Source organism: Sarcophilus harrisii, chromosome 3, assembly GCF_902635505.1.
Source record: "Sarcophilus harrisii chromosome 3, mSarHar1.11, whole genome shotgun sequence".
Taxonomy (NCBI): Eukaryota; Metazoa; Chordata; class Mammalia; order Dasyuromorphia; family Dasyuridae; genus Sarcophilus; species Sarcophilus harrisii.
This window is the reverse complement of record NC_045428.1, coordinates 217,414,002-217,558,180: the sequence shown is the minus strand read 5'-3', so window position 1 is coordinate 217,558,180 and position 144,179 is coordinate 217,414,002. Positions and strand designations below refer to the sequence as shown.

The window sequence follows — 144,179 nt, the reverse complement described above, 5'->3', positions numbered from 1 at the left end:
GGAGTTGATTAATAGCTTGTTCTATTTCTTTCTAAAATGGGACTGTTTAACCAATTTACTCCTTCCTCAGTTAATCTGGGCAAGCTATATTTTTAAAGATATTCTTCCATTTCATTTAAGTTATCGAACTTATTGGCATAAAGTGGGGAAAGTAATTCCTAATTATTGCTCTAGTTTCTTCTGCATTGGGGGATAGTTATCCCTTTTCATTTTTAAGACTAACAATTTGATTTTCCTCTTTCCTTTTTTTAATCAAATTTACTAAGGGTTTATCTATTTTGTTGTTTTTTTCATAAAATCAACTCTTAGTTTTGTTTATTAATTCAATAGTTTTTTTTACTTTCAATTTATTAATCTCTCCTTTTATTTTTAGAATTTCAAATTTAATGTTTGACTAGGGGAATTTTAATTTGTTTCTTTTCTAGCTACAAGCCCAATTCATTGACCTTCTCTTTATTTTATGCAAGTAGGCCTCTAGAGATATAAAATCTCCCCTTATTTTCAGGCTGCATCCCACAAATTTTGGTATGTTGTTTCATTACTGTCATTTTCTTAGGTGAAATTATTAATTATGTCTATGATTTGCTGCTTCACCCAATCATTTTTTAGGATGAGATTATTTAGTTTCTAATTATTTTTTGGTCTATTTTCCTCTGGCTTTTCATTGAATGCAATTTTCATTGCATCGTCATCTGAAAAGGATGTGTTTACTATTTCTGCCTTTCTGCATTTAAATTTGAGGTTTTAATTTCCAAATATATGGTCAATTTTTGTATAGGTTCCATGAATTGCTGAGAAGAAAGTGTACTCCTTTCTGTCTCCATTTAATTTTCTCCAAAGACCTATCATACCTCACTTTTCGAGTATCCTATTTAACTCTTTAACTTCTTTCTTATTTATTTTGTGGTTTGATTTATCTAATTCTGAGAGTGCAAGGTTGAGATCTCCCACTATTATAGTTTTGCTGTCTGTTTCTTCTTATAGCTCTCTTAATTTCTCTTTTAAGAATTTAGATGCTACACCACTTGGTTCATATATGTTTAATATTGATATTGCTTCATTATCTAGCAAGATATAGTGCCCTTTCTTATCTCTTTAAATTAGATCAATTTTTGCTTTTGCTTGATCTGAGAACATAATGGCTATCCCTGCTTTTTTTTTTTTTTTTTTTTTTTTTTTTTTTTTTTTTTTTTTTTTTACATCACCTGAAGCATAGTAGATTTGCTCCAGCCTTTTACCTTTACTCTGTGTGTATCGCTCTGGATACAGTGTTTCCTGTAAACAACATATTGTAGGATTCTGGCTTTTAATCCAGTCTGCTATCTGCTTTTGCTTTATGGGAGAGTTTACCCCATTCGCATTTATGGTTAAAATTACTAATTCTGTATTTCTTGCCATCTTGTTAACCTTTTATGCTTTTCTCCTTTTTTCCCCCTTAACCCCCTTCTCAGTACTAAACTTGTGAGCACCACTTGCCTTTCACAGCCCTCCCTTTTTAGGATCCCTCCCCTCACCTTAGAGTTCCTCCCTTTTTCTTACCCCTTTTCTGCTTAGCTTACTCCTTCCCTTTTCACTTTTCCCCTCCCACTTTTCAATGAGATGGGAGAAGTTTCTCTGTAAATCAAATATGTCTAATATTTTTTTCTCTTTAAGCCAATTCTGGTGAGAGTCAGATACACATTGTGTTCATCCCCCTCTCTTCTTTCCCTCAGATATAATAGGTTTCCTTTGCCTCTTTGTGAGATGTAGTACCTCCACTTTATCCTTTTTTCTGGTACAATTTCCTTTCCACCTCTAGTTTCTTTTTTATATTATAACTGTAAAACCAGATTATACATGTGTTCTTTATGTATATTCATAACAGAAATATAGTTCCCAAGATTTCTTTTTATGTTTTTATGTTTCTCTTGAGTCCTATATTTGAAGATCAAACTTTTTGTTTAGTTCCAGTTTTTTTCATCAGAAATAGATGAAATTCACCTATTTCATTGAATGTCCATCTTCTTCCCTGGAAAAAAAATGCTCATTTTGTCTGGGTAAGTTATTCTTGGCTGCATTCCAAGTTCTTTAGCCTTTTGGTATATCAGATTCCAAACCCTTCGATCCTTTAATGTGGACGCTGCTAGATCCTGCGTAATACTTATTGTGGCTCCTCTATATTTGAATTGCTTTTTTTTTCTAGCTGTTTGTAGTATTTTTTCCTTGGTCTGATAGTTCTGGAATTTAGCCACAGTATTTCTTGGAATTTTGATTTTGGGGTCTCTTTCAGTAGATAATCAATGAATTCTTTCAATGTCTATTTTACCCTCTGTTTCTATAACATCTGGGCAGTTCTCTTTGATGATTTCCTGGAAAATAGTGTCTAGGCTCTTTTTTCATCATAATTTTCAGGAAGTCCAAAAATTCTCAGATTATCTCTCCTAGATCTATTTTCCAGGTCTATTGTTTTCCCAAGAAGGTATTTAACATTTTTCTCCATTGTTTCATTATTTTGGTTTTGATTGATTGATTCTTGGTGTCTCCCCAGTCATTCATTTCCATTTGTTCAATTCTGATTTTTAATAAATTATTTTCTTCACTTACTTTTTTATTTCTTTTTTTGTAATTATCCAATTGAGTTTTTAAGTGAGTTGTTTTGTTCTATGGATTTTTTTTCCCATTTTGCCAATTTTGTTTTTTAGAGAGCTATTTTCTGTGTATATTATAAATAAATATACATAAATATATCATATATGATATTTATTTATTATTCACTAATTCTGTTTTCCTTGGAATTGTTTACTTTTTTCAATTTACTAATTCTGTTTTTCAGGGATTTGATTTCTTTATCCACTCTATCTTTAAATGAGTGGGATGACTTATCCAGATCCTTTTGTCAAGCTTCCCTTTCCTTTCCTCATTTTTCTTCTAGCTCTCTTGTAAGAACCCTTTTAATTTCTTCTATGAGCGCCTTGTGTGGTGGGGACTAGATCATATCCCCTAGAGACAATCTGTTTTTAGTCTCCTCAGGGTTTGAATTCTGCTCTCTTTCCATATAGAAGCTATCGATAGTTAGAGCCCACTTTAATTTTTTGCTCATTTTGACAAAAAAAAAAAATCAAAGAAAACAAACAAAAATAAATAAATGTGGTCTGCTTTGGAGGGAGTGTGGTGTTATCAAGTTTCCTCTACAGACTATCAGAGGTACCAATGAAGCAGTAGTGGAACAGCAATGGCTGTGCTACCTGCACAGCGGCCACTCTCTGAGACTGAGAGCATGCTGAGTCATTCTGGGTGCTGAATGGGTGTGGCCAGGTCTGAGAAACTCCAGTGTTTTGGGATTGAAGTCTTTACCCCCTGTGTTTGTAGCTTCTCTGCTGATCTACTGGCTTGCTGCCAGCGCAAAGAAGTTCACACTGGGTAAAGTTCTGCTGGCAATTTTTTCCATGGCTATGACTACACCCTGCCCCCTCCAGTCTGCTCAGTGTGAGATGCCTTCCATGCTCTTGCTATCTGCCTGCAGTCACAGACTGCAGCAAAAACAGACCTTTTCTGGAGAATTTTGAGGATATCTTCTGTTGGTAATGTACTCATGGGTACTAATTCTGAGGCCATATCATGAAAAAAAGTATTCTGAGGGCAAGAAGGAGCCTAGATAGATGTGCATGTCCTCTCCACCATCTTGGCCAGAAGTGTTAACAACTATTTTGAAAATTCACTGTTAAATAAAACATATGGCAATAATTTAATAACTAGCTACTTGTCTTGAAAATTTTAAACAGGTTTTTATTTAAATTTTTTTTCTCCCCAAAGTAGACAAGAGAACCACTGGAAAACATTTCCTAAAGTCTCCTAGGAAGATTATAATAATTCCAATATTGAATGTTTGTAAAAACTAAATGATCCAAAAATCTTAGTGTCCTTTCTATTAAAAGCTTAAACTATAGTAAAACATTTGGCATATTCTATAAAGGTTTGTTTACTTGTTTGTAGTGGTGGTTGTGGTGGTTTTTTGTTTTTGGTTTGGGAATATTAGAATTTTTGTTTATTTTGTTGTTTTAGTTTTAGTTTTAATTTTGTTTTAGTTAATTTGTTTAATTTTAGTTTTATTTTGGTAGAATGAAAAAATTCCTGAAAATAGAATTTTTTAAAGGTGGTGGTTCCCTTTTCTCTGAAGTACCACTAAACTCTCAGATCAAGATTTTTTCTATCTTTAATATTTTTATTTTCTTCAATTTCATGTAAAACTTTTTTTACATTTTTCAAACTTTGAATTGCAGATTATCTCCCTTGCCCCTCAGCCCTACCCACTATTAAGAAGGCATATGTAAAGTTATGCAAAACATTTCAATAAAAGTCATGTTGCCAAAACAAACAAATAAACAAACAAATAAAAAAAAAAAACCCATAGCTCTCTCATCCCCCCCAAGAAAAATAAAATTTAAAAAATAGCCTCAATCTGTCTTCAGACACAATAAGTTCTTTCTTTGGGTATTGAGGATAGCAAATCATTCAGAGCTAGCTGATCATCCCACAACATTGCTAATATTTTGTACACAGTACATTTCACTTTACTTGAGTACATGGAAGATTTACCAAGTTTTCCTAAGAGCATCCTGCTCATCATTTCCCATAGAACAATAATGTTCCATCATAATCACAAACAATGCCTTTGTATGGCATTTTTTCCTCATTATCTTTTTGTATTTCCATTTGTATCACTTTCAATTCTCTTCCCAATTTTTCTCTTACTTCATTTTCAAAATCACTTTTGAGCTTTCCAATGATCTGGGATAAATTCTGATTTTTGTTGAATGATTTGGATTTAGAAACTTTGATTTTCATATCTTCTTCTGAGTATGTTTTGATCTTCCTTGTCACCATTGTAACTTTCCATGGTTAGCATCTTTTTTTCTGTTGTCTATTCATTTCCCCAGCCTATTATTTGACTTTTAACTCTTTGTTAAAATGAGAATCTGTTTCAGGGTGAAGGGTGCACTGTCCCAAGCTTCAGGAGTTTTGTGCAGCTATTTTCAGAGATCCTTCTAGGGACCTTAACTCAAATATTCTTTTTCACCCAGGAATGGTGAGAATGGTCCCCATTCCACTGTGGCTATAAGTTTTATTATACTAAAGCAACAAAGTCCTTTCTCAGTGCTAGTAAAGAGAGCACCCCTCTCCATGAGCTGAAGCTTCAGAAAGCTACTGCAGCTAGTGCCTGCTCCTGGTTTTCTGGTTTCCAAAAATCCTCTCAGTTGAGACAAACTTTTCCTGCTGACTTTACAAGTCATCTTTGGTGTCTCTGAGCTGAGAAATCTGGAAATAACCAATATTGTTGCTGATTCAGTGGCCCTAAAGCATCTTCCCACTTTATTGCATTGGGACCAGGGCTGGACTGGGTCACCCTAGTGTGGCCTATGTCAGGACTCCTCACTGGACTCCTACTATGGTGTCACAGATCTTTCCTGCTGACCTTCTAAGCTGTCTTCAGCTGTAAAATTGTTCCACTATAATTGTGTTTCTAAGGAATTGGAGCAATATGGGAAAGAACTCATTGAGTCCCTGCCTTTACTCCACCATCTTTGCTCTACCTCAGATTAAGAATTTTGAAAAGAAGTTGGATACTTTGATAACCGAATCTATTTAGTTAAAAATGACAGGGGCTTTTATCAGTATGAAATGATTTTATAGTTAAAAGAATTCTTAAGGATAGTGCATTCCAAACCATTTAGTAGAAACCCCAGAACAAAATATTAAGTAATTTACCAAAGATCCTACTAGTAGTGGGGTGAGAATTGAAAACCAGATGCACAGATATGAAATCCAACATTGAACTACAATCTGTAATATTTATCTTACAACCAGGGCTGTACATGAGATGTACCCCAATAGAATGTTGGGGGCTTGCCCAATGACTTTTGAACTAATATAGTTTTCAAGGAATTTGCTGCCCTTAGTGACCTGACATCTTATGAATCTGATTAATGTGCTTTGTGGAGAATCAGATACTACTTTCCTAGTAGTGGGATTTGTGGGCTTCGTTTCTCCAAAAAACTCAAGCTCTATCACCTTCAGATATTATTAGCTTCTTCATCCCAGAGAATGCAAAGACCTGATCTCCTCTTTATTCTTGAGGAATTGACTCTTTTATCCCAATGTGGGGAACTTTCCCTCTATTCACCATGCTTTGATTCAACTTTTGAAACTTTTGAAAATTTTGAAAACCCTCTCTCCTGGTACTTTGTAATAACATTAAAAGAATTTATAAATCATGGTACCATTCACATGTTATTTCTCTTTCAAACCTCTTGTGGGACACTTTTCTTTCATTTTCAACTCTTCATTTCTGTTTCCTTTTTTTTTTTGCACCTAATGGCCTTTTTTACTGAAAGTTATTTCATAACTTAAACTGGAAAGACCTCCACTGGAAACAGAATTGAAAGTTTGAATGTCAATTAAGATAATTAATACCAGACAGAATCCGTTTCTTAATTATGACTGTGAAGAGTTAAAATAAATAATGACCAAACTCCCACTCTAATAGCAGTTAAGGGAGGGAGCTTTAAAGCTGAATTGTCCCCAGAGAGTAAGAAAAGGAAACCCTGTGAGTAGAAAACTTCTTGGAGACATGATTTTTCTGGATTAGTGATATTTATTGCTCATACTCTCTCAAGTCAAACAAATTCACAAGAAAGTAGTAACAAACTAGGTGAAAGAACAACATACCAAATTCCCATCTATTTCCTGGCTATGGAAGTAAGTATTATTCATAGGCAATGATGCAGTTACATCAGAACCTGAAAAAAAAAATATTGTAAGATCCAGTGGCTCTTCTACAGAACTATTCTATTTGTAGAATGAGAGAAATGATCATTTCCATCCAACCTTCCCACCTCTACTGAAGGTTCTATAAGCTAAGAATAACTCACAGTGCTTACTAATTGACTCTTCACATGGAAGGTTATTATCTTCAGTTCTTTGCATGCAAATCAGCATTTGGCAAATGAATTAATTTTTCTTAAGGAAACAGTTTGCCAAAGATAGGCCATGTAGCTGAAATTCACTCCTTTTGCAGATATACAAAAACAGCTCCCTCTGCCTACTGAACCCAGAAATAAGTTGAGTTGAATTCATTTAGACACTTAAAAGAAGAAAAGAAAGAAAATTTCTCTTTTTACAAAGACTCCGATTTATAGGATTCTATCCCCCTTATTTTTTAAATGAAGGAGTATAGAGAGAACTATACATAGACACAGTTCCCTTTTACACTATTTAGTAAATGTAATTCATTGACTTCTTATCTTTATGACCAAATCATTCCTTACTACTTTGTAGTTTCAGTTATTGAAGTTTTTTCCCTTCCCTCAAAACCTTTCCCCTTTTCATACAGTGCTCCTGTCTTGTTAAGTTTTGCTCTATAGCAGCAGTGCTTATAAGTAGCATCTAGAGTTGAGGAATGAGAGGAGTGGGGAGGAGAGAATGATTCAATGAAAAAGGAGCTATGTGGCCAGAGATAAGGATGGAAATAAGAATAGTACACAATGGACCTCATGACTGCCTTCTCTTTTTTCCCAGTCTTCTCAATGGATTTAACTCTACTTTGGTATACAAATAGCCACGAGAAAAGTCTTCTGGTTGAAACTAGCCTTGAACCATGCCTATCTTCAGCCTCCACTCCACCCCTGACCAACAAATACCTTTCTTCTCCATTCTATTTCTTTTTGGGTTCATTTCCTTCAAGGAGTAGTATAATTTCTCAGACTTGCTGTCCTTTGGATTATGAAAATGAATTTTCCCTTTTACATTCTAATGTTGGCACAGTCCAAACAAGCAACTAATTACATTTTGAATTTAATATTGAGCTATTTTGTACTCCAATACAAAAAAATGTTAGTTGTTGGTTCTCTGTCTCTGTCTTTCCATCCTTGTGTCTCTAACTCTGTGTGTGTCTGTTTCTCTCTATTTCTCTCTCTCTGCCTGTCTGTGTCTCTGTTTCTTTCTGTGTGTGTCTGTCTGTCTCTGTCTCTCTGTCTTTCTTTTTTTATTAACACATATTGCTTTATGAATCATGTTGAGAGAGAAAAATCAAAACAAAAGAAAAAAACCATGGGAAAAAAACAGAAAAATAAGTGAACATAGAATATATTGATTTCTATTCAATCTTCATAATTCTTTTTCTGGATGGCATATTCTATTGAAAGTCTATTGGGATTGCCTTGGATCATTGAACCACCGAGAAGAAATGAATCTTTCATAGTTGACCATCTCACATTCTTGCTGTTATTATGTGCATTGTATTCCTGGTTCTGCTTGTTTTGCTCAGCATCAGTCGTAAATCTTTCAAGGCCTTTCTAAAATCAATTTATTCATTTTTATAGAACAATAATATTCTATTATCTTCATATACCACAACTTGTTCAACCATTCCCCAATTAACAGGCATTTACTCATTTCCAATTCTTTGCTACCACAAAGGTGTGACAAAAGGGTCCTTTCCCCTCCTTTATGATTTCCTTGGGATACAGATACAGTGGTGTCACTTCTAGGTCAAGGGTATGCACAATTTGATAGCTCTGTGCATAGTTCCAAATTGTTCTCCAGAATAATTGGATTATTTCACAAGTCCACCAATACTATATTAGTGTCCATTTTCCCACATCCCTTCCAACATTTATCATTATTTTTTCCTTCATATTATCCAATCTGAATCTCTCTGTGTCTTTCTGTCTCTGTTACTCTGTCTTACTTTCTGTCTGTCTCCCTCTCTTTCTCTCTGATTTTGTCTCTCTCTTTGTGTCATCTCATTCTGTCTCTCCCTGTCTCACTTTCTGTCTCTGTCTCTCTGTCTCCATTTGTCTGTCTCTATCTCTGTCTCTGTGTCTCTCTGTTTCTCTGTGTGTGTGTGTCTCTTTTTATCTCTCTCTCTGTCTCTGTCTCTCTTTCTCTCTCTGGAAAGATTATAGGAACTTTCAGGAATGCTATGCCCAAATATTATTTTACCTCTCCACTACTACCACCACTATGCACATATGCACAGCACACACACACACACACACACACACACACACACAATTTTAAGTAAGGAGCGGAAGCATACTGGCCAACTATCTAATCAATGAAGAGCTACAAAGCAATTTCCAGTCAAGACTGGTGTTATATAACAGTGAAGAAGACTCTTGCCCCCAAGTATTCTAGATTAGTTTAATCTAACATGGGAAAAAGTTGAACTATGCAAATACATATTTGTTACCAATATACTCCTTCCTTCTTACACAATTTGAAAAGGAAAAGAAAATTACATGAACTTTTCCTTGATTGCAGAGGCAAACTTGGGAACCTAGGAATAAAAATATTGGTTCACCAGAACAGAGTTAATGAGTTCAATTAAAAAAAGTCTTTTCTTTTGTCTCTTTTCCCTCTACACTTCACAAAGATATGTCTGTTCTTATCCTAAATTGATGCAAATGCCCAAGTGTGTTTGACACATTTAATTCATAATATTATTTGTGACTAACATTTATTTCACAGCACAAAAGGAAATTAAACCTCCAATTTATCTGATATAGAAGAGGCTGTAGCTAATTAGGATAATATGTGTGCTTTCATTTTCTATTTTGTAATGCAGTCAAGCTCAAATTCAGGATATAATATTCTATAATGATTTCATTACTTAAATATTCTGACATATTTGCTTAGCAATAATATTGTGCTTAAGGTTTGTGAAACATGTCAATTTAAATGTTTTCACTTATAAAGTCTGACTTAGATGCAGTGCTTAAAACACTCCCATTAGAATTTATACTTAAAACTAATATTTTGTGTACTTAATACACAATCAGGCCACCAGGGTGCTACAGGTGTTTCTCAACTTTGAGAATATGCACATCCCTGAGAGATGAGACAAAGGAATAAAAATAAATCTTTGTATGTCAAATCATTTCCCCACTATGGACTCTCATGCTATAATAGGAAATATGCTATTCTGAGGAAATTTTTAGCCTTACGCTTTAATTTTAATTATGTTTAAGATCATAAAAAATATTTTAAAATCAATTTCTCAAGGAAAAAAGCATTCTTTTGGGTAAATTATTGAGTAATATTTTTAAATGATTATTTATTTTGGATTCTTTTTAAATTTGTCACGATACCTTAAATATAAAAGGTAAGAATCAGGACAGTTCAAATAAATAGAATATGTTAGACTGAAGTGACCCAGTTTCTATCACAGGATAATATATTTAAGATAGAAATGGATTTATGTTCATCTTACCCATTCATTTTGTTGAAAAAGACACAGACAAAGAGAAGTTAAATTACTAGTTCAATGCCACACAGAGTAACTGATAGAACTGAGATATAACCACAAGTCCTATGATTCTAAATTTACTCTGCTTATCATCATCATGAGTTCAAAGCTGAAAGAGATTCTTAGAGGGCATCTAAAAAACTTGAATTTGATTTGCTGGTACTGCATTGGACATAAAAGAATGGAGGTAGACAACAGAGGCAGCATTGATTAATGAAATCATGCCTGCAATATTTATTAACAGGTAATCATGAGAAAGTCATTTAGTCTCTTGAACCTAACTTCCCTTATCTGTAATATAAGGATAATAATGCATCTGCTTTCTACCTTATAGAATTATTGAGAAGAAAATGATTTTTGGACCTTAAAACTATATATATATATATATATATATATATATATATATATATATATATATACACACACACACAATTTTTGTTTATTTTGAAAGCCATGGTGGTGTAGGGAATTGAGGAGTAAGGCAGACCTAGATTCAAATCTTGTCTCCTTTATTAATTAACTCAGTGATAATACTTGTCATAAATTCTGAAGTCTCAATTTTCTTCTCTTTATTGCCTGTGGTATTCATAAGGCTCAATGTAATAATCTAAGGAATGTGTTTTATAAACTTTAAGTACTACCTGAAGGAGAAGAGAAGAAAAAAGAAGAGAATATATTCACAAATATGATGAATGACCAGAGAATAATTGGGAATATGGGCAGCATAAAATCAGTAAGTGATTATAAACATGTTATACCTATAAATTCATTTTAGATATAGTAAAGAAATATACATTTAATTATTGCTTAAAGTTAAGAACATAATAAATTGCCTTAAAATTGAAAAGAGATCAGGTGCTTTATTCTTGGCAGAAATTATCTTAAATGTAAGGATATTTTTTTCCTTTTGGGAGAGGGTTGCTTTGAGGAATCAGTTCATCTTGTATGCAGTGGTAAAATACACACAAATGCCTATCTCATTCAGAAAGCTAGTATGATGTTTACCTCTCTTGTTTAATCTTCATTCCTAAACAATTTGGGGAAACTGTCAACTCTTGGCAAAATAAACATTCACCTGGGTTAAAGAGGAAGGAAACAAAAGAGGAAAAGAAAGGTCATCAACTAATATTTATTAAGTGCTTGATTTCTTCCAGTGATTTGGAGATACAAAGAAGAGGAAAAACAGTTATTCAAAATACAATGATATATGAATAAAATGAAAAATACCATACTTGCTAAAAACACATGAAATAGCTGGTTAAATTGTGGGGAATGTTGTTATTAAAACATGCAGACATACAGACAAAGCAATATAAGTATTCTTTAAAATAATTATTTGGTTATTATATAAATAGCTTTTTACAGAATTATTTATATGAAATATTGAAATATAATTAAGTTTAATAAACAACAAAAAATAATTCTAGGATTTTTTATGATCCAATTAAACATGGATTTTTGAGGTCAAAATATTTTTTGAGGAACAAGTTAAACTTGAGGCCTTTCAATTTGGAAGAAAACAATAATATTAAAGAGGGAAGGTACTTATGAAGTTTGACTAGACTGTTAGTTTTCTGTTTCTCTCAAGATCCATACCAAAGAAAAATTTTCCTGGTGACTTTAACATATTAATTTATAGGATTGTTGAATGAAAACATGACTCATTATTAGACTTTTCCTCCTACTCAACTCCTCTGTGAGGTAGATAAGTGCAAAATTATGAGATTTTTGTTTGAGAAGTAAAGTTATAGGTAATTTAAATCATTCAAGGATTTGAAGCATGCTTCTCACAGATCTGTTCACTCGAGCTATTGCACTTATGATCCTTGGTGGTTCTCAGTAAAACTGTGGTGACTTTAATCAGGCTAATAAAAAGTTTTAGGGTAGCCTCAAAGTCTTAGGCAATATTCCCTCTCTCAATAAAGCATACCCTAACATTCATAGTTGTGACAAGTAGTAGGCATGAGAGCTGTGCCATTCTGTAACATAAACTGTTAACCAGATCAGGGGTGAAAAACTCACCACAGCTTGTCAGTTGGATATGTGCCAGAATCACTTCCTTGGCATTCACACAAGTTAACTGAGCTTATGTATTCAATTTGTCTCGGTCCTATAGATATAGCTAAGGGCATACTGATATTCAGAAACTTCATGAAATGTTGTATGGCTGATCCATTCATATCCAGTGTTTAGCAGAAATACGCTGAGGTGAATTTCCCCAGTTGCTGTGAATACAACCTAATGAAAAAATCAGCCCCAATTAATTCCATTTATCTATCACATGTAGGTAGGGAATGTCATTACCACACCTAAGTCTACAAATGGGAAAATTATCCAAGAACTTTTTTTTTTTTTTAACACTGCTTACCTTAGAGATTTATTCCCCCTCAGGAACAGTCAATATTTGCTCTCCCCTTTTTAATGTCAACATCACACATTGTAAAATGTCATTTATATAAAGACTTCTTTAAAGAAAATAACTTTAGGGTAGCTTTCCATAAAAAAGAACTGTAGAGCTTTCAAAAATATTTTTCTCTTTTCAAAATATTTAGATAGATGATAGATACATAGATAAATGACATCTACATGTTTTGAGAGAATAGAGGGACTCCTTACCCTTATCTGACTTATAACTATGTCTTGAGCAACTTGAAGAAGTATTTTATCTTCATTTATAATTCCCTGTCATTCTAAGACGCTATATTCCAACCTTAAAGGTATGCTGATGATGCAGCATGGGATATGATTTTTGAACCTCTGCTTTCTCCCATTCCCATTCATTGGTTTCATGTGAAAGGGTTGAGTTTGAAGATAAATATTATATAGTTGGGGGGGTTGTTTTTTTTTCTCTGCTATCTTGCTTTTTTTTTTTTTTTTTTTTTTAATGTTTGCTCTCTTTCTAGTTGGAAATTGATTTGAGCCTTGAGTTTCTGAGTTTGATCTTGTTGCAATTGAAACTGTTTATCTTTGAATAGAAGCAGAGATCTACTGCCACCTAATGGCATTTATGGTGCATGGCAAATGTGATTGAATTGAACATTGGAAAGCACAGAAACTCTAAAATACAATCCAGCCACTGAGCAGAAATCAGGATAACATTGATGGTCCACAGATTGCTATTCTAATGTTCTAAAACAATAATAAAAATAAAAACCATCAGAATTTCTAAATTTACATGACTTTCACATTTCAGAGAACAGATAAACAAATTCCTGTTGAGGTTAAAGTGAAGGAAATAAAATATTAAATCAACCTATTAATTAAAATTCAAATTATGCTTTAAAAGTCATTTAAATGAAATATAAAATAGTAATAAAACAATGGCTTATTGCTAATTCAGGCCAATTGCTCATTGATTCTTCACACTTTACAATTAATATAACATGTGAAAGGATGTCATTATTCTCAGTAATAATCTCTGAAAATATTTTTTTTTCAAAAATAACTGATTTATTTTCTATCCTACTCAAGCAACAGTTATACAAATTCTTACACAATTTTGCTGCTTCTGAAGTTAACCTATTGTCTGTGGGGAAAAAAAACAAAAGAACTATTAACTTATTTTGTCCAGTTTTACCAATCCATCTAAATTAATTCATGATTTATATAGGATAGATGAATAGTTGTCTTATATTGTCTCAGTTCATTGTACAATAATCCAATTATCCCAAAGATGTACATATTCCAATTTAGGTCACCCAACATTTGTTAAATACTTACTACATGCAAATCACTGTGCTAGAAATTGTTAATATCAAAACATAATGGCCTACTTTCAAAGAATTTATGCATAATCTGTATCAGCATATACAATGTGCAAAGGAAAGAGGAAACAAAAGAAATTCTCTGGATGGCATATTACTCTACCCCTAACACAAAACAGAAGACAACCATCACATTTCTCCCTACTCCAACTTTAATGGAGCTCTGATATTCATGCATCTAGGTATTTCCTCCACTGGTCCAGATTTTAACTCACCAGTGTCTTCCCATTCTTTGACTTTTATCCCTGTCTTCCCATATATACGCCAAAGTATATAGCAGGTGTATTAGGGGTCTTTTTAGGTCTTTTCCCCCTTCATTCTTCAAGTACCATCACGTATCAGAGTTATTTGTTGATTATTCTTTAGTCTCTATACCTGGTTTGTTAACCTTTTTTTCTAACAATATATTTCTGATTTTTCTTTTGGGCCACTTTTTATATGTAAGTCATCAGTGAACAAATGTCACAGATTTTAATAGTCAATACATATCTCTCCATTCACATCTGAACTACCTGGGAATTATAATTTTTCAGAAATTATATTGTTGCATGATTTGTGGTCATATATCGCTGGAAGAAAGTTAGTGTTAAATGAGAATTTTAAAAAATATATTTATTATAAAAAATTAATTACGTTGGCGACAGTGGGTACAAAGAAAGCTGTCCTTGATCTCCAGAAATGGGTTCAAAGCTTTGACATATGCTACATATGTGAACATGAAAAAATCACTTAACCTTCAGTGTCCCCAAACAATTCTCCAAGACTACTAGATATGGAGAAGATATCGTTTTGCCCACTTTGTATTTCTCACATCACTGAAATTACAAGTATAGATCAAAGTTAATATTAAGACCCTAAGTTTTATTACTAGTGTGCTATTGGCATGACTATGTCAACAAAACAAAATTATCTAATCTCTTACCTTTGATTTCTTCATCCATAAAATGGGGTTACTTTTTTAAAAAAATTATTATTGAATAATGCTAAGAATGAATGATACTTATAAAATAATTCAAAACTCCATGAAAGAAAGCCCATAAGTTTAAAAGTGCTGCATTGTTTCTAAAATTGGAGGGAAACATGTTACTCTGAAAACAGAAAACAGTAACAGAAGAGGCATTCCTTTTGTTTTGAAACCAGAAACGTTTGATTTAGAGCCTGATACAGTAACTTGCCCCTTTTTGCTCCTATAAGAAATAGGCAGGCGGCTGCAAGAATATATTGCATGTTACCAGATTTCCACAGTCTGACATTCTCTAGCTCATTATATTTCACATTGAATATGTATCATTTCTCCAACCCTGGGGAATACAAAGTCCAAATATAGTTAAGTTGTTTATTATTTAAATTAATTTAATTACCAAAAATAACATTGTGCACACATGTTTGAAAATACCATGCTATAAAACTAAATCTTGAGTAATTGTTAAATTTCTTGCAGACCTCCTTCTAGGAAGTACTGTTTTTCTTTAGAAGTGAGAACACTATTTTATCCGTCAGTGGAAAGTTTACACATTGTATTTCTTCTTTCATATGCTGTTAGACATGAGGCACTCTCATTTCACCCTTTCTTCAGAAGGCAAAAGACCCATCTGGCAATATTCTGCAGATCGGCATTTCTTAAGAGGAATGAGAGTTAAGTAGTGGTTTTGTTGAAGGCAATGAGAGTGTGGCATATGAACTCTGGTTACAGAATTATGCATAATGCTGTTATAAATGAGACTTCTTATACATGCCATGTCAAAGATATAGCCATTTTCTAGCAGGAAAAAAAATCTGTAAGCAAGGGGAATGTGTAATGTAAAGGGGGTGAAGCTTTGGTCATTACTATAAATACTATGAAAGAAATTCACATAAGTATACTCCTGCTGTAGTCTGAGGAATTTAGCTAACCTCCTTTCTCTGAGTTATTTGTACACTGGCAGCTATGGAAAAGCATCTCTTTAGAATCAGCACTTAGTATATAGTAAAAGCTGAATATATACTTGTTTTTTGACTGACCAGAATGTTACTGGACTCACAGAGAGAATTAAGAATTTCAGCTATTAGGCAATGGTATCAATAAAATTGTGGAGAGAAAATCTGGGAAACAGGGGGAGGAATCAATAAATCATGGGAACAAAATAGAAATTGGAGAATTAGATTTCTTTTCCTTGCCTTGTCAAGCAAGGAACACTTTAATATCTCCAAAAAACAATTGTTGGGTAACTGGATACAACCGACATTGTAATTTCTTTCTGCTGGAAGAATTTTATAGTCATTTTTGCTCAGACCCATTCAAAAAAATATCAGAGATTGGGAAGATCTGCATATATTTACAAGGGACTTAAAAAGTCTACTAATCAATTTCCTCATTTTGCAAAGGAGAAAATCTAGAGCAGTTAGGTGATATGCCCAAGGTCAAATAGAAAGTAAGTAACAGAACTAGCTTTGAAGTCAGATCCTCTGAATCCAAATCTAGGGTTGTTTCCATCATACTATACTGTCTTGGCATCTTTCTGAGATTAATGAATCCAAATTTATTTACTTAGTATAAATCACTATAATATCCTATCATACATGCCATGATTTAAGCCCACTTTAATCCTTACTTTTAAAAAGTCATTTTGTTCTCAAACCAGTACTCTATTGCATTTGAATCAAATGGGAAGGGGAAAAAAATCTCAATCTTATTCACTGAGCACAATAGTAAATGTTGTGCAAGGAACAAAGCAGATGCTTCCAATCTTCCCACTCCCTCATATACTCCATATGCATATTTAAATAATGTATGATGTATTGGAGAGAAAGCTGACCTTGAAATCAGGAAGGTTGTTTTCAAGTCCAGTTTTTGTCACATAGGAGCAAATAAAACATAATTTCTTGGTAACCCTTGACAATTATCTAAGGATGTAAGTTACACAATAGTTTGAACCAAACAGGTTAGATTTTTAAGACCAGTATGTTTGAGAGGTAAAGTCATGTAGTGTATTGAATGTTGTACTTAATTCAAATTCTGCCTCAAATACTCCTCATCTGTGTTACTCTGCACAAGTCACTTAATTTCTGAGCAACCCTTTCCCCATCTATAAAATGAGAATAATATTACCTTCAGTATTTGCCACATAGGATTGCTGTGAGGATAAAATGAGATTTTACACATATACACATACACACTATATACTTAATTATATATGAAATATATAAGATTTATGTACATATCCTTAATCCTTAAAGAACTAAAAAATGAAAGTTATCTTGGAATCAAGGAGCTAGAAGGGAGCAGTTAATCTAATTTATTCTTTTATTTTTTTTATATGGCCTAAATGTGTAAGAAGATTTTAAGTTCTCAGAAACCGCAATTTCAGAAATGAGAGTTGAGTAAATGTCTCCATGTCCAAACTAGAAGACTTAGTGAATACAGAGCTGAGTCTGGAGTCAGGAAGAATAACAAGTTTTCCTAAATTCAAATCCAATTAGTTGTGTGATTCTAGGGCAAGTCACTTAATACTGTTTGCCCCAGTTCCCCATCTTTAAAATGACTAGAAAAAGAAATGGCAAACCACATCAGAGTCTTTGGCAAGAAAACTCCACAAAGGCTCACAAAGAGTTGGACACATCTGAAACAAATGAACAAATGAAATGGCTAAAAAAACTCCTTGTCCAGTGCTTTATCCTCAGTAGTATACTGTTACAAATTCTAACTAGAGATTGAAGATACCTTTTAGTAGTTGACGTTCATTTTGGCAGCTTGGTGGCATGATAGATAGAGTACTAGACTTGGAGTAAGGAATACCTCAGAGCAAATCTGACCTGAGACACTTTCTAGCTGTATGATACTAAGCAAGTCACTTAATTTCTGTCTGCCTCAGTCTCTTCATATAAAAACATTTATCACATATATAAAGGAAAATACAAACATAGGAATAATGAGGGCACATTTTTGGCAGAATTGTATAAAAATAATATGAAATAATGTATGTAATGTGCATTACAAGCCTTACAGTGCTGTGTCAGTGCTAACTATAATTATTAATATCACTGTCATTGTTGTTTTACCATGTCACCATATGGTTACTCTTGACAAAATATGAGATATTTGAGCATAGGGACTGTAACATTTTTTCTTTGTATTCTCAGAACCTAACACAATGCATGTCATACAGCAGACTTTTTTTTTTTTTAAGTGTTTTGTGATTTTTTTTTATTTGATTGCTTTTGACTAAATTAAGATTTAGTTTTCCTATTTCTAAAGTAAGATTCTAGCAATGTTCACTTACTTAAATGATATTGGTTATGTGTGATGAATAAGTGAAGTTATTTTCATATTTACTTGCTCTTTGTAGCTTCCAAAAAAAGTTATTTGTTTGTTTGTTTTTTAATCTCAATATTATTAGCCTATAGGTAAGAAAAGATATTGTTAAAGATGAAGCAGACAAGGAACCTTTGCCCTTTAGGAGAATTTTTTTGGTTTGGAAAATTTTCCCTGAATTTTTAGAAAGAAAAATTTTGCAAAGTGGAAACAAACCTATCAAAAAGGATGGAATTATTCCCATATGAAAGCATTGTCACCCAGAATCATGAGTGGCAATTTATTCCCGGGCAGTGTAGGCATTTTCTGTTATATGTTCACACTGTGTGTGGAACATATAATAGATGCAAAGGTTTTTAACTCTTGAGACAGCATGGTTTACTAGGAAATTCATGGAAAAATATGTGTATTGGGAGTAGTGGTGGAGGAGATAAACATTAAATTTAATTCTGGAAGAGACAAAAGTCTATCTAATCATAGGTTTTTAACCTATTGTTGTTGTTGTTTCATGGACATCTTTAGCAGCCTAGTTAAACCTATGGAGTCCTTCTCAGAATAAATAAAATTAGTAAAAATAAAGATGTATTTTCTCATAGAACTCTTAAGGGTCTATATAACCTAAATAAAGAATATTTTATCTAGTCTAATCCTTTCCTTGATTTTACATGAAGAAACTGAGTCCCAAATGCTTAAATGGCTTAGATAAGATAACAGAGATAATATATCAGAGGCATGATTTGAATCTGGACCCTCTCCTTTGAGAACCCAGTAGTTTTTCTACTATTCTACAAGTATAACTAGCACTCAAGAGAAAAATATAAATTAGAAAACTCTTTCATTTTTCCTTTAAAATTATGTACTAGGGTGACATAAACACATCCAAAATCAATAATAATAACAATAATATTAATAATTAACATTTATATAGCACTTATTATGTGTCAAACACTATGCAAAGAACTACAATTTACAATCATTTGATCCTCACCACAACCCTGAAAAGTTATTATTATTATTATTATTGTAAAAATTATCATCCCATTTTATACATGAGGAATCTGAGGCAAACAAAAGTTAAATGGCTTGTCCAGTGTTATGGGCCAGAACTTGAAACAAGGTACTAAGTGGAATTGAAGAGACAATGGTTAAGCCTAGTTTAGCATTGATTTAATCCTACAATAAACAATGGTTTGCTAGTGATATAATGATTGGTATATACTCAGTATGGAGCATATAAACTAGAAGCTCTCAGGGTCAAAGGAGACAAGCCTATTAGAAGCTCTTGGAGGCTGAGCCAGATTCATTCCATCGTCCACCTTTGTGGTGGCTGGAGGTTGAAGCACAAGCCTTTGGATTCAGGGAGATTCAGAAGTCAGACGGCAGGCGGGAGCTCAAGCTCTCAGAACCAAGGAGACAGATAGGCCTCTAAGAAAACTAGCTGAGCCCCAAGTGAAGGAGATAGGACTTTGAAGGAGAAAATAAAGGATTTGGACCTTAACACCTGGCTGTACTTGTGGTGATTACTGAACTGAAAGGAAGGCTGCTCCCAGAGACCTCCAAAAAAACAGAATAAGAGAACATTACATTTTAGAGAGAACATTACAGTCCAGTCGTTCATATTGGTAAAAATTATCTAAAACAGCATTTCAACTTGTCATCCTGACACCAGACCCAGCACTTCAAACACTGTACCGGTTAGCTAACCCTTGCAATAGCTCTGTGAAGCAGTTCATACAAGTATTGTCATTCCATCATGTATCTGACAAAGAACTATGTCTCAAAGATCTGCCCAAGGTCATAGTGACTAGTAAATGTAGTAACAAGCACCTGGATCCAGACTTTCTAAATCTAGTACAGTTTCTTTCCATTCTACAACATTCTTCCTAAAATTAAATACTCTAGAATGTGAAATGATAGTAAAGTACTATAGCATTGACCCAACTAAATTTGCACATATTTTGTAGCTTATTTTAACCAATCACTTATGAAATCATAGCTCCATCAAAGTATTTTACATAAAAATAAGTTATAAAAGGATGATCTCTACATAATAAAACAAACAAGTTTTTTTTCTTCCTACCACAAATAAAGAAAATCATTCAAAATTAATTCAAAGAACATTCAAGAATCCTTAATATTTTGTGAAATGGAGAATGGAAACACTGGGCAATGCAAACTGTTGGGGGAGAGTGTGGACAGAAAGGAAATGTGTTACACATGTTGTGGTAATGCCCCAAGGCCATCTATGTAAGAAAACAAGTATTGAACTTCTTTAGTGAAACACTGGGGGTTAATATCTACAGAATGATTCTAAAACAGAGTGCTTTAGTTAGAGGTTTACTAGAGAAAAATGACTTCCAAAGTGCTATATTTTGTATGGGCTATAGGCAAGGAAATGGGAAAATTGCCATGGGAAAATAAGTGAAAGGGCTCTCTGGCCTCAGATTGCTAAATACTTTTGAGAAAGTTATATACCGCATGCTTTGATTTCACTTTGTCAGAAAGCTATAATGAAAATAATTGTGATTAAGCCAATAAGGTATTCTGAGTTTTCGTTATTCCTTCAGTATGTTTACTCATAAATATTTCTTCTTAAATAATTTTTAAGAGTTCAGTGAATTTTTTTTATTATTGTTGTTGATTTGGGAGGGGTGTGTGTGCTTTATTTTGTTTTTGCTTTCTTCCTGATATTTACATTCCAAGTGACTGCTTCTGTTGGACCAAAGCTGTATAAATAATGGACTAATAAACATGAATTGTATTTTCTCCAAGAGTTGAATTTCAATCAATTTCATAAAAATTTCTTTATTTGTTTTAAATACAGACAGTGTTTTGAGGGAAGTAAGAAAGATGGTTATTGTTCATTTTATTTTAGAAATCTTTTAATATTAATTCAAAAGTAGAAAAGAAATTCCCATTCCACTTGGTCCATTTTACTATCTTAATTTTTAAATCATCCTATCCAATATTTTCTTTCTTTTGCCTCCTCTTTTCCTCTTTGTCCTTCTCAGTTTGCCCTCAAAAAGAAAAGATGAAATTTTAGATTGTGTAAGATTTTTTTCACTTTACGTCTCAAGATGAGAGGTCAAATGAAACAAATCTCTTCCACTTAGTATCACAGATTTAGACATAGAAAGATCATAAGAAGACCTCATATATTTTTTCTTTTTTCTTCATTTATTTGTGACATTTTGAATCTTAACTGTCTCTCTGCCTCCTTGCCAATCCCACACTAGAGAAAGTCAATATCTCACATACACACACACACACACAAATCATACAATAAATATTTCTATATATCAATTTTTTTTTCTAGTGGTGAATAATATCTCTCTTCATGGGTTGTAGTTGACCTGAATATTCATATTAAAGAATAGTTTAGTCATTCACAGTTTTCAAACAGTAAAGATATGTGATATTCTCTTGGTTTAGTCATTCTTGTTTTACTCATAATTATTTCATGTAAGTTTTCCCATGTTTTTCTAAAAATAAAAAACAGCAACAACAACAAAAATACTTCCCATGATTTCTTACAGCTTAGTAGTATTATATCACAGTCATATCACAGCTTATTCAGTAATGCCATAAATGATGATTTTTGTTAGCATTATTTTTTTTCAGCCTTGTCTGACTCTTAGTGATCCCATATGCATTTTTCTTGGCAGAGACACTGGAGTAGACTGCCATTTCCTTCTCTAGCTCATTTTACAGAGGAAACTGAGGCAGAGAGAAGTGACTTGCCAGTGTTATATAGTTAGTAAATGTATGAGGCCAAATTTAAACTCAGAAAGATGAGTCTTCCTGACTTCAGGCCCCACATTCTTCCCACTGAACTATGTAGCTGCCACATATATTCCCTCAATTTCTAGTTCTTTGCCACCCAAAGAGAGGTGCTAAAAATATTTTACAATACATGGGCTCTTTACCTTTTTCCCTGATTACTCTGGGAAACAGAACATCAGTGGCATATAGGCATAATTCCACAATGCTCTTCAAATTTATTGGATCAGTTCACAATAACACCAACAGTATGTTAGTGCCACAATTTTCTACATCCCTCCGGTATTTGTCATTTTCTTTTCTATGATTTTAGCCAATCTGATAGGGGTGATATGACATCTCAAAACTGTTTTAATTTGTATTTTTCTTATCAATAATGATTTAGAGTATTATTCACTTGACTATATATAGTTTTAGTTTCTTCTTTCAAAAATTGCCTATTCATATCTTTTGACCATTTATCAATTGGGGAATGATGTATTCTTCTAAACTTGAAAAAAAGTTCTCTGTATAGTTGAAATAGGGCCTTTGTCCAAGAACCTGTATGTAAAAATTTCTCTCCAATATTCTACTTTCTTTCTAATTTGGCTACATTTCTTACTTGAATAAAAACTTGTTTATTTTAATACAATCAAAATTGTCCATTTTATATCACACAATGTTATCTCTCATTATACATAAATTACCCCCCAAACCTTAAATCTTTATATTTATCAAAAATAACATTACTATAATCACTTACTACTATGTGTTGAATATCTACTCTATTCTGTCAATCCAACATATTACTTCTTAGTTTGTACCACATAGTTTCAATAATTAGATCTCATCATTTTAAAGAAGAAGCTACTGAAGGCCAGAAAGATTAAATAATTTTCCCAAAACTTAAATTTAAAGCAGGTCATCAGACTTCAACACCTATTTTCATCATATCACGGAAAACTTCACAGAGGGCATGGAATTTGGTTTCAACTTTGTAGTGAAGGCAGCAAGAATATTGATGTCTTTATAACTTGAGACTTAGAATCAGTTCTGTAATAAGTGAATAAAAGAGACAAAGAAAAGAAATGAAGTGATTAAGGAAAAGTGAGGGAATGAAAGTCTAACTATGCCCAAGAATATGGCCTGGAAATCTTTGACACCAAGAATAAGGGTTAAGGAAATAGTTATTAAGGAAAAGTTCTAGAGGATTTTAAGGAAGTTAGAGTAGTGAGTGAAAACATCATAGGAGTAACAATAAATTTGGAATGATTAAGATGCTGGGCTATAATAAACTCAGAATCTAATTATGTAATTGCTATGTGGTTCTGTCAAAATGGCCACAAATAAATAGAAGAAATTAATCAATTTGATGGAAAATATTTGATTTTTTTTAACATGGAAATAGCAGTATTGTGTAATAGAAATATAATTTCACTAGTAAGTAGGACACTTGGTTTTAATTCCTAAATCATTAAGTAACTTCTGTGACTTAAGCAAATCTTAACTTTTTCTGAGTCTCAGCTTTCCCATCTGTAAAATGAGATGGCTGGACTAGATGATTTTAATGTTCTTTTTAGCTCAAGCAAACCATAGGTGTCAATTAAATTCACACAAAGTTGGAGTTAGTTAATGCTTGATTTGATCCCATGAAGATTTTGTTACAACTATTACTACAAGGTATTTTCTAGACAAATATTTGATTGATGTCATCACTGTTCAGATACATGGTTTATCTTGCTATTTAAATTTCTTATAACACAGTAGAGATACATTCTATCTTTTTTCACCCCATATGTCTCCATTAATCTCTGAGCTTTTTGTAAATTTATTGGATTACTTGAATGAAGACCTATTTGGTGCACAGTAATTTTAGAATGAAAATGCTGTAACAATCAACAGAAAAAATATACAATGTCATGAAATTTGAGAATCACTGATGGATAGAGAAGTGGCAGTTTGTAAATAGTGTCTTTTTGCAGACAAAAGTCAAATAAAGAAAATTCAATCTCTCTTCTAAGTTATTGTAAAGATGGAGAAGCAGAGACAGATTGATAAATAAGATTTACTAGAAATAGACTGAAAATTCTCTTGAGAAAGAAAACATTTATTAATTTGTTTTAAATTTTAATATTTTACTTTTCCCAATTACATGTAAAAACAACTTTTAAGATTTGTGTTTTTTCACCAGAATTTCATGGGATCTGGCCATGCCCACCCAGCACTAGGAGTGAGTCAGCACTGACCCAGCACAGCCCCACCCACTTATAGAGGAAGCCACTGCTTGTAGAAGAAACTTGGAAAACCTCCTTTCCCTAAAAGCATACCTTAACTTTAAACAAAAAAAAAAAAAAAAAAAAAAAAGAGTAAAAAAAGTAAAGAGAACTCTGATGATAGTTTTATGGGGAAAGAGAAGAACAGATTTCCAACCCTAAGGAGACTTGTCTCCAGGTGAAGCCCCAAAATGTGATATAATTGGTCCCCATCACACAAGAGTCTCCTAGAAGAAATTTAAAAGATCTTAAAACAGAGCTAGAAGAAAAATGGGAAAAGGAAATGAAAACTTTGCAAGAGGGTTTAGAAAAGGGATGTAACTCATTAAAAGATTTGATAAAATGGAAAAAAGAAAACAACTCATTAAAATACAGAATTTGTGAAATGGAAAAAATTCTATTGAACAAAACAATTTATTTAAAAATTCAATTGGACAAATACAAAAAGAAGTTAAAAAGTAAACAAAGAAAATAATTCACTAAAAATCATAACTGAATAAATGGAGATGAATGACTCAATGAGACCACAAGAATCATTTAAGCAAAACCAAAAAAATAAAATTAAAAAATAGAAAAAAAAATGTAAAATACCTAATTGGGAAAAGAACCAACCTGGAAAATAGATCTAGGAGACACAATTTAAGGATTATAGGACTCTCTGAAATACATGATGAAAAAAAAAGAGCCTAGACACTATTTTTCAGGAAATCATCAAAGAGAACTGCCTGAATATCATAGAATCAGATGATAAAATGAGCATTGAAAAAATTCACCAAACACTTCATGAAAGAGACCCCAAAATTAAACCCCCAAGGAATATTGTGGCTAAATTTGAGTACTATCTGACCAAGGAAAAATATTATAAGCATCCAGAAAGAAAAAATTCAAATACCAAGGAGCCACAATAAGGATTACTCAGGACCTAGTAGCTTCCACTCTAAAGGATCAAAAGGCCTTGAATCTGATATTCCAAAAATTGAAGAAACTTGAAATGCAGCCAACAATAAATTACCCTGCTAAATTGAGCGTTTTCTGTCACGTAAGGAGATGAACAATGAAACTGTTGAATTCCATTTATTTTTCATGAGAAGACCAGAGCTAAACAAAAAAATTGACCTCCAAATATAGAACTCAAGAGAAGCATTAAAAAGGTAAAAAGGAAAAAACTCGTGAGAACTGTACTTCTGTTTTGGGTATACATAGAGAGTATATGTATAATCTGATTTTGCTGTTATAAGATAAAATATATAATAAAATATAAATATAAAAAATAGAGGTGGAAAAGGGATTGTAACAGAGAAAAAAGGGGAAAGTGGAGGTCAAATGAGGAAAATTACATTTCAGGAAGAGACAAAAAAAACTATTATAATTGAGGGAAAGAAAAGACGGTGATGAATATTGTATGGATCTTACTCTCATCAGATTTGGCCTAAAGAAAGAATATTAGATATAAACTTCTCTCACCCTATAGAAAAGTAAAAAAAAGCAAGAGGGAAGAGGGGGAAAGGGAAGGGGTAGGCTAAATAGAAGGGAAAACAGAAATAGTAGGTAAAAGGTATAAGAAAAGGGGAGGGCATGTAAAGGAGGACTACTTGAGGCAAGTATTGCTTATAAGTTAAATACTGGAGGGAGAGAAGGGGAAAAGAAAAAAGTATAATTTGGGGTTAATAAGATGGCAGGAAATACAGAATTAGTAGTTTTAACCATAAATGTGAATGGGGTGAACTCTCCCACTATATGTAAGCAGATAGAAGACTGGATTAAAAGACAGAATCCTACAATATATTGTTTACAAGAAACACATTTAAAGCAAAACAATACAGAATAAAGGTAAAAGGTTGGAGCAGAATCTATTATGCTTCAGGTGAAGGGGGAAAAAAAAGCAGGGGTAGCCATCCTGATCTCAGATCAAGCAAAAGCAAAAAGTAATCTAATTGAAAGAGATAAAGAAGGAAACTATATCTAGCTAAAGGGCACCATAGATAATGAAGCAATATCAACAATCAACATATATACACCAAGTTGTGTACCATCTAAATTCCTAAAGTAGAAGTTGGAGAGTTGCAAGAAGAAATAGACAGCAAGACAATAATAGTGGGAGATCTCAACCTTGCTCTCTCAGAACTAGATAAATCAAATCACAAAATAAATAAGAAAGAAGTTAAAGAGGTAAATAGAATACTAGAAAAACTAGATATGATAGATCTTTGGAAAAAATTGAATGGAGACAGAAAGAGTACACTTTCTTCTCAGCAGTTCATGGAACCTATACAAAAATTGATCATATATTAGCACATAAAGACCTCAAAATCAAATGCAGAAAGGCAGAAATAGTTATTGCATTTTTTCCAGATCATGATGCAATAAAAATTACATTTAATAAAGGGCCAGGAGAAAATGAACCAAAAAGAAATTGGAAACAAAATAATCTCATCCTAAAGAATGAATGGGTGAAACAGCAAAGCATAGACACAATCAATAATTTCATCCAAAAGAATGAGAATAATAAGACAACATACCAAAATTTGTGGGATTCAGTCAAAGCGGTAATAAGGGGAGATTTTATATCTCTAGATGCTTACTTGCATAAAATAGAGAAAGAGAAGATCAATAAATTGGGCTTGCAACCAAAAAGGCTAGAAAAAGAAAAAAAAAGAAAAAAGAAAAAAAGGTTAGTATTCAACAAACCTAAAGACCCCAGCTTTTGGGATAAGAATTCACTATTTGACAAAAACTGCTGGGAAAACTGGAAAGTAGTATGGCATAAAGTAGACATAGACCCAAAACCTAACACCATATACCAATCAAATACTAAACTTGAAATTCTAAAAATAAAAGGAGAGATCAATAAAATTGAAAGTAAAAAAAAAAAAAACTATTGATTTAATAAATAAAACAAAGAGTTGGTTTTATGAAAAAAAATCCAACAAAATGGACAAACCTTAAGTTAATTTGATTAGAAAAAGGAAAGAGGAACATCAAATTGTTAGTCTCAAAAATGAAAAGGGAGAACTTTCCACCAATGAAGAAGAAACTAGAGCACTTATCAGGAGTTATTTTGCCCAATTTTATGCCAATAAATTTGACAACCTAAGTGAAATGGAGGAATACCTATATAGATTGCCCAGATTAACAGAAAAGGAAATAAATTACTTAAATAGTCCCATTTTAGAAAAAGAAATAGAACAAGCTATTAATCAATTCCCCAAGAAAAAAATCCCCAGGACCAGATGGATTTGCATGTGAATTCTACCAAATATTTAAAGAATAATTAACTCCAATGCTATATAAACTATTTGCAAAATAGGGAATGAAGGACTCCTACCAAATTTCTTTTATGGCACAGATTTGGTACTGATATCTAAACCAGGTAGGATGAAAGAAATTTATAGACCAATCTCCCTAATGAATATTGATGCAAAAATCATAAATAAAATATTAGCAAAGAGATTACCGAAAATCATCCCCAGGATAATACACCACAACAAAGTAGGAATACCAGGAATGTGGGAGTGGTTCAATATTAGGAAAACTATTAGCATAATTGACTATATTAATAACCAAATTAAGAAGAACCATCCCAATAGATACAGAAAAAGCATTTGATAAAATCCAATACCCATTCGTATTAAAAACACTAAAGAATATAGGAATAAATGGGCTTTTCCTTAAAACAGTAGCTAGCATGTATTTAAAACCATCAGCAAGCGTCATATATAATGGGGATAAACTGGAACCATTCCCAATAAGATCAGGTATGAAACAAGGTTGCCCACTATCACCATTACTATTCAATATTGTATTAGAAATGCTAGCTTTGACAATAAAAGAAGAAAAAGAGATTAAAGGACTTAGAGTAGGTAATTAGGAAACCAAATTATCACTCTTTGCAGATGATATGATGGTATATTTAGAGAACCCTAGAGAATCAACTAAAAATCTATAAGAAGCAATTCATAACTTTAGCAAAGTTGCAGGATACAAAATAAATTCACACAAATTATCAGCATTCTTATACATCAAATCCAACAGCAAGAGATACAAAGAGAAATTCCATTTAAGATAACTGTTGATAAGATAAAATAATTAGGAATCTATCTGCCAAGGAAAAGTTAGGAACTATATAAGCAAAACTACAAAACACTTTCCACACAAATAAAGTCAGATATAAGCAATTGGAAAAATATCAAGTACTCTTCAATAGGTCAAGCAAATATAATAAAGATGACAATACTCCCTAAACTAATCTATTTATTTAGTATTATACCAATCAAACATCCAAGAAACTATTTTACTGACCTCGAAAAAATAACAACAAAAGTCATCTAGAAAAACAAAAGGTCAAAAATTTCAAACTAATTAATGTAGAGAAAAGCAAATGAAGGTGACATGGCTGGACCAGATCTAAAACTATATAATAAAGCATCAGTCATCAAAACCATTTGGTACTGGCTAAGAAGTAGATAAGCTGATTAGTGGAATAAGTTAGGTTCACCAAAAAACATAGTCAATGACCATAGCTATCTAGTATTCCACAAACCTAAAGACCCCAACTTTTGGGATAACAATTCACTATTTGACAAAAACGGCTGGGAAAACTGGAAAGTAATATGGCATAAAGTAGGCATAGACCCAAAACCTAACACCATATACCAAGATCTGGTCGAAATGGGTTCATGATATAGACATAAAAAATGATATTATAGACAAATTAGAAGAACATAGGATAGTTTACCTCTCAGATTTGTGGAGGAGGAAGGAATTTGTGATCAACGAAGAACTAGAGATCATTATTGATCACAAAATAGATAATTTTGATTATATTAAGTTCAAAGGTTTTTGTGCAAACAAAAGTAATGCAGACAGATTAGAAGGGAAGCAATAAACTGGGAAAACATTTTTACATCCAAAGGATCTGAAAAAGGCCTCATTTCTAAAATATATAGAGAATTAACTCAAATTTATAATAGTTCAAGCCATTCTCCAATTGATAAATAGTCAAAGGCTATGAACAGGCAATTTTCATATGAAGAAATTAAAACAATTTTTAATCATATGAAAAGATGCTCAATCACTATTGATCATAGAAATGCAAATTATGATAACTCTGAGATACCACTACACATGTCTCAGATTGGCTAGGATGATAGGAAAAGATAATGCTGAATGTTGAAGGGGATGTGGGAAAACTGGGATACTGATACATTGTTGGTGGAACTTTGTACTCATCCAACCATCCTAGAGAGCAGTTTGGAACTATGCTCAAAAAGTCATCAAATTGTGCATACCCTTTGATCCAGCAGTGTTTCTATTGGGATTATATCCCAAAGAGATCTTAAAGGGGAGAAAGGGACCCACATGTGCAAAAATGTTTGTGGCAGACCTTTGGCAAGAAACTGGAAATTAAGTGTATGCCTATCAATTGAAGAATGGCTGAATAAATTATAGTATATGAATGCTACAGAATATTATTGTTCTATAAGAAAAAACCAGCAAGATGATTTCAGAAAGGCTTGGAGAGACTTATATGAACTGATGCTAAGTGAAATGTGCAGAACCAGGAGATCTTAATACACGGCAACAACAAGACTATATGTATGACGATCATTTCTAATGGACATGGCTTTCATCAATAATGAGATAATTCAAACCAGTTCCACTTGTTCAGTGATGAAGAGAGCCATCTACACCCTGAGAGAGAACCGTGGGAACAGAGCATTTTCATTCTCTCTATTGTTATTTGCTTGCATTTTGTTTTCTTTCTCATTTTTCCTTTTTCTTTCTTCTTGATGTGATTTTTCTTTTGCAGCAAGATAATTGTATAAATATGGATACATATATGGGATTTAATATGTATTTTAACGTACTTCACATATGGGCTATCTGCCACCTAGGGAAGGGGGTAGGAGTGAAGAAGGGGAAAACTTGGAACAAAAGATTTTTCAAGGGTCAAAATTGGAAAAATTACCCATGCATATGCTTTGTAAATAAAAAGCTTTAATAATAAAGAAAAAAGATTTGTGTTTTTTTTTAATTCTGAGTTTCAAATTCTCTTTCTCTTTCCCTCCCTCACCCCTGCATTTAGAAAGCAATAATTTAATAGTCATGAAAACATGTCAGTCATGCAAAATATTTCCATATTAGTCATATTGTCACAGACCAAAGAAAACAAAACAAAAAATGAGAAATAAAGTTTAAAAAAAATATGCTTTCAAGTTCATTCAGACTTAATTGATTCTTTCTTTGGTGATAGATAGCATTTTTCATCATGAGTCCTTCAGAACTGTCTGGGATCATTGTATTGCTGAGAATGGCCAAGTCATTAACAAATGATCATCATACAATATAACAGTTACTGTGTATATTGTAGAGAAAATAATCATCAGATAATAAATTTAAAGGTGAGAAAAATTTCAAAAACCATCCAATCCAATCTCTTCATTTTACACATGAGATAACAAAGTCCCAGGGAAGTCAAATAATTTTTCCAAGGTCACAAAACTAGACACATTAAAAAGAAGTTCTGCATCCCAGTCATTTGAATCCTAAGTGAGTATTCATTCCACTATGCCATTCTGCAGATATAAGTTCTACCTTCTAATAAGGTGCATTTTGCTCAAAGATGGACTCCTTTCTGTTGAGATTTCATAACAATGATCCCTCTTATGAAAAGATGCTGCAAGTCATTATTAATCAGAGAAATGCAAATTAAGACAACTCTAAGATACCACTACACACCTTTCAGATTGGCTAAGATGACAGGAAAAAATAATGATGATTGTTGGAGGGGATGCGGGAAAACTGGAACATTGATGCATTGTTGGTGGAGTTGTGAATGAATCCAACCATTCTGGAGAGTAGTTTGGAACTATGCTCAAACAGTTATCAAACTGTGCATACCCTTTGATCCAGCAGTGTTACTACTGGGCTTATATCCCAAAGAGATCATAAAGAAGGGAAAGGGACCTGCATGTGCATGAATGTTTGTGGCAGCCCTCTTTGTAGTGACTAGAAACTGGAAACTGAGTGGATGCCCATCAGTTGGAGAATGGCTGAATAAATTGTGGTATATGAATATTATGGAATATTATTGTTCTGTAAGAAATGACCAACAGGATGATTTCAGAAAGGCCTGGAGAGACTTACACAAACTGATGCTGAGTGAAATGAGCAGGACCAGGAGATCATTATATACTTCAACAACAATACTATAGGATGACCAGTTCTGATGGACCTGGCCATCCTCAGCAAGGAGATCAACCAAATCATTTCTAATGGAGCAGTAATGAACTGAACCAGCTACGCCCAGAGAAAGAACTCTGGGTGATGACTAAAAACCATTACATTGAATTCCCAATCCCTATATTTATGCCCACCTGCATTTTTGATTTCCTTCACAAGCTAATTGTACAATATGTCAGAGTCTGATTCTTTTTGTACAGCAAAATAACGGTTTGGTCATGTGTACTTATTGTGTATCTAATTTATATTTTAATATATTTAACATCTACTGGTCATCCTGCCATCTGGGGGAGGGGGTGGGGAGTAAGAGGTGAAAAATTGGAACAAGAGGTTTGGCAATTGTTAATGCTGTAAAGTTACCCATACATATAACCTGTAAATAAAAGGCTATTAAATAAAATAAAAAAATTTAAAAAAAATTTAAAAAAATGATCCCTCTGTCCAAAACAGTTCCTTTTCTTCCAAACTGCTAGGGACAGAATATCTCCTTCTCCAATAAAATTCATGAAGTAATTGTCAATTGTTAGGGATGAGAGAATACATAGCAATCAAAGTTCATTTCAGCTTCGATTTGAATTATTTCAGAAAGATTCTGAAAATCACCTGGCAAGATAAGCTACCAGATGAAGAGATTTTTTCTTAAGCCTGGCATTCAAACGCTTCTGCAAAAAGTGCAGCTCTGATGGGCCAGCCATGTTGTTTGAATGCCAAACATGTTTGCACAAAAAACTGTTTTACAGAGAACTCACACAAGAGAAGAACTCACATATTGGTTAGAAGAGCCACACGGACACTCTCAAGATCTCTCTGAAGAATTTTGGAATCAATTTTGTGTCTTGGGAGACACTAGCACATAACCACCCAGCATGGCATGTCTGCATTAAATAAGGCATTGTGCTCTATGAACAAAGTTGAATTGCAGTAGGTCAAAAGAAATGTGAATGTGCAAATTTAGAAACATCTTCAATCCACATGTTCATATGGCCTACTTGTGCTAACCCTATTGTAGTACCTACTGAACTCATATTGATCAGTCACAGCTGCATGCACTATACTTTGACCCTAATGTAGTGATGTCATTTTGATCCTCTTCAAGAATGAAGGATACTAATCAACCAACCAACCTAGTTCATTAGGTAGAGTTTGAACCTAGACTTTCCTACTTCTAAGTCGAGTACTCTATTCATTATTCACCTAGATTAAAGTTTTGAATAAATATTTGGTGAGTTGAATTGAACATAAATATTTTTCTTGGATTACTTTTATGGATGAAATACATTGTCTAACAAGGCTTTAATTCGTCTAAAAAGTTTTGAGTATAATAGAACTTGCACATTTTTAGGGAGGTGGGCAGTTAAGAAGTTACCCAAAGTGGAAGTATTGAAGAAAGGGAGAGATTTACCACAATGAAACGCAGTAAACAGTCAATGAGTGAGAGTATCAAATAACTTTTAGAGAGTTAGCAAACAAATGAAATCTTAACAATTAAGTTGGTATATTTTGTATTGTTTCTTAGGGCTGCTTTATATTTTTGAAAACAAAACCCAACAACTTTCAGTTTCTATTTTATGCTGTGTACAATTGATTAAAGTTGTTTCTGCATCCTGATGTTTAGATTAACAGTACTGTGGCTATGTAGAATGGATAATTTTTGTTTTAAATTCATTTATTAAGACAGAACTCAGATAATAATCATGAAAATTCATGTTTAGTTTTATTGTAATGCCATGTTTCTGGGTTGTGTGGTGAGTTCAAATTTCTTTGCTAAATTTATTGAACCTGTATCTGCCTCACAGGATACACAATGGATTGCTATATATTTCCAAGAATAAGCATTCCATGGTTCTTGGATAGATGAGTTCCAGTAATACTGTAGCTAGGTAGCACTTTGGATAGAGCACCAAACCTCAGTCAAGAAGACTCATCTTAAATTCAATGGTGTTCTCAGACACTTAATATCTGTGAGATTCCCACACAAGTCACTAAACCCTGTTTGCCTCAATTTCATCATCTGTAAAATGAGCTGGAGAAGGAAATGGCAAACACTCTAGTGTCTTTGCCAAGAAAACTCCACAAGAGATCATAAAGAATTGGACATGACTGAAGTAGCTCAATAACAACAATAATACTGCATTACCATGTAGTTATAGGAACTCTTCTGCCTTTTGAATTTACTTTCTATATAATTCATATATATTTATATTTTATATCTCCAAGTAAAATGTAAGACTCTTGTAGGCTGGGAGTATTTTCACTGTTTAATATCTAGTATTTTTAATTCTTTAGGATTTTCAAAAATCTTTGTAAATATTATCTTGTTTAATCCTCACAAGAACTCTGAAAGGAAGGAGAAATTATTATCCCCTGTAATGTCCTGGTTTGCTTTTTGGAGGTCTTTGAAGCAGCCTTCAGTTTTAGCAGAGTAATCACCACAAGAATAGCCAGGTGATAAAGTCCAAAAGTCTTTATTGTCTCCTTCATAGTCTGTCTCCTTGCCTGGGGCTCAGCTAGCTTTCTCAAGGCCCTTCAGATGCCCTTGGTCTCAGTAGGGGAAGCAGCAGAGCCACCATGAGGCTGATAAAGATGGAATATCTCTGTCTTCAAGTCTCTCTGAGGCCTCCAGTCTTCTCACTTCTCTGAGTATGAGTCCCTCAGCTAAGTCTAACTCTGACCTCTTAAATACTTACAATTAAATCCATTCATCATATTGAGCATAAGCCAATCATTATATCACTAGGGAACCATTATTTGTTGTAAGATTAATTCAATCATACTGAACTAGAGAACTCACATTCTAAACTAGATAAGCATTGTCTTATCAATTCCATTGAGTTAACACCTTGTAAGAATTCTTGGTCAAGTACAGAGTTCTGACCCATTACAATCGGCTTTTTAATATGTTAGGGAATTAAAGGTGAGACAACCAGAGATACCAGATATTAAGTATCTGAAAGACCTTAAGATAGATTTTTAAGAATCTGGATAAAACATTGGTCCTAGAGTCAAGAAGCCTTGAGTTCAAATTTGGCTTCAGGTACTTCCTAGCTATGTGATCCTGGCCAAGTCACTTAAGTCTCTTTTTTCTTCAATGGGCTTATCTATAAAATGTGAATACTGGGTTATTGTGAAGATCAAATGAGATGATATTAGGTATACTTAGTATAGTACCCGGTACATGAAAAGCACTATATAAATGTTAGTTATCATGTTGTCATTATGTCCTTTTTATTTTTGTTAAGAATTTGAACTCAGATCTTCTTGACTTCAAGTCCAGCACTTAATCTTTTGCACTATCTAGCCAACTTTGTCTGCCTTAATACTAAATATATTACAGTGACTTAAACATAAAAGTTTAAGAAATTCTTATTGATTTTAATTGGATTGCTGCCAACTAAAGTCCCACCCCATATTCTTTCTTGGGCTTCTTTTCAAGAGGTTAAGAAAAGGTCCTTTGTAAATACATGGTCCTGGTGGAAAAACCAACCAGGGAAATAACTGAAGATTAACTTTTCCTTCTGGACACAGCCAATGGGATATGATGCAACTCAGCTCTCAAGGAGGAGGGGTAGAAATGAAATTTTCTTAGGAGTTCCCCTAAAATATCTGAAGGAACTTTGGCAAATCGATTGACCTTAAGGAATTTGAAACTTGATCAACTATTCATCTCATCACAAGTCCTTTGCTTGTGCTCCCAGCCTTTTTTTTCCCTCAGGATACCACTGGTCTGGATTTAGTGAAATAATTTGTTGTCTGGAAAATTAATAATATGAACTGTTCTCTTTGCCCATCACCCTCTTTACACATATACAACAGACAGACAAGAATACTGAAGTTTATCTTGTTTGCCTTTGGGACCAAATTCTAGGATGCTCTGCCAAATTCTCCTTCCAGCTCTATATTCTTTATTGACTCATAGATGATTAGCATTCCTAACTCCATTTTCCTAAAGAAGTGGAAAGTGACTATAATGGGAGTCTTTATTGGAATCTGAAGGGCTAATCAGAGCCTATTAAACATTAGTACCCATGGAGTGTAATTTCTTCCAAACAGAGAGCTTATTTAACTGAATTCTTTTGTCACATCATCCATCACCTACAACTAGCTCATTGCCCTGATTTACTTGGATCCAGAGATGCTAACTTGCCTATTCTTTGGCTGCCATATACCATACACAGCTAAATTTGCTGGTGTAGGCTAATGTTGTTTGGATCAGGTTGTGATATGTTTCTTGAATGGTCGTTTTCTAAATCAACTTGAAGGAAAAATTTTCGCTGCACTGCTTGCCCATTTTCTTAAAGAATTAAGTTCTTCCAAGATTTAGTTGCAGATAACTAAAAAACTCCATATAGCAATAAAAAATTCTTTCAAAGATGAAGTGTGCAATAAGGATAATTCTATAGTCATTAAGCAAAACAAAATGAGCAGAAAGAAATTTCCAGAATGATTTAGTACAACCTTCTCATTTTTAAGAATGAAAAATTGGAACAAGGAGATAATACAATTGTTGTGTGACATTCCATCCAACATCACACAAGTTGTGTACTTCAATGACAAGATATCATGAAGTTAGAGGACCTGAGTTTGAATCCCAGTTATGCCAATTACTGCCAGTGTCCTTCTCTCTAAACATTAATCTTCTCACCACAAAATGAGGAGCTTAAACTTAATGACATGTAAAATCTCTAACTCCAAAGTTATCCCAAGGGTAAGGTCCAGGATTCCAACCTAGATACTGCAACTGCAAATTCCATATTATTTTCATTACACCAAATTAATTCTGGAGATTAATTAAAGAAGTTTATGTTAAATTTGCTATTTATATCTCATATTTATGTAGGAGCTTACCAAATATTTCGTTCTTACATACATATCTGTAGATATGGATAGAGATATACACATATATACATATGTGTGTAGCTGTTGTTCAATCATATCCAATTCTTCATGATCCTATTTGGGATTTTCTTGGTAAATTATTATAATAGAGTGGTTTGTTATTCCACCTCTAGCTCATTGTATAGATAAGGAAATTGGGACAAACAGGATTAAATGACTTGCCTAGGATCACATAGCTTGTAAAATGTCTGAGGCCAGATTTGAACACACAAAGATGAGAATTCCTAATTAAAGCCATGGCACTCTATCCACTGTAAAACTTAGCTGCCCATTTGTCTATATAAAATCTTATTTAAATGTTTCTCTTTCTTATCATAATCTACATTTTTTCCCCTTAGAGGCAAGCAAACCAATTATTCAATACAACAGTCATTTATTAATAATCCACATTAATGGAGCTCTTTAATCTTTATCACAGTTTTATTTTATGAATGAAGGGAGAAAATACAGAAGATTTTGTAAAGAAAATGACATCCATAATCATCCATACATTTAAAATCTAATTCTGAATAGGGAAGTGGATGACATGAGGTCTAGTGATTCTAGGATTCACACTCCATCCACTGCATTGCATTGCATCTCTATATGAACCAGATTGTTTTAGATATTGAATATACAAAGGTAAAAGATCTTAAAGGATTAAGCATTTATAGAGAACCCGATTTCTTAAACTTTTTCATTCTCAACACATTTTTGACTGAGAAATTTTTACACAAACATGAGTTTATGGCTACATAAAATAGATTTACAAATCAAACATTTGTTCATAAAACAATTATTTGGTACAAATATAATTTTACCACTTATTAGAGATGAAATAAAATTTTCTTTTTAAAAATTGTCTTTTTTATTATTAAAGCTTTTTATTTACAAAGTATATGTATGGGTAATTTTTCCAACATTGACCCTTGTATAACCTCTTATTCCAAATTTCCCCCTCATTCCCCCCACCCCATTTCCTAGCTGGCAGATAATCGAATACATGTTAAATATGTTGAAATACATGTTAGATACAATATATATACATATTTACACAGTTATCTTGTTGCACAAGAAAAATCAGATCAAATAGGAAGAAAAAGAAAAACTGAGAAGGAAAACAAAATGCAAGCAAATAACAACAGAGAGAGTGAGAATGCTATGTTTAGCACTTTGTTCCCACTCTGTTCCCAAGTTTCTCTCTTTGGGTGTGGATGGCTCTTTTCATCACTGAACAAGTGGAACTGGTTTGAATTATCTCATTATTGATGAGAGCCATGTTCATCAGAAATGATCGTCATATATATAGTCTTGTTGTTGCCATGTATTATGATCTCCTGGTTCTGCACATTTCACTTACCATCAGTTCATATAAGTCTCTCCAACCCTCTCTGAAATCATCCTGCTGGTCATTTCTTACAGAATAGTATTCCATAGCATTCATATACCATAATTTATTCAGCCATTCTTCAATTGTTGGCCATCCACTCAGTTTCCAGTTTCTTGCCACTACAAAAAGGTGTGCCACAAATATTTTTGCACATGTGGGTCCCTTTCCCTTCTTTAAGATCTCTTTGGGGTATAATCCCAGGAGAAACACTGCTGGATCAAAGAGTATACATAGTTTGATAACTTTTTGAGCATAGTTCCATACTGTTCTCCAGGATGGTTGGATGCGTACACAATTCCACCAACAATGTTTCAGTATCCCAGTTTTCCCACATCCCATCCAACATTCAGCATTATCTTTTCCTGTCATCCTAGCCAATCTGAGAGGTGTATTGTGGTATCTCAAAGTTATCATAATTTGCATTTCTATGACCAATAGTGATTAAGCATCTTTTCATATGATTAAAAATTGTTTTAATTTCTTCATCTGAAAATTGCTTGTTCATAGCCTTTGACCATTTATCATTTGGAGAATGGCTTGAACCATTATATACTCAGTTCTCTATATATTTTAGAAATAAAGGCCTTTATCAGGTCCTTTAGGTATTAAAAATGCTTTCCCAGTTTATTGCTTCCCTTCTAATCTTGTTTCCATTAATTTTGTTTGTACAAGATCTTTTTAACTTAATATAATCAAAATTATCTATTTTGTGATCAATAATGATCTCTAGTTCTTCTTTGGTCATAAGTTCCTTCCTGCTCCACAAATCTGAGAGGTAAACTATCCTATATTCTTCTAATTTGTTTAAATATCATTCTTTATGTTTAGATTATGAACCCATTTCGACCAGATCTTGGTATATGGTGTTAGGTGTGGTTCTATGCCTAATTTCTGCCATACTACTTTCTAATTTTCCCAGCAGTTTTTGTCAAATAATGAATTCTTATCCCAAAAGCTGGGGTCTTTGGGTATTTTGAATAATAGGTTGTTATAGTCATTGACTACTTTGTTCTTGTGAATCTAACCTTTTCCACTGATCAACTTCTCTATTTCTTAGCCAGTACCAAATGGTTTTGGTGACTACTGCTTTATAATATAGTTTTAGATCTGGTACAATCAGGCCATCTTCATTTCCTTTACTCTTCATTAATTCCTTTCAAAGTTTTTACATTTTGTTCTTCCAGTTTAATTTTGTTATTATTTTTTCTAGGTCAGTAAAATAGTTTCTTGGAAGTTTAATTGGTATAGCATTAAATAAATAGACTAGTTTAGGAAATGTTGTCATCTTTATTATATTCGCTTGACCTATTGAAGAGTACTTGATATTTTTCCAGTTGCTTAGATCTGACTTTGTATGGAAAGTGTTTTGTAGTTTTGCTTATATAGTTGCTGACTTTCCCTTGGCAGATAGATTCTCAAGTATTATATGTTATCAACAGTTATTTTAAATGGAATTTCTTTTTGTCTCTCTTGCTATTGGATTTTGTTAGTGATATATAAGAATGCTGATGATTTATGTGGTTTATTTTGTATCCTGCAACTTTGCTAAAATTGTTGATTATTTCTAATAGTTGTTTAGTTGACTCTCTGGGGTTTGCTAAGTATACCATCATATCATACGCAAAAAGTTAAATTTGCTTTCCTCATTACCTATTCTAATTCCATTAATCTCTTTTTCTTCTCTTATTGCCAAGACTATCATTTCTAATACAATATTGAATAGTAATGGTGATAGTGGGCAACCTTGTTTCACCCCTGATCTTACTGGGAATGCTTCTAGTTTATCCTCATTACATATGATTTATTTTTTGATTCACTCATTATTTAGGATTAAATTATTTGCTTTTCAATTAATTTTTATTCTAGTGAAATAAAATAAGAAAAAAAAATGAGTTTTTTAAAATTATAAATCATTAGCATAGTCCCAAAGAAGAGATATGAAAAGACTCACCCACTGCACACCTTCATAGAGGTAGGAACTGTACAATATGATACATTACAAATAGTTTCAGACTTTTTTCAATGTTTTGTTTTTGCTGATGTTTCTCTTTTTAAAAATATTATTTATTATATGATATAGTTCTCTGGGAGGAGAAAAAGGGTGTAGAGATACTAGGAAAAATTGTGTTGATATAAAAGAAAAGTTAAAAATCATTCAAAAAAAGAGAAAGTGCAGAGGATTCTGGGAATATGGCAGAGTAAGTTGGTAAATTTCAAGCTCTCCTGATTTCCCCCACAAATAGAATAAATTTGCACCTTAGGGTGAACAAAAATTGGTGAAAAATCAAGAAGACTTGGAGAAGACAGGTGTCCTCCTAATACAACCTGAGAGGATCTGAAGAAAGACCTGGGGTTGGGATTATTAACCCATGTGAAGTGCAAACACCTCCAGGTGAGCTTCCCAGAAACATCTAGTGGGAAGCCTTGGGGCTAGCTGGGTGTGGTAGAAACTTCAGCAGGAACCACAGAAACTTTCACCTCCTGGACTGCTTGTGGAATCGGATCTGAATTCCAGAAGACTGAGGGAACCTCAGCTTATTAGGAACACTAGACCCAACTATGCTGCAGGATACTGCCCTGGCTATGAGCACTTGCTAGGGAGTAGAACTCTTGGTTTGAAGTTCCTAGTCAGAAGAAATTGCTGAAGTGAAGCCAAAGACACCATTTCTCCCACCCCAGTATTAGAGGTGTTTATTAATGCCTCTTATTTTAAAAAATGTACTTGCAAAGAAGAAAGAATCCCATCATAGAAACATACTATGGGAACAGAGAAGACCAGGGTTCATCTTTAGAGAAGGACACTGAAGGAAAACAGCTTCTTCTACCCAAAAAGTAATGTGAAATGACTCCCTGTCCAGAGAGAATTTATAGAAAAACAAAAAAAAATTAAAAATCAGATGAGAGACATTGAGGAAAAACTAAAATTAATTAATTAATTAATTAAAATCATCCAGGAAAAATAAGATTATGGGGGAGCTAACCAACTAGAAAAGGAGGAATAGAATCTCAAAAACAAAAATAGTTCTTTGAAAATTAGAATTGGGTAACGAGAACCCAGTGAAGTTGTGAGAGACCAAGAAATAACAAAACAAATTATAAAGAATGAAAAATAGAACAGAATGTGAAGCAAGAAAAATGACAGATTTGGAGAATAGATCAAGAAGAGAAAATATAAGAATTATATTTCAGGACTGCCTGAAAGTTGTGACCAAAAAAAAAAAAGGATTTTGACACAATAATGAAAGAAATAATTCAAGAAAATTGTCCTGGAGTGCTAGAACATAAGGGAAAAGTAGAAATAGAAAAAAAAATCCATCCATCACCACTTCAATAAGATCTTTTGTGGAAAACACATAGGAACATTTTAGCCAAATTTTGAAACCCTCAGATCAAAGAGAAAATTTTGCAAGAAACAAGAAAAAAAACAATTCAAATATGGTAGACCTACATTTAGAATTGTACAGACAGGACTTTTCAGCAGTCACAATAAAAGACCTGACATTATATCTACAGACAATCAAAAGAACTAGGCCTGCTGCCAAAAATTTCATATCCAGCAAAATTATCTAAAATATTGAATAAGAAAAAATGGAAATTCAATGAACTTGCAGATTTTCAGGACTCCCTATCAACCAAATCCAAACTTAATAGAAAATATAACATAAAAGAACCAATATCAAAGTTTAATTTCAAGGAACTCAACATGGACAGATTGAAAAGATTGGGATAGAATTAAGGTAAAAATAATTTCGTCATACAAATGAGGTGAAGAGGAAGAATAGACACAGAGGCATTAAACAGAGGGGGGAGGAGAGCTTGTAGTTCTGAAAACCTACTCATATTGAGAATGGGTTAAATAGGTAACATATATACTATGAAGGGTATAACACCCTCCAAAATCTATAAAGAAATATATGGGAAATGAAGAGCAGAGAGAGAAACAAAAGGTGAGGGAAGAAGACAAAGGAGGGACCCATAGATTGGGACAAGTTAAGTAATTTCAAGACAAGTTAGGAGCAAAATTAAAGCAAAGGGTTCACAGAGATAGGAAAGAGATACATGCATGCATGTGTGTGTGTGTGCGTGTGTGTGTGTGTATCTTTTCTTAATAGCCTGTTTCGGGGTGGGGTGATGATGAAAGGGGTAAAAAAAGAATAAAGTTAAAAAGGGAGCAGCAGAGAGCAAAAGAACAATTTACAAGGAAGAAAAGATGGACACTCATGAATATAATTTCTTCTACTACTATATATACCTTCTTGAACTTATGTTTTGAATCCTCCCTGATGTTCTGCTGAGCATATGACAATGTTCTCTTTTGTTTTGTTTCATTTTGTTTTGTATTCCTTTTCACTCTTACTTTTTTTCTTATTCTGTTTCTTTAAATAAAATAAATTTGGAAAGAAAAAACTATATTAAAAAGAGAGAACCCCTCATGTAACAGGCAAAAAGCTCTCTCCCATATTTCTTCAGTGTTCTCTTGCTCATGCAACATCTTCCTTTAATCTCTTCCAGTATCTGCCCATGTGACTGTCTCCCAGAACCCCAATAAAAGCAAAAGAAGTAAGTGAAAGGAGGTTTTCTGAATAATTGTTAGACACAGAGGACTTTTATTTTTACTGCATTGAATATATAATATGACCACTGTTTTCTGAGTCCTTATGTCCTTAATGACTGAGAGTAAAATTTCCCTCTGTGGGATAAGGATACTAGAGTTGTATACAAAATATAAATTCCAAATTTTATATATTTTAGCTATTTCATGTAGTTCCTCAATCAAAATTCAGAACTTACCTAGAGCCACCCCTAAGAACCAATGAGGTTATTGAGTTAAGATTCTTGAGACATTATAATTTTTGTATTACAATTAATACAAGAACATGCTTTCTATCTGTAGGCTTAAAGATTGATTAAAAGTTTCTCCTTTCATCATCAGTTGTGGAAATGACTGAACAAGTTGTGGTACATGGATATAATGCAATACTATTACAACATAAGAAATAACAAACAAACATATTTCAAGAAAACCTGGAAATACATGAACTGATGCAAAGTAAAGTGAGTAGAATTGGTAGAACATTGTACACAGTAATAGCAAAACTGTGATATAATGGGCTGAGGTTTGAGTTGATGCACTTAGGTCCCAAGTACGTGAGGCTAAATAGTAATTGGGCTATACTCTATTAATATACATGATTGGATAAAAAATGGTCCCTGCCCACTCTCCGTGCAAGTCCTGATGTGTTGTAGAGGAAATGACGATTTTGGTGGGTGGAGGCAGAGAGAGGAAGAGGAAGAGATGGGTTCCTTTCTCCTAGCTGCTGGTCGTGTGGCTGCTGATCCAACTAGCTTCTTGACTCAGCTGCACGCTTTGCTATCGCCGATTCTCTTCCACCTCTGATCCTTCTTCACTGAGAATAAAGACTGATGATTTTCCCCTAACTTGAATTTCTGACTCCTGCTGATTTAAAAATACACGGTCTTCACAACAATTGATTTAGCTCTTCTTAGCAATGTGGTGATTCATGACAATTCCAAAAGATTCATGATGGAAAAATTTATCCACAACCAGAGAAATAGCTGGTGCACTCTGAATGAAGATTGAAGCATACTATTTTTACTTTTTATGTAGTTTTCTCCTTTTGTTCTATTTTCTTTTTCATAATATGCTCAATATAGAAATGTTTTATGTGATTGAATATATAAAAATACAAAACTGATTACTTTCTTAGGGAGGGAGAAAATCGAAAACCCTAAATTTTATTTCAAAGGAATTTTAAAATTGCATTTATGTTTAATTGGAAAAAATACTATTTAACAGATAAATAAAGTTCTCCTTACAAATAATATTATGTCAGTTAACTATCATCACAAAGGCATGTGCTTCAGTTAATGTGTCTAATAAGACAACAGGTACACATTTTTAAGATGGTTTGTAAAACCTGAGAACCTAAAAGTGAAAGAAGTTAATTTTTCTCTGCCAAAATTGAACCAATATAAAATAATTTACTTTTCTGTTTTTAGTCTCTATTCAATTAATAAGCCAAAATAGAAAGTTTTTATCCTTGAATATGCTTTATAGATAATAAAGTGGTTTCCCTACAACAACCTTTTCTAAAAATGTGCTATTATTCTCATTTTATAAATAATAAAATGAAGTTCAGAGAGGTTCAATGATTTGTATAGAGTCATATAGATAGTAACTGACAGATGTAGAACTCAAATTATTTCTTTGACTCAATTTAAAATGTAATTTTATGATACCATATTTCCTCAAAGCTATTTTTAATATATATCTGTATATAAGATTACTAAAACAAAATATTGATTAATTCAGTGTATTCTGAGAATTATCTCATCCATAAATGATTTTAATTATATAAATATATTAGACTCCATATTTCACAAGTACAAAAATGCCTTTGTTATTTGTGTAGATATTGTGAAAGACTTTTAAGAAACAAAGTGGTATGAGACTAAGTATTGGTCTTCAGAGAATATGCAGCCAAATACAAGGCATATATGAAAAGGTGAGTAACAACATAAGTATATGAAAATACAGTATGAATAGCAGAGGCACTAACTGATGTGGAATTTTAGAGAATGGAGAATCTCAGAAGAAGTATGGGATAAAATAAGGAACTAGACTAATTGAGATATGAGCTCTGTGGGTCCTGAAGGACAGGTAGAATTTTGAGGAAAAGTAGAGTGTGTCTTTTAAAGGGGGTAGACTACAAGCAAAAGGAAAAAGTTCGAAGAACAGAATCCATTAAGATAATGGGTTGAACACTGGATAATATGGAGTTGAGGTTTTATGTAAGAGTATCTTGAGCCATGATAATTTCTTCATATTAAAAATGTTAGACTAATTATTGCATATGCATGATATCTTTATGGGGGAAAAAGATCAATCCTTTTATTGACAGACTCAACTATCTAAGTCATAAATTGTTAAAGAATTTATGATAGTTGTTTTGAAAAAGATTTTAAAAAAGTGTTAGAGGGAGTATAGTCTATTAAAACAAGATAGAACATTATAGTATATATAATATATATATATATATATATTATAGCTGAGAATTGGTACTGCCATTCTGGAAAATAATTTGAATTTATGATCAAAATGTTACCAAATCTTTCGTGAAATATGGATAAAAGATTGATAGAATTTGACAAACATTTATTAAGAATTACCATGTGTAAGTCACAGTGCTAGATACTGAGAATACAAATCTAAAAAAGAGATAGTCCTTGCCCTCAAGAGGCATACAATGTATTGAGATGGGAAGTTCCACTAAAAAGATCAAATGATAAAAAGGTCTTGGATACACCAAACTATTCATAGCAGCACTTTTTTGTCATAGAAGAGAACTAGAAGCAAATTATGCCAAGTGATTGGAGGATGGTAGAATAAAATGTGCTTAAAAATGTAATTGATACTAATAATTATATGGAAACACCTAAGAATATTGCTTGATTCAGAGTCAAAGGACTTGATCTTGAATCATGTCTACCATTCATTAACTATGTGACCTTGGGCACATTACTCCTACACTAAATGATCTTGAAGATCTCTTCTAATCCCACATGCACAATATGGAAAGTCCGATTTATTCATAAGTATAAATGAACATAAAGAAAAAGAGAAATATATGCATAATTGTATTACTAATACAGAAAAACAGGAAATATACACAATAAACATAATAAGATAAATGAATATAATATTTTTTAAACAACAGCATTTGAGTCAAATATCATGACCAATGTTAATTCTAAATTACTGGAATAAAAGCAAACTGCACTTCTGTAAAGAAACAATGAGTTGTAAGAGTTAAAAGTCGTGAGTCATTTGAAATGACTAGATTAGATGGTTTTGCTTAACTTTTTTATGGGAATATATAATGGAAATTTGTTTATTCAGATGATACAGAGGCAGCAAAAAAATGTATCAGTAGAAAAGTATTTAAAATAAAATAATTATAAGTTTTCTCTTACCTCTAAAAAATAATTCAAGGGTTCATGTACAGTTGCTAAAAATACATTAACAAATTTTTCGGTTCTCTTAGAGTCATTCTTAGAATGTGAGAACATTCTTGGTCTAAGATAATTACAATGAAGTTAATCACTGAAATATTTCTCTTAGAAGCCTAGAGAGGAAGTAGGTTATTCTTTGAAAAACTGGGCTGCATGTCAACCACATAGTCCCTGAAGACTTGGAGACAATGTTTAATATTCCCAAAGCATTTGGATAAAAAGTGAAATACTCGACTATTGACTTAGCATCATGGAAACAGTGCCTGAAAAGCTGAGATAAATATCTTCTGGTTCTTTAATCTCTTATGAGGAAAAGATGATAAATTATTTTATTTAAATACCACCTCTTCCTCACACATTCCATGTTCCATACAATAAAAAGCCTATTTGCTGTTTTCTAAGCTTGGCACTCTATTATCCATCTCCAAGTTTTTGCACAGGTGATCTTACATGCCTGGAATGCACTCCTTCCTCATAGCTATCTCTCACAAAATACCTTATTTCAGATGTCATTTTCTTCAACAAACCTTTTCTGACATCCCTAGTTGTTACCTATCTTTCTTACTTTAAATGTCTTTGAAATCTTTGAATCATTGAAAATCTTTGAAAAGAGGGACTGCTTTTCATTTTTTTTATTTGTATCTCCAGTGTCTGTTCAAAATGCTTTATAAATAATAAGTGCTTAATAAATATGTGTTGAATTATATTGAATTGTAGATGTTAAACTACAACTATCCCTTCCATATTAAGGGAATTGAGGCACAGCATACCCATGATCTGGAAAAAGAAGATCCTTTTTGGTCTTCCATTCACACCAAGCCATTCATACCTTCATTCAATATAATTTGAATTATTATAGTATTAAAAGAAAAATATGTTAATATTACATAATATATATATATATCCTACATTTCATAATTTCTAAACTTTTTATGTGATCTTTTGATTTTGTGTGTCTTTTGCAGCCTCTATAAAACTCTGAAAAATTTATCATTTAATTTTTTTTTATGTTGATCTGCATTATATTGAAACTACAATAGGGAAAGTCACAATGTAGAAGAAATAACTGTATATACTAAATGTTTTACAATCCATTTTTCTGAAACCTTTAAACAGAAAAGGCACAAGGATTCTTTGATAAAATTTTCACATAAACAAGAGGAAACTGTATTAGAGAAAAACCAAATGTGCTCTCAATAATTGTGAGCACTTGATATCAAATATCCCATCACAGAAAAATTCAGTAAAAGAATCTAGATGTGTGCAGGCATCTAATTATGATCATTTTTGTTGTCCCAAATAGTAATGCATAAAAGGTTCTATTATACCATCAAATTGACTTATTCTACCAAATGCAAGCTGAAATAAGTGTATTTAGACCCTTGAGGTAGGAAATGAGGGGGATGAAGGAGAGAATGTATCAGGGAAGATCACAGGTAGCTTGTGCAGAAAAAAAAAAAAAGGTGATGGGAAGACTTTCAGGCTTTCTTTCTTTAGCTCTAATACTTAGTAGCTGATTTTTTTCTTCTTTGTAACCCCTCTCTACTCTCCTCCTCACAACCACCCCCCAAAGAATAAAAAGATAAGAGTGAAATGGTGAATATAGGAGGGGAAAAGAAGAAGATAATTGACACTTTTTTTAAAGTAATGAATTAAAAATGAAGTACCTATTAATTATGGAATAACTAAACAATATTTAGTATATTAATATAAAATTTTATATTATATTATATTATTATTATATATAGTATATATATACTGGAATAGTAAAAACTTTAATAAATCATTTTGGTACCCTAAACATTATACATGTGTAAAGGTTATATCTCTCCTAGTAGTGTGTTTATTACTTATGACTAATTTTTCTTCATTAGAACCCAATGTTCTGATTACCTCTTAATTTTCAATAATAATGGTCAGATATATGCTAAACATATGAAAATATTGCAGAAGTGAATATATCATGAAATCACCTAGAGAAGTGTTTGCTTGTTCACTCTATTTATAAGTCTGCTTTCTTCTGGGAAGTGTTTTTCTGTTATTACAATTATGACTCTATAATCAAAATGAATCACAATAGTGTATGAATATAAGAGGAAAGGTCAAGTCTTGACTCTGACCTTTACTAACTATGTGATCAAGGGCTACTCTAACATCTCAGTTTCACCATGTATAAGATAAGAATAATAATGTTTACACCAATTACTTCATAGTTGTTAGGAAAGTATTTTTTAAACCTTAAAGTGCTATAGAATTTTGAGATTATTATAATTTTTATTATTATTATCTGAGAAGAATAGTATATTACCATGATCAGAAAAGGAGTGTGGTATAAGTACAGAGAGCCAGCTTTAAATTCAGGTCTACTTGGGAATCAAATCGTACTTCTATGTAAACCTGGACAAATCACACAACTCTCGAAGACTCCTGGAATTAGTAGGTGGTGGGCTCTCCTCACCAAGCATTTCCTAAATAAATAAAATCATAGTTACAGATCAAAACTCATCCATGGCAGCGGGGGGGGGGGGAAGCAAAAAAATTAAAAATTATAAAATTAAAATAAATATTTAAAAAATTAAAAAATAGCAGCAACAACAGCAGCAGCAGCAGTAGTAATAACAGCAGTAACTGCAGCAGTATCAATAGTAATAGCAATAGCAATAGCAGCAGCAGCAGCAGCAGCAGCAGCAGCAGCAGTAGTAGTAGTAGTAGTAGTAGTAGTAGCAGCAGCAATAATAGTAGAAGTAGTAGTAGTAAAAGTTTTGGTGTCATAATAAAGAGCTAGCTACTTATTCAGGAAATGAAGGTCTTATTCTGCCCTCTAGAGATGTTTAATTAACTCTGCATGTTTAGTATATTACACAAGACATTTAAGCAAAGGTGAACATGGGTGGTATATACCCACATACTTATACTACTCATTTATATACAAATTATAGCTATATATGATATATTTTCATCAGTCATAGCTATTCTGATTTTATGATTGAAGGAATCCAGAGAAGTTTATGACCTCTTAAGAACACCACAAATGAAGGTGAATGTAGAAAGAATCTAACAATGATGGTTACTATTATTACCACAGTTTTCTTATTATATTGTTACTTTCCTCCAATGGTTTTCATAGGTAAATATTAAATACATATTTATGTGTTCTAGAAATTAACTTCTCCCATTAAGGAGAGGGTTCAGAATCCCATGTTTCTAGTATAAGAGGCAATGACCACCCAGCTGCTAAACTATGTGGGGAACACAGGAAAATATACCGTTTAAGGGAACTTTTGATGTCATTAACTCTACTGAGCCAAAAAAAAGAACCATGAAACTAATCTTTTAAAAGAACAGAATAGGAAATTATAAAAATATAACTGTTGTGTGTTAGTCCATGATTAAAATTATTTAGTCCTTAAAATGTCCACATTTATTGTTTGTGGTATTTAAAAAACACAAAACTTTAATTCATATTTAAGAACTTTGTAAAAAAAAAAAAATGATTCTGACTTGAGAGTTGACTTCCCCCAGCCCATTAAGCTCAGCACCTCTTAAATTCATGAGTTTTTGGCAGACATGCATAGAACCAATATCAGGCTCCTAACTATTCTCCTTATGGGATTTTTTAATTGAAAAAATAGTGTGCAAATGCAATAAGTGGTGATACTAAACAAAACATGGACATTTTTATGATGTATTTTTCCAAAATAATGAGAGGCACCAATGACTGGCTAATGTCTGGGAAAATGTTGCTATGAAAAAACTACTTGTTTTTGTGAATGCACTTCAAGCATATGTACACACAAATACACCATGAGTTTTTAGTGTATGCATGTGTGTGGTCTTACAGCTTCAGTATAGGCAAATGTTGCTTTCAGATTTTAAACTTATCTTTTTAGCATGGAAACTGCTTTTGTCTACCTATCCTACATATAATTTGAAAGAATGTTTTAATGGCTGTATTCTAAACTCATTCCAGAATTGACCAGCTGTTATACTGAAGAGTAGAAGATATAACCCCATTCAATATTACCCCATAAAAAAGACTTAACACATCTTGACCTTCTATGTTTCAGTCTTGCTATTGGTGCCAAAAGTCTAACTCTAGAGGGAACATAGTCTAGTTAATAAACAAAGACAAAATATTAATAGGTGAGTTTCTGAACCATTATGTGTTAGAAAGGGAAACTGGAATCTTTGGGAGTAAACCTGAACCTATAAGACTAATATAAAGAACAACTGAACCTTTGCCAATATAGCTCTTGGGGTTGATTGCTAAAGAAAGAATGTTAGATTGAATTGAGCCTGCAAAAGCTTTTAGATTTCAAACTAAGAGAAACCTCATGGTCCTTTCTGGTCCATTTCTCTTATTTTAGAGCTGAAGAGGTCCAGGAATATTAAGTGACTTGACCAAGGTAACAGAGATAATAGGGTTTAGAAGCAGGATTAGTATATTAGTATTAATGGGAGTAGTATAGTAGATTGGGTATGGTGTTTAGAATCAAGAAGACCAGAATTCAAATACTGCCTCCAATACTTACTAGCTCTTTGATCCTGGACATTTGTCCATTTAAGTTCTGTCTGCCTTATTTTTTTTCAGTCTTGTCTTACTCTTTGTTACCCCATTTGAGGTTTACCTGGTGGTTTGTAATTTCCTTCTCCAGCTTTTTATAGCTGTGAAAACTGAGTGAAACAGGATTAATTGACATCCCTAGGATCACACAGTCAGAAAGTATCTGAGGCTAGATTTAAACTCAGATCTTCCTGACACTAGGCCCAATGTTCTAGCCACTGTGCCAGCTAGAATCCCTAAAATGTAACAGGAAACTTAATAAATGCTTGTTTTCTTCTGGCTTATTTCAACCATAACACATTTTCCTGCCGGATCTGAGATAAAATTTTGTACATATTTACAAATGTTGTAACTATAGTGGTAATTAAAACATTGGGAAACAAAAATACTAACTAATTTAGAACAGCTGGATGAAAAAAAGGAAGAAAAGATACTGCATATGCTTATTTTTCAATTTTTGGAGTGTGTTATTCAAATATCCTAATGTCTGGCATAAATAACATCATTAAAATTAAGTAGTTAAATTCATTCTTTTCATAGGATCATCAAGGACAGATTTAGAACTAGAAGGGATCTTAAAATCTATCTAGTACAATCTGATTTTACAGTTGAGGAATCTGATGCTCAGATAGGTTAAAGAATTTGCCCAGTATCTCAAAACCAGTAAGTATGAGAATCTGGCTTTGAACTCAGGTCTTCTGATTCCAAGCCTTGCACTATTCTAATACCCTGTCTTTTGTTTAATAAGGTTTTAATGTGGGGTTACTGGAATTATGTGCTAGTAACCACAGTATCTGTATCTCTTTATCCAAATGTTCATACCCAGAGAATCATTATTGAAGGTGTCCTCATACAAAACACCTAAGTTTTTCTAAATTCAGTTCACTGATTTCAATTGTACTTACAACTCAAAAAGATTCCGATAATAGATGAAGCACATCAATGATTTATCTTCTGAAAGAGCAAGTCTTTCTTTAGGTATCATTGTTTTAAAATGGTTTACAATATACATTCTTACACTGGCTTCTCTGAAATTTTTTATTCAACCCCAATTCCAATTCCCAGTGAAGATGAATTTTATCAACAAAGTAGTCATTTTGTAGTCTTGAGGTTAGATGCCAAATCCAACATTCTTTCTTAATTCTCATTCTCCTTGCAGCCTTTGACAATATTGATCACTCTCTTCTCTCTTGACTTTCAGGCTATCACTCTCTCCTGGTTTTCTTCCCACCTACCTGACCACTCCTTTTCTATCTTCTTTGCTGAATCCTTCTCTGTCCTTGACCTTTTTTATTCTCCTTCTATACTTCACTGGGTGATTTCATTAGCCCCCATGATTTTAATTACCATTTCTATGCCTATGATTCTCAAATCTACCTTCCCTGCTCTAATCTCTCTACTTATCTCCAATTTTTTACAATTGTCTTTCAAACATCTCACATTGGATATCCACAAGACATCCTAAACTCAAAATGTCCAGAATAAAATTTATTAACTTTCTTCTTACTCCCTCCCCACATTCCAACCTTCTCTACTACTATAGAAAGCAATACCATCCTCCCAGTCCTTCAGGCTACTACCCAGGAATTTTCCTGGATTTCTCACTATCTCTCACCCTTCATATCCAAGATGTTACCAAAGTTACTGAATTCATCTTTGCAATATCTTTCAAATTTTCTCCCTTCTCTTTTCTTACACCATCACTATTTCAGTACAATTCTTTATCACCTCATGCCCTAATTATTGCCTGATGATCTCTACTCCCATTCATCCTCCATTCAGCCATTAAAGCTATTTTCTTGATCCTGTCATGCTTATTCAGTAAACTCCAGTGGCTTCCTATTGCAAATACAGTGACATTCAGAGCTCTTTATAACCAAGCTCCCTCCTTTGCAGTTTTCTTAAACATTATTTGCCATCTTACCTTCTTTGATCCAATGACACTAGGCTCCTGGTTATTACACGAATGAGACACTCTGTCTCTTTACTCTTGGTATTTTGCAAAGCTATCCCCAGCACTGCTTTTTTCTCTGCTCTCACTATTTACCTCTCTGGTTTCCTGTAAGCCCCAACTAAAATTTCACCTTCAACAAGAAACCTTCCTTAACCCCCCTTAACTTCAATGCCTTCCCTCTATTAATTATTCCCTATTTATCCTGCATGTAACTTGCTTTGTTTATTTATTTGTTTGCAGATTTTCTCCCTCATTAGATTATAAACTCCTTGAGGGAAGAGATGAATGTTTTTTGCCTCTTTTTGTATCTCCATCACCTAACACAGGGGCTGGCCCACAGTAGGCACTTAATAAATGTTTATTGATTCTTTGATTGAATTAGGCCATGGAACCCACCCCTTGGGGCACATTCAAAATTGCAATTTCTAGTTCCTGCTGAATATGTGGGTGCTTTGTGGTCTGATTCTGACTATGTAAGTCAAGGCTAAAGGATTTGTACTTCAAAATGATGAAAAGTCTCTTTAATGATTGCAGACCTGAAAGAGACAGTGACTCAGTGAATGTATAAAAGGCAGCAAACCATTCCTCAATTTCTTTCTTTCCAGTCAAGAATAGTGTTAAAGCTGTTTCAAGCTGCATTCTATGAGGTGTATAACAGAAACAACTTTTTTAAGTCTTAACACAGACTCTACGTAGTCATAAGGGCATGGCATCCAAAACCTAAAATACTGCTTACATAGACCAGAGTCAAGGTTCAGGCTGCCTCTTTTGCAGTTGCTTTTTCCTCAAATGAGTTGCATTTGGACCTATCCTGAGATGCATATATCCAGATCTGGGAATAAAGGTTTTAAGTTAAAAAATCTGACAACCTAAGTGAAAATTATGACTATTTACAAAAGTTTATATTGCTCAGATTAACAAGAGGAAAAATCCATTTAACTCTATCTTTAAAAGATAAATTGAACAAACCACGATTGAGCTCCCTTAAAAAAAAATGTCCAGGACCAGGTGAATTCTATTAAATTTTTAAAGAACAATTAATTCTAATACTATACAGAGTATTTGGGGAAAATGGGCAAAGTAGTTCTTTCAAATTCCTTTTATGGCATTGATACCTAAACCAAAAATATTAAAAAATAGTGGAAAGAAAAGTATAGACCAATTTCCCTAATGAATATGATGCAAAAATTTTAAATGAAATATTAAGAATATTATAGAAATATCACAAAGATAATATTCTATGACCAGGTGGAATTTATACCAGAAATGCAGGACTAATTCAATATTAAGAAAAATTCAGCATAATTGACCATATCACTATCAATAACTATATCATTAGCTATTTTCAGCAATACAATGTCTAAAGAACTTATGATGAAAAGTGCTATCTATCTACTTCCAGAGAAAGAATTGAAATTTCAGAAATACAAATTGAAACATATTTTTAATTATTCTTTGTGTATTTTTTTTTGTCTCTTGTTTTCTTTTGCAATGTAGCTAATATGGAAATGGTTTCCATGACTGCACATGTGTTATCTATATCAAATTACTTGCCTTCTCAAGGAAAGGGGAGGATAGACAGAGAACCAGAGAATTTGGAACTCAAAATTTTAAAAAGCAAATCTTAAAAGTGTTTATTTACATGTATGTTGGAAAAAAATAAAAATTATATGTAAAATGAAATACTGACAACACAATAAAAAGAAAATATTAGAACTCAAAAATAAGGGGGAGGGGGGATGCTGATAACCACTGTTCTAGTCACTGGTAAACTAAGGCATATCATAGCATTATAGATTTGGAAGTAGAATAGATTTTAAAGGTCCTCTAAGTCAAATCTTCCATTTTACAGATAAGAAAATTCAGCAGGATTTGAGTTTCTCTGGGCTCCAAATTCACTTTTCTCAGAACTGTAAACAAAATATCTAAAATGATCTTTTTAGTTTAAAGCAAAGAGATTGTGAGTTTGAAATCCACAGTATATGAGGCTCTCCTGTGAATAAAGAATAATTATATTTACTCTGTAATTTATATTTAAATATAAATAAATTATATTTATTCACTAAGAAGTAAAAACACTGGGAAGTCTCTTATATAATATGTCTCCTCTCATTGGAGCTGAGGTAGGCTACTATAAAAATCCTTGATGCTCTTCTAATTGTGAAAAAAAAACTGATAAAAAAATTTTCACGGACTATTTGAAAGATAGTCTTGGTATTTGAGGTATTTCTATATTGTCAAAAGTAATAAAATAATGTTAAGTATAAATTGTCCCAGAAAAACATAACAAACTTGGGTTTTTTCCTCCTTACTTTTTAAATCATTTTAAAGCATTCTTTTTATTGGCTATATTTCTCAGTGAATTCCAATAGAAAATAAATTATTCAAATTAGAAAACTATGGGATTTTGCTTTTCTTCCTGCTTTCTTAAGGAAAGCTTCACTGGAATCTATTTTTTGAAGTAGCTGACTTTCAGTCAGAAGAAAAAGGGCAAACATTGCCCATCATCCTCAGAAAAAATGAAAATAACTTCTGGGAAAAGCAATGACTTTGGATGACAGAATAAAGTCCATTGGGAATTATTAATTGACCTATAGCATATGATTTTTAAAAAAGTTTTATTTTTCTCAATTGTACATAAAAACATTTTTAACATTGATTTTTATAATTTTAAATATTTTTTCAAGTTTCTAATACTTCTTTCTCCTCTTCTCTCCTTGAGAATACAAGTACTTCAAAACAGATTATATATGTGTAGTTATGCAAAACATATTTTCATTTAGTCATGTTGCAAAAAGGAACACAAATGAGACAGAGAGAAAAAGAAAGATAGAGAGAAGAAAAACTTACAGTTTAAAAAGTATGCTTTAATCTGCATATAGACTTTATCTTTCTCCCTCTGGTATTGTCTTGAATTATTGTATTGCTGAGAATAATTAAGTCATTTACAGTTTATCATTGTCCAATGTTGCTATTATTGTGTACAATGTTCTTCTGGTTTTATGTTTCATACTGCATCAGTTCATGGAAATTTTCGGATGTTTTTCTGAAAGCATTCTTTTCATCATTTCTTATAACACAATAGTATCTCATCATAATCATATACAACTTGTTCAGCCATTCCCCAATTGAAGGACGTCTCCTCAGTTTCCAGTCCTTGCACCACACAAAGAGCTGCTATAAATGTTTTGGTGCACATAAGTCCTTTTCCTCTTTCTTTGTTGTCTTGACGATGCAGACATTATAGTAATATTTCTGCGTCAAAAAAGCATGCACATGAGGCAGCTAGGTGGTTCAGTGGATAGAGCACCAGTCCTAAAGTCAGGAGGACCTAAGTTCAAATCTAATCTCAAACAGTTAACACTCCTTATCTGTGTGACCCTGGCAAGTCACTGAACCTCAATTGCTCCAGCAAAAAAAAAAAAAGTACAATTTTGTAAGCCTTTGAGCACAGTTCCAAATAATTTTCTAGAATAGTTGAACCAGTTCACAATTCCACCAGTGATGCATTAATGTACCGATTCTTCTATATCCCCTTCTAAAGTTGTCAATTTCTTTTTTTTATTATATTATTTGATCTGATAGATGTTATGTGGTACCTCAGACTTGTCTAAATTTCCATTTCTCTAATGAATTGTGATTTAGACTTTTTTATATGACTAGAGATAACTTTAGTTTCTTCTTCTGAAAACTGCTTATTCATATACTTTGACCATTTATCAATTGGGAAATTGGCTCATATTTTTATAATTTTTTCTTCTTTTTATATGTGAAATGAGACACTTATCAGTGAAACTAGGTATAAGTTTTCTCTCCAGTTTCCTATTTCCCTTCTAATCTTGGCCACATTTGATTTTATGTATGCGAAAGCTTTTTAATTTGATGCAATCAACATTATCCATTTCATATTCTATGATGCTATCTCTTGTTTGTTCAGAGATTTTTCCCTTATCCATAAATCTGACAGGAAAATATTCCATATTCCCATAATTTGCTTATATCACCTTTTATGTCCATTTATCCATCTGACTTTATTATAACATATGGTGTGAGAAGTTGGTCTATACCTATTTTCTTACCATACTTTTCTACATTTTCTAGTTTTCTCAGAAATGTTTGTCTAATATGATTGTTGTCCCAAAATCTTGGATGTTTCAGTTTGTCAACCACTGTATTAGCATGGTCATTTATTACTATATAGTGTGTACCTAATCTATTCAACTGATTCAATACTCCATTTCTTAGCTAATATCAGAATATTTTGATGACTACTGCTTTGTATCGCAATTTGAGACCTGGCACTGCTAAGCCAATTTCTTTTATTGTTCCCATTGATTCTCTTGATATTTGTGGAATTTTTATTCTTCCAGATGAATTTTTTTTAATCTTTATAAAATTTTTGGTAATTCAATTGATATGGCACTGAATAAGTATACTAAGATAGAATGTCTTTTTTTTATTGTCTTGGCATATGCATGAACAAATAATTTTTCTCCAATTGCTTAGATCTTATTCTATTTGTATAAAAAGTATTTTGTAATTGTGTTCAGATAATTCCTGGGTTTCTCTTGGCAGGTAGACTCACAAACATTTTATATCATAAAGTTTTTAATGGAATTTCTCTTTCTCTCTTGCTACTGGACTTTGTGGGTAATGTACAAAATGCTGATGATTTATGTGGGATTATTTTATATGCTGCAAATTTTGAAGACATTAATTATTTCAATTAGTCTTTTAGTCAATTCTCTAGGATTTTCTAAGTATATCATCCTATTATCTGAAAAGAGGGATAGTTTTGTTTCCTCATTGTATATTCTGATACCCATAACTTCTTTTTCTTTTCTCATTGCTAAAACCCTTCTTAAGGGCTGATTTCCATTTTTGGTGTGTGTTTGCCACTCAACTTTCACCAGTGACTCCAAGAAGCTATAGCATCTGCAGCAGTCACATACTAGTAAACTGTTTTGACAGATGGGATTAACCAGATGTGATAAGTGGGGGGAGGGGAGGGACTCAAAGTTGTCAGTGAGATAGAATGGTGTCTATGTATGTAATGATTTCCCCTGACAGAATGGGTAGATAAGAACAACAGCCTTGAAGATAGCTGAAAGCAGGCACTGTGGAGTGCTTAGAACTTGGTTAGACATTCCGGAAAGCAATTTGGAACTATACTCAAAAATTTTTCATACCCTTTGATCCAGCAGTGTTATTCCTAGGCCTATATCCCAAAGAGATATTAAAGAAGGGAAAGGGACAAGTATGTGCAAAAATATTTGGGGCAGCCCTTTTAGTAGTTGCTAGAAACTGGAAGCTGAATGAATGCCCATCAACTGGGGAATGGCTAAGTAAATTATGGTATATGAATGTTATGGAATATTATTGTTCTGTAAGAAAGGACCAGCAGGTTGATTACAGAGAGGCTTGGAGGGACATCCATGAACTGATGCTGAGTGAAATGAGCAGAACCAGGAGATCATTATACACTTCAACAACAATACTACATGATGATCAATTCTGATGGACGTGGCTCTCTTCAACAATGAGAGGATACAAATCAGTTCCAATTGAACTATAATGAAAAGAACCAGCTACACCCAGAGAAAGAACACTGGGAAATGAATATGGACCACAATATAACATTTCAACTCTTTCTATTATTGTTTGCTTGCATTTTTGTTTTTTCTTCTCAGGTTATTTTTTACCTTCTTTCTAAATCCGATCTTTTTTTGTACAACAAGGTAACTATATAAATATGTGTATATATATATATATATATATATATATATATATAGTATTTAACATATACTTTATTTAACATGTATGGGACTACCTGCCATCTAGGGAAGTGGGTGGAGGGAAGGAGGGGAAAAGTTGAAACAGAAGTTTTTGCAAGGGTCAAATGTTGAAAAATTACCCATGCATATGTTTTGTATGTAAAAAGCTATTTAAAAAAAGAACTTGGTTAGATATCAAAAATGTCACGGTCATCCAGTGAATCCTGAACCATTACCCATCATCTTGACTTTTGTCACTTGGCTTCTATGACTGGAAGAGAGAATAAGGTCAACGATTTTGTGCATCTATGTTTCCCTTAAATCTAATTTATACTTAAGTCAAAAGTCATCACCCAGACCATTTCACCATCATCAGTGTATATGATCTGACCATTAATAATCTTAATGAAGTCAAAGAAAAATTTTATGATGACCTGGAGATCCTCAATATCAGTATGCCATAAGAAGATAAGAATCTAATTCTGGGTGACTTTAATGCCCAAATAAGCACAAACTATCAGACATAGCAACAACTCATTGGGTAAAATTGAGTTAGAAAAAGCAATATCAATAATCACTTACTATTTAAGATGTGCCTTAGGAGCTTCTTATAACCAACATTGTCTTCTGTTTTCTTAAATGCAATAAAACTTCATGGATGCAACCGCACAACAAATATTGGTATTTAATAGATTATGTCATTGAGGGAAAAGAGACAGGATGTAAGAGTGATAGACAAGTGTGGCACAGAGTGCAGGACTTACACTCTCTCCAACCTAAACATTCACATTAAACAAAAGTGGCAGCCTGAAAGCAAGACAATATCAGAAGATTTAATGTCAACAGATTATAGTACTTCTCTGAGCATAAATGGTTTGCTGCTAACTTGGAGGGAAAACTGAACCAACACATAATTGTCAACAGTGGAGTGGAAAAGGAGTGAGCAGTTTTTAGAAATTTGATGTACAGCACACATTTATTCATTTGGGCTACAACATTCACAAACATCAAGGTTGATTTTATCAAAATAATGGGAAAATTCAGAAGCTGTGAAATAAACAAACAAACAAAGAGAACTCCACAGGATTTACCAGGAAGGATAGTTTGTCCATCTCTAAGAAGGCAGTTTTTAACTTCATCAAAAGTATAGTACCATCAAAGCCTAGAGAAATGTGGGATTCTTGGCTCAGTAAGAGACAGATGAAATTCAGTTTTATGCTTGTTAGTAACAACCCAAAGTACTTTTACAAAGCCCTGAAGGCTATTTAGAAACCAAATACCTATAGTGCAACTCAGCTACTTGAATTGAGGGAGCTGCATTGATTAATGATAAGAACAAAATGTTGAAGAGATGGGCTGAATCCTCCCATATCATTCTCTATAAATCATCATTATTCTGAAGCCATTTATTGTATGCTTTAGGTTGAAGTCAGTGCCTCTCTAGATGAACTTCCAATTGAAGAAGAGGTTTTGAATGCCATTAGGCTCCTCTTATGTAGCAAAACACCTGGTGCTGATTCTATTCTAGGTGAGATTATTCAAAAGCAAACTGAAATTTTGTGAAACATGACCGAAGAAGTTATCCACCAGGAGTTCAACAATGTCTTCCTTATTCTTCCCTATAAAGGAAAAGAAAATCAATTGTCCTATGTCAATCACTACGGGGGAAGAGGAGTTGTCTCTCTTTTAGTCATCTCTGGCAAGGTTCTTGTCAGAATCCTTAATAGTCTGATCATTCACTTGGAAATGAGTCATTTATTGGAGAGCCTGTGTGGCTTCAGTAAGTCAGTGAAACAGTTAATATGATGTCTACTACCTGAAAACTCTAGGAGAAATATCAAGAGCAGCACAGACGTATGTTAACAATGTTCATGAATCTGACCAAGGCCTTTGATATTTTAAGTGGTATGAGATTGTGGAAGATCATGGCAAAATTTTATTGCTCAGAATTCGTCAATATTATATGTTATTTCCACAATGACATGCCTGCATGGGTTCTGGTTCACGGACAATGCTCTTGTGCTTTTTTGATCACCATTGAAATAAAGCCGCTCTGTGTGCTTATTCTGGTGTTTTTTAACATGACGTTTTAAGTGTTTTTGTCAGATGTCTTCAATAAAGACAAAAATGGCATTAAGATCAACTGCCTCACAAATGGTAAATTATTTAATTTGAAAGGCTACAAGTCAAAAGTAAAGTAGAAGGATAATTGGTGTGTGACTTTTTATGTGAAGGTGAATGTGCATTAAGATTGAAATGCAACAAAACAAGAATCGATTCCCTGCATTTGTGTGTTAAATTTGTCCTAACAATTAACACCAAGAAAATAATGGTTCTTCACTACCCAGCACTAGCATCTATATATGAAACCATTGTTTTTTATTATTATAGCTTTTTATTTATAAAACATATGCATGGGTAGTTTTTCACCATCAACCCTTTGCAAAACTTTCTGTTCAAACTTTTCTCCTCCTTCCCCCCACTCTCTCCCCTACATGGCAAGTAGTCCAAATATGTGTTAAATATGTTAAAGTATATGTTAAATACAAAATATGTATACATACTTATACAGTTATCTTGCTGCTCAAGAAAGATCAGATCTAGAAATAAGGTAAAAAAAAAACCTGAGAAGGAAAACAAAAATGCAAGCAAACAATAACAGAAAGAGTGGAAATGCTATGTTGTGGTCCACACTCATTTCCCATAGTTTTCTCTCTGGGTGTAGCTGATTCTCTTCATTACTGAACAATTGGAACTGGTTTGGATCATCTCATTGTGGAAGAGAGCTACCTATGAAACCATTGTTTACAGAAAATAGAGAAATTTTGAGTGTTACATTTATCTTGACTTTTCAGGGGTAGTTTTCAAGTATATTCTTATATATAATGAGGTTAACACTCACATTGTTAACTCAGCATTTGGAAACTTTGAAAGAAATTGTGAGGGAGAAAGGGTATTGGGCTGTTTATCAACAAAGACATTGTGTTGCTCTCATTGTTATATGACTGTACACAGTTATGACAGCTTACCAGTGCCATGCCAGGAAACTGAAATGCTTCCATCTGAATTGTCTTAGAAAGATCCTGAAAATCATCTAGTAAAAGAAAACATTGACTTTTAGTTCTTCTCTAGATGAACTGCCAACCATTTAAATTCTAATGCAGATTATGCAACTCTAATGAGCTGACTATATTGTTTGTATTATATTATATTGCCAAAAGTAGGTTTGCTTAAGACTATTTTACAGACACTTCACACAAGGAAGTGCCCACCAGAAAACAGAAGAAGCAATACAAAGCTCAAAGTTTCTCTGAAGAACTCTTGAATCAATTGTGAAACAAGGGAGAAATTAGCCCAGGATCTCCCAACATAGTGTGCCCACATTAAAGAAAGCTCTGTCCTCTATGAGCAAAGCAAAATTGTAGTAGCTCAAAAGAAACATATGATGTGCAGATTTAGAGACATCTTCACTCCAAATGTTCATATGGATTATATATGGCTGACCTGTAATAAAGCTTTCTGAGTTCATATTGGTCTAATAAGCCAGAGTCAGGCTCACTGTGTTTTGACCCCATAGAGTGATGTCATTTTTATCTTCTTTGAGTATGAAGGATAACAACCAACTACTGATATGGTCAATTATATGGATAAGTCTTCCTGATACTGCACCAAATCTGCCTTCCTGTTATAAATCCCTCCTGGTCATAGAGCATAATTTTTGTCATGTATTGCTATAATCTCCTTGCTAGCATTTTATTTATTTTTAACATTAATATTCATTAGGGAAGTTGTTCTGTAGTTTTTTAGTTACTCTTCCTGGTTTAGATATTAAAACCAAATCTATATCATAAAAGAAATTTGGAAGGACTCCTTCTTTGCCTATTTTCCCAAATAGTTTTATAGTATTAGAATTAATTAACCTTTAAATATTTCATAGAATTCACTTGTGAATCCATCTGGTCCTTGTTTTTTCCCCCTAGGGGAACTCATTTAAAGCTTGTTCAATTTATTTTTCTTTTTATTCTTTTCTATATTTTAATTACTATTATTGTACCAATTTACTTTATGTTTTCTATACATATAAGTTTCTTTTTTCTAGTTTGGCAGCAGTTCAAATTCATAATGTATTATCATCTTGGGGAATATAAAGTAAGAACGGGTGAAGAAAGATGAGAAAAGAGGCTACAAATGATTAACCACTAGTTATTTTCCATATTTTCCTTCAGTGTTTTCCATTTGAAAGGAAAAAGAACCTTCCAGAGCTCAGCAAGTACAAAACTGTTTGATACATAGCCCAGGAAAAAAAAGACCAAAACAAACATGGACCCATAAGTCCATGGGAAGGACAAGAAAAGGAAAAAGAAGAAAATATGTATTTCCAGGTTGGATTCAAAGGTTCTTCACTCAGATTAAAACTATAGTCTGATGACAAAAAATTAACCCTCCCCTCATCATAATTAGCTCCTTAACAGAAACAAATGAGAATGTCCTTTTTTATGGGAAAGAAAACTCTTCACAGCATCATGAGGAAGAAAGTAAAATATTGAAAAAACAAAACAAACAAAAAATTTTCCAAACTTTTTTCTGATATTCCTCTGGGCAAAAGTTATCAGAGCCTCTGTTTTTCAAAATTTGTCAAATTTCCATAGCTATGATTTTCCTGACTTTCTTAAAAATGGCAGGTATAAGCATGATAGCAATCCTCGCTTGAAAAACTGAGTACAGGAAATTGATGTCTCTGGTTAAAAGAGCCAGACTTTATTGGAAATGGGTAGATAACACATGTGTGATTCCACAAAATAATCCAGGTCAGACACCAGGTACCAAGGAAAGAAGGGCACATTATAACATCATTTGTAAGAGGTACTTTGTACTTCCCCAATGCATGGATCCTGATTTCCTCAATTCTGGGTCACATAAAAGACAAAAGAAAGAGATCTTGCTGCAGATAAAGCAACCAGATGAAACTACAGGAACCTGCCTAATGTACAATGCGGGAGAACAGCTATTCAGAAATCTTACCCTAGTCAGAGACATTAACCTAGTGAAGAAACACAAGGTGATAGAACAAGTGGTACCAGCCACAACCTTTTTTTCAAATGGAGAGATGTATAAATGTAGAAAAGGATAGTGGAGTTGCTCCTAGGACTGTCATTTACCAACTGAGATTAATAAGAACAGAATAAGGCAAAAAGCGGAGAACAAGAAATTCAGTTGTCTTTTTATAAAGCTTTACAATCGCATTTCACCATTCATTTTATAAACACAGTTCTGAAATTAATCTCAAACAGCCCTATCTCAACTTGAAGCCTAGGAATAAAAAAATACAATAATGGGGTCAGTATTTCCTTCTTTCTTAAGATCTGTATCCAAAGAATTAAGTCCCTTCAATAGCAAAAATCAATGGAGCTCTAAAAAGATGAACACCTACCAACTCTGCTACTTGAGAGAAAAGCCATTCAACTACCCTGCCATAATGCCACAAAAAAAGGCAATGGGCACTAGATAGCCTTGGAAAAATGGTAACGCTTTGAAAAAGGAGAGTTGAGCTATTGTGAGTATAGATAAAACTTCCCTTGAAATAGAGACCCTGACCCTACAAGCAATGTATGCTCAGTGACAAGTAGGCTCACACCCACCTCTCAGGCTTGTTAGTTAGCAGATCTTCACTGACCTATATAAAAAGGAATCAGTGGTAGGTAGCTCTTGATTGCAATAGGAATAGGAAAGTTTTTTTTTAAAGACTGCTTGGGAATTTCAGTTCTAGAAAAGGTGGAGTTTCCTAATTCCCCCCTTCAAATTAGTGCCCTTAAACTGTATTGGTCTTCAGGTTTATTCCTGCTACTCAGAATTGGACCCAGTTGGATGGCTGTGGTATTTAGTTTGGAACAGAACTGGATGTAGTACTGAAATCTCCCCATAGATCAGTCATTGAAGAAGCAGGAACAGGACCAAGAACAGGAGCAGGTCTTTGAGGCAAGAACAGAAGAATCAGAGTATAACAGGATATTAGCATCATTGCCTTGTTAGATTTCTGGATGGTAGGTGGGGTGACATGAGTAGCAATGGGTACTGAAAATGAAAGTGGGGAAACTAATCACTCCTCCCAAGTAGAGGGGGCAGTATTCACCTCTATTTTTTGTTGTTGTAATATTCCCACTACTCAATTTGAACATGTGTCTTTCCTTAAGGCCTACATCCAACCTAAGGAGAATATCCATTTCGTGAGATTCTTTGGTGATCTCACATACCTACTTTACCCATTTGAATCTTGGTGATCTTGCAAAGAAATGTTTAAATCAAAGACATCACTCTATCTGTAAAGCCAATACCAATGTGGTAAGACAGGGCATCTGAAAGCTCAATGTTGGCAAAAAGATAAAGTGAAAGAATAGGGTGGGAGAACAAGACCCAAAACCCCATACCCAAAATGCAACAAGGGCTTCTACTGGGCATCAGAATGCAAAGTGACTCGGGGAAACAGGTCCTGGATTCCAGGACCCCAGGCTAAAAGCACTTGGGACATGATGGTAGCCACTGTTAAACCCAGAGAGTCTTTAAATGGGTGTACCACAAGCAAAAACAGACAGTGGACCTGCATATACTTCTAAACATTTTGCACACTTTTACATACTGATAAGCACAGTATCAGGATTTTACAAACCACTGGCATACCTTTTAATCCTCAAGGACAAGCAATAGTAGAGAGGAGAAACAGAGACATCAAGACACTTCTCCAAAAGCAAAAGAAAGGGGGAGTCACAGATAATCCTAGAGAACTTCTAAATTTAGCTCTTTATACTATTAATTTTCTGATTTTTGATAAAGATGCACTGGCTCTGGCAGACAGGTTTTATAACCCACCAGAAGGGTGGTGTCCAGTGTGAGCAGCTCCACTATCTTTAGATAATCACCAGGTGATGTGGCGAGATCCAGAAAGTGGTGAATGGAAGGGACCAGATAGGTTAACTGCTTGAGGTAGAGGGTTTGTTTGTATCTCTACAGATGGAGAAGGCATCAGATGAGTGCCAACAAACCTCATCTGTCTTGTCCATCAGAAAGAGGTGGAAAAAGAGAAGACCCTCAAAACAAAGAAGAAGACCCAGGAAAAATCTGGTGATTCCATCTCTGACTAAATGTGCCACTGAAAAAGCATGGCTGTTAACCCAATGTGTGTGGCAATTTACTCATGAACATCAAAAATTGTTAATGAGACTGTTGCAGGGTTTTAAACCCTGCAGGAATCATTGGATTCCCTGATACATGAAGTGATGGACAATAGATTAGTTTTGGACTATCTCTTTGTTAAGGACCATGCCTAGGTAAAAGGCAGGTCAGTTCTCCAAGAGCCTCCACAGCTATGAATCATAAACTTGAAAGAGTTGCAAAACAGACTTCACAAATGTTCCTTGTGGATTGGGAATGAAATAAATTGGAGGGAAGAGGAGGAGGTCAGAGAACAGCAACCGCTTCTCAGTCTCCTTGTATCATCATCATCCTCTCACATGAAGAGATCCATTCTACAGGTCTGATTAGCTCTCCAGCAGCCACTGGCAGGTTGCTCTCAAAACGTATGGCAACCGAACATGGGGTATAAGAAACACAAAAAACAAAGAAATAGCAGTGTCCGAGAGCTGTTTGTGAGTAGGATCCTCCCAGAGTTCCTTCAGTAACTTGCTGGGAAAGAAAGGGAGAAGAGACCCGGTAAGACTTCTTTAATCGGGATAATTAAATGGACCAACACATCAAAGAGTTGAGCCAGGAGACTGATGAAAGATTTATGAAAAATAACTATTCTGATTATAGTCCTCTTCTCCCTTTAAAAGTTTGCCTCCATGATATCTCACAAGCTTTATCTCACAAGCTTCAACACCTGCTATAGTGCTATTTGCATTCCCTAGGATGTGGACTCAGATACCAAAATCTTCATACTTGTATAAGTTTTATAAGCTGTCATATCACAATTGACTGATTAGTCAACAATCATTTATCATGTGCTGGTATAGGTGTTGGGAAAACAAAAATGAAATAAGGCATAGAGCCTGCCTTGAAGGACTTACAAGATAAGTCACTTTTTTGATTCATATTGAGCTTATCGTTGTTTAAGAAATAGATCTTTTTTCATATAATTTGCTGTCCTAACATTTTTAGTTTATCCTCTCCTTGGATAATTAGCTTTTTTGGACATAAATATACAACCTTAATCTCTATTATATTTCATCTGGTTAGCTTTTGCCACTTTGCCCATCATTTCAGCTTATCAATATCACTTTGGACCCTGACTCTGCAATTCAATTTATCTCTCCCAGCTTCATTTCAATCTACATATTTTATAAGCATGCCATTTATGTTTTCCTCTGAGTCCTTTCAACAGGACTAAAGTGAGGATTGAACCATTTTTCACATTGCTAAGGATCTCTTTTTGGGCTATCAATCCATTACTAAAATTTCATTTTAGTAATTTGACTAAATTCATAAAATGATCCTATTATCTGGGTTATATTTTTTTCATTTATCCATAAAGATACCAGAAGAGATTCTCCAGTGATTTAATGAAATTCCAATAAATTGTCTGAAGTATTCCTTTTCTCTGTCTACTAAACTTGCTTTTAATAACCTAAAAGTGTGTGTGTGTGTGTATGTGTATGTGTATGTGTGTATATATGTGCACACATGAATGTATAGGAAAGGAGAGAAGGTGAAATTGAAATTTTAAAAAACAACATTAGAATGTATACATTTGAATGCAATTGAACAAAATCTATGTGTAGCAAATAGGCTATGAGCTTACTCTCAGACTGAGACCCTGAGGGTCTTCCCCTACCAGATTCATTTTTTTTGATTGGGTATAAAAGACCATTCTCTGCCCCTTCCCTAGCCTTAATTACTGATTGGGCATTGCCTCAGTGAAACTGAGACCTGATAAACACCTTAATTTAAAAAGACCAATGTCTCCCATTTTGTCCAAGGCCATCTCCAGTCATCCTGATCTATATCTTGTCACTGGATCCTGATAGCTCTGGAGGAGAAAGTGAGGCTGGTGACATCACACAACCTTCCCTCACTTCAATAAAATTCACTTGCATGTCAGCTCCCTGATGTAATGGTCATCTTCAAAAATAAAGAGACTTGTCTTTGGCTCCATCTAATAACAACATCAACTAACCTTTTACACTGTGATTTTTTTTCCCCCAAAGATATGGTAAAAATGAAAGTAGAAAAAATTTCTCTTGTCATCCCAAAGGTAAATTTCCCCTTTTCCCAACTTGGTCCTGGGGAGCAGAGTTTAGCAGAGTTTCTTCTTAAATTACTTCTGCCAAGATTACATTCAGATGTGACCTGAGTCTTCATCTCACCTACTGAATGGGACCTGAAGGTCACTCCCAAAGGTTATTTGTGTCTTAGAGCATGAATGTTTGGCCATTTATAAAACCAACCTTTAACATTTCAAAATTCACAATTATTTACCTAGTTAAAAATAGAAAATATGTCAGTATAGACTAAAATCTCAGGTCTGTACCGTCAAGTGATCCCAAACCTTCTTCCTTTACAGCATTGTCTCTCACCAAATGCAATCAAGGAATTAGATCAACAGATCACAAAGAAAAGAAAAAATAAATAAAGAGGCTGACGAGAAAAAGCTTGAGTCTCAATCACTATTGTCTTTTGAAGTCACTTCCACTTCTGACTATCTAGCCACTCAAAAGATTTCTCGTAACTGGGTATTTAGCAGACTAGAACCATTTACACTAAATGAGTGCATATGCACAAAATGTCTTCCAGGATATTTCCATTACATGCCATCTTAACTCATAGAAATAGGTTCTCTAGCTTCTACCACATGGAAAACTTGTATCATAATTACACTAATGAATTCAACATATGCACCAATCCTTGTTATATGTGCACCACCAAGTGATCAATTTAAGACTATAGATTTAGAGTTAGAAGAGAGTTCAGAGGCTGTCTGGTTCAAAGCTCTCATTTTATGGATGAATAATCTAAGATCTAAAGAAATGAAGACTGCCACCCAACATCATACAGGTAATATGCATCGGGGGGGGGATTTGAATGTATTTTCTTTTATCTCCATTTTTTTTTACATCTTATCTAGTTATAATATATTAAATCTGGAGCAGACAATATAAAATTAAATCAAATAATAAGCATTGATTAAAGGTTTTCTATAGCTAAGCTACCTAATCTCTTCAAATGAAGGAAAAATGCAAATAGGATTCTAACAGGAATTCAAAGAACTCATTTTAATTTTGATACAAATAAAATCTCATTATAGTAAATGAATAACCATTTGCTGGAGTTGTTATTGAAGGGAGTCAAATATAGTTCAGACTTGATAACCTGAAAAGTCTCTTCAAAGTCTAAAATTATATGATTTTGTCTCTGTAGATTAAATTCATTATGGACTATGAGGGCAGCTAGATGGTGAAGTAGATATAATGTCAGGTCTGAACTTATCTTCCTGAGTTCAAATCTGGCCTCAGATACTTACTAACTGTGATTTTGGACAAATCATTTAACCCTTTTGCCTCAGTTTCCTCATCTGCAAGATAAGTGGAGAAGGAAATGGCAAATCACTGCAGTATCTTTGCCAAGAAAAACCCAATTTGGGTCACAAAGAGTCTGACTAAAATGACTGAACAGCAGCAACAATAGATTCTTGATGGAGAAGACCGGTCTTCATGGTGAGTCCCAACACAAAATATTTTTTTAAATAAAGTTTTATTACTTCAAATACATATGACAAATAGAATTTCATCTATTATAATAAAATGCTGTCTTATTTCTTGTATTCTCTCCAAATGGGTAAGTAAATATAAATTGCTTTAGGTTTTTGAAATGTTTTTATTAAACATCTATATTTGCAAAGCACTGTCACATTCATTAGCTACTTCAGTTTTTTTTGTAATAAGTTTGCAAATGTCATCTCCAATTTGCAGATTGCAAAACTGAAGTTCAGAGAGATGAAATGACTTGCTAGTGAAGAGTCAGGATTTGGATCCAGATCTTTTGATCCCTATATGGACAGGTTATGTCTCCTATAGAATATAAGTTCTCATGGGCAAAGACTTTGCCTTTTTTGTCACAGAACCTTCAGTGACTGGCACATTGCAAGTGCTCAGTAATTAATCGGACCTACTTTAATGAAAAACTTTTCAATTAGCATGGTAAATACTTATATGCAAATAAGTGTTTCTATACTGCTGGAGGCTCCTTCAACACAATTTGTGTAAGTAGTTTGATATGCTCACAAATGTCAATTTTGGCAAACTGATTTGTTTCAGAAAATGTACAAAGACAGATTAAAAATTGTTTTCATCTAGATAATTGAAGCTTAACTGCTTCTGAAAACAAATATGATTTGCTTTGTCATTTACATAGGAACTCTGTTAGAAAAGGGCCATTCATAACTGAGATTTGAGTTCAATATTTATCTACTGAAAGAAGCAGCCAGGTGGTATAGTGAGTAGAGAGCCACTCTTGGAGCCAAGAAAACCTGGGCTCATGTTTAACATATATAGAACTACTTGCCACTTGAGGTGGGGAAAAAGGGGGGAAATTGGAACACAAGGTTTTGCAAGGGTTAATGTTGCAGAATTATCCATGCATATGTTTGGAAAAATAAAAAGCTTTAATTAAAAAAAAAGAAAAAAGAAAACCTGTGTTCAATAACTGCCTCAGACACAGGTTCTCAATGCCCCTATTAAATTTTGATGGCTACAAGTTGCAGAGAAGTTTCTTATTTATTTGGCAGAAGGTTTGTACTCCCTAGGAATTCTATATACCTATGAAACTGGAGGGATCAAATGTCAAAACCAAAAATCGAGTATTTATACCTTAAGCTACCCTTCCAGGCCAGCCTTCTATTCCATAATGAATTACTATTTATATTCAAATATAACAGCCACAAGATGGCAAAATCTAAGTCACATAAAACTGACAAGCTGACACTCATTTGCTCAAGGACTTAATGTGACCATGTTTCCCCTGATGAGGTAGATTCATATCCAAAATTACATTTTCATGATGTGCATATAAAACCTAGAAAGTGTCCCTGGGTAATATTCTGTTTTGAATAGCTCTATCTCTGATCTTTTAGATCAAGCATAATTTCAAATAGAAAATTAAATAGACCCAGGGAAGTATGTTCTCAATCAGTCTGATTAATACTAACCCTCCCTGCCCCTCTACACACGAGCACGAGCAGGAGCAAGAACACACACACACACACACACAGTTTTTAACTTCTAAAGGGAAATCCCAAGACTTCAGATATACCACAGACCAAACATTAAGTGTTCTGATTTGAGATACAAGTAATGAATTGGAACCAAGCAACTTAAATGATTCATGTTGTCATTAACGTCTATAATACTTTGGTAATAATGTCTTCAGGGTACATCCCATTCAGTGCCTCCATCCTATGGGACTGAATTCCATTTTAATACAGTATTTAGCAAAGTGCTACTATCAAGTAGGTGCTCAGTCTTGAGTGAATAGATGAATGAACACGAATGAATAATACTCTAATGCTGAATCATTTTTAATGATTTAAGTGATGCTTATATAGTTCTCTGATGTACACTGCATTATAGCTACAGAATCTCAAAACAGCAACTAGTCCATATAGTAGAGGAGAAATTCAGTAATGAAAAATGTTAATTTGGTATTGTGAAGACAAAAAAAGATCCATGGATAGATTAATTTTCTTTTCTATTTCTATTTCTTTCCCCTCCTTTCTTCTTCCTCTCTCTGTCTGTCTCTGTCTCTATCTATCTCTCTCTGTCTCTCTTTCTCTCTGTGTCTCTCTCTCCCCTCCTCCCATTTTGAAAGATTGTTTTAACCTTGTATAGTATGTTTTCACTACCCAAAAGTGAGTGGACCAAGCATGATTTCTTTTATCTTGTGTAATATATTTTTACCATCTCAGCAGGCTGCTCAGAACACCTTTGCCCTCAAATTCTACTGTAGTTGATAAAGGATGGAGAATGAGCAGGCTTTCCTATTTGAACTCCTCTTGTTCCCAGTCACATAAATATTATGTCTTCAAAGTCCATTTCTATTTCTGACCTACAACATTCTGTTCTGCAGTCATGGGGCAGAGATATAAACTTCAGACTGGGATTTGGGGCTCATTAGGATATATAAGACTATCCCAGTTAGAAAGTCAAGGAGGTGGTCATGTGTTCACATGCTCTTCCTTGTAATGGAGTTTTAATCTTCCAAATATATTTCCTGATTCCATTAACTTCAAGCACAAACATAATTATATAATGTGACAAGTATGAGGGAGAGTAACCACCTCATTCCCTTCTGAAAGGAATAAAGCCTTAAAAATGCACAGATGTGTCAATATCTAAATCAGTCTCTATCTAGCTTGTGAGATAAAAGTGTGTAAAGAGTTCTGAGATAGAGTAAGTCAATGTAGACTGGGGAGGAGGACAATAGGAAGAAAAGATCTTTCTGTTCCTTTGTTACTGTAACAATATAATGCAATGACTCTTCAGGATTCTGATGTAGGTGGCAAGTTGTTCTCAAGTTTGATTTTCCAAAATCTATGATCTGATATATTCCATGGAAAAACAAAGTCTAATCTATATTCATTTTGTTTCATTTCTTGGAAAAACATGAATATCTCTATAATTATGCTGTGAGAACTTGAAAAATGTAATTCCTACTGATTTTGTAGATGAGGAAGTTTCAAGGTCTAAGAAAATAAAATTTTGAAGTTCTAAGAAAATTTAAATGAAAATCTTCATTAGTGGGAAGTTACATTTTCAGAGAGGACAAAAAGTTATTTCCTAAACTATGAATGCTACATTCATTCACCCTTTTTCACAGAAACAAATAGATTTCAAAGGCCCATATTCCAAACATGGACTGCCAACAATATCTTCTTTATTTATCATTCAATGTTGATAACACAGTTAAATAAATGTTAAGAATAAATTGTCTTGTTTGAATCATAACATTTTTCAAAGGGAAAACATTTTTATAAAATAAACTTTGAAGGGCCTTTTTTTCATACATAGTCTTATAAGAATTTATTGAAAACAAGAAAATCATTGATTTTCATAGCAAGTGAAGTATACTTCTAATCACCCATGTAAAATTTTGTTCATAATTAGGAGGATTTTAAAATCTGAAAAGATCTTAAAATACAAGCTCACAGATTCAACTCAGATCTTTAAGATTTATTTCTATTTAGGACAAAAATAGGAAATAACTTTATTTTGATTAGTTTGATGTGACACAGCTTTCAAAAGTGTGCAAATGATGATGATGCATCATTCTTATATTACTGATTGGAAATTAGCAGTGCCCACTTTGGAATGGGAGTAGTTTTTTCATTAAAAATGGTCTGGGTATGGGGAACAAGTCTGTCTGGCTCAGGTTTTGCTGTACAGGAGAATTAATGTTTAATATGGATTTTTGAGAGCATCTAGACCAATCTTCTTATTTTTACAGATAAAGACACTGAGATCCAGAAAGGTTGAACAGTTTATGCCAGGTTACATAAGTTGTGAGTACCAGAGTCAGGAATGCTTTCTGCTTAACCAGAGAAAATTATTTTTTATAATTTAATAGATGCAGAAAAAGTATTTGATAAAAATCCAAAATGTATTCATGTTAAAGACATAGTCATTCTTAACACAATCAAAACAATCTAATTTTAGACAAGTACCAAAATAACATGTAATGAAAAAAAAATTTGAAGCGCGCTCAGAAAACATGAATTTGCTCAGTTCTTCTGTGCTTAAATCTAACATTTTCAAGATACCACATGGACATTGAAGGGAATATTTAGAGAAGTCAGTTACAGGAAAAAATAGACAGCAAAACTATACTAATGGGGGACCTCAATCTCCCCCTCTCAGAATTAGATAAAACTAAACACAAAATAAATAAGAAAGAAGCTAATGAAGGGAATAGAATCTTAGAAAACTCAGATATGATAGCCCTCTAGAGATAACTGAATGGGGATAAAGATATAGAGAAGGACATGGCACCTACACAAAAATCAATCATGTATTAGGGCATAAAAACCCCACAATCAAATGCAGAAAGGCAGAAATAATAAATGTCTCCTTTTCAGATTATAATGTAATAAAAATTACATGTAATAAAGGACCATGGAAAAAATAGACTAAAAGTTAATTGGAAATGATATAATCTAATCCTTAAAAATGAGTGGGTCAAACCACAAATCATAGAAACAATCAATTATTTCATCCAAGAGAATGACAGTGAAACAACAAAAGAAATGAGAGAAGTAGCAATACCTAGATAAGACAGTTTTCTCAGCATGTTCAGTTGAGAAATGCTGGCTAGATATAGAAACACAGAGGATGGGGATGTTTGAATTAAGTAATTTTTTTTTCTGCTTCTGTTTTTGTGGATGGGGCATAAGTTGACATGTGTAAGCAGAAGAAAAGAAGCAAATAGATATGGCAAGATTCAAATTCATTTTTATTATCAATATTATGCTGAGTCAAGCTGCAAGCTTTTTGAAGCTAAATGATAACTTTTAATTACATATAAATATGAAATTTGAGGCCCCTTACATTAAGGGCACTATACCTTGTATGTAGGTAAGCTCTACTCCAAGAAAAAAATGTTTAAGGGTAGAGAATGGTCATAGGGAGGGAGCATGTATTAGATTTTTCTAATCAGTGCTGAAGAGACTATCTTTGAAGAAGCAAAGATAGAGTAGCAAAGTGCATGCTCCTTCTAAAACTTCCACATCTCCATAATCCACATTCATTCAAACTACCACTTCTGGCAAATTTCCAGCAAGGTCCATCTACCGCAGAGTAATTCCAGAAAAACCTACCTGTCTTTCATATTGCCTGAAATTTCATAAATTAGAGATTCCTTTGAAATAATAAACCTCTTAATAAATGAAATATTCATTAGAAGGTTGAAGAATGAGTTGTTGAACCAGTCATTTATATCTTTAAAAAATTAATTCAATCACAGTACTTTCCAAATGCCTAGGTGAAATGAATTATATTTAAAAAAAAAAAAAAAAAAAAAAGGTAGCTTTATCCCTAGGTAAATCTTAGAACTTGTAAAATTTTGGTTTAGGCTATTATTAAAAGCTTTGTTTGAAGTAATGGAATTTCCTGCTTAAGACTTTATATAGATATTTATTCATTTAACATAAGGATCAAGCTGGGCTTTGAGTATGACATATCAGGTCCCATTAGTTTATACAGGTTTCTTAATGATCTGTCACATTTACCTATCTGATATAAGATGATATATAGCTGGAGTTAATTTTTTTTCCCTTTCTATTAGAATTTAGCCTATGATAGTAGTAAAATATGAAAAATCTTCATTTCCGGTATGGTGCATGTTTGTATGTATGTGTGTATGTGTGTGTGTGTGTGTGTGTAAGATAATATGCCAAATTGTGAGAAGAAAATAAGATCTATTTCACTGTATTACCTCTCAATACCAGTAAGTAAATAGGAGGTAAATTGTAAATAGTGGTAATAAATAGTCAAAGCAAACATTTAACATCTGTAAAATTCCCTTGGAATTGATAGTTTTCTAGAAGCTTTTTCTCAAAAATTATAGTCAGACACTGGGGAACCATTTAATAATTTGTGATTCTACGTCAAGATGAAAAAAAGTATTATGTTATTTCAGGATATGGATCATAAATTAAGACATTAAGGGAATACTTGTAGAGGGCCACAGATAGTGGAGGGACTCTGAGTGAGATATAAGACCCTTCAGCTCAGAGGGAATCTGTTAATAATATGTGATTCGGCTCCCCATCTCCCCTAAGGGCTCTCGGTTTTCCTGAGAAGTCAAGGGGCGGTGACAACCTGTGTTGTAATTAAAGTAGAGTGATATCGAGTGGAAAAGTGTCATCTACAGCAAGTTACTTATGTGGTCCCACATGCACAGAACATAGTTAGCGCATGAATATTCAGTGTTGCTTTGGTTATATAAGGGTATTAGAGCCAATTGAAATTTAATTGTACCTTACACTTATATAAGAGCAATTATTATAACAATCTGAAAGTCTTTGCCACATTAGAATACTATGACATAAAATTATAAAATTATTTAATGGTTTGCTTATAAAGAAAAATTTACTTTCATTAACTTGTATTTTTTTTTAGCCTGAAATGTATTTTCATTTATAAACACACATAAAAAGTGTCATTTTGTAGAAGACACTATGAGAATTTTGTGGCTTCACTATGCCTGAGTTGTCAGGCAGATCAAACATGTTGAACAGAGTTTGTGGTATGAACTCAGTTAGACAAATTCAAACTCGGCATGGAAAGTTTTGAAAAACAATTACTTCTTTCATCTTTTAGCTGAAATAAATGAAAAATTTTGTGAAGTGAAACAAATAGGGCTAGTTTTCTTTCATTTGAACGTACATCAAGTACCAATATGCTATCTTCTTATCCTGTTACATGACACAAACTTTCCAGTTGGGGAACTTTTTGTTGAGCTTTATATAATCATCTCTATCATTGATTAGAATCTAAAAAATATTACATAATTAGTGGAAAGCAAGAGGTTTCTTTTGAAATGAGTGATGAGGGCCTGAAAGAAAGTTCATGTAGTAGTTGACTACATGAACAAAAAAAAAATGTGTGAAACTTCAAAAGATGTTGCAGAAAAAGAAATTAAAAGATTTGTTAACAAATTGGATATGTATGCTAAATAAAAGAGAAGTGAACACTCCAAGGAGAATGCTAGTCTTAGTCACTGGAAAGATGGAGATGCTCTCAAGTGTAATAAGGAAGTTCAGAAGAGGGGGAGTTTGGGTGAATGGTAATGAATTCCATGTTGCATATTTAAGGTTGATGTAGTAAAGGACATTCAGGTTAAAGTGTCCAACAATTAGTAATGAGATATAGGAAATAAAGAGAGAGGAAGTGAAGAGAGGATTTCCCTAGATCAGTAGCGGAAAGTTTTTTTTTTTTCTGCCAAGGGCCATTTATGGGCCATACAAAATTATCAATTTAGGGAACTCAAGCAGTGGGCAATGATTGTACCTAGCCTTCAGTTCATCATCACCTGTGGTTGCCTTAGGAAATGATTTTGTGGACCTTATATGGCCCACAGGCCATACATTCCTTCCCTCCTCCCCCTAGATCTCATGCTAATCTGCATTCAGTTATAATTGAACCTAATGTTAATTCATGATGTCCTCATGGAAGAAAGAATAAGGAAGAAGAAAATGGCTAAAGACAAAATCTTGGGGCATATCTGTAGTAAGTTAGAGTTAGCTGGATCAAGATTCAGCCAAATAGACTGAGAAGTTATCTACTGATTACAGAGAGTTTCTCAAGCAGTGTAGCTAAAAGGAAGTGACACATCCAGTCAGAAATGACACGTATGGTGGAAAACAGAACGGCGTGGATGAATTTCTGGGAATCAGAGAAAAGGCAGTAAGTAAGGAGAAATCAAAGATAACAGGAAATGTGGGAATTATATTGGGGTAATATGCTAGAGAAGCTGGAAGACAATGGTATCCAGATGTGTGGGATGGGCGCTTAGACTCCTTTCCCCAAATTAACTAATCAGAGACATCTTCAAGTGCAAAGAGAAAGCATTTATATATTCCCTGCAGGGAGAAACTCCAGCACACCTGGGAAGCATCTCAGCTCCCAACCTGTGGTCAACCTGACAATCCGGAAGCAGTAAAGCTGGTTAAATAGCAAAAGACTCTTTTCATTGGATAGGTTAAAAGGAAGTAACCATCATTGACCGATGGTCACCAATGTTGTCTATTTCCTGTGGGTCACATCACTTCCTGTCACTTCTGTCACTGATCTAGGGTTTGGGCCTTTAGAGACCTCTAGGCCTAGAGATCATGTAATTTCCTACAACCTGGGCCCAAGAACTGATCTTCTAGCTCTGCAGACTTCTGGGAATAGGGATCATGTGATTCAGACCTAGTCTCATAGATTTTTTGAGAAAGCTTCACCCAGTCAGTCCCAATCAAAGGATGCACATAGAGGGAGTGACTTTGGCAAGCAGAAGGAGTACCTCATTATCAAAGACTTCTGTAAAAAAGTAGATAGTGAAATTAATTAGGTTCAAGGTTGAACCCCAAAATATATTGAGGTTTTTCATCTGTGTTGTGAAGTGTCTCAAAAGAATTTATAGGCTTAGACCATCTCCAAATTAACAGGCAAAGATTTTATTATTATGCCATTGACTGGTGGGCTTCCAAAAGGGAGCTAGCAATTAATTAGGGGAAAGATACAGGCTGTTCCATCATTAACAAGGGGAAAGACACCATAAGACAATAGAGCTCCTAAGGAACTCCAGATTGAAAATGGATAGGTAGGGTCTTATAATCAAGGAATAACCTCAAGGATTACAATGCAAGAAATTCAAGAAGGGCCTGCTATAACAAAGGTCCACTTTAAGGACAACAAAAGCCCACTAAAGACAAAATAATCCTGGCAATGCCCTTCCCTACAAAGTGCCCATTTCAACAAAGAACCACTTAACTTCTACTTAAATTCAAGAAAAGCCTCCTCCTTTCAATGTCCCTCCTTAGGGTTCATTAGCTACCAAAGACATGGTCTTTTGCTGGGTTCTTGTTCACTCCATCAAAGCAATGGTGTCAGAGGGATGTTGATATCAATAGAAATGATATGTAAAATAATATATTAAAATTTTGTTTATGCCTCAGTTTCCTCATCTGTAAAATGGGAATAAAATGGGTTTCATAAGGAAATACATATATGGATAAAATGAGATATTTGTGAAGGATTTTCCAAATCCTATATAAATGTTAATTATTTATTTATTTGTTTTGCTGAGATAATTTGGGTTAAGTAACTTGCCCAGGGTCATGCAATTAGGAAGTGTTAAGTGTCTAAGGTCAAATTTGAACTCAGGTCCTCCTGACTTCAGGGCTGGTACTCTATCCACTGCGCCACCTAGCGGCCCCTAATTGTTATTTTTATGGTTATTATTTTTAAGTATCATGTAGTTACTGATGCAGTAACTAAGAGACCAGGGATTTCAGTGAATGTATTAGAATAATTTGAAGAATAATTTAAGAATTGAGCACTGAAAGTGAAAACAGCTTTCCAAGATTTTTTTTTCAATTACTCAATCTCCCAACTAATAAGTAATAAGAGGAGTTGGCTAATTTTGTATTCCTTCTTTTACAGTTTAGAACCACAAAGTTATAAATACTCAAAATACAGTTTATGACTTTAGCAAATAACTTAAACATAGTAAGGTGTCAGATCCCTTCAGCTTAAGCGTTCTTAGGAAGTTATAGATCTAAGGGAATAGTGTCACAAGGCTTTATGATGTCCTCAAAGGACACACATACTCCATCAATTTAAATGTCAATATGAATTGTGCAAGGGTTAAGTGGCACAGTGGTTAGAGTACAAGGTCTGGAGTCAGGAAAACTCATCTTTGTGAGTTCAACTCTGCCCTAACCACTTAGAAGCTTTGTAGTCCTGGGCAAATGGCAAATATACTCTAGTATTTTTGCCAAGAAAACTCTAAATAGGATCATGAAGAATTAGACATGACTGAAAATGATCAAATAACCATAAAATGGATTGTGCTGTGAAAATAGAAAAAAAAATAGTAGACCTAAGATTTCACTATATTGTCATAAGGATGATGGACTGGGATATGGGGGGATAAGAATATCCCCAAAAGGAAATTAATCTAAGATACATGATTTAAACATAAAGGGGGATGTCATACATAAATCAGAGGAGTTTTCAAATCTATGGATAAGGGGAGAATTTATAGCCAAACAAGAAAAGTAGAAGATCATAAGAGGTAAAATTGATAATTTTAATTATATTAATTTTTTTTAAGTTTTGCACAAGCAAAAACAAAGTTAAGATGAGTAGAAAAATAGAGAAATGAGATTTTTTAACATCAAGTTTCTCTGATAAAGTTTCATTTTTCAAATATATTCAACCGAGTTTATAAAAAATATGAGGTATTATCCATGTGATAAATGTTCAAAAGATAAAGAGGCAGTTTTTAGAAAAAAATTATAATTACATTTTTTAATGTTCTAGTTTATAATGAAATGCATATTAAAACAATTCTAAGGTTGCTACTTCATGCCTATTATATTGGTTAATATGATAGAGAAAGAAAATGACATTTGTTGGAGCAGATGCAGAATAATTAGAACACTATTGCATTGTTGGTAGAGTTGGTATTCAATCATCCTAGAGAATAATATGGAAATAGCCAAAGATCTATAAAACTATGTATATCCTTTGATCCAGAAATATTGCTACTAGGCTGTATTCTCAAGATATCAAAGAAAAATAAAGAGTATCTATAGGCCAAAAATACATGTAGATGTTGGGAATTTTTGTTTATTTAGATATGTCTTTTATTTTGTAGTAGCAAAGAAATGGAACTTGAAGGGATGCCCATCAATTGGGGAATGGTTAAGCAAGTTCTGGTATAGAATTGTTATTATTATGATAACAATCAAATAATATCCAAGATGGTTCAAGAAAAAAAAAGGGAAGACTTCTATGAACTGATATAAAACAAATGAAGCAGAACCAAGAGAAAATTATACACAGTAACAGCAATGTTGTAACAATACTCGAAGACTTGGCTACTCTGAACTATACAATGATCCAAGACAATTCCAAAGTACTCATGATGAAAAATACCATCCAACTACAGAGAGAAACTGGTGAAATCTGAATGCAAATTGAACATAATTTTTAAACTTTCTTTATTTTTTATACTTTTCTTTTTGTAACACAGCTAACATAGTCATTTTTTTTCATGATTTCACATTTATAATTGATATCAGATTCCTTGCCTTCTTCAGTGGGTGAGGAATGTGCAGGAAGGAGAAAGAGAATTTGTAATTCAAAAAAAAAATCAGTAAGTGCTAAAAAAAAAATAATAATGTGTACTTCTTTCAAAAAGAAAAAGAAACCCACCTAATACTATATTACTATTTGGATGTTTCACTGCCTACTCTATTGTCTCCAAAATAACAAACATGGGGCAAGAAAAATAATATAAAATGGATGTATATATGTCTCTACCCTTTCTGAGCCAGCTTCCAAGGTCTATTTAGACACTAAGCAAAACAAAACAAAGGTGGCTCTTTAACCCTGTTTTCAACCTCTGGGGGAAGGTATTCCCCTATACTGAAAAGTTATAAGTACATCAATACCCAGAAGACTGCTATTTTACTTGCTATGTGTATCAGAAGGGAAAAGGAAGTTCATAAGAATTTAATATTCCATATCTAGGACTGAATAGAATTTCAAAAGCTTTATGATTTATCACCTTTATTTTGGAGATGAGGAAACCAACGTGAGGATGGTTAAATAATCTCTCCAAAAGATAACAGATTTGAACCCATTTCTTTTTATTCTGCAGTCAATATTTTTCCCATCCCACCTAGATAAATAGTTGATAAATAATTGCTGTCAGATACAAAGAATCAATCAAGGTACATTAAAATAACATTAAAACTAGGTGAACATTATCTATCTAAAGTATCAAAGAAGATATTCAAGTTAACAAGATAAAAGAATTTTGTAATGATAATTTCTTCTTTGAAAGATAGAGGATAAGCAGGATGATTTCAGAAAGGCCTGGAGAGACTTACATGAATTCATGCTGAGTGAAATGAGCAGGACCAGAAGATCATTACATACTTCAACAACAATACTATATGATGATCAATTCTGATGGACATGGCCCTCTTCAACAATGAGATGAGCCAAATCAGTTCCAATAGAGCAGTAATGAACTGAACCAGCTACACCCAGGGAAAGAACTCTGGGAGATGACTATGAACCACTACAATGAATTCCCAATCCTGCTATTTTTGTCTGCCTGAATTTTTTATTTCCTTCACAGGCTAACTGTACACTATTTCAAAGTCCAACTCTTTTTATACTGCAAAATAACTGTTTGGACATGTATACATATATTGTATTTAACTTATACTTTAACATATTTAACATTTATTGGTCAACCTGCCATCTTGGGAAAGAGGTGGGAGAAAGGAGGGAAAAAGTTGGAACAAAAGGATTTGCAAATGTCAAAGCTGAAAAATTACCTATGCATATATCTTGTAAATAAAAAGCTATAATAATAAAATAAAATAAAAAAATAAAATTAGAGGATAACCAATCAACAAGCATTTATTGAATACCTAATCTGGGTTGTGTAAGAAAAAATTCTGTACTTTGCATTTTAGTCACTGACCTTTCAGACAATATTCTATCAACTAAAATTTTCTAATTATGAGAATCTCTATTTGGAGAAAGAAAATTTAATAGGGCAGAAATCCATCCTGCTTTTTGCAAGTATCTGACTCAAGCCACTTCCATTCAAAATCTGTAGTAATCTTCAAAAAAAAATCCTTTTCATATAACATATTTACAAAATTTGTTATGTATTAAGATATTTCAGTTCTAAGACTACTTATCACCCTCTTCTATTTTAGGAGATTAGAGTTCCTTTATAAACTTCTATCACTTTCCTTATGGAAAAAAGTCTTAGGTGAGGTAGGAAAAAAAAAATTAGTACAAAGATGTTATAAGGGTTGATAATCAAGAAAGAATGATAAAATTTCTTGTTCAGGTGAGAACAAAGACTTGAAACTAAAGCATTGACCTAATATTAACTCATAATATGTAGTCTAAAGAGGCAAAGAGGCAGGATATATTTTCATAGTGCCAGGCACTATGCCAGACCCTGAGGACAAAATATAAAACAACAATCTCTGCTCTCAATAAGCTCATATCTTGCTAGGGTTATAACATGTAAATTTATGAAAATACCCAGATAAACAGAGGATGTCTCAAAAGTCTATTAAAACTTAAAACAGCGTTAAGACTTTGTTGGAATATATATTACACAGTATATATTACATAAATTCAAAATAAATACAAGGTAGTTTGGGAGGGAAGTACTAGCAGTTGTTCAAACAGTTATAGAGATTAGGAAAGGCATTCTGGAGAAGGTGTTGTTCTGAAGAGAGGGAAATAATGCATTCCAGCCAACAGGAACAGCCAGTATAAAGGCATGAAAAAAAAAAAAGGAGAGAGAGAGCAGAACAGTTTTTCAGAGTCCCCGAGTTCTAGAAGGAAAGTAATATATAATGTGGATGTAAAGGAACTATTTATTGGAATTATTTTTATCAAAAAAGAGGAGGTGGTTGTTGAAGTAAAAATGACCAATTCCAATCGACTTAGGATGGAAAATGCCATACTCATCTAGAGAAAGAATTATGGACACTGAATGTGGATTGAGGCATAGTATTTTTCACCTTTTTTATTTGTTTATTTTTTCTATTTTTCATATTTTTTTGCCCTTTGGTCTTTTTTTACTTTTTGGGCAACATGACAAATATGGAAATATGTTTAAAAGAATTGCATATATTTAACCAGATTGCATGTTTGGGGAGGAGAGAGGTAAGGGAGAAAAGAAGAAAAAAATCAAAACACAAAGTCTTATAAAAATGAATGCTGAAAACTATATATATATATATTTGAAAAAATAAAATACTATTGAAAAAAATTTTAAATGATGCTGACTTTGGGAGCAAATAGATGTGATTATATAATCTTAAAATTCATGAAAGATACTTTGCTACTTCCATGGATCGCTTTTCTTTTTCCACCAATGAAGACCACAAACCATTCATACTTTTTCCAATCATATATTTCCTTTATGAGACTTTTATTCTATTTCTTCCATGCATATGGTTATGAATATGAAAAAGAAATCTAGGTATAGTTAAGATGTGTACTCTATGTTAAAGGCCATAGAATCTTATGGCTTAAAATTCTACAGAATAAGTCAGTGCAAAGTATGTTTTAAAGTCTAAAATTCTAATGACATAAATACACAGTATCCCAAGGAGTTAGAAAAGGAGGAGCCATCTAAAAAGACTAATATGGGCCCACAGGGAACTCATGAATCAACTTAGATTTTGAAAAGACATGCTCAGAATAAGAAAGCAAGGACAGGTAACTGGGGATGAATATAAACAAGTGTCATGATTCTGTGAGAATATTTTTTTAAAAAACCAATCTACTATTCCCCAAAATATGTTGAGGCTGGCAATGAATGTTAAGGGCAATAAAATGATAAGTATGGTGGGATTTAAGGTATGTTGAGGGGAAGAAAAGCATGAAAGAAAAATTTATTTTAAAATAAATTAATATCCAATAATGAACAAAGCATAGAAGACAAAATTACTCTGCTCTTGTGTTGCTTCTCTTTTCTCTACCAAGAAGAATTCCTTGGACTTAATTTCCCCATCTAAAAAATAATATAGAATTTATGATTCGGAATATGGTGATAATATAGAATAATTTCTTGAATTTCTTATAGCTCTAAATCTTGAATCCGCAATGGACAAATATCTCAGATCCTGGGAAACCAGTATTAATTCTCAATGTAAGGCAGTCCCAAGCAACTCACTTATAAAATTCAGCTCTCATGTTTCCCCCAGTGTGTGCAACCATCAACTGAGAAGGTAATGAATAGGGCAAATCACCTTATTAGTTAGCTTCTACCTGATTTTGTTAACCCTGTGTCAGATATCCTTTCCTACAGGTGAGAAAGTATACTAGAAAATATGATCTTTTGGTCAGTGGTTAGAATTCTCCCCATATTTAGCAGAGTTCATTATTCAATATATATTCTATCTAAAGGAAAAAGGGAGGAAAGGAGCCTTACCCATTAAGGCAAGAAAAAAATTGATTTGACCTCTATCTTTTCTCCAACTTCCAGAAAAGAGAATTTAGCCTCCAGCAGCCCTTCTTTCTGCTAGAAAGGGGCACTTAGCTTTATAATCTTACAATTATTTTGTTACAAATTATCAGCTACTAAATGACAAAATCTTCTCCATGTATTGATTCACTAAATCTATAGGTAACCTAGATTTAACAGATTATTTTTGTTTCTCTTGCTTAGTTTAGGGCTAACTGTACCTAAAGAAGGAAGCCTAATCCTATTATCAAACTAAAAATAAATCAAACTAATCATAAAAGAGATGATTTCTTTTTCACATAAACATATATTGCTATGGAAAGAAAACACACTTTATTATATTATAGAATATAAATTGATAAGAGGGTTTATTTCATACATTGTTATAAGTCCAACATCAATTGATTTGTAATGAAAGGGGTCTTTAAGGGAACAAGCAGGAAGATATTCTTGCAATTACTGTAATAATACTGGCTTTTCTGTTTTTACGAGGAAAATGCCAATCCATCTTAAATACTGAGCAAAAATTACTAGTAACATATATTCAGAATTATTGTTGTTGTTTGTCCTTCATTCTCAAAGAGGACATAATATAAGGATGATAGGCAAGTGAACTGGATTTAATTGAAGGAATTTGATAATTAGAAAGGATTGTCTTACCAGATCAGTTAATATATGAAAAAAAGATCATTAATTCCAGTACAATAAAACATATTTTCAATGCTATATTATGATGTATTGTGTCACAGCTGCAAGACATCCAGTAAATTAATAAATGCCTTGTGAAATATTCCATGCCAAAGTATTTTAAGCACTCAGATATAGAAAGACAGAAGTAAGTATTGTTATTGCAAAGAAATCAATTACTTTGTAATTGTTGTATGTACCAAAATTTAACTGATTCTTCATCCCTAAGGATCCAATTGTAAGGTATGAATTCCAACTAAGAAATATAGCAGGTAAATTGTAGACCAAGAACTGATTCAGAACATATTTCTTCTCCATTACAGTTCTCTTTTCTTTTCCTTACCCCATTGCAATCATTCTTTTTTCTTTAACCTAAAAGCTCTTAACTTTAAATATGATATCCTTTCGTTTTTCACTTTGTGGCTTACTTTTGGAGCTAATTGATGCTAATTTTCATTTTGCCCTATGGTTCTATGAGTTTGTGGGATTTTTTTTCACTTTTAATTTCCTGAAATTAGGACTTTTTTGGATCACAAGTTTCAAAGAATTTGATAATTAGGAAGGATTGTCTTACCAGATCAGTTTATATAACTTATGTATATCTACAGCTATATCTCTATATCAGTACAAATATCAACACTGATATCATTACAGAAACACATATTATATAGATTTAATAGCTTTTCTTCTTCTTTAAGATTTTTGTTTTGTTTTAAAATTTCCTATTGTATTATTGGGTCCTTGTTTTCTGTATGGTACACTTTAATTTTAAGGACATTCAGTCTTTACTATGAGGTTTCCCACTGATCCTATGCCATTCTTTACTCTCTCTTTTCCCCCTCTAGTTTTTCATTCTATATCTCTTGTTTATTTCTTTAAAATATTCTGTAGTCCCTGCAGTCAGAGAATTTTTTTTAATTTCTGAAACTTTATCTGGATTTGTTGTGTTATCACTATCCTCTCTGGAATTTACCTTTTTCTTGATTCCCAAACAACTATGGTATTTCTTCATGATGATTGGAATTTTTCCTTGATTTGTCAAACTCTGTAATTGAATAATATGTCTAGGGACTGTGAGGTCTTGAGTAGAGTGTTAACTTAGTATATAGTGGTTATAGTTAACTTGAGTATAGTGGTTAAACCTTTCAAAAGATTCTAGAACTACTAGTAGGTTGGGTTCTGCCTGGGACTTCCTCTTGTTTCAGGATTCTGAAATCTCTTCCTGCTTTAGGCTATTCCTGGGGCTTTTTCCAGGTATTTCTGAGTTTAGGAGCCATTCCTGTATCAGGCTTTTGAACCAGACTTCAGGCACTATTCAGGTTAGATTTTGCTTAAAACCACTGTTCCCTATTAAGCCCTGCCTATTATTTTCTGAGGCTGTTCACTCTATTATATTGTGATTTGAATTATGTGCCAGGCTCATACTCTGTTAATGTGAGTACTGAACCAAATGCTGGGAAAGCCCAGGACTTCTCTCAGACCAGAGATATGTAAACTATCACAGAATATGAATGCCACTGCTGTCCTTCATTGTTTGCTGTTGTTCATTCATTTTTTAGTAATTTGAGACTCTTTATGACTCTGATGGGTTATGAGGCTGTAGAAACACTGAACCCAAAAAATATATTGGGATTTCAGAGTGTTCAGGTTCTCAGGATTACCTACTAAATGTTGGGGTCCAAAGTTCTTTGGAGTATGGGGTAATGACTTCATTTTCTGAAACTACTTCCTGCGGGAATGAATGTAGAGCTGATTTGATACAGATACTGGCAAAGGTAATTAGACACTTAACTTTCCAATTATGGTCATAGCCACCACTATTATCCCAATCACACTAGCTCATAATTTCAAAAACATCTTTGAACTCTTCTCTCTGTCTATGTCTATGTCTCCATCTCCATCTCCATTTCTGTCTCTCTCTATGTATCTCTATTTCTCCCTCTGTCTCTTTCTGTCTCTCTGTTTCTATCTCTGTCTCTCTGTCTCTCTCTGTCTCTGTCTCTCTGTCTGTCTGTCTGTCTGTCTCGATGTCTTTCTGTGTTTCTCTTTATCTCTCTCTTTTCTCTGTCTCTTTTTCACACAAACACACACACACACACACACACACACACACACACAAACAAACACACCCTAAATATGCAATCTGTTGCCAAATCCAGTTTTTTCTACATTCACAGCATCTCTCATATATATTCCCTTCTCTCCTGTGACACTGCTATCACCCTGGTACAGGTTCTCATCTTCACTTACCTGGCTTACTGAAATAGTCTTGTTATCTCTCTGCCTCAAGTCTTTCCTCAATCCACTTCATGGACTCAACTGTCAAATTGATATTTTTAAGTGCAAATCTCACTATATCACCCCTTCTCCATCTCTACTATGTTCAGACTCAAGTATAAAATCCCCTGACTTTCAAAACCCTTCCTGAACTGGCCCCAGCTATTCCTCATGCCTGGAATTCTCTCCCTTCTTATCCCCTAAGTATCCCCTAAATATAGGGGATAATAATTCCCTAAATAGAGAGATTATTACAAAGAAGATGGAAGATAGTCTCAGAGGCAAGGTACCAGTATCTGAGGAAGCCACAGGATGTCAGGCATGGACTTATATATTCATTCCATTATTCAATTTATTCCAGGTTAAGATAGCAGTTCATTTGAAGTAATTTTTAAAGAGACCAGAGCTCATTGAATATGAGCAAATCTACCACTACTGGTCCTTGTTTATGAAGTAAGCTCTAGACAGAGGTGGCTTTCAAATCAACTTCTCCTAGGCTAACCTCCTTGATGTCATCTCCATCAAGTTTAGATTAATTAATTTTTCATATCAAGGCATGTTTTAATGATAGATAAATGTACTGCCTGGCTATTTGTCACTTGAAAAATTACAGTTTCATTAATCTATAGACTTACATATTCCACACCAGACTTTCTATAGGATATAATTAGGTGCCAAACATAGCATCTGAGGAAAATATTCCTTTGATGAACAGGACAACTTTTGAATAAATAAACAGGAGATATGACAGCTCTCCATTGCTTTCTTCCTCGCTGCAGGTGGCTGAAATGTCTCCTGATTTCTTGTTCAAATTAGTGTAGGTCTTTAAAAACACTCTCTGAAGCCATATTCATATGTTATCTCTGTATTATCCTAATATAACAGAAGCCAACTAAAGGAATGGATAGCGTGCCCTAGAGATTTTCTATTTGCCCTATCCCTACTTCCTCCAACCTTACTAAAAACATTCTTAAACAATTCTTAGAGGTATGTAGCTTCTTTAAAAAAAAATGTAGGCAGTCATTACAGGCAATTTCTTCATGGCAGCAACTGTGCCCCAAAAAGCAGCAAGTCAATTTGAACTCAAATATACCAGATATCCTCAGAGGAAACATACATGACCTACCCTTCCCAGATGCTTCCTGTGTGTGATCATTAGAGCATTAACAGAACAAACATATACAGGGAGGGAAAAGCACATATTCAGCTGTCCTTAACCACTATCATCATGCTACTTCTTCATACCGAGAATTCTTCCTTCCTCTTTCACCATATCCTCTTATACTGGAATTTATAAAATGGTAAGAATCTCACATACAGTGCAGATAATGTATTCTTTCTCTTTCCGTCCACTCCAGCACATTTCCTGTATTATCATCCTCAATTTCTCATTTATCTTAAATTTCTCACTACTCGCTCTTTCTCTGATGGCTCTAAATATTCCCATGTTTTTGCTATCCTTAAAAGGAAAAAAAAACACACTTGCTTCATCTTGCCATTACCTTGAGGTATTATCCTATATCTTTCTTCCCTTTCATTGCTAAACTCTAAAAAAAATACCTATACTCATTGCCTTCACTGCCTTTCCTTTCATTCTAAGATTCTAAGTTTTCTGAATCTGATTTCCACTCACCATTTAATTGGAATTGCTTTCTCCAAAGTTACCAATGATTTCTTAATTGATCTTTTCTCAGTTGTTACCCTTCTTGACTTCTCTGTAACATTTGACAGCATCCCTCACTTTTTCTAACTTGATAGTTTCCTCTTTTTTTTGCGATTTTGTTCTCTTCTGATTTTCTTCCAATATGCTAACTTCTCTTTATCAGAATCCTTCACTGAGTCTAAATTTATGTCAGTTCTTCTAGAATTCTGTCCTGGGTCCTCTTCCCCTTTCTCTCTATATTATGTCACTTGAGAATTTCATTAAGTCCCATTGATTCAATTACCATTTTTATAAAGCTATTCCCAGACCTGTATACCAAGCCTTAATTTCTCTCTAGAGCTTCTTTTTTAGACTATCAATTGCCTTTGAAATATTTTTTACTGAAGGTACCATAACCACCTCAAACTTGACATGTTAAAAACAAAACTGTATCTTTCCTCCTAAATGTTCTTCCTTTCCGAACTTTCTAGCATTGTTAATGAGACCACCATTCTCCCAATCATCCATGGCTATAATTTTAATGTCATCTTTCGTAAGTCATAATTTGCCTAATTTGTTGTCAAATTATGTCATTTTTATTTTCATATCTTTCCATTCACATAGCTGACACCTTTGCTCAGGCTCAGTAGCCCCCTCTTACCTCAGGATTAAATATAAAATGCTGTTTGTCACTTCAAGTCCTTCAAAGCCTGGCATCTTCCTACTTTTCCAATCTTCTTCTATATAATCCCTTCTATTAACTCAACAATTCAGCTATACTGGCATGATTTCTTTGAACTGTTTGTTCCATATATTTTGTCCCTCATCTCTACCTCAAAATTTGCCTGGATGCTTTTAAGACTCAATTTGCATCTCACCTTTTGCAGGAGACCTTTCCTGGTCCCTTCCCATAGGCTAGCACTTTCTGCTCTCAGATTATGCTCATTTTGTGTGTACTTATTATTTACAAGGATATAAATTATATATATATACATATATATATTTCATATATATATGTGGGGGTTATATACATATATATATATATAAACAATGATATTCTTCATAAGAATATAAGATTGCTGTGGGGAAGAACTGGTTTTGCTCCAAAATTTGTCTTAGTCAGAAAGAGAGTAAATGGAGTCATTGCAATGGAATAGTATTCACTGGGACTACCTGTAGTTAGTATATTGAAGCAGGGATCTGAGATTCCCCTGTGAGAGCGGAAGTTGGGATAAGTTTGCTCAGGATTTGCTCAGAGATTTTCTTTATCCAGTGGAGCTAGCCAAGGATGCCAGTTAAAGATCAGTAGGTGGCAGCAGAGAGAAATAAGAATCCACACACAACATACATACCATTGCATCCAGAAGAAAAGAGGGAGCAGGAAATTGTAGGAACCCTATCTGAACCAGGACCAACAAACCTCAGTACCCAGTGGGGAGCAGACCCAATAGGAGCAAGGCAATAACATCACCAGAAGATAACAACATTCATATAACATGGGATGCCGAGTTGCCCCTGTACATACAATCCTTGGATATAGACATTTCCTTTGTGTGAAAATCTCTACAGGTATACATTTGTTCCAAAATTTGTGTCTTTATAAATTTGTACTTTAATCACCTGTGTTGTTTAAATGTGTGGTATACAATAAGATTTCTATGCCTATCCATTCTTCTTACTGATGCTTTGTGAATTTGCAGGAGAATGTGCCCCAGATTTATTAAAAAAAAAAAAAAACTGTTCTACTGTTACTTTCCCTTTTATATCTTTGCTTTGGTCTTATTGTATACTCTGGATGGCTAATAAAACTAAACTTATTAATATGGGGCTCACCCATTTTGGTTTGGGATGGATTTTGATCCACAGAGTAACTTGAATGAGGGGTAGCTTTTTCACAAGCCCACCTGAACAGGAGGTACCACAGTAAGAAAATCTAAATTCTAAAGTTATTTAAGAGTGAAGACTTAGCAAATTGGTAAGATTAGATCCATTGGGTAAGAAATAGCTGAAAAACATCCTTTCCATCCTGAGAAAGCTAGAGAAGCCTAATTTCTGGAGGAAAGAATAAAAGCCAAGTGGATACCAACTTTAAATTTAGTCAGACGGACAAATTTTAATGAAAAAGCAAGGAATGATTGGAGTAATCTAGCAGAAATTTCAGGAGAATTCTAAAACAAGCAAAAAAAAAAGCACATCTAGCAGAAGATAATGGAACCACAAATATCATCAGCAAATAAGAAACTGCCAAGGACTGTAGATATTTTCTCAGCATAAATTTAAGATTACAGTAATGGGAAGTATTTTAGAAGCATGAGGAAGTAGACAGAGGACAGGTGGGGAAGCTCGCCTAAGTGATGTTAAGTAAAACCTTATAAAGAGAGAAACAGTAGTTGTGGTAGGGTTATAGAACATCTATGATTTGTATGTGTATGAGTACTGAGCATTCTGACAATGTTCAGCAACATTCTAGAATTGTAGTATTGAGCATCCTTATATTTAGCTAGGCTTGTGCTCAAATGAAAAACAAACAATCCCTCACAAGGTTTGTATTCAAGGCCTTTCCAGTTTTGTAGCCTTTTTTTGTCAACCCCATAGTTCAAAAACCAAGAGTAATGATGAAGTATCAGAGGATTTCAGTAGAAGAAAAATATAGTTAGTAGAATCTTATTTTAATGTTACTCTTTTTATGTGGATTAGCTAGAACACCAACCAAATTATTTCCTCTTAAAAAAACATTGTGTATATTGAAGTCTAATAAAATATGGATGTATTATCATGAGTGTTATTAGACTTCTCCTATGCCAACATTATACGGGTACTGACTATAAATTTATCAACTTAAAAAGCTTTTTATTGGAATTCTCTTGTTCAATTCACCATGCCTGAAGCAATGCAAAACTAAATAAGATCCCTGCCTTCAAGTATCTAACGAAAAAGGAATTTGTCATTCTATTGAATTTATTTTGCTCACCTACAAATAGTGGACAATCACTTCCCAATGATTTTAGGAAGAATAACTTTGTCTTTTTACCATTTTCAGTAATGTCCAAATTTTCATGACCCCTTTGGGGTTTTCTTGAGAAAGTACTCAAGTACTTTGAGAACTTTAAAAAACGTTAGCTAATTCCTCTACAACTCATTTAATAGATGAAGAAATTGAGGCAAACAGTTAAGAGTCTTCACCCGGGTCATACAGCTTGTAAACACCTGAGACTAGAGTTGAACTCAGGTTTTCCTGCTTCCAGGACCAACACTCTAACCATTGTTTGACCTATCCTTACTAAGAAGACCATACAGGAAGCACTTTTGGATTGGTTAATACCAAACCATTTTGGAAGGTATTTCAAGTGTCTGATGGCAGTTATAAAAAGTGAGAAGGTAGAAGTTCAAGTGTCTGGTGACAGATAAAAAGAGTGAGAACCTCAGTAACTGAAACTGGAAACAGACAGAAATATTGGGGTATGGGAGTATGTCGGTTTTGTCTTCACTGAAAAAATTCAGCTTCAAACAATCTCCAACCCAAGCAAGAGCATTTTGATATTTGGGGGAACAGAAGTTATATATTGAATGGACTCTTGTGACAATTGGGCTAGCACCCAGGATACCTCAGAATCAGCTGGAATCAGGATAAGCAAATGTCCTTGTTCTTTATTCTTTGTCTTTAGGGGTAGAAGTGAAGGGGATAGAAGAGAATCTTCTCAAGTGCCTTCTTCCTCATCTACTGCCAAAGAGTGATTCTGGCTAATCTTACTCCACTCCTTAGTCCCTCCTACAATCCTCTGTATACACCAATCATTGAGCCAGCACAGATAGTGGAAAGGACCATTTCCAAAGCATATGCCCATAAAGTATTGTCCAATCTGTAATTAGCCTTAAGTGCTTGGTTGTCCAGACTTCAGTGAATGAACTCAAGAGTTTTAGCCCTCTACAGGCTCTTCTGCTTAAGGGAGGGAGAAGCTAATCATCAGAGTGTGGTTTATATAGAAAAGAGAAGAGAAAGAAAAAACAATAGGAGAACTGGACAAAGCAGATAAAGATTTTGCATGCCTTTGGACAATTTTAGGTAAGATGGTCTTGGAGAATGTTCTTGTGACTGGATTTATTTTAGATAAGGTGTTCATGGAAGGAACAAGAAATTTGAGTGAATGCCCATCAATTGTCCATCAGTTATGGTATATGAATGTGATGGATAAGAAATGATGAGCAGGCTGATTTCAGAAAGGTCTGGAGAGACTTACATGAATTGATACTGAGTGAGGAGAATAGAACATTGTACACAGTAACAACAAGATTATGTGATGATCAACTGTGATGGACTTGGCTCTTTTCAATGAGATGATTCAAGGCAATTTCAATAAATTTGCGATGGAAAGTGCCATCCACATGAAGAGAGACAACTATGCAGACTGAATGTGACTCAAAGCATAGTATTTTCATTTTATTGTTGTTTTTTGTTTCCTTCTTTTTTTCCTTTCTCATTTTTTTCCCTTTTGATCTGATTTTTCTTGAGCAGCATGACAAATATGAAAATATGTTTAGAATAATTGCACATGTTTAACTTATATAGAATCACATGCTGTCTTGGGGAGGAGAGGTAAGGAAGATAAAGAGAGAAAAAATTGGAACACAAAGTTTTTCACACTATCCTTGCATGTATTTTTAAAAAATACTATTTAAATTTTAAAGGGATGCAAGGAAAAAGATAAACAGTCCTTTTGTTCTAATAAGGTAAAGAGGGGAGAGACAGACAGACACAAACACAGAGATTGAGATAAAGACAGAAAGAGAAACAGAGTGACAGGATTATTAAGGCTGCTTAGCTGTAAGCAGCTAAGATTCCATTATTTCCCTATTAATGAACTGGGACTTAAATTTGTTTGGGGCTAGGGATGAAGCTCTCATCTTCCATAACTATTTCAGGCTGACAAGGAGCATAGAACTGACCCTGCCTATAGGCTCAGACATAAGAGAATAGAGATGGGTGTGAATTGTATCCAAGCAACATCCAGAGGGTAAGATGTTGCTTCTAGAAGCTAAGGTATGAGTTGGTATTCCTTCTGTAAGGCCATCTGCAAGTGGGCAGACAATAACCTAGAAGACAAAAATCTGGCCAGTACATTAAGCAGGCAAGGCCCAAAAATTAAAAGGAAGGAAATAATCAAAAGATGAGTAAAAATAGGAGACAGGAGTGATAAATCTTGAGTCCCAGGAGCCACCCCTTGTAACAGGTCCTCACAGAGGTTCCTCATTCACTCTGCCATTTTTTATATGTTGTCTGCTCTAAGTTCAACCTGGCAAGAATTGTTGACATAGACCCAGCAGGTGTTAGTGGTCAAGGCCCAGACCCCTTCTTCAGATGCCAGAAAATAGTCAGGTGATTCAATGACTAAGGCAATTTCTGGAGCTCCCAGATGGATTGAGAGGTGCCATTACCAAGTTTCCCAATAGTCTACATGATGTTAGTAAGTACTTCTTCCTGGTGTAAGTAGTCAGAAAAATAGCCAATTCCTTTTGAAAAGGGCAATGGGCTCTTGAAGAGTCTTCACTTATATCACAACTGTAGTGTGCATATGTTAAAGATAGTGATGTCTTGATGGTCTGGGAAGCAATCTTCAAGACATTTATTTATAAATAAATAAACTCTGGGAAAGGTATACTTGAAGCAAGGATACTTACAGCAGTATATTATTATAAATAAATAAATTAGTACTTGCTCTGATGATTGGGGGAAGTGATTGCAAAGGGCTGGTAAAAAGGTAATACATTTTGAGTTTGTACTGATACTGAGGGCAGTAGTTTGAGCTGTTTTTATAGTAGGACTAGTTGCCACTAGGAGTGAATGGGGTGTTGTTACTGAACATATATTGCCATTAGGGTCACCCAGAGAAGGTATTATACCAGAAGCAGAACTGCCTGACATAGAGATGAGGAGGGTAGGTGTAATGGAGGAAATTCCCCCATTGAGAAACAAGAAAAATTGTGATTAGGAGGACTCCATAGGGGTAGAGCATATATATACATCAGAAAAGGTAGACTTGGAACATCGGGCAGCTGGTGTCTAGGTGGGTCCTGTGGTGAAGGCAGATTGTAGAGGACCAAAGAGAGTGGGGAACTCTGGGAAAGGTATACTTGAAGCAAGGATACTTACAGCAGGATGTTTACTCAGCGTGATTGATGAGATAATGTTTCTCTAGTTCACATATACTTAGTGTGATATAATGATGTAATCAAACTGAGGTATTTAAGGGCTGAGAGGACTGGAGACAAGAGCTTGAGCTTAAGTCTAATCTCAGACTCAGACACAGACACAGAGGAGACACAGAAAATGGAGACAGAGACAGAGATCTTCCTGATGGCTCTCCTGCCTTCATCACTCCTCCACCTAAGACCAAAACTCATCCAGAGATCCTCCAGAGAGCTAGTCCAGGCATTACAGCAGACCTAGAAGTACTTGATATCAGTGACCCCTGTTGCCTTACCAAGGAAGGCGACTGAGTTTTCCCTCCATGGGCTCCCCATCTTTTTCATCTCCAACATGATTCCCTCTCCTTTCATTCAAGCTCAGAAAATCAACAATAACAAGAGAGAAATTATCATAGGAGCAAGAAAATGATTAATCTGCCAGGGTAGAAGATAAGATCATTGTGGAAGAATAAGAATTATCAAGAAGACTGAAAAAATAGAAAAAATATCACTCAAAGGACATCTTCTTTTAGAGCCCCCAAAGGATTTTTCTCTGAAAGAGCAGCATTTGATTTTTCACTGGTTCACTAATATACTAGAATGAGTCTGAAAGTGAATCAAAAGGGCAAAGTTTTATTCTAGATATATGAGTCCAACTGGGGAGGTCTTTGAGATTACAGCAGTTGTGATTAGAAAGTTTTTACTGGCTTGCCTCTGGATTAAGAAATTGGCCTGTGGATGTCTGGAACCCAAGATAGAGAGTGTCTGGAACCCAGGGGTAGACGGGAGAGTGTATCTCCTCTCTTTGGTAAGAATCTATTCTTGGGGATTATAGGATGAAATATAAGGATCAGGGAGCTGGAAGAGTAAGAGGGTTATCACAAGAAGGGGATTACACCATTGATAGGCAGGCTAACCCCAAAAGGGATTTGGTACCCTGAAAGAATTAGCTATAAGAAGGAGAAAAATACCAGGACACATTGAGGAAGAAGTGAGGCAGAACACTGCAGGCTGGCATCAAAAAGAATTCAGCAAAAATGACGTAGGCTATGGGCAGATTTATAGGAAAAATAATTAACATCAGGGTTTTGACATCATAATTTAGCTTTCTGATTGGAACAGTAAAATGGGGTTTCCTGAAACCTCTACAGGGTAGGACTGTAAGGCTGAGCTGATCCCCATCAGTATCCTTCTTGTCTCAGGGAGTATTGTAATCTTAATAATACTTCTCTGCTTACCCTACCCGGTTACCCAGAACCTCATCAACCTGATAACCTCAGGAGGTCAGAAAATTGAAGGTCTTAAATATAGTTGCCAAAAAGGTCTCTAGAGAAAAGCTCTCTATAAATTGTAGATCCTTCAGTATCCCTCAAGATCTTGCTATTTGTGCCAAATAGATTTTTTGAAATCCCTAGGGATCCATGTTACTTGGTGGGTATTCATTCATTCAAAAGCAAAGATGAATAGGGATTCTTTATGAAGACTAAGAAAATTAACAATCTTACCTGACAGGCCCATAGTGACTCAGGGTTTGGCCATGGTGATGGAGAAGGGGACACCTGGCCAAGTTTGGGCTCTGTCACTCCTAGTCCCAAGGAAACTATAGTATTAGGAATTGGAAAGATACAGCTTGACCTCCCTGAGGGCAGTCTTTCTTCTAGTGTCCTTCTTGGTCACAGGGAAGCCTTCTAAGAACATTTTCAAGCCGTAAGGTCTTTTTGATATCACCAGAAGCACAAATCCTCACTGCGATTTGTCCAGGCAGGGCCCTTTTAGGCACTGGACTGGGTGGCTAAAATTTAGCCCTATTCTCTGTTTTGTCCTACCCTGTAGTATTTTTTTCTCTGCTGTCTATCTGTCCTTACCGTTGAATACACCAAAAGTCATCTCTAAGAACTGGGCCTGAACGGTCTGTAGTCCCGTGGTTAACTTCTTTAGTTTCCTCCAAATATCTAGGTCATTAGCTAATAAAATGTATGCCCACTTTGGAGAAGTGGAATCTAAATGGGTATATTTCTTGACTGTCTCAATTACCATACCCTGAAAGACAGCATGGTTCTCCTTGGATTCCTGAGTAATATCCTTAAGTCTCTCATAGTTTTCTTTTTCATACCCTTAGTTAGGCAGATTAACATACGGTCTTTCTTATCTCAGTCTGGGCTTCCTTCCAGTAAGTCTCAGTCTGGGTCTGCTTAATAATTGCGGTTGCCCCAGGGGGGATACCTGCTAGTTTGGAGTTCTTGGCCAATTCATCCCCAAATTTCTGGACTAGATTACAAATTCTCTTTTCTTCTATAATGTAACAAGAGGAAATAATAATATTGATGTTTCCCCACTTTCAAATCAAATTGGAAAGCTGTGGCTTGGTCCTCAAAGTAGTGGCCGGTTTTCTTTGACCTAAGAAAAATCAGACATGAAGAAAAGGACATGGATCCTAGTAGTCTTCTCATTGACCATTTATCACCCCTCTCTCTCAATGGGCAAAGTTTTGAGGGATCAGCCATCAATTGAGGGTTGGGGCAGGAGGAGAAAAAGAGGCCCACTTCTTGTATTCAAGGGACTAAGAATTGAGGATCCTGGAGTCATAAGAGTGGGGACTGTAGGAATAAGGAGAGAGATTGTGTAGGTGGGAGCAAGTTTCATGATACGGACTGCTTACATGGGTGAGGAATGAAGACTTTGGGACTCCAGAAACATGAGAGGGTCATTAAAAGGTCTGGTTCTTTTCTCTCCCCTTTTCCAAGTTTAACTTTTGACAAAAAACATTCTGCACTGCCACCAAAAAATGAGAAATAAAAAGTAAGACTGTTTTGTGCTAGAGAAAAAAGAAACTGAGCCATCAATCCTACAGGCAACTCAAAGCAGAAGACTAAAATTTAAGCCAACAAGTAATGTATACCTCTTTAAGGACTAAGGGAAGTTCCAAGAAAAAATCCACTCTTTCCAGTTTCACTTCTTGGTATCTATTAACAGAAACTATAACATAGCTTGCTCATTTCTTTACTCAAACATTTTTAATAACCTGAACTTTGTTTCAACCAAGAAGAGGTTAAGTGTTACCTAGAGATAAATTTAAATTAAATCCATATCCAAATCTCTATCTATATATTAATAATTTCCCTATGAGGAAACCATGAGTTGTGACTCTTCTCCTAACTTCCCATTTAGTATAAACTCCCTAAAGCCACTGAGTAGAGAGATTCACTTGGGCCTAAAATGACAGAAGCTTTAGAATTAATAAATTATTGTAACAGTTTTTACTGGATTTACATGTTTACATGTTCAAAAACCAAGGAGATAGAGTGAAAGGAGTGGAGACTACAGCATCACCACATTTTCTTCTGATACACTTATAACTGATAGATATAATAATATGATAGAGTATAAAAAAGAAAAAAAAGGAAAAATTGGGCTGAGAGGTAGAATATACAGATTCTGCTATTTTCTCATTCTTTAGTTCTTATAGTCCTCAAAGCCAGGATAATTTGTTGCTAGTCACATGTACAGTCAAATAGCAACCTAGAAGATACCTGTAGACTATTTTCTTATCAGCTTTAAAAAAATTTCCTCAACAAGAAACAACTACTTTTGTATCTAAACATCATTATTGAGTAACAATGATCATGGAATGCCCACAGTTGACAATAACAGCAGGGATAGTTCCTGACTTGAAGAAGCACATTCTAAAGCTCATCATTTTATTGAAATAAAATGTCCATGTTGATTATAGCATTCAGCTCTTACCTCTTAAACTTCATCAACACAAACCCTCGTGAAAATTGATGTCAAGATTTGACCCTTTTTTCTCATTTCCTACCACCTTTGTCCTCTTCTGTCTGGTTTCCAACTTGAAATTTTCTCACCTGACTTGGTTCAGGAACAGCAGTGTACTAAGGCAGGTGATCCCAACACTCATTCCAGAAGGTGGCCACATGTTGGGGCACATGAGCTAGTTTGTAGACTTTTTATTATACCTTGGCTCATCCCATCATCTCTAGCTATTTTCAAACCTTACCAGAAACTTTCTGAGACTTTTTGATAGCCTCAGAAAATAGTATGGTGTGATCCTCCTATCACTGTTTCCAGCCCCCTTCAGCAAACTGCAGACAGAAATATGAAAATTTTACAGTATCTTCATTTAACTGCTTTGAGAATGTACAATTCAACCTAGTTTCCACCTACTGAATTTACAATCTCAATCATCTAAAAAACCTGATAGTCCTCAAACCCTAGAAGAACTTTCAGTATAAAAATCCCCTTCACTATCAACACGGAAATCAAGCACTTAGAACAAAGATAACATTCATGGTAACTTCTCACACACACACACACACCTTTATTTAATAAATGAAAATACAGTAAAATAAAATCAAGGAGAGGCACAACAAGAGACTGATTGTGCTGAATGTTTTTTAAAGCAAAGCATATTACAAATATTGCAATGAGTTCTTACAAAAAGGGATTTGTTTGGGGTTTTTCCTTTACAAGGAAATGTTAAATTTTTGCTAAGACAGTCTATCATTTCAATACAATGATTCAGTCAATTGTGTCAAGTTTTAAAAATCCTATTCCAATAGAGGTCTTAAGGCTTGCAATGTTTTTTCATATTTTGCTGTGTAGTCCACAGTGTTACAGCCAAAATCAATTCAGGCATTTTTTCACCATTTAAAGTTGCAAGCTACTTTGCAAAGATCATTTTGGGGCTGGAGGTGACTTCATTGAGTTTCTATAACTTAGAGCTCAAAGGAACTTTAAAGATTTTCTAGTACAGACTCAGAATTTTGTAACTAAGAAAAAAAGTTGAAACTAGTCTCAGAAAGAGTACTAGAACTTTATTGCCTAACTCTCTTCCCAATGTTTTTTCTCCTATACTATGCTATCTCATCCTAGATATTTGAAAACCCTTTTACATATGTTTCTTTATGGCCGTCTATACTGGTGTTTCTCTCATTGCCAGTTAAATGAAAAGCATATACAAGACAAATGAAGAGTTAGGAAAAAATATGATAAACATTTCAAATTAATTACTCTAAGTATTCTAAATAAAATAAATCTGTGGCTTAATAAGCACTCAAATTGAAATGTGCCTACGTTTATGAGTTATAAAGTGTAGACATTAAGGATGATGAGTTGCTGTATATACATGTGCAGAGAGGCTGTAATTAAAACAAAAATGAATACAATTTAGTCTAAGATTTCTCACTGAAGAGCTGTTAAATTCATGACATGCTTGTCAGTATGGGAGGTCCTGGAATTAACTTTTTTCTCCATCTGTGTCCATAGCCATAGAGAACCAAACCTAGAACCAGGAAGACCCTGATTAGAATCCAGCCTCAGACACTAAGTTGTGTGAACCTGAATAAGTGATTTAATCACTGTCTGCATCAGTTTCCCAAATGTAAAACAAGGATAATAATAGCCTTCTCTCCAAAGGTTGTTGTGAGTACAAGATTACTTATTTGCAGAGTGTTTTGCAAACTTTAAAGAACTCTACAGATCTTAGCTATTATCATCATTATTGCCATCAATTCCAGAAAGTTACTAGGTTGATCTTAGCCCAGACCCCATCTCCTATTTGTGCACCATGCAGCTTCATAATATAACATACATATTATCATTCATAACAAATTTAAGATCACCCAAACAAATAGTGTCACTGCCTTGAGGTAGGACACAAGAGATTTGAGTAGAGCTCAGATTATCTTCATTCAATTGTGGATCTTCCTGAAAGGCTTTCCCCTCTTTGTCTTTGGTCTCTTTATTAGCAAATTCTTCAATAAGCCCCTCCTCCACAACGCACTCCTGCTCCAAATGTTCTACTTTAGTTGGGCTAGTCACGTTTTCAGTATCCTGGATCCACTCCTATGAAAGTGAAATATATAAATTAGAATTCCTTTGCTACTAAAACCCTTACCTGGTCCTGAATATACATTTTTTTTGATCCAGATACCTAAAAATGCAATATCTCTATATGTTTAACCTATATGATATGTTTATTGTCTTGGGGAAGGAGAAAAGAAAAAAGAGGGAGAAAAATTTGGAACACAAAGTTTTGCAAAGATGAATGTTAAAAACATCTTTGTGTATATCTGGAAAAATAAAATACTATTAAAAATGAAAATAAATAAATAAAAATGCAATATCAAATATTTCATCTGTCAGCTAAATGCTCTAATGTTAAGCAAGAACAAGAGAAAATTCAAGTTAAAATTGAACTGGAAATTTTTTTTTCCTCTCTAAAATATGGTTATAAGATTCATTAAATCTGTAGTCAGTCATTTCTGTGATTTTCTATCAGATATAAATTTGGGGAGACAAAATGGAGCCATATTGAAGACAGAGGACAGCAGATCAAATCCTGACTCTGTCACTTACCACCTGTATGGTCTTGGGTCAATCATATAATTTCTCTGGGATTGAGTTCTCTTATCTAGAAAGTAAGTGGGAAAATGATTTCTAAACTCCTCGGGCTGTCTTATTCTTCTATTACTTTCCATTGGAATTGCAAAACAAAACACATTGGATCATAGGTGTAGAGGTGGAAAGGATCTTGAAGATCATCAAGTCTATCTCATTTAACAATGGAGGAAACTGAGACCCTACAAGTCTAAATGTGGTTTGTCTAATCATGCAACCAATAAGGCAGGTAGGTAGCACAATAGATAGAGCAATGAACCTCATCATTATAACTAATATTTATATATTACTATATACCGGGAACTGTTCTAAGCACTTTAAAATGATTATCTCAATTGATTCAACAACCCTGAAGTAGCTAATATTAGGAAAAGATTATATGATTTGCCCAGGATCACACTAGTTTTATGAGTCTGAACTACTGTCTGCATCAGTATCTATTTGAGTTCTATATTAGAACTCAAGTCTTCCTGATTCTAGGTCTCACACTCTATCCATTGCAACCGTTGATTGCTTGAGATCAAATCTAGTCTCAGACATTCTGTGACTCTGGGTAAACTACTTAAGCATTATCTAACTCAGTTTCTTTTTCTGTAAAATGGAGATAATAACAACACCTACCTCCCAGGGTTGTTGTGAGGATAAAGAGATATTTGTATCTAACCTTTAAAGTGTTATATAAGTAAGTGTTAGCTATTGATAAACAGCAAAATTGTGAAGACAGTTTCCTGTCTTCAACTGAAGTATTGTTTTTATTAAAATATTTAAAGGGAGGATCATTTTTTTTTAGATTTTATTGTAAACATTAAACAGAGAAAAGTTACTCACTTGGGGTGAGTGTTCCTGATTGCCCCATGCTTTGCTCTCCAATATCTTCTGCCTCCTACTTTTTTTGTAGATATTTTGAGATTTCAAAAGAGATCTGCCCTTGGCCCTGCTCTTCTCTACTTCCCTGTCCAATTTCCTCCTATTGCCCCCAAATTTGTATTCAGGAGTTTGGATTTGGATAGTTAAATAAATGCATTTTGATATGCATGTTTACTTTAAAAGAAAACTGCATAAGGTATTCTTCACCTCAAAAGAGGAGAGGAAATTTGTTTAAATTACAGAAAAAAAACATAATTAGATTAAATACCAAAAGAATATTCTTGCCATTGGGCCTATTAGGTTATAAGGAAAATATTTTCTTTGCATTACCATGACATGAGTTAAGTGCATACCCTTTTCCTTGGTCATACCCATAAAAGGTGGAAAATGAGAGATGCTTTTAGACCTATTGAAGAGCCTAAGAACAAAATATTTAAGAAATAGAGACAAAGTTCCTGCTTTTGAATCATGCATTGCTTATGAGTCTCTGGAAAGAGGATAATATTTCATTTTTAAAGAGATGATTCTACATGATCTTATATTTGACTACAAGTAAAACTGATTTAGTAGCAATAGTTTTAAAAAACAAACAAAATGCACCAAAAAATACTAATAATTACCTCAAAGTTTCCCCTGTGAAAATCAAATAGACCAGGAAAAGAATATTTGGGATCAGGTACAACAGGCATGATTAATTTCTTAACTCTGAAATTAAAAGAAAAAATCTCTTTAGGTAAATTAAACTCCAGAATGAGCACGAGTAAATTGGTTAAAATGGTCATGATGATATCTAGAGTACCTATGCCTTAGAAGAGAGCTCTTTGTAAATCCCTAGAATGTTTTATAAGTGACTTTATAAAATTATTTTATTATACAACCTCAGAATTGAAAGGAACATTTTTGGCCACTTTTTTTTTTCTGTTGTTCAGGCATTTCAGTAATGTCCAATTCTTTATAACCCTATTTGGGATTTTCTCAACAAAGATATTAAAATTGTTTGCCATTTGCCTCTGCAGCTAATTTTGCAAATGAGGAAACTGAGGTCAGTGGGATTAAATGTCTAGCCCAAGGTCACACAATTTATAAGTGTCTGAGACTGAATTTGAACTCATGAAGATGAGCCTTCCTGATTCTAAGTACATTGCTCTACTCACTGTGCCACCTAGCTTCCCTTATGGTCATCTTGTCCAATCTAGTCCAATACTACTACTACTAATAATAATAATTCCTTCTACAATATACTAGACAGGTAGCATTTAATGGCTTTCACCATTTAGCTCTAATCTAGGTTCTCAACCTAGGAAGACATTATCCCCCCTCAAAAATTTTGTTTCAGACAAATTGACCTATACGATGTATGGTATACCATCTCTCACCTCCAAGTCTTTTTACAAACAGTATTACACACACACACACACACACACACACTCACACACACACATACACCCCTCCAAGTAATGTAAATCTTCCCTTCTATAGAAAAGAATCTTTTATTTTCTTCAAAGCACAGATCAGATGCCACCTTCTACAGGATGCTTCTTTGATATATGTATGTATGTATGTATGTATATATATATATATATATACATATCCACAAAAATGTATACGTTTGCTAATATGTATATTTCATAAAAATTTGTATATGTTTTCCCCAAATAGAATACAAGCCCCTTGTGGTCAGGAAATATTTTGATTCTGTCTTCATATGGCAGGTGGCACAATATTTGGTTCATACTATTTCTATATTCCTATAGAATTAAATAGTATTCTCATAGAATTGAAGATCTCCAATGGTGGTGAGACAACTGCCTCCTGTGGTAGCCTATTCCACCATTAGATGACTCTAATCATTTTTTTTAAGTTCTTCCTGAACTCAACTTTGGTTTTTGTCAACTTCTTCCCATTATTCCTACTTTTTTCATCTAAGGCCAAACAGAACAAATTATATTCCTCTTCCAAGTGACAGTTATTCACATATTTAAATATGGCAATTTCATATCTCTGATAGGTCTTCTGTTCTTTGGGATAAACAGTTACTTAATCAATAAGCATTTGTTAGGCAATTACTATGTGCTAGGATTGTGCTAAGTGCTGAGGATACAGAGAAAGGTAAACAACAATCCCTGTTTTCAAGGGGCTCACAATATTTCCCTAAATTCTTCAAGTGATCCTTATCCAGGATGAACTAAAAGCCCTTCACTTTCCAGGAAGCCTTCTTAAAATGTTCTTGTTTATCAATGTCACTCCCATAATAAGGACTACAGATTGAAATCGGTGCTCCACATGTGCTCTGACAATGGCAAAGCTGGAATTCTTCTTTCCTAATCCTAGAACCTCTTTTGCTATAATGATCTCAGATTTCACTAATTTTCTCTGTTTCAACATCATACTGTCGAATTACAATTTTTTTATGTGCTGGGATTCAGCCACATGCTTCCATCTTGTACATGTAAAATTAAGGCACTATAACCCAGATTTAAGACATTATATTTATTCTTAACAAATTGTATTTTATTTTATTCAACTTAATATTCTAGCCTAACAAGATCTTCTTTAACTATAGTTTTGCCATCCAGTATCTTGGCCATTCATCTGCTTTCTATCATGTGCACATTTGATAAGCATAATATTTATGCTTTTATCCAAGGCATTCATAAAAAGGTCAAATTCCACAAAGCCAATAACAGATCCCTAGGATACTTTACTGGGAGATCCAGATATTCTACATGTCCAGATAGTACATAGAATAGTACTATCATCTGACTCACATCTTCATCTTTTCCAAAAAAATAGCACAAAAGACTTTATCAAATGGTTTGTAATTCTGAATAAAACTAAATTCACACTATTTTCCCCACCTACCAGGTTAGTAACTATCCAAAAAATGCAATAAGCTTAGACTATCACAAGTAATTCTTGATTAAGCTATGGTGGTTTTTTGAGATCAACATTTTCATTTATAGATGTTCACTAACAATCTCTGTAATATCTATTCTCATTTTTCTATTATCTTTCATTGAACTCTGACAATGCCTCAGCAATTGATCCTCTTGATTCTTTTAATACCAGTAGATATAGATGACTTCAACAAATTGACTTTATCAATGGAAAGTAATTACTATCATGGATCTTTCAGGTATCAACTTCATATTAGCCATATTTTTATATGTTTTTCTGTCCTTTACAACTTATTCCTAATGATTAATTTTGGATTCTGAGCATAATTTAGAAATACTTTACAAAAAGCTGTCATGTGTCATAGAAGTATAGAAAATGTTAATATTATTAATTTAATAATAACTGTTTTGACCTAATTGATTCCTCTGAACTTTGAGCAAGGGATTCCCCTGAAAAAGAGTAAAAGTGTATTTTTCCATCTAGAGGGTATTTTCTAAGGTTTTTCTTTGTGAACTAGATCTGTTCTATATTAAAATAACAAACAGTCATCTAGATCGAACAGATTGTCTTGTCTGTATGCCCTTAATATGCTTATCAGATTACTTCATTTCCTTTGAAAGACTGATGTTGATTGTTTCAGTTTGAGCTCCTCTTCTACTAAAGACAAAATTGAAATGGGCCCCTTTGCAAGAATTCAATGTAATGTGCCCAGCCAATTTATAACCATAAAGTCATTTGAAGATAGACAATCCCACCATACTTCAAGGAACTACATATAATCAGTCCATCATCCATTGTCAGTCTAAATTTTCGGGCACTTCAGCTTTAAATCAGTTTGTATATAGGGGAAAGAGTTGAGGTTTGGTTTTTTATTCAAGATTTTAAAATGTCTTCAACATGATATTTAGAAAACATAAGTTGTGCACACTGTTTTATTTTGTTTTAGCCAAATTGTATAATTTAAGTTTGATCAACTTTAAAGATATCTCAAATTACCATTTGAACTCTTTTGTCAAAGCTTTTTGGGAAATTTTTTCACTTCAATTTCAATAAGGTTTTTTTTTTCAGTCATCTTTCTAACTCTGATTATGACATATCAGGGTTTTGGTTTTTTTTTTCTTCAGTTTCTTCATCTATAAAATGAAGATTAATAGTACTTGCACTAATAACTTATCAGTTACAAAGTTCTTAGATGATATATGCTATCCACTTTTTGTTGCCATAAAATACCCTATAAATGTGAGTTATTACTTTTAAATGTTTTACAATCAACTTAATAGCTTTAAATAATCCTACCAATACTCATTCAATTTTCCAGCCTCTCAAAATTTCTTTCAGAATTAATATCTGGGTTGCACATGTATAACTTATGTCAGATTGCTTACCATCTTAGGGAAGGGGGAAGAAAACAGAAAGGGAGGGATTTTATTTTTTAAGACAAAGGTTAAAAAATGTTTTAAATAATAAACAATAATACAGTATAAATGTTATAAATATAAATAATAAAAATAAATATTATTTTTAAAAGAATTAACATAGCATATGTTGAAGTAATTTTGAGTTTCTATATGGTATATTATTTAGCTTCAATATATTTATTTATCTTTTTTCTAACCAATTATTTATTCATTTCATTTGTTGAAGTAATTAAGTAGTCATTGAACAATCACAGACTTCTTGCTTACATAAGAATTTTCTTTCTTCATCATTTGTTCAAAAAAACATTTATTCTAAGCTTTCTGCATACAAGGAATTGAACTTAGTAATAGGGGAAATAGAAAGATTTGGACCCTGTCTTCAAGGAGTTTAAATGACACTTTTTAAAATGTCCATGACATTTATCTTTTGAGATTATGCAAATTTGTGCTTACCTTGATGATTTTCTCAAAAATAAAAGAAGAAATATCATTAGGAGGATAACCAGACTAGTAATTATGTAGATATATTTGGGGGAAAGTTTTTTGACTGCCTCTGTGCATGAATCTGTAAGAAAACAAGATAACTGTTACTGCATATTTCCAGTTAAATTCATTTTTTTCTTCACAAATTCTAAAAGATCCTAACTGGATTCTGATAATAATAATAGGTTGAAAAGATATGTAACAAAAAAGACAGGTCATTATCTAGTTCCTATATTAAATCATATAACCTTTCATTCAGAAAAGGATGTCAAAAGGATCAGGTAATCAATCCACAAACTAAAACTACCAGGCATGAAGAGAATAGTCAGTCAAAGAGACAAATAACAACCAATGGAGGCATTCTGCAATAGAGGCTTTTAGCTAAACTAGCTTTAGAGAAATACATTTACCTTTTATAGGGACCCTTTGGGTCATATTTCCTAGCAAGATGTTTCTTAGTCAAAAAGCCTTGGATGGACATTACCATAAATATAACAATAATATAATATATAGGCATAATAATTATAATATAAAATTACTATTATTATAGCTGGGTTTTATATACTTCTTTAAGATTGGCAAAGCTCTTTACATATCTCCTTTGGTCCTCACAACAATACTTTACTGGTAAAGATACTGAGGCTGAAAGAGGTTAAATGATCAATCTAGGGTCATATAACTAGTAAATGTTATTGAAACTCTACTCCCCCTGACTCTAAGTTCAGCCTGTATGCATAATGCCCCTTTACAAATGTCTACCTCTTTTCAATTCACAAAACAATTTAGCAAGTCATCATTTGATTCTCACAATGATCTTGGATGGAGACAAGATAGATAGCTTCCTCCATTTTATAGAGAATAAAACTGAATTTCAGAGAATTTAAATTCACTTGTTCAAGGTCATATACCAATTCATTGGCAAACAGGTCTAAAATTCAGATCTTTTGCTTCAAAGTCCAGTTTCTGTCATATCAAACTATTTTAAGCATGTGTATAAGGAAAGAAATGTTGAACATTCCCATGTATTTTTGAAAGAAATTCCTATTAACGAGTAGACTGTTTATCAGTTAATCATAAGCTATAATTAATGTCAACTGGAGCAAAAAGATGAAAATCTGTCTGATTTACTAATATCATCTCCAATGGGAAGAACCCTGCTGCATATTTATTCAACTTCACTCCAATACTACAAGGAAAGAACGTACAAGAGCATGATATTTAGTATCTAGCATATATAATTAGGAGTGAAAGGAAAGTTCAATTAAATTCAATCTTCAAAGAATTGTGAAGTGACTTCCAGACACTTAATCCACATTAATTCCTGAAGCCTCCAGAAATTATGAAGATGATGGAGGGATTAGGAAAACCATATCACATAAAAAGCAAGAAATAGGTTTTACTGTTTGGAAAAACTTTCAAGTATCATTTTAATGACAGATCAAGTACATAGAGGCCCATTGCCAATAGGCTGGCCACTATGGGATGAATCCTTTAACCATAGTAATACATGAAACCAAAGAAAACTTTTAAAAATAGCTATTTGGAGTATTAAGAATCAGGCCATTTTTAGACCATTTGTAAATATGGATTTAATTATTGATATTCAAACATTAGATTCTTTCCTCTTGAACTATGAGTTGATATGCTATGATTTCCTAAAAGAATTAAAACATACCAATAATGACATTCTCACTATAGAATAAATGAGCAGACAATGTGGTATAGTAGAAAGAGTACTGACTCTGGAGAAAGAGAACCTAAGTTCAAAAACAATTTCTGATGTTTATTACTTATGTGATACTGGGCATGTCACTAGAATTTCATGGCCTCTTCTTTCCTAAAATTATAACATGAAGGAGTTAGACTAAATGCCTCTGAAGTCCCTTCAATGTATAAATCTATGATTCTACAAATGGAACTTGAGCATATATAAATGATGGGACCTAGGTTCCTGAATTATACAATGAGATGATTGTACTTGATGCCTCCAAAGCCCTTCAAGTTCTAAATCTGTGATTTTATAAAAATAATTCAGAGATAAATAAACTGTGCTTCACAGAGTCTCTGTGGAAGGAAGAATAATAAATGAGTTGGTGCAGTTATTTTTTATAAAACCCCCAAAAACAACTAGAAAAATATTTCATGGTTCCCTTGGTCTTCTTCATCTACAAGCCTCCCTCATACTTGTAAGTGTATAAGCAAAAGATCATTTTGAAGATAATTACACATGCTAATATGTTTTTCAAATGACAAAGAAATAGAGAAACGCTGTGAAAAAACAAAAAATCTTCCAAGCCAACATATATAGTGATAATTTATGGCTTCAAAAAAAAAGTAGGCATAGCAAATAATGATAAAAATATCTGGGTAAAATAGAGTTTGAAATGGCAAAATTGGAGGGGCTAAAAGCTCATGGACTGCTCAATAGAGCAGTCTCACACCTGAATGTTATGAACACTTTTTTTTAATAAGAGAATAATCAGAAGATATAGGATATGGTAAATCAAACAACAATATACCCCCAAATTGAACATGACAGAATCTTAATGATCATTCAATCAACATGCATTTATTAAATGTTTAAGATGTGCTAGGCATTTTGCTAAGTGCTGAGGATGCAAAGAAAAGAATGAGACAGTAAGCTACTCATTACTGATATTGGAGTCCATCAGTCAACTTCATTCTGTCAGACTATCAACTAATTGAAGCAAAAGCTTAAAAATCAACATCAAAGTTGAGGAAAAGATAAAAGTGAGACAAAGATACTGTGAACAGGTACAAGAGTTTCAGTCTTGCTTCTTCAAGTATTCTTTCAAGATCAAAAATTAGGGAAAGGATAGAGGAAAAGACTTAGAATTTAATTTTTAATAATTTTTATAGAAACTTAATTGATATAAAGCAACTGTGGTAATGAGGAGGCAAAGGAAACCAGAAAATATCTTAGCTAGTAAACACTTAATTCTCCTACAAAGTGGGAAATCACAATAATCAAGGACAACCCAATTTAGGACATTAACTTATAACATTATATAGGAGGAAGGTGGAATTTAATAAGCATTGTCTTTTCATTAACAGCAAAGAGGAGTAAATGACATTGAGCAGTAAAAGATCAAATAAGTGAGTTAATTCGAAGAGTAATGTACTTGATTGAAAGGAAACTTTAAGGTGCTATATAAATACAAGCTATTGTTGTTTTTCTTATTTTAAGATTATGCAAAATTTCATATCAGATGCAATCACAGAGATAATGCTATTCAATGATTTGAATATTAGTCTTGTAAGGCCAGAGATGTTTTCAGCTGTAATAGAAAATATCCTTTAAAGAATCCAAATGCAAGAAAGATTTAAAAAATAAATGATGAGATTCTTCAGATATTCTTCTTGACAGGTAGCATCATGCTGATCATTCTTAGCACCAGCATATTACATGAGTTGCTCAATGAGAAACTAGGTGAAGCTTATCTTTAGTGCTCTCCTTAATACCTTCTTTATGATCTTTACTTCTTTTAATAGTCTTCTTTCCAATGTCTAGTGCCTATATTCTGCCTCACTTGTTTCCCAGAGCCTCACCCTCCCTCATTACATGTCTCAACTGGATTTATCACTCTATCCAATAAACCACCTTCCTGCTTCTAATATAATTAATTCTTTGTAAAGTGATGAAGAAAGCCACCTAGGAATGTGAAAACTAAGAGAAATCTCTTCCTGAACACTTCATATTATGAAGAAGAAGGGGGGAAAAAGAAGCTAGAATATTAACTTTGTTGGTAATCTAAAATAAGTTTTATGTTATGCAGACCCCACTTTGGTAAGACCCTTATACCCACAGAGAGTAACACATCACACACTTCCCCCTTGAAATTAATCATTTAAAATATTATATAGCCTTATATTTGGCATTACCTTCCAATTTGCTCCTCTTCCAATGTGTTATAGGGGACCAATTACTAGGGTATGCCTTACTGCCATAAATAGCCATTTTTGTTATCACTCTGGCCCGGAAGAAGTAACACTTCTCAGAATCCAAGCCGCTTATTGTAACATTACATAGTTCATTCGTGTTGGGCTGGAAACAAATATATATTTATATTGATTAATTATAATTATATTGATTAATTTATATTGATTTCTTTACCAAGAAAAAGTATCAAAGTGATAATACACTCTCTCCTCAATCATTCATGATTCAATTCATGCAACTGCTTTGTTTGATTTTTTTAATCTACTTATCCCTTTCCATTCATTTTCTAAAGCATTAGCATGGTAGAATTCCAGAAGACCAAATTCCAAACACATATATCTTTTATAATGGACAACTTACCAGTAAAAGGGGATAAAATGTTTTTGTGACATGATATTTAAAAATGAAATAACTTTTGGTGAAGTGCTATGATTTCTCTATGTGATCCTGGATAAATTATTTAAGTTTTCTGTCTCCCAGGAAAGACATGTTTTATAAATTGTAAAGCAATCATCAATCTCTATTGACTGATAAAATGAGTTTCTTTAGCATTTGTGCACACCAGTGGCTATTGTTAGTATTTTCAGTCTTGTCTGACTCTTCATGACTCCATTTGGGATTTCTTGGCAATGATACTAGAGTGGTTTGCCATTTCCTTCTCAAGCTCATCTTATAGATGAGGAAACTAAGGCAAACAAGGTGAAGTGGCTTATCCAAGGTCACAGCTAGAAAGTATCTAAGGCCAGATTTGAGCTCATGAAATGATTCCATATCCAATGCTATATACACTACACCACTTAACTTCCCAATGATATCAAAATCACAGAAATAAAGGCCACTGAACTATACATAAGGATAAGGACTTTTTAACTTGTATTTTTATGCATTTGTTAAATATTTCCTAATTACATTTTAATCTGGTTCAAGTTGCACTTGGTATTGTGGACCAGCTGTTTGATCCCTCTGCTTTACTTCAATAAAAAATGTAGATTTATATTTTAAATTTTTTTCAGAATTATTTAGTAAGAAGCAGCCATGGTTTTACTTCAATAAAAAATGTAGATTTATATTTTAATTTTTTTCCAAAATTATTTAGTAAGAAGCAGCCAGTGAATAGAGAAATGCCTTTAGAATCATAAAAATACTGTTTTATGTACTGTCTTTGAATCATATTGGCTGTGTAATACTGGGCAAATAATTTAACTTCTCTATATCTCCAAGCAACTCATTGAAATTAGAAGTTGCAAAGTATAGATTGATTTTTGTAAGTAGATAAAATTTTCTTACTAACTATTCCTTAAATTATAATTATATGTCTGATCCAATTTATTTATTATCATTTACTGCTAATTTCTCTTCATTTTTCTTCATTAAATTCAATATTGATTCTCCATTCCCCATTTGGGATTTTCTTGATCAAGGTACTAGAATAGGCGGTTATTTTTTTTCTTCTAGTTCATTTTAGAGATGAGGAAACTGGGACAAACAATATTAAGTGACTTTCCAGGATCACACAGCTGTTAAGTATCTGAAGCCAGATTTGGAGTCAGGTCTTTCTCTATGAGGAAGCAGCACTCTGTGCTACTCCATCCATTGTGCTACTTGATTGCCCCTTCCACTTTACATATCCCTTGTTATGTACTTATTTTCCCTACCTCTCCTACTCTTTTGTCTGAGGTAAACAACAGAACAAAAAATCAAGAAGCTAGAGCTAAAAAAATTTTAAATTATGTAACTTAATACTGCTGTACTCTTGAAAAAGTCACTTTATCTCTGTGCATTTTATTTTCCTAATCTGTAAAATGAAAGAGATCAATTGTTTTTCAGTAGTTTCAGTCATGTCCAGTTCTTCATGACCTTATTTGGAGTTTTCTTGACAAAGATATTGGAATGGTTTATTATTTTCCTTCTCCAGCTCATTTTACAGATGAGGAAATTGAGATAAACAGGGTTAAATTATTTTCCTAGTGTCACACAACTAGTAAATATAAATATAAATCTTTCTGACTCCAGGCCACGCACTCAATCCATTACACCATTTAGATGTCCAGAGATGAAGTAGATGACTTCTAAGTTCCCTTCTAGTTCTTATCAATGCTTCATTTTACAAATTTGGAAGATGAGGGCCAGAGAAGAAAAACAATTTGTCCAGTGCAACATAGATAGTAAGCATGAGAATTTAGAATCAAATTCATATTTTCTGATTATTATTCTAGGTACCTTCTTCAATTAGTACTTTGATTTACTAGATATCAGATCATTTACTGGATTGAAAATTGGCTGTGTATTGATGGCCCTTTCAATCTTAGTATTCTAAGTCATACTTCATTCACTATTTCAAAAAAGAATAAATATGAAACTTTAATAGATAAATTGAAAATAAAATGTGTCCCTCTAGTTACCAGAATATAGTTCACTTTTAATTCAGCAAAAAACATCCTTTTTTTCTTGTGTCCAAAACAGTACAATTATACCAATTGATACTTGCCACTCATTACACTAATGGGCTCTTTTAAGACTCAGCTAAAATGTCTTCTTCTTGAAGAGGCTTCTCCTACTTCCTACAATTATAAGAGATATATCTCTTTAAGGTTAGCTTTCATCTACCCTATAAGTTTTTCATTTATTTACTTATTTACATGTTGTATTCCCAACTAAATGTGAGCTCCTTGAGGATAAAGACCTTGTTTTTGCCTAGAACTTAGTTTTAGTACCTAAAAGTGGTACATAGTAATGCTAAATAAATTCTTGTAATTTAAATAATTTATTAAATTATTGTTGGTTTAATGTTTGTTAAGTGCTTGACTGACTCTTTACAATTTCATCTTTAAGTGCCATGACTATGATCTTGCTTAGTTTGGTCTTTTGCCTTAACTTATGTGTCATTTCCACATCTCTACTACTTCTTGTCTTTTTATTTGGCAATATTACTCACCATTCTCTTTAATAAAATTTTATATATGAGTTTATAAATTAAATTGGTTCTTCCCTGGTTACTTTTCTCCTTATAGGCATATAGTAACAGATTAAAAAAATAAGTGCTTTTAGACTGATTGATTGATTTATAAGCACTAAAAAATATTCTCAGTATTTCATGTTTGTTTCTGCAGTGAACAGACATCATGTGCAGGAAAGTAAGGCAGAGTGGAAAAGTAATGAAGTAACAAACTTAAGGCTAATTATACAAAAACAAATAAGGCACTTTGTTACCACTAAGTGAGCTTCCCAATGAAATGGGTAGATTTCATTCCAAACTATAAGAAATGTTTTAGGAATATCCCGTTGCTCCATTTTTCCTTTACCTTTAACTGTACAGTCAGACTGATATGTGTGTGTGTACATATATATATATATATATATACACACATATACATATACATATATATATATGTTGAGGGAATTGTAGAAACAGAAAGGTTAAGTAGCAAAAAGAAAAGAAATAATGCTAATATTTTACTTTCCCATGAATATCCTATATTCATTTTGCTTTGGTGCTATCATCCTTTTTTTGCCTTCCTTCCTTTATCCAAATCCTCTCCATCCTTCAAAATCCACATTGTGTCTTCTTTCCTCCATACGGGATTCTCTGACTACCTCAGCTCTCACTGATCCAACCTTCCTCTTTACTATTTGGTCCTTATAAGTCCCACAGAATCTAGCATTTTATTACATGCTGTCTTTTATGGTTTGATTTTAATCTATATGTCCAGAGGAGAACAACCAGGATGGTGAAGAGCCCCTAATTCTATGTCACATGAGTTTTAGTTGAGGGAACTGAGGATAATTACCCTGAAGAAGAGAAAACTCAGGGAGGAACATGATAACTATCTTTAAGTATCCGAAGAGCTATCATGAGAGAGAAGGATGAAAGGGTAGAGTAGGGAAAAGTGACTATGAATTGCAAAGTCTAATTTAGGCTTGATGTCTGGGAGAAATAACTTGCTGTAGTTAGAGCCCTCCAAAATTATAATAGCCTGCTTCAAGAGGTGGTCAGATTTCCTCTACTTAGAAATCTTTATTCAAAAGTTGAATGGTCACTTCTTAAGTAAGTTGTATTGGAGATTCTTTCCCTCTATTAGTTGGACTGGACTGTCAATGACAATCCTTTCAACTCTCAAATTCTGTGATTCTGAATCTTCTTTCCATATAAATTTTGGAGAAAATGGAATATGTCTTAGACTTTCTACATGTCTAATAATGCATGATATCATTATTACTATTAACAATAATGATAGTAATAGCTGATGTTTATATATTGTTACGAGGTTTGAAAAGATCATTACTTTTAACTCGTTTGATCATCACAGCAATCCTGATAAATTATCATCTCTTATTCTTGTAAGATGAGAAAAATGATTCTGATGGAGTTTATGTAACTTGCCTGGGATCACAAAGGGAGTCAGTGACTGTGATGAGATTTAAACTCAAGTCTTGTTGATTACAGATTCAGCAATCTACCCACTCTCCCATATATATAGCAGGTGTTCAAAAATTACTTATTAAGTGATTATTATCATTCAATTGTTAATGAGGACCACCTATATTAAAGAAATTTTGTGAGATGTAGGTAAAGCAAATATATATATGTATATTTAGAAAGGCCGTATTACTTTATAATTCTCTAACTAGGATTCCATGTCATGAATCTAAGATCTCTTGCCTTCTAAGATTAGATAATCAGATGAAGCTAAAACATGCTTCATGTACATACCTGCCAATTTTGATCAAAGATGCTTTTGTGTTGAATTTCATAGAGGAGACCAGGAATGGGTGAATCAAAACATGTTATTGTAACTGAATCTTCTCTCCATGTGAAGCTCATATTGGTTGGAGAGCTGGGTTTTACTGAAAGAGGAAATATATTTTACCAGAATTTTAAGTTATTCAGAGAAAAATCTTTCAGCTCTATTAAGTTGCTGAGTTTTCCTTGCCTGCCTTTCCTTCTCATATCAATCTTTTAGATTAGATTTTAGGCCTTGCAGTCTTTTAAAACTTATTTAAAATTATTCTTTTGAACTATGCTGGTACACCATAAAATATTTTATATAATAAAGATTATAGACAGGCAGCATAGTATGGTAAAGAGAAAACTAGTCTTGAAGTCAGGAAGACCTGAGTTTAAATATGCCTCTGACACATAATGGTTTAATAATGCCTTTCAGTGCTCTATAGTGGCAACTCTAAAATAAAGTGCTAAGTTGTTGAGAACATGATGAACTTCAATGGAAAAAAAGAATGTCCTCATCTGGACATTTTCTATAGCAAGGAAATCCAGTCTCTTTCCCTAAAGATAAAAGAAAGAAATACAGAAGATTAACATATCTGAACTATGTTAAATTATAATAAATGCCTAGTCATATTTGAAGACACTTGAATAAATGAGATTTGCTCCCTTTCCCTTCAGCCAGGGGGTGGAGGCCAGGCCTTCTCTCTCTCTGTCTGTGTGTGTGTGTGTGTGTGTGTGTGTGTGTCTTCCTCTGTCTCTGTCTCTTTTTTGTCTCTGCCTCTCTCTGTCTCTGTCTGTCTGTTGCTCTCCATCTTTCTATCCATTTGTACTCAAACTGACAAGAACAACAACAAAAAAAAGTCATGATAGGTAGCAAAAGCACTGATGTCTACCATTGCAAATTCATCTTCACCTCTTAGTGGGGGACTCATTTCCTGCTCTGGATCTGTTAGAAAATGGGAGTCCATTAAATTTTAGTAACTGAGAAAGCAACAACATCAACTGAACTTGGTACTTACAAAAATGGCTAAGTCTCACATTCCTTCGTTCAAGAACTTTATCTTTTTTTCTCTTGAGTAAAAAATTCAGTCTTTTATTGCTAGCCTTAAAAAGACATCCAGCAGTATAACCTTGATCAAGTGTGTAGTGAGGACATTGTTGTGAGGGTGAAGCTTTGTCCAACCTACAATTGAAGAAAAAAGTTAGTGCTACTATTAATTTATGTATTAATTTATTATTATTAATTAATCATTATATATATATATATTTAAAAAGGCAGAAGCCTTGAAATTTCCAATGCAAATTAATGTTCATAGATCATATAAAAGCTATACTACTCTTAGTAATGTAGTCTACCATGTTTTCCACCACTCCATCATAACTGCAAAAAAATTTTAAAACTACCTTATATGGAGGATAATTGTAGGTTTTTCCAGTAATGAGCCATTCCCAGTTTTATTTAAGCCTCTGAACCATGGCTAGAATTTTCCAAAATGGCAGCATATGCCAGGATTCCCACTCCATTAGGATAACCTTTAATAATTCAGCATCACTTTCATACTGTACTGAGGTAGCAGTATAGCATTTTTAGGGATCTCATCAGCTAGTAAGAAGATAGAATTATGGCAAGACCTTCTCTTAAATCATCATCCTTACAGATTTCAAAGTCTATTTTTACATTGTTGTTGTTATGTAAGTTGTTCTCATTCTTCATCAGTTCATAAAAGTACTATTTTTTTTCATTTTCATGATATTAATGTTATGGTATAAATTATTTTTCTGGTTTTGCTGAAGAAGGAGGAAGAGGAGGCAGAGGTGAAGGACAAAGAAGAGGAGGAGGAAGAAGGAGGAGAAAGGAGGGAAGGAAGGAAGGAAGGAAGGGAAGGAGGAAAGAGAAAAGAAAAAGAAATAATGACAATGATAACATTTTTCATTTGAATAGTCCTGTAAAATGGTGTCAAACTCAAATATAAATTAAGATATATGTCCTATTGACTAAGAAAATTATCAATTAATATAATCTCCATTTATTATATTTTTATGTATTCTGTTAAACATTTCCCAATTACATTTTAACCTGCAACAAACACTTGGTAGTTTTATAGCCCACTTGCAGCTAGGAATTTGACATCTCTGCCTTATAGTTTATAAAGTCTTTTACCTACTTTAAACCACATTCCACTATTACTACATGATTTTTTGGAGTGAAGAAATGACTTCATCATGAAGACTATGTTATAACCAGGAAGGCATGATATGTAGTGAATAAATAATTGAGTTTTTGATCAAGAAATCCTGAATTCAAATTTTGCTTCAGACATATATAATGGGTATATGACTCTGGGAAAGTAACAACTTCTCAGTGCTCTGGAAAACTCTTTAATAGTGTGAGTCAAAGACAGAAATACCCTTTGTTGTTGTTCAGTCATGTCCTACTCTTCATGAGTCTATGGACCATAGCACATTAATATTGTCCATAAAGTTTTCTTGGCAAAGATACTGGAATGGTTTGCCATTTGCTTCTCCAGTGAATTGAGGCAAATAAAGGTTAAGTGACTTGATTGAAGCAATACAGTTAGTGAATATCTGAGGGCAGATTTGAATTCAGATCTTCCTGATTCCAAGCCCAGTACTCTTTCCATTGAACCATCTATTTATCTGCTATTATACTAGGAAATTCCCTATACTAGTGGAATCACAGGTATAGTATCTATGCTTGATCTTTTCAAGAAGAAGAAAAAAATGTCAGAAATTCCCTGAAAGGGTGCCATTAAATCAGTTGATCTAATCTCTAAACCCACCATTCTCCATGATGTGAATAAGTATATTGGAGAATAACTACATAAGAACCTAAGTGGTTAAGCTTGATATCAAAAAGTTTGAAGAAATGTGATTGTGGTATAAACTTAGGATGCAACTGAAATCTGAAACACAGAGATATAAATAGAATGGCATCTTTCTCCAACATGCTCCTTGCTCCACATATGAAGAAGATTTTTCAGAAGAGCATATATGATTCATTTTTTTGTTGTATTGAGGAATTTCTTCAAAAATACTTAACCATAAAAAAATTAAAATTAAAAAAATACTTACCCATAAAGGAAGGTTAAATTCTTCTCAGCAAAATATTCACTGACATTCCATTTAACATGTATTCTTTCAAAATTGAAGTTGACTATCTGTATACTCACATTATGTCCTACGGAGAAAATAGATTAGTAAACAAAAGTCATAGCTAGATATTTTTTAATCCTTGACTTTAATCAATCAATAATTATTTATTAAATGCCTACTATATACCAGACACTATGTTCAGTGCTGGATACAAGGACAAAAATTAAATAGTCTGTACTCTCAAGGAACTTACTTCTAATGTGAGAGAATATATATATATATATATATATATATATGTATATATATATATATATGTTTTATGTATAAAGAGGTAGAGAGGAGAGGAGAAAAGAGAAAAGGAAAGGAGAGGAGAAGGAAGAGGAGGGGAGAATAGAGGAATGGAGGGGAAAAGGAGAAGAGAGACACAAAGAGAGATAGAGACACAGAAACAGAGAGAGACAGAGAGATATAGAGACAGAGATACACAGAAAGAAACAGTAAGACAGAGATAGACACAAAGACAGGGAGAGACAGAGAGACACACAGATAGAGAGACACTTACAGAGAGAGAAAGACAGAGAGACAGAGACAGTGATACAGAAACACAGAGAGATAGAGACACAGAAACAGAGAGAGAGAGAGAGAACAACAGAGAGACAAGGAGAGACAGAGACAGAGAGAGGAAAGGAGGGAGAGAAAGAGAGAATATGCTAAATAACTAAAACATATTTTGGGGAAAATTTGAATTCAAATGTTGTGACTCCAAGTCTAGGTTCTATCCATTGTATCACCTAGCTAGGATAGTATCAGACTACAGAAGGCAGTGATGATTAATGTTAGATTAATATGTTCAAACTGAATTGTACTATCTTAATACAAGAAAAAAAACTTAAATTTTAGCAAAGAAGCAAAAAAAAAAAAGGGTTGGGGAATCCAATCTTGCTATAATTACTTTTGTTTTGTGCTTATTGTATTGGCCTCTAACCACAGAACTCAGCTTTCTCAATTAATTTGAAGAATATTTTCTGGGAATGTTTTCAAGTGGTTGTTATTGTTCATGTTTTATTTTCAAAGAAGACCAATGACATCATGGGTGATGATTTGCACATGTGTTGAATTTAAGTGAGACAGAGTTGCACAAAGTTATCAACCTCATTCTTTCTTCCAGAATGATAGAAGTTTAGGGGTAAGACATAAGGCAAGATGAATGGTGATGGCCCAGGACAGAATGGATGATCTTGGAATCTTCCATATCTGGCCAAGCTCTGAATCTCCCACAACCCCTGGTTCAGCTGCCTTCATGATTGTTGGAGCAAATTGTTCTCATCCAGCTGTTATTCTGAAAGAAGTCTTTATATGCTAGGGGGTTGACCCTCTTCTAACTCACTAATATGTTTGAGGCCTCTCATTTACCCTCAACATGATTTAGCATCAACTGAAACAATTTACCAAGTTGTGACCACTACACATGCTATAGTTTCTTGGAGCCACAAGTGAGAGTTGGGTAAAGATGGATGAGCATCCCTGAAAAAGTCTTGGCAATTCCTCATACCAGAAGTGCTAGTCCTCCCTAAATACCCCATGCATCCAGTTGGCATGTGCTTCAGAGATTCAGAATAAAGAGTCGGGGGGGGGGGGGAGATATGGTTGAAATCCAAAAACAAAGGCAGATTCTTTTAACCAAAAAAAGCCTAACTCTTGCTGCTCATACCAATTCCTCAATGAGCCCCATCTCTGATATCACAAAAGACCTTCCTTTGCTAACAGTAATTTTTTCATTCCCTCACCCCTGTTCTGTCACTACTATTTCTCATGCTCTCACTTTTGTGACTTTAGCCTTTTTTTAAAATTCGCTTCACCTTATGACCCCTTTTTTTGTCTTCCCTTTTTTCCTTCTACCCTGCTCTGTTCTCTCATTCTAGTTGTGGTATTTACATTTACAAAATAGAACCTCAAATGGTTCCATGGTATAATGAAAAGAACACTGGATTTAGAATCAGAGAGCCTGGGTATGAATTTGGGCAAGTCACTTCACTTATGCAGACCTCAATTTCCTCATCTTCATGTGAATGAGACAGCTCTCCCTTACAAACTCTGTTATGAGCATTTGGAGAACCCAAAAATGTTGGCCAGTATTCTCCCCATGGACTGGTACTGCAAATCCTCCATGTTGGATGGGGTAATAAAAAGCAGGCTAATTCTGTCATTAGAGATCCTGGTTTCAAATCCTGATGACTATTAACTTATGTGATCTTGGGTAAGTCATTTATCACTTTTGGAAAGATCCCTATTTCCTTACATATAAAATGATGGGAGATAGGGCAGCTAGGTGGGACAATGGATAGAATGCCAAGACATCTTCCTCAGTTCAAATCTGGCCTCACACAATTACTGGCTGTGTGACCCTGGGTTGCCTAGCACAGTGTCTAGCAAGTAATAGATCCTTAATAAATGCTTTTTAAAAAATTCATTTCCTTGATTGGTTGATTAATGAATTAGAAAAGAGTGAAAGTTGAAGCAGGGAGACTGTTCCCCCTCTCCCCTGGGGCAATTGGGATTAAATGACTTTTCCAGGGTCACACAGCTAAGAAGTATTTAGTGTCTGAGACCAGATTTGAAGTCAGGTCCTCCTGATTTCAGGTCTAGTGCTCCATCCACTGCGCCACCTAGCTGCCCTGAAACTATTTTTCAATAATTTGAGGGACAGGGGATGAGGGCCTGAACTAAGAATGAAACAGAATGAATGGAGGAAGACAGATAGGAGAAATGAAGCTAAGAGGGAACTTCTGGCTTCCCAGAAGTTTCCTTGGCCTCCTGTTTGTGATGAAGAGCTCCATCCCTTCCTTTTTCTATCCCATTAGTTTCAATGTCCTTATTCCCCTTAACTCTGGCATAAGGACATTGTCATCCACTCTGCTCTGAACAATAAGTACTAATTTACAATGTGATAAATTATTGTAATGTAGCTTTTAGAACAGTATTATATTCAGGTTAGAGCTTTGTTTCTTATCCCCTTGGCATTATTAAGAAACTATTCCAATTCTTTGTAAGAAAATTGGTAGTTTTGTTGCTGGCAGAAAATTCTGCTATCAGAATAAAGGTCCCATGGTCCACAATTGAACTGACCAGTGACAGCGGGTCTCAGTTTTCATATCTGTAAATAAGGAGGTAGATGTTAAGTTCTCTTCAAGCTCTAAATCTATATACTATGGGTATATAACCATGATTCCGAAACTAATCTATTTTCTATGACTACCTCATCTCTTCATGAAACTTTTCATAGCTATCTTAAAATGTCCTTCCCTCTCTTCTGAATTCATAGAATAGTTTTATCTGCAGCACTCATTTCAGCATTAATAATATTTTTCCTTATAGTTTAGACTTAAAGTAGAGACTGTGTCTTAGCCTTGCTATCTCCCCCCAAAGTTAGCACAGTGGCCTACTGCAAGCAGATTCTCAATAAATTGTTGTTGATTTGATTTAAAGGAAACTTTATTCTGGAATTAATAAAGTGGGTAGGGAGAGAGTCATAGAGGATATTTTCTGAAATCAGTAGTTTCAGGGTCGAGACTTAGACACAGACGCCTAAGGTTGCCTATTTGGTGAATTTCTTAGCGTACACATTTTGAACTTTGGGGAGTTTGTAATATTCAGTCTTCTATGAAATTTTACAATACCTTTCACACTTCAAAGAAAAAAATATATAGATATCATATACAAAAAATGGGTAGCAAAGTAGAGTAGATAGTGCTGGGCCTGTAGTTGAGAAGTCCCATCTTCCTGAGTTCAAATCTTACCTCAGATACTTACTAGCTGTATGACCCTGGGAAAGTCACTTAACCCTTTTTGTCTCAGTTTCTTATCTATAAAATGAACTGGAAAAAGGAATTGCCATGGCATATCTACCAAGGAAATCCCAAATGGAGTCATGGAGAGTCAGATGTAACTGAAAAATGATCCAACAACAAATACATTTTAATAATATAAAGAAATAAAAATGAGTGAATTTTAATTTTGGCCTGGAAAGACTTAAGAAAATTCTATGACAATTCTGTGTCTGTGATATACCATGAAATAATTATGGTAACACTTGAGTAGGAAATCTTTACCCTTGGGCCATATTAGAATGCATTTTGGAGTTTTTGTTCTGCTTTTGGAACAAATAAACAAAAAGAAACTGAGAATAATCTATTTAAAAAAGCTAGGAACTTAAGAACTTTGGCAGAAGCATAAAACTTTATTTACTGTCTAAGGCATTCCAGGGTTCATTTACCTCCATTTGATTTTCATTCTCTGGTAAGAACCCTCTCTTTCCAGGCATCATGACAACTAGAGATTCTAAGAGGGTATGGTTGCAGGATAAGACAATAATATCTACAACATCTCTTGAGTCTGGTTAAATCAGTGGAATGTAAAATACTGGGTATTCTTTTAATTCTTTGCTTTTACACACTTGAGAGATCTTTTTATCAGAACACTGAACATTGTAGAAAATTAAAAAAAATTAAAATGATCCCTATAGCATTTTGGAGATGTTTAAATTTGCACACTGTACAAATGTCTCACTATAGAATGATTCAATATAAAGTCTATGGGCTATATGTCAAATCATGGAACTATATATAACATAATTCTCTAGAAAAAATGATTATCAAAAAATCTTTAAGTCAAATTTACAACTATTTGGCATCTTTTGAAACTTTTCAGCAGTTACCAACTATAATTCCCAACTAGGGAGTACTGTAATCCCCAAAAATAGCATCTAAATCATGATAATCTCTTATCTGAATAAATTTAAACTGAATGTGTTACCAGAATAATCAATGCTGTCCTAGAGAAGAGATGAAAATATGCTTCTCTCATTATACTGAAGATGTGGAGAACTACAGACACAGGATGTTGGATACTCTGTAAGAAAGAGATGCTATGTAAATTTGTTCTTCTAAACTGTCATTTTTTGCAAGAGAAGACTAGCCTGGTAGAAAAAGATATGAATACAAATGAATATAAAGTCCAGTCCAAAATGGATGTAAAGTAAAAACCAAAAAATATCTATAAAACTCTATTTTTAAAAGATAATTTATTTTTTAAAAAGTGACTGGGGTAGGGGAAAGGATGGGGATAACTTGCTTACAGACAGAAAGACAAGGAGGCTGTGGTTTAGAACTGTTGATGTTAAGCAGGGACACACTGTAAAATCCCAATAAGCGTAAAAGATTATTTCTAATTCTTCAGATATTTGATTTTTATAGAAATCTCACAGGGACACCTCCTCTTATGTAAATAGAAAGATAGGGGAATTAGAGTCCAAAGGCTGTGGAAAGAATGTTTATGGAATGTTTTGGGGAGAATGAACAGATCTACATTTCTGGAAAGGATGATGAGTCTTGGGAAGGAGAAGCATCTTTCAGATAAATAAAAAAGACATTTAGCAAGTATGTGCTGGACAAAAAGATCTTTGCAGATAGCTTAGGCAGCATTCTAAATTTCTCTCTGTCATACCTGTTGATTCTTAACAGATGAAATTGTTAAATGAGACACAAAAGTCATAGAATTGTAGCTTTAGAAGTAAGGAAATACTTCAAAGGACAATGACTTCCAAACCCTCATTTTATAGATCAAGAATCCGAGGTTTAGGGCAATTAAGTGGCTTGTCCAAAGTCACTTGGATAGCACATTAAAGGCAGGTTGCAGAGTTAGCATTCTTCCTACTTTGCCATGCATCTCCTGTCTCAACACAGTAGGATGCCTAATTCAGCAAATGATTCAATGATGCCATCCTACCTGCTTGAAAGACAGTTTGGGATTCCTGTAGGATGCTGTTGCTGCAAAGAAATAGACTTCTCTATTATATTATTAGTGACAGATGTAAAAGGAAAGCATTGATGGACTATTCCTTTGCTAATTCATAGAACTATGAGCAATTTACAGACTGTGTGAAAGTAAACATCTTTTGGCTTAAATAGTCCAAATAATAATAGCTAGTATGTGTACATCACATTAAGATTTGTGAAGCTCTTTATAAATGTTATCTCATTTTATCTTCTCAACAACCACTAGAAGTACTGTTATTTTTATGTTACAGATGAAGAAACTGAGACAGAAGTTAAATGACTTACCCAGGATCACACAGCTACTAAATTTCTGAGTCCAGATTTGACTCCAAGTTCAGTGCTCTATTTATTGCATCACCTCACTGCCTCCTCCTGAGACATGATGGTATCAGAGACATCAATATCTTCCCTCTCAGACCCCAATGACATTGCAGAGCTTCCTTCTTAGCATTAGTTATTTTAAAATATTTTATAAAATATTAATAATATTAATAAGTAATTAGTGTTAATTAATAAAATGTCATATTTTTAAATCATGTGAGATAATAACAGCAGAGATCAAAGGTTATTCCTGAATCTGATTATGGAAACCAGGACTTTATATCTTTTTCTCTATTTTTCTACCTGCAAAGTTTAATTTAATAGAATGTAGTTTGTGTATGTATGTTGGGGGGAGGGGGCCTTAATGTAGCAGGAAATAATTGAAAGAAACATATAAGAGACATTCAGAAGACCTAGATTTGTATTCTAACTCTGCCATTTACTACCTATATGATCTTCACAGAACCACATCATCTATAAAACAAGTTGAGAGGTTAGAGTTAGAAAAGGTGGAAAAGGTAGTCTTTAAAGCCCCCTACCACTCTAAAATCTATGATTCCTATAAAGCAAGGAGAGTAGATATAAACAGGGAGTGTCATATTATGTAAATCATATCAATAGTCATTTGTCTATTCAATCAAATAAATTTAACCCTTTTCTGCTTTAGATGTTGAACAACATTTTCCCCCAGAGCAGCTAGGTGATACAGTGGATAGACTGCCAGGCCTGAAGTCAGGAAGACTTATCTTCATGAGTTCAACCCTACCTTAGACAGTTACTAACAGTGGGACTCTAAGCAAGTCACTTATCCCTGTTTTCCTCCGCTTCCTTATTTAAAATGACTTGAAGAAAGAAACAATAAATAGCTATAACATGTCTACCAAGAAAACCTCAAAGAGGGTCACAAAGAGTCAGACATGACTCAAACAATTGAACAAAAACAGCAGCATTTGATGTTGATTATGCAATCCTAATTACTCTTGTTTTCATGAGAGCATCATGTTGAGTTCCTTTTTTCTTTCTTGCATGAAGATTCCTATTCCCCTGGAAAATGACAGATGTTGGAGAGGCTATGGAAGAACCAGCACACTGGGTACGCAGCTAATGGAGTTGTGAATTAGTCCAATCATTTTGGAAAACAATTTAGAACTCTGGTTCTAACAAATTACTAAACTGCACATACCCTTTGACATATCTGTACCACTACTAGATTTATGACCCCAAAGAGAACCAAAAAAGGGGTAAAAGACCTGGTATGGACAAAAATAGTATTCGGAATAACTCATTTCATAGCAAATATATATATATATATATATATATATATACATAGTAACTAAGAAATTATTTCTCTATTGCATAATGGCTAAACAAATTATGGTATATTAATACAGCATAATATTATTTAATGTCACAAGAAATTATGAAATGGACAGTTCTGAGGAAACTGGGAAGATCTGTTTGAACTGATGCATAGTAAATTTAAGGTAGCATATTAGATAGAGTGTCAGGTTTTCTTCATAAGTAGGGAATTGAAATATTAATTGGGTATTTTTTTCTGGCTGACAAAAGTTGTTCCAGAGAATTTTGCTTAATTGCAGCACTATTTGAGATAAACATAATGTTCCATTATACAATATCTTGTAAATTTCTATCCTTGAGGAAAATTCATAAGCAACCACAAATGTCACTATCAGTCCAAATATCTTACATACGTGTATCAAAATGAAATAAAAGTAAATAAAATTTTGATTTCCCAAGTTCAAACATAGGTTTCAAAATCAATTACAAATGAATATAATAATGTGAATTAACATCCCTCAAAGAAAGTAAATTTTGAGTAAATGCTAAAAGCAAAACAAAAAAAAAATTATGTTGTTAGAATAGAACAAATGTACAGCATAACTCTCTTGAAAAGAATGGTCCATACATTTTCATATATCATCAGTATATCAGTTTATTTTCATAACTAAACCTGGAAAGACTGATGTCTCATTACAAAAGTAAGATGTTCCATTCTCAGCTCTAAAGAGTTTCAGAAGAAATAATCAACCAGACTGGAGAATATCTAATTCTGGTAGAATATCTAATTTTCTTTGAATTATAATTTCATAGACTGAAATCAGGAAGAGATCTTAGAAGCCACCTAGTTCAACTTCTCCATTTTACACATGAGGGAACTAAGGTCCAGAGGAGTTAAAACAATTTTTCTTGATCACATAGATAACAAATGACAAAGGTGTTCTGATTCTATTCAGTTTTTGTTTGTTTGTTTTCTTGCTGAATTCCAGTGTTATACTCTGAATCAGTAAAAAGAGAATGTTTCCAATTCAAGACTCCATCCAGGTTCTAAAGTATCAATGACTTCATCCTGGAATCAATTTTCTCCACCACAAAGAGGCAGCCCTATAAACTGAGAGGACTGCTATCTTTTGTGGGTGGGAAGAACAATGGAATAGAAATTAGAGCGTGATTCTACCAGCATCATTGCATGCCCTTGGACACATCCCTCATTTGCTCTAAATCTGTTTCCCCATTTACAAAATAGAGATGATCCTACATTTTGTGACTTTCATTAGTGGATGAATTGCTAATAAAATTAATTAAGTATTAGAAAAGTCGATAGGGACCACACTTTTTTCAATATAATACAGAGAACTCCTGGATGAGAAAGATTTTGGAATTAGAAGGGACTGTGGAAACTATCTATCCAACCTCCTCATTGTACAATTGAGAAAACTGAAGCCAATGAAAGTTAAGTGCTTTTCAAGGTTCCTCAGGTGGTCAACATCAAAGATAGGATTTGAGCTCAAGTTTCCTAAGACTTCAGAATCAGTGAATTTTCATCTGTACCATGCTACAGTTAGAAAAAAGCAAACTACATTATGAAAGAAAAATATTTCAACTTATTTTCTCAAGAGGTAAGAAAAAAGAGTGGGACAGTTAAGTGGCACAACTGAGAGAGCATCAGGTCTGGAATCAAGAAGACCTGAGTTCAAATCCAGTCTCAGGCATATAATTGTGTGACCCCAGACAAGTTATTTAATTCTATTTGTCTCAGCTTTCTAGGTAAAATGAGCTGGAAAAAAGAAATGGCAAAAAAAAAAAAAAACCTCCAGTATCTTTGCAAAAAAAAAACCTCAAATGGGGTCACAAAAATCAGACATTACTGAAAGGACTAAACAACAAAATCAGAAAGAAGTACATACGACACGATGTCAAGAAACTGAAGCATATGTTATTATTTCATAAATTTCCCTCCTTTATACATATGTATTTAAGTAGGTTAGGCATCTATTTCCTAATCAGGTCTCAAGTTGGCTGATGATAGAAAGGAAAGTCTAGATTTTCAAAGAAGAGTCTTGAATTTACTTCCATGTATACCAGCAATTCAAGTTACAACTTAATCCATCATTCCCCTGCCTTCTAATATTGGTAGAGAATTGAATTAATTGGAGCATGTGTAGACAGATTAGCTCAGATTACAACTAGAGCTGTAAATCATGGGGATATAGACTGGAACTCAATTGCAAAGTTGAATTATTATCATTCCCTGTGTAGAAGCCCATACGATATCTCATTAGTGTTCCAGAGCACTCTGTATGGCAATCCAATTTGCAACCACCAAACCATGAGTAAAGTAATGTCTTTAAAGGCTTTTACAAATTCCTGTGGATAGGAGATTGGCACAGAATTAGAAAGTAAGGAGCTGTGTCATAGCTGAAACACTGGGAGAATTCAGAGTGTTAAGGGACAAAAAAGAATGATACCTGCTTTCATCTGCATAACCTGGAATCCACTGCCAACATATTGAGCTAGAGTATAAAATATTAGTTGCATGATTTGAAATCTGCTATGTTTTTCAGTTATATTAGAAATTTTCCCATCTGGCATCTCCTACTTGTCCTTTGAACAGAGTTCATAATATGACATAGTCTGGCAACAATTTTCTGAAGTCTCCACAGAAACCAAGTTGGAAAGACAGTAAGATAAGGATTCTAATCATTTCCAGGTGTTCCTGTGTGCACAGCCTCTCTTACATTCAATGAAATCTTAGTTTTTCAGTGGCTATCACTTTATTTACATCATAGTGTCTCATTGCTTTTTCCCCATCTTTTTTTTTAAATTTCCATTGTGAAATGACTAATTTTTTTTAAACCAACTGAATATCTTTGAAGGTAAAAAAGGAAGAAAGAATTAATTAAATGTCCTCACATTCTTAACTTGGATTCTTCTGTGTTGTCAAAACAAAAACAGCAATGATGACAAAATTTCATTAAGTTCTGATCCCCTGAATTCAAACAAGAAATAATTTTAATACAATTTCCACATTACTGGAATTAATCTGTAAGGACACATAGCCTTAGACAAGTCTGTTTCAAGGAAAAAAGTAGGTAAGGGAGTATTACACTTGCAAAAAAAATGAAAGAAAATGTATATGGACATTTATGTTCAAAAGATTTAACTTACTTGTCTCTAGTTCTCTAGTAGTTACCAGATCTCCCAGCAGAATGACTGCTACACAAGCCCAAAGGATTCTTCCCATCCTTAGTGACACAGAGAAGAATATGAGCAATAGTGTCAAAGATAACCCAAGTAGTAAATGGCTTATTACTAATGCTTACATCAGGAGCTCACCACCTTCTAAAGAAACTAAAGACATACAAAGGAAATGACTACAGGAAATAAATAGCTATTTAGTCTTATAAAGTATTTGATGCTTGAGAGTGGAGAAAGATTTGCATCTATCTTGATAAGGCTTTTCACTTCATTATATAAGTCAAGTTTTCTAATAACATTGTCAGAAAAAAAGGAAATGCAAATAAGATCTACTAAAAAATTCCCCTATAGTTTTATATTTATATTAAGAACTAGGAACAATCTAAATGCCCAACAATTGGTGAAGAGCTAACCACACTATGATATAATTAGTGTAATAAAATAATATGATGTTATTAAAAATGATAAATATGAGAAAATATGCCTACAAAAATGGATTTTAAATGAGAACATAAAGTATAGCTATAGAACTTAACATGCTTATATTCATATTGTATAAAAAATTAATTTTTAATTATAAATACAAAAAGTATGTGGATCTCACTTTGTCATTTCAAATCCTGTTTGATAAATTATTTTATTTTTTTTTTAAATAAGAGAGCTGAAGGGAACCTCAGTAGTTTAACCTTCTCATAGTACATATGAGATCTAGAAAGTTGAATTGATTTGTCTATAGTCAATTATATAGTAAGAAACAGAGTCAGGATTTGAACCTATGCCTTCTGAATCTATCACTGTGCCACTCCGATGACATAATACTATTTAGGCTATATTAGTTCAGAAATGATAAATGATTGTTAGCCAAAAAAAAAAAAAAAAAAAAAAAAAGATCTAGAAAATCTAAAAGATTATCACTTCAGGACATTTCTATCCTATCAGGATAAACTCTTGAAGTGGGAATTGTTATAAAGATATCTCTGTTAATTTTCTAGAATCAGAAACCAAAAATATTTGATTGTTACAATGTTGAAGCTAGTCATTTGGTATTTTAGGACTTATAGAAGTTGTTTGGTCCTTTAAGTATAGTGCTAAAATTACCATATGTAAAGTTGGTGTTTTTTGATGCCTTTTTGTCTGAATCAAGTGATCACTGAAAATCTCATGTGAACTTCCTAGATAATTTGGAGATGGATGTGATGAGAACTTGATATTTAAAAATCAAACAATCTATACCCAAATTCCTAAAATAGACCCCAAAACAAGAATGTGGTCCACAGGTAATCTACTGAAATAATCAATATTACTCTAGATTAAGGTGAAAAATTTGGCAGCTTTATTTGTTTTAAGTACTCCATTTTGTACTATACAAATTAGTCTCTTTATTTTATTGAGAACCAACATAAAAAACAAACAAAAACCTCTGGTGTTTAGCTAAAACAAATCCCCTTTTGTTTGTTTGTTTGTTTTTCTGTGGTGGAAATGAGGCAAAATGATAGAACTGGAAGATTTGAGACACTAGTATAAGTCCTTTGATTTCATGGTCTGAGGAGTTGGGTTTTTCCTCCACAGAAATGTGAGACTACTGAACTTGAAATGAGGAAGAAATGTATTGCAATACTGCCTCTTTGCTATCTTGTGTGCAAAGCATACCTTAAACTCATTTTCCTTATTCCTCAGAAAGTTGAAGCCTCAATTTACTTATATGTAAAAATGAGGATAACGATAATAATTTTACAGGGTTTCCATAAGAGTCAAATAAGGTAATAAATATGAAGCATTTTGCAAACATTTAGATGCTATGTAAATATTAGCTATCAATATTTTCTTAATATTTGTAATTCTTCCAATAAACTTCATTAAAGTTACATAATCTCTATCTTCTTTTTCCCTTTATATGAATGGAGTTTGACATTGGAATTAAATTTTCTATGCACCTAAGTTATTTTTGTAGATTGTCATATTTGTTTTTTGTTCTCTCACAGAATTTGTTGGGAGTCAGTCCATAAGAATGTTTTAACACCAAATCATTAATCTCTCCTACACGAAGCTTTTTGCAGGGGAATTTGGAGAGCCGACATGGTCAGAAAATGTAGAGCCTCCTAGCAGACAATGAACAATTTTATAAATGTGTCATAGTAGCTAGGTAACTACAATAGAATAAGTTCTCTTTTTCTGTTGATTTAGCAAAGAAGAACTACGGAACATTATTGGTAAAGCTTTGATATAAACAGCAACAAAGAACTATATAAGAAAGCACTAAAGAAATAAAACTGACTATCCAAATCAATACTGCCTCAACCCATTCATCTCTAGATTGACTAGAATCACTAGAATGCTGTAGTCAGCATTGACTTTGGGAAGTAGAAAAGCAAAGGAAATTGTATTGTGTCTTTCACAGCATCCTTATTTACTTTATTTAGAGCAACCTCTTCAAATGCTGAAAGATAAGCAGCACCTTTTTAAAATAGCATTTTATCTTTCCAAATACTTGCAAAAATATTTTTCACCATTCACCTTTACAAAATTTTGTTTCATTTTTTTCTCCTTTTCTTCTCTTCTCCCCCACCCCAAGATAGTAAACAATTTGATATAGATTAAACATTCAATTTTTCTAAACATATTTCCATGTTTATCATCTTGCGGAAGAAAAATCAGACCAAAAGGGAAAATTTTAATCATGAGAAAGAAAAAAACAAACAAAAAATGAAAATACCATGCTTCAATCCATATTCAGAGTTCTCTCTGGATGAGGATGGCATTTCCCATCCAAAGTCTTTTGGAATTTCCTTGAATCACCACATTGTTGAGAAGAGCCAAATCCATCACAGTTGATCATTACATAGTCATGTTGTTACTGTGTATGGTTTTCCTTGTTCTGTTCACTTCAATCAGAATCAGTTTATGTTTCCAGATTTTTCTGACATCAGCCTGCTGATTATTTCTTATAGAATAATAATATTCCATTACATTCATATACCATAACTTATTCAGCCATTTCCCAATTGATGGGCATCCATTCAGTTTCCAGTACCTTTCTACTACAAAAAGGGTTGCTACAAACATTTTTGAAAATGTGGGTAGTTTTCCTTCATTTATGATCTCTTTGGGATACAGACCCAGTAGAGACACTGAAAAGCAGTATCTTTTTGTGAAATTTTAAAAATGTTTTCTTTCAAATTATGTGTAAAAATATTTTAATATTTTTTTATAATTTTGAGTTCCAAATCCTCTTTCCCTTTCTCCCTTTTTCCTTCTATGATACAGCAAATAATTAGATCTATATTATATATGTGCAGTCATACAAAACATATTTTCATATTAGCCATGTTGCAAAAAAAAAAAAAAAAAACAGATCAAGTTTTCTTTTTTAAAGTATGTTTCCATCTACATTCAGACTTCATCAGTTTTTTTTTCCTCTATTAGTGGATAGCATTTTTATCATAAGTGCTTTGGAATTGTCTTGGATCATTGTATTGCTCAGAATAGCTAAGTCTTTCAAAATTGATCATTATTCAATATATATAGCATCTCTTAAAAAAAATAGCAACTATTCATATGATAATTTTGCTAGCTGGTGCTCTAATAGGGAACACATTGCACCAAGGTCAGAAGAGTAGGGTTCTAGACTTGTGTTAGTCACTAACTAGATAAGTTTTGGGGGGCAAATCATTTCTCCATGTCTCAGATTTTTTTTATGAGAATATAAAGGATTTGGCAGCTAGATGCACCGTGGAAAAAGCTCTGGGTCTACAATCAGGAAGACTACTCTTTGGGAGTTCAAGTCTGACCTCAGTTCTAGCTGTGTGACCCTGAACAAGTCACTTATTCCTGTTTGCTTCAGTTTCCTCATCTGTAAAATGAGCTGCAGAAAAAAATGTCAAACCACTCCAGTATCTTTGCCAAGAAAACTCCAAATGGGGTCACCAAGAGTTGGACACAATTGAAATAACATAACATCATAAGGAATATAAAAGTATTTTGTCAATATAAAAAGAATAACAGGATTTAGAGCTAGAAAGGATCACAGGCACCATCTAGTCTAAATCCCTCATTTTACAATTGAGGAAACTGAGTCTTATGGTGGGAAAGTCATTTGTTGCACTTAATTGTTTATTGTCAAGTTGATTATTCAGATATTTTGACCAACTAAATAAAAAAAGAACTTTTGTTTCTGGGGACATCAATGTATATTGTCTCCTGCTTTAGATTGTAAGCTGCTTGAGAATGAGAACAGTATTTCTTTGTATTAACTATATCTTCAGTGCTTAGCACAGTGCCTGGTAAAGAGTAAATATTACAAAAATGTTTATTGAACTTGAAGGTAGTTGTTAATAAATTCACAAAAATTTCCATGTAATTGATTATAAATCTTTTCCACATTTCTACATTTCTAACACATGAATTAACAATGAATTAACTTTGAGCTCAAAATGAGCCAAAATAAATAGCATCATAATTCTGAATGACATTATCATACTTATCTCCCCACAAATAGACAACACATAGTTAGTCTGTACAACTTTCTTTTTATGCGTCATTTTTATTCAAAATGTCAAACCAAAATGTGCTATGATTTTTGTCTTGTACATTGCACAACATCAGAAATTTCCGGGAAAAGACAGGAAGAAAAAGAATATTGAAGCCAAGATTTGAAAACATTTATTAAGGCAAAAATAGCTCACATTAAGATTATTAAATTAAGAGGGTATGGTTACTAAGCTATTTCACGTCCCCCCTGCCCTGAAGGTATAAATGACTTTTTAGAAGGTCCTTCAATTATTTACACCAGTAAAATGTGATTTCTATGTAATTAGGCTCTTTTCTCCCTCTTTTAACCCCATGAAGCATAACTTGTTGCCTTGGGGCTCTGAGGTTTGAAGCCTTAGAATAAAAAATGGCAATTGAACATCCTTGGGTATGTGAAGGAGGTGGAGTTGGAGGAGTGGTAAGGTGGTGGTGGGGAAGGCCCCCATTATATGCTCATCACATCTCAATAATCTTTAGATAAAGCCATCACAATTACAGGTTTCAATACCTATATTTAAAGTGAATTTAATCTCCAGATGTTAAGTGGAAAAAAATTTCTTAGCAATTGATACTATACAAAAATAGAATGAGCTGTTCTACTTAGTACTACTAATAAAAATAGCTAACTAGCATTTGAATGGTGCTTCAAAATTTTCAAAGTGCCTTAAACTTATTATCCAATTTGATCTTCCAAACAACGTCATGAAGTATTATTATTATCCCCATTATACAAATGAGAAAACTGAGGTTTAGAGAGGTTATGAGACTTTTCCACAGTCATAGAACTAGCAAATATCCGAGGAAGAATTTGAACTTATCTTCTTGACTTCACACTTGTTACTATATGCATTGGATCCACTAGCCCTTTCACTATAGGATCTTCTGGTAAAGACTGGATCACTTCTTTGATGGGAATGTTATAAAAGGATTCACTGTTCAGATATAGTTTAGATTATAATCTCTGAAGTTCCTTCCAAACTTGAAATTCTGTTGACTGTTCAAACTGCAAACATCCTGTATTTATCACTAGGCCCTTACTTTTGGACTGGTCTGCCTGAACTCAGTAACTACAAAATTCACAATAAAAAATTTTTTTCAAAGGTTTCAATTAATTTAGTTCTAAACAATAACAATGTGCTGTGACCTTGGGCCAATGCAGAAGCCAAATCCTGTTAGAACATTTGCTGTTATTTTGGAAATATTTACAAATTGTCTGTTCAACAATAGAATGAAACCAGTTCTTTAGAGTTTATTTTCATTAAACAAAATTTTAGCTGTATTGCGATCCAGTTTTCATGGTTATAAGGAAGAGAGCATGTCTCTAGGAAAGATCTAATGTAGAGCTTAAATCTTCCTTTGATGTGAAGAGAGTTAGTGACAAGAGATATAAGTATATTTGGATCATTTTATTGTCTATTACCAGAGAGGCTGAGAAGGAGGGATATATCTGCAAAGTTATATGGTTATTTATCATTCTTTCAGACACAACACAAAATTACCTCTGAGATTGTCCAGTTGTTCACAAAGTAATAACTACTCAATATGGAAAAGGATCTCAATTAACTTTGAATAACTCTTCCCCAATCCATCAGTTACCTACATGTTTTGGTGACTATTGATTCATTCTCCACTTTCATCAGACCCAGTTAAAGTGGTAAAACATATAGAGAGAGGAGAGGACGGGAAAGAGAAGGGGAGGGAGAAGAGGAAAAGACAGAGCAGAGACACACACAGAGAGAGAAAGAGCTACGCACATAGAAAGAGAGAAAGAGAGATAGATACATATCCTTAGAGATGGAGATAGAAAGACAAAAATAGAGAAATACAAAAATACATATATAGATATAATATGTAGATAGATTGAAATAGGAGATATAGAAATTGGTAGAGAAACATGCATATATAGAGAGACATATACATAGAGGTATGAGACAGAGATAAAGACAGAGAGATACATATATAAAGATGTATATAAACGTATGAATTGTATATGATTATATATGTATGTGCATATGGATATGGATATAATGTGTGTATATATTTTTGGCTTTATGTGTGTGTGTATGTGTGTGCTGTTTATAGTACATATAATATTTTATTCTTTCCAGTAAAATGAAAATTCCTTAAGCGCAGAGAGAATTTCGGGTTTTTTGTCCTAGCATCCATTAGTAGTACTTATTTACAGTGGATACTTAATAAGTGGTTGTTACATTGAATGAATTGAATTTACTTTACAATTATTATTTCATTTGATCCTTAAAACAACCATGAAAAGTAGATATTATTATTATCCCCAATTTACTGATGAGAAAATTGAGGCAAACAGATTAAGTGACTTGCTCAGGGTCACATAGCTAATACATGCCTGAAGCTAGATTTGGATTCAAGACTTTCTGAGTCCAGGCCTGGCACTCTAGCCTCTGTGACATCCAATTACCTACAGTTGTTTCAAATACCATGGCAGAGAAGGAAAAAACTGAAGGTGTATCTTGGAAACAGGGCTATAGGGGAGTTTAACCTAAAATTCAGTTTTAGAATGCCTCTTTGAGAAGCTCAGGACTAACCTAGAGAAAACTTTTCTATGATGTAGCCTTTTCCTACTACCCTCCCAAACTTTGACTCTCTTCCATATTTTGTTCCTCCCAGGTTCCCAATATCCATTGGTCTTCTTTCCTATCCAGAAGAGGATGACTAATGGATGTCACTAATTGTGTAATTGGATTTTTAAATTATTGCAAGATTGTTTATGTTTTAAAGACAGAGTCGAGGCAGATAGTTGGCACAGTAGAGAGAGTACCAATCCTGGAGTCAGGAAAATCTGAGCTCACATTTGGCCTCAGGCACTTGACACTTAGTCATGTGACTCTGGGGAAGTCACCTAACCTCAGTTTCTTCACCAAAAAAACCTAAAAACAAACCAAAGAGAGAGAGAGAGAATTTCAGATAATAGCAATAGATTGGGGAAGAAAGGCATATAGTCATTAAATATCACATACATCACAAATCCAGACAATCCCCAAACAAAATAATATTATTATTATCTATATCAATGATTTTATTGGTGGTGGAAATTCCTAATGAAGAAACTTTCTAACCAGGGTAGCATGTCAGATATCTACCTTTTTTGTTCTTAGAGCCTTTTATCTACAAAGCCAGGTTAACTTGCATTGTTTTGAATGCAAGCAGAAGAGTTGGCTCTTGGGACTATGGGGTGTATGGGATGATTTTTTGGCAAATGAAATCTTCCTTCAAAATTGGCTGCCACGCAACCATCACCTGAATAGGGTTATCACTCTATCACTCAAATGTATTTTAAACAAATTAGTTAAAAAATATCAGAGGCCAATGAGGTTCCTGACCTATAGGAGTCTCTTCAGCTAGACATAGCAGCTGTACCCTAAGAACTTAACAATCACAATACATTTTTGGAAAAGTGATATTTGGAAATGGTCAGAATTAACAAAAAAGATTGAAATATTCACTTACCCTAGTATTTGACCCACAAGAGGTTCAAACATACTCGTGGAAGCTGTGATTTGGAAAATAAATTTGTGTCTAAGTCTAACCAATGTATTGCCACCTCAAAAGGAAATTAATGGTGTGGAGGGGAAAGAAGGATAGGTCAGGGAAAGAAATAAACCCATATACATTCTAGGCACTCACTAAGTGTTTTACAAATATTAACTCATTTAATCCTCAAAATGACCTTATGAGGTAGATGCTTCCTTTGTAGCCAGATGATCTTGTCATGTATTATTATCCCTATTTTTAAAGCTGATAAAAATTGAGGCGGACAGAATGACTGCTCAGGATCACACATAGTAAATATCTGAGACTGGATTTGGTGAGATCAGGCCTTTTCTGACACTACACCCAGCACTCTATACTCTGTGCCATCTATTAGGTGGAGCAGGGACCTATCTATATTCACTGAATCTATCATTGAAGAGATCAGGCACAGAAACTGAATACACACACACACACACACACACACACACACGCATGCACACACATATACACATATATATAACCCAGAATTTAATTCTTTTTATGAATCTGACTTTTTTTTTCTTCTTTTAATCAAGAAGAAATTGTCTGATTTTTTTTATAAGGTCCAGGCACAGAATCAGGAAGACCTGAGACCAAATCTGAGATCACTATGTGATCTCAAGCAAGTCACTTAACCCTACTTGCCTTGGTTTCCTCAACTATAAAGAGAGCTGGAGAAGGAAATGGTAAACCCCCCAAGTACCTTTGCCAAGAAAACTCCCCAATCAGATAACAAAGAGTTGATATGACTAGAAACAACTCATCAGCAAACAACAATGAAATTATACATTTGGGTTTATTGCTTTCTGTTTGGTTGTTATTGTATCTAATAATGAATTTCTAATGAGAAATAAATATTGATTTCTTGTATTTTTGTTGTGCCTTTTTATATTTATAGTATTTGAATAGTGGAGTATTATATTATTAAAATATTATCATTACACTTATTTATATTATTATAACATCAAATTATTATGTAATTATTACAATATTAATTATTATAATATTAAAAGTATACTGTGTTTTTTAAACCATTAATTAAATAAAGTAAAACTGTCATTCATTTTTTTCAATTGCAAAAGATTCTCCATTTTTGGCATACTGAATGGAGTGTAGACTTTGGAAAGACATAGGGTCAAGTCCTGTCTTTGACATAAAGTAGCTGCATAACCATAGTCTTCTCAGTTCCCCTAAGTACCTTTAGAACTATAAAAAATAATAACCAACATAATACAATATTTTAAGGTTTGCCAAACATTATACAAATATCATCTCATTTTGTCTTTATAATAGGCATCAGAAATATTATCTGCATTTTACAAATGAGGAAACTGAGGCAGACAAAGACAGTGGCCTCTGGTCACACTGCTAGCAAGCATCTGAGGTAGAATCCTCTCCTGACTCTTAAATTCTACACTTTATCCACTGTACCACCTAGCTGCCTTAGTACTCATTAATCTGCATTGAGGGAGGAGATTTTTTTCCCCCATTATAAGATCCTTACACCAATAACATCCCAACCAACAATCCCAAAAACATAATAATAATTGTATTGTTGGGTCTATGTAGTTGTTTTTTACTTGTTTCAGTCATTTATGACTCTTTGTGACCCCATTTGGTGTTTTCTTGACAAGGAAACAGGAGTAAGGTCTGAGATCAGATTTGAACTCAGGAAGATAGGTCTTCTTGATTCTAGATCCAGCATTCCATTCTCTTCTCCACCTAGCTGCCCCAAAAGTCCCAGATCAGATCACAAAGGCAAGCCACAAAAAACTGCAGACTATAAAGTATTTGGCACCAAATTAACTTTCAGAAGAAGTAATTCTCTGAACTGATCTTGCTATATAACCATTTAGATTTCTGCTAATCATTTAGATATCTGCCAAGTCTGATATCCTATCAAACAATATGTACATATTTATTAAATAATTTATTTTGTCGGGTACTGTGCTAAGTATTAGGGATACAATACAAACAAATATTTAATAAAGGCTTGTTTCTTTACTTCTGTTCTATGGTCTCTTCTAGTTCTAAATCTAGGATACACTGAACTGTGAGTTCCTTGAGCATAGGGACTCTTTTTTGTTTTTCTTTCTGTCTCTAGCACTTAACACAGTAGTTGATGCTTAATAAATGCTTGTTGACTGATCCTATGGTCCTTTAAACATCAATTCTTTCCTTCTCCCTCTCTGCTACCATTGGATCTCCAACCCTTTGGAATATTGCTTAGGACTTTTCAGCCTTTGACCCAACTTCTCTGCCTCTAAATTAGATTATGCTCTTTCCTAGTCATAGAACTGTGGAAAGAACACTGAATTTGCAACTGGAGGGCATGTATTCAAATCCTGACTTTACTATATACCACCTCTGTGACTCTGGGCAAATTGCTTGATCATAGTTTCTACGTGTTTAAAAGGAAAGGGTTGGATTAGATCACTTCTAAGTTCCCTTAAAGTTCTAGTCCTCTGAGCCTTCAATCCACAAATATGGATTTATTTGCCTAAATTATTTTAGGATTCTCCTATTTCTATGTATATACTCTTACTCTGTGGAGGCAATGTCCACCTCCACATCGTGTTTAGCTATGGACATCATGGAGAATACAAGCAGGAAAAGAAGACAGGGAGAGCTAGGAGAGGTTCAATTGTCACAGTCTCCCAAAGTGTTCCCCATATTCCTTAATGGACTCCTTAATGAAGAAAGAGAAACCAAAGCTCCTTGTTCATGATGGCATCTCCCTAAAACACTTTAAGGCTCTTGGACATTTTTCTCACAATCATTCTAGACTCCATAGACATGACTTTCATAGATCACTGGAATTAAAACTGGAAGGTAGTTTAATAGTCATTAAGTCCAACCTCCTCATTTGACAGATGGAGAAAATGAGGTTAAAAGAAAGTGACACTCAAAGTTAAGTAGTTTATCTAGGATCAAAAGAAGTTGATGTTCAAAGTTAAGTAGCTTGTCTAAGATCACAGAGCTACTATGTATCTAAAGGTGAGAGTTGAATCCAAATCTCCCTGAAAATAACTTCAGAATCTTCTTTATTTTACCATACATCCTTTTCATGACTTTCAACAAATACTTTTCCCTCACACTCACCATATCTCCCAAATTTTAGCAAAAGTCCCTTTCTCTTTGGGACAATTGGAAACATTCCATGTTTTCAAGCATCAAAAAGACCTACTCCTGTGATTGATAGAAAAGCCATTTCAGCTTTTAGTTTACAAAAGTTTGCCACAGAAGAATATTACTTTGATCTTTTGTTATTTTCCTGCTAATGGTATAAATTTTAGTAACACTATATTTTTCATAATTTTTTTCAGTTATGTCCAACTCTTTGTAACCCTATTGAGGTTTTCTTGGTAAGGATACTGTAATAGTTTACCATTTTCTTCTCAAGTTCATTTTATAGATGAGAAAATTGAGACAAACAGGGTTAAATGACTTGCCTAGGATCATACAACTATTAAGAGTATGAGGTCAAATTTGAACTCAAGAAGCAGAGTCTTCCTTGATGCAATTGTACCACCTAGCTTTCACCACTTCCTATTTGTGACTCTTCTTAAAGCAAAAGTTTTAAAGAGAATGTGAAGAAGCCCATAGGATTATAAGATTATAGACCTAGAGCTGGAAGGAACTTCAGAGGCCATATAGTCCAATATTCTTATTTTATGAATTAGGGTACTGAGGCTCAGAAAGATCAAGCCCCTTACCTCAGAACACCCAAGATAATAAGTAGTAGCATTTGTAAGTGAAAATGAATTTGATGTGAATTGTTTAATCACACACACACACACACACACACACACATGCACACCATTCTGACCCCTCTACTCTCTCTAACTATTCTTTCACTTTCTTAGTCATCTTTTTGCTTTGATATATGTAAGGTTTTTTTTTTCCTTTTCATGCTCTTTTTCCTTTGAACATTTGAACTCCTCTAAAATGAATCATACTTGCTTTCCATTAGAACCCACAAGAGGAGTTAAAACTGCTTTGTTATCATTTGTCTGCTTGCTACTGAGTATTTTCTTCTCCAGAATTCAAAATTAAAACTGACTTCTTTTTTAGGCAGAAATTCTCACAAATTACATGATACTCCAGCATTTGGATTCACTCTTACTGACATCTTTCCTGTCAGTTGCTTCAGGCCTGGAAAAAGAAAACTCCAACTCCTAGATAATTTTTCTTTCTATTTAAAGTATAAATGAAGGTTTTGTAAGTTAAATATATGCACTTTATTTCTGCTTTTTTGCTATATAAAAGTAATAAATAAGTGACTGGAAATATAGGGAATTTCCAATAACTGGGGACTTGGTTAAACAATTTTGTACATGAAAGCAATGGAAAAGCAACTGTACTATAAGAAATAATGAATGTGACAGAATCATAGAAATTTGGGAATTGTGATATGAAGTGAAGTAAAATGACTTGTGAAGAAAGAAGATAATAACTTACATAATATAAAGAAAGACTTTTTGAAAGATTTTAGAACCCTGATTAATGCAGTGACTAATCATGAATTTACTAGACTGACAGAAAAGTGGAATTCTCATCCCTTAACAAAGAACCTGAAAGACCAGAAGTTGAAAATGGCACATACATTTTCAGGTATGGATAATGGATTTGCTTCGCTTAACCATGTATATTTGTTACAAGAGATAACTTCTATGTTGAAGAGTAGGGAAGGCTATAATAGTGATATACAAAATGAACAGAAAAATCATTAATAAAACATAAAAGAATACACAAAAAAGAGCAAAAGAAAGGTCAAAAAGAGACACAAATTGAAAAGTTTAGATTCTATTATATTCAGTTTAATAATCTCCTCTCCAAAAAATAAACCTTATATAATAGAAATTCAGAGTTTCATATTCAGTTCCCCTTTCTGTTCTTCTTTGTATAGAAAAAAATGTCTGTTTCTTGATCTTTAAAATGGTAAAGGGTAAGGTGTAAAAAGACTGGAAAAGTAGGCAAAGACTAGGTTATGAAAGGCTTTGTATGTCAAGCAGAGAATTCTTTATTTGGTTCTGGAAGTAATAGGGAGCCATGGGAGTTTATTGAGTAGGAAGGGGGAAAGGTCAGATCTGCACTTTATGAAAACCACTTTAGTGTATGAAAGAAAATTGGTTTGGAATGGGGAAAGACTTGAGGCAGACAGACTCACCCACACACAATTGCAATAATCTAGACATGAAATGATGAAGGCCTAAATTATAGTGGCAGCTTCAGAGAAGAGAAAAAGGGGTAATATTTGAGAGACATGATGGTGAAATAGATAGTCCTTGGCAATAGAATGGATATGGACAAAGAGTGAAAAGTCAAAGATGATAGCTAAGTTGAAAGTCTAGAAAAAATAAGAGGATCATCATCATCATCACTAGCATTTACATAATGCTTTCGATATACCAGGCACTTTGATATTATCTTATTTGATTCTTATAATAACCCTATAAGATTAGTGCTATTAATTATCCTGATGTTACAGATGAGAAAACTAATACAAAGGGAAGTAAAGTGAGTTATCTAGAATCATGGGATCAGTACATGTCTGATCTGAATTCAAGTTTTCAAGACTCTGGGTCAACTCTCTATTCACTTTGACACTTAGCTGCAATATACTTGTTGCCCTTGATAATAACAGGAAAACATTTGCAGGATTTCCTAGGGTGGGAGGAGTGGAGGGGATACATAATTTTTCTTCCTATTGAAAATGCAAATGAAAGTCAGAGGAAGGTCCCCTCTATACAAGAAACAGAAGAAGGGAATAATACCCAGAAATTATAATAGTGGGAAAAACATAGCAAAACACATTTTTTAAAAGCCAAAATTGAACCTAAAGATTAAAGCACATTTTTTTAAAAGAAATTTTCTGGAGAGAGATCTTAGACCTAAGAAAGAGCAAATAATTTGTTTGAGCAAGGTAGAGACAAGTAACCAGATATTCATATTTTTTTTTGCTCTGCCTGTCCTACTCTGACTTTTGCTCCTAAAAATCTCAAGATAAAACAGATTTCTTCTCATTAAATGCTATTTGTCAATAAATAGTTATTACTTGAGAAACTAAAACAAACAAACAAAACAAATTTGGTTATGAGATGGAATGAAATCACCTTAGAGAATCTAACAGCACATTTAAAATATTTTTACCCACAGTTCTCCAACAAAGGCAAATTCTTAATATATTCACCCTGATGCAGAGTTTCTCCAAGATTCTTACCTCCAAGTGCAAACCTTGCCACATCCTACCCAAATGAATGCCTTCCTATATAAAAATAGTGAGAGATTATATGTATATGCACTTCTAAATTCATACCTAATCCATGTGTTATACAACTACTTTTCTTTCTTTCCCCAGGGTTCTTAAACCATGGCACTCCTTCCCCAGGGCCTGTCTTAGTCAACCAATCCCTTAGGAATAATTCCAAATTCTCTAGAAAAGAGACTGGCCCCTCTCTCAGTACAACTATATCTATGGTCAGATAGCCCACTATATCAACACCACTGCTTAGTCTTTACTCCCTCTCTTTTTGTTCCATGTGAAAGAATTGCTAGTTTGAGCTCTAAATATATTCCCAGTATCATAGAGAGAAACAAGTTGGGGAGGGGAGTAGAACAGACAGAGAGAGACAGAGAAAGAAATATATAGAATGACAGAGAGACAGACACAGAGACAAAGAAAGATAACACAGAGACACAGAGAGAAACAAAGACAATGAAACAGAAAAACAAGCAAAGAGATAAAAGGGTGGGAGTTGGGGGGTGGGGCGCAGAATACATTTTCTTATTTCATCTCTCTAGTT

General features: G+C 33.7%; 1 protein-coding gene and 1 pseudogene across 1 annotated transcript; both read right to left on the bottom strand.

Annotated features, from left to right (window-relative positions):
* Positions 1-64,050: 64,050 nt before the first annotated feature.
* Positions 64,051-96,798, bottom strand: LOC111719989 (annotated as a pseudogene).
* Positions 96,799-99,088: 2,290 nt separating this feature from the next.
* CRLF2 (cytokine receptor like factor 2) lies at positions 99,089-129,426 on the bottom strand. The gene is made up of 8 exons (XM_012546126.2): positions 129,268-129,426; positions 118,625-118,730; positions 116,551-116,714; positions 115,517-115,650; positions 110,748-110,910; positions 106,815-106,926; positions 102,666-102,750; positions 99,089-100,623 (listed from the first exon to the last, which is right to left on the bottom strand). The coding sequence occupies exons 1-8, from the start codon at positions 129,341-129,343 to the stop codon at positions 100,354-100,356; spliced, it is 1,110 nt and encodes a 369-aa protein (XP_012401580.1). The 5' UTR covers positions 129,344-129,426; the 3' UTR covers positions 99,089-100,353.
* Between the last annotated feature and the right edge of the window lie 14,753 nt (positions 129,427-144,179).

What these genes read in the sequence shown, in the direction of transcription:
- CRLF2 (XM_012546126.2), bottom strand. Translation starts at nt 129,343, where the DNA reads ATGGGAAGAATCCTTTGGGCTTGTGTAGCAGTCATTCTGCTGGGAGAT. An exon ending in TGTGAGACTTAGCCATTTTT is followed by an intron (nt 115,651 to 116,550) that starts GTAAGTACCAAG and finishes TTCCTCTTTCAG; the next exon opens with TAAAACCCAGCTCTCCAACC. An exon ending in TTTTTGAGAAAATCATCAAG is followed by an intron (nt 102,751 to 106,814) that starts GTAAGCACAAAT and finishes TTTTAATTTCAG; the next exon opens with AGTTAAGAAATTAATCATGC.